Source organism: Scomber japonicus, chromosome 17 (assembly GCF_027409825.1).
Source record: "Scomber japonicus isolate fScoJap1 chromosome 17, fScoJap1.pri, whole genome shotgun sequence".
Classification (NCBI taxonomy): domain Eukaryota; kingdom Metazoa; phylum Chordata; class Actinopteri; order Scombriformes; family Scombridae; genus Scomber; species Scomber japonicus.
This window is the reverse complement of record NC_070594.1, coordinates 26,896,951-27,030,206: the sequence shown is the minus strand read 5'-3', so window position 1 is coordinate 27,030,206 and position 133,256 is coordinate 26,896,951. Positions and strand designations below refer to the sequence as shown.

Here is a 133,256-nt window from a genome sequence, read left to right as displayed (position 1 = left end):
TAAAATTACAAAATAATATTTAAAGGCAGCGAAATATAAAACATGAGAAATGACAGTAATTTTTTTTAGATAAACAACAATATAATGACCATTCAATGTTCGAAACATGTTGTTAAAGCTCTAACAATCAAATCAAGCAAAAAAAAAAACATTAAAAAACACAAGATAATAAAGAAACAATATAAAAGCTAACAAACAAACACATACAAACAAAATAAGAAAAGTTCAGGTTCAGCTGCAGAATCGGACCTACAGAGGACTCCTCGCCTGTTGTCAGATCAGGAGGAGTATGTGGGAGTATGACTGAATGAATTAGCAGTGTTGTGAAGGTTACTTTGGATATGTAATAGGTTACAGATTACTAGTTACCCTATTTAAAATGTAATAAAAGTAATCCAATTTAGTACATTTGATTACTTTTCTAATTTTCTAACAGATGTTTTCAGCTTTTAGGGTGTGTACCCATTAAGCACCAAACTCCAAAATCAAGTTAGCAACTTCACTGTCGAATCTACACTCAAAAGTAAGACTTCTGTAGTAGACTAAGACTTTATAAATAATCCAGATTAATAAGGAAATTTGTGTCCAAAAATTCCTTGAATGAGGACAGACATGAGTCACAATACATTTTAATAATTTAATAGTACATGAGAGAATTTATTCATTCATTCATTTATATTTATTTATTTATTTTATTTACTTATTTAGTGCTTGCTCATGTGGGAATGATGGCTGTCTTTAATTTAACGGAATACATAATAGAATAAACAAAGAATATACCTCACTGGTTTTGTTTTCTCTTACTTTATTTTATTATTATTTTCTTTTAATTTATTGATTCTGTTTTATCCTTCTGAAGTATTATTATTATCATTATTATAATATTTTCAGTACTGCCATATGTTCAAGATGTTCAGAGTGTTGGATGTTAATGTGTAAATATAAAATACAAACAACCAGTCATTCCATTTCAACAGAAAGAAAGAAAGAAAGAAAGAAAGAAAGAAAGAAAGAAAGAAAGAAAGAGTAAAGGTATAAGTGACAGACTTTTGTCACTTATGACAAAAAAATTCAGAAAATTTCATAATAGATTTTCTTATTTGTTATATTTTGTAGAGACGCAAAATAATTTTATTTCAATTAATAATAACATGATCAGGAATATACATATATATTTATTTAACTTAATCTGTGCAATAAGAATCGCCTCTAGTATATTACCACTTAATACCACTACTCTTGTAGACATTGTTACGATTATTTTTATTATATATTTTTACTATTATTGTTTTTATTGCTTTTGTACTTATTATTATTATTGTTCATATTCTTTTCTTATTGCTGCTCTTATATTCTATCTTACTGTCCACTTGCTGCTGTGATAATGAAATTTTCCCCATTGTGGGACTAATAAAGAAATATCTCATCTCATCTTATTTTATCTTTTTGATATTAAGGACAAAAACTCTCTTTTTGCACCCCCCTCCCTTCCTGACGTCACGCGGTGATGACGCACGCGGACGGCGACTCCGGCATAGCGCGAGCGACACTCTTCCGCGAGAGAGAGCCCCTCAACTTTGTCCCGTCGCTGCTGCACTGTAACGCTTTCATCCCTGCCCACTGACGGCAGGCCGACCGGGAACGTTTGAATAAACCTCTGGGTCTGGGTACAGTGGGTGTTCTTTAACGATTCACTCCTGTTTGAACCGTGTTATTAGAACCTCGAGGAGCAGCGTACCCCATGGCTGCTAGGCGGTGACACAGCGCGGGAAAATGTCGTTACTTCCTGTGCAATGAAGTCTTGGCGCGACATTACAGTTGTAAACAATAAGAGGACCTTCAACAATACGCAAACACGTAAGTCAACCTATTCATAGCTAATCTATTCTCATGTCCTTTTAATCATGTGTAAGCTATTTGATAGATGGTAATAACGTTACATTTGTACGTTCAATATGCATTTAATAACATCTGACTTTAGTTTGTTGCCGGTTAACTACAAACTTCTATCTATATATGTGGCAAAGTATAAGCAATTAACCGTTACTCAGGCCTCTCTTACTCTATAAATATATGTCATGATTATATTCTATATTATATAAGCGCGTCTCTGAGATTTGTGTTAGCTCAAAAATGTAGGTCAAATGTCCTTCAAGAAAATGGGAACGCATAGTTCCAGTTAGTTTTGTCTACCATTCTGTTTTATTACATCTGCTTCATTATGAGGAGTTTCAGAGTTTAGGATAAGACGAAGTGAAGTAGATGTAAAACTTAGTAAAACTGTCTTTATTTCTCTCTGTCCCACTCTTTTGTTGGAAGGCTTTATTGCTCAGCAGTGAACAAAAGAGCTGCAGCTAGCACACAGAAACCCGAGCCTGTCCTCTACAGTCAACACTACACTATGTCTGCCTCATTGTAGTGTTAACTAGTATTTACAGGAGTATGGATCAAATCTATTGCTGCATGTGTCATTTTATAGTACAGTGATGTTGTACATTTTCTGGGGAAATCAGTTGAGAATGGTTCTTGAGTAGAACAACCAAACATGAAGGACAACTAATAGCACATAAAATACCTGATTCATTACATTGATGCAAAAATCACTTAAAAATCTTATAGTGCCATAAAGCAGTCCTGCTCATTGCTTTGCACCATTGCCCACAATGGCTGTAGCCAGCCAGATATATTACAGGGCTACCATGGTAACAGTATGGCAGAATGTCTGACGTTTGGCAAATTTCTGTTGTCTCATAGTATGATGCTGACTGCAAATATTAGGCGTGTTTAACTAAAGTCGTAAGGGACATTGAAGTTGGTTGCAGTTATGAGAGAGTTTAAAATAACAACGGTTAAAATTGAAGTTCCAATAGTGGAGACATCCTAAATTTTAGCTCCTATTATAGGTCAAGCTCCAGAAACTCTGAATCATACAATTCCCACAATTCAGCCTGTCGTCAGTCATGTCTTTCAAACTTGTTTGTAACGTGGGCTTTCTATTATACATGCGTGGTGTCCAAGCCCAAGAGAAAAGCATAGATCACTTGAGATACAGCTCATCATAAAGCTCTTCTTCTAGAGTCACAGCTTACAGTCTACAACTGTTTTCATAGAATTAGTTGGACTAACAATAATTAATATACTGAGCTTATATGTAAAAAAAAAAATAAATGGTGGAATGCTTCTTTTAAGATGACTTCATCGTTCTAAAAGTAACTGTGGATGAATGTGATTTGTGTCCTGATGATTGTATTTTGCCTTTGTTTTCAATATAAACAATATAAATATAAACATCACAGGCATTATGTTCTGTCGTCTCTTAATAACTATTGATTTTCTTTTGTTTTCAGGTACTCCTTAATAAGGTGGGTCAGAGATATTTGGAAGAATGGAGAACATTGACATCAATGATGAAACTGGTTGTAAGTATATGTTATATTTAATTTGTGTTCTGCAATAAGGATGTTATATCATATAAAGTCCAGTGTAGATGACTTTACCAGTGGCCCAAGCAGTGGTTTCAATCCAGTTCTCCAATCGTGCAATAACTGCTGTCAGAAAACTAAAATGAATCTTAAAAAGAACCTTCAAATTGTGAAATATTTGAAGATGCAGCTCCAAAATGTACATCATTGATACAGATGAAACAGTTTTAAAAATATGGTGTAAAATGACACACATTATATTATGCCAAAATAAACCCCTCTTTACTACATAGTGCCCTATATGTAGTTTTGACAGTTTGATCTAAGTGTCTGATTTCAAGGGGTAATAAACTGTGGTGTATAGCACCTTAAAAAATACCCATAGTGAAACAAAAACTGTAGCGTCGAAAAATATAGCATTAAGACTTGCATGATTCCAGCTGTACATGTCTGATGATCTACATTTATTATCTCCACAGTCTTTGCGCCCAATGTCAGTGAAGATTCTGTGGATATCTACGATGGGCTGGAAGTGGGGCACGGCAGCCATGCAGGTAAAAGTCCTTTTTGAAATAGTTCCATTTGATGTGCTTCATATTACTGCTAATAATAGAACAAAATCCTGCCCTGATTTCTTTGATCAACAGTGATCCTGACTTTATAAATGTGAGTGAAAGATGAACTAAAATGATCTTATTCCTTGTCTTATTTTTATTAATTGCAGAGAAGCCTCCGCCAACTCCTCCTGTGAAGGACTCGATGGATCTATATGAAGAAATAGTAACAGAGGAGCTGCAGAGCAAGGAGTCCTCTTACAGTGAGGTCAGTTGTCAGGTTTTGCATGCTTCCATTCTCACTGTTGTTCAAATATGCATTTTATATTGAAGGTGAGCTGTGACACAAACCTGTGTTTGTTTACTGTTGGTGTTCAGACATCAACGTGCCTGTTTTTGTTTGGTTCTGCAGTTTGTTCCCAATCTGGATCTTTTGCAGATTGAACACTGTATAGCTGTTATATAAATGGGTGAATGTGAGTTATGATAGTGAGTATAGAGCTTCTACAGGATATTGCACATGTTTAGGGTTTCTCTCTGTTCTTTTCCCATTTCAATTTTATGACATTATTGGTCTTTGTTTATACTTGTTATAAAACACAGTGAGAATCATTTTGCTGGCATCTTTTTCTCTGATCAATAAATTCAGATTTTATCCGTCTGAGAGGTATTTGAATGGGAATTTAGGTCACAGGTTGTTGTATTATTCAAACTAAGGTTAACAAAGGCTCTACACATGCTTTATCTGACCTCTCAAGCCAGTTTGACGCTCTTCATCAGCTGTTGGACCTGACTGAGTTTTGTCACTCAGGTCACAAATGGTTGTATATGAGGTAGAGTATTATAACACCTGTCTTAGTAGGTATTCAGACTGAAATCAGAAACTGATCCAGGTTCAGCCTTTTTAGCCGACAAGCTTTTCCTTTTTTTGCCATGAATGTCTTGTAATGTCTGTCATATATGTGTGGTTTGGTAGTGATGTGTAAGTATCTACAGTTGCAGACCTACATCTAAGGGGAAAAGCAGCTAGAGAGCAGCTACAGTAAGCATTTATATATAAAAGGGTTATAACCATTTACATGTTGCAGTGCTCCCATGGAGGTTCTGAAATCATCACGTTTTAATAAAATGCAGGAGGCTGCTATCTGCTGTCCAGCCGTCTCACAGTGCTTTTTTAATTGTGTTTGCAGTTGAAGTCCAGATTCCAAGCAGCTCAAAACCAAATCAAAGAGCTGCGTAGGAGACTGGAGCTGATGGAGTTGCAGGTTTGTTTCAATTTCCTTATTTTTTAGCTGTTTAAATGATGGATTGTTTCTTCAATACTCCATACACAAGTAAATATGGTTGATTATTTTATATTGTTTTAAACATTGTTTTTATCCTTGTGAGGACGCTCATTTAAATAAAACATTGTTCAGCCCCTTACCTTAACCTCAACAACTAAATGCCAAATCCAACCCTTACTTTAAACTGCACCTAAACCCTAACCCTAACCCTTAAGACCCAGTCTGAACCCCCGAATTGCCGTCCTTCTTATATATCCTTAGCTTCATCATAGCTGTCTAAAAATGTTTTTTATTTGATTCCCTGTCAAAACCAATCTTTTTGTTTTTTGTTTTTTATAGAACACAGGGCTGAACACTGAGAACTACCGCTTGAAAAAGAACATCTCTGCACTTTTACGAACAGCTAGACAGGAGGTGACACGAAAAGATGCTGAAATTCAGAGGTTGAACCAACGGTAAGTGTTAATATGCAAATAATACAGATGATAACTGTAACCAGTAAAATGCGAATTAATCAGCTAAGATTGAAGATAAGAATCAAGATACAATTCCTAATTGACTAATTGATTATTAAAACTGTTCTCCACAGGTCAGAGACAGGTTCTCATCATCAGTCTCGTACAAATAACCTGCATCAAAGTTCCTCCCATCGGACCTCCTCAAGCAGCTCCACGAGTAGGCCACCTCCTCCATTAAATCATCCACCTCCTCCACCACCACCACCACCTCCTCCACCACCATCCAGTGCTCCTCCGCCTCCTCCACCTCTACCGACTTCACCTCCCAGGGAGCATCATCATTCAAAGGATCGCCCTCAACCATCCAGAAAGGACACTGATAGTTCCTCCAACCAAGTCGGCGGCTCTTGTATTGAGACCAGAGCTTCAAAAGCCTCTTCTGATACGCACTCTGTCAGCAAATCCAGCAGCAGCTCATCAGCCCGACATAGTGAGTTGGACAAACACAAGTCCAAGCAAAAAGAAACGGACAGGAAACACAGAACTGGTTCAGATCCCAACAAGGACTGTTATACCTCTGAGAAAAACAGGTTTCACAAGACAGACAAAGACACAGGGAGGAGATATGATTCCAGGTCATTAAAAAGCAGGAACTACCAAAGCACAGAGGGGCATCATAGGTCAGAGAGGACTAAAAGCCCTCCGCCAGAGATTTCACATACTGCAGGGTCCTCCGAAGACTCAAAAGGGAAAAGTCGAGAAAGGAGACAAGATAAACCCAAAGTGGTCACATCAGACTCTGAACATGGTAAAGCTCACAGTTCTAAAGAGGCCTACAGCCGAGAGCGTAGAAAAATCAAGTTGAGTGATGGACACAGCTTACGGTCAGACTCAAAGGAGCGGAAGAAGTCTTCTTCAAATCAACATCCTGACCGCCACAGAGAGTCCTCCAAAGAGCAGGAAGGGGATAAACTTTCGAAGGATCATCAGAGGAAGGAAGAGCGGCGACGTGAAGACGAAATTAGCAGGAAGCATAAGAGGAGCACTGTGCCAGAGACCAGCAGAGAACGTGAAAGACAGAGATCAAAAGAATCAGACCATGCTAAAGGTGATGTCCATAGCAAGGAAAGACCGGAGAAGACCCACAAGTCCTTACAAAGATTATCTGAAGACCCAAATACAGCCAATAAAAGCTCAACAGAGGAAAGTATTCCAAACAGGAAACTGTGTTTCATGGAAACCTTGAATCTAACCCTTTCACCAATTAAGAAGCCATCATTGCCCATCGATGGCACCCAGGATGAGCTCACACTAGTGGACAAGGATCTAGAAGACGGAGCAGATGAGGAGGGTTCACAGCCTGCTGTTGAAGACATGTGTGTCATCGATGAAGTAGAGAGCAGTGAGTTAGAAGGCAGGTTGGAAGCTGGTGCAGAGCCTTCTGATCTCAACAAAACTCTAACTTCTGAAAGGACGCCTGAGAAGTGTGCTGAAGATGTCCAAGAAAAGGTCAAGATCCAGACAGAAACACCTGTGGAGCAGCTTGAAGACCATTCAGCCTCAGCACTTAACCACCCTCTTGATACTGCAAACAACCAGGTGACTGCACATGTCACTCCAAGATCACCAGAGAGTAGTTCTCCAAAAGAAACAGTTGAGGATACAACCAACCATGTGGATAAAGCTAAATTGGTGCCAAGCAGCAAGGTAGATGGATCTGGCCAACCAGAGGCTGCCAATGGTCTCAATGAAACATCTGGAAGTACTGACGAACGACGCACAAGAAATTCTTTACGAAAGGTCAACCGTGGAAATAGTACTGATCAGTCTGTTACTGTCTCAGAATCTGTTGTACTTGATTCAAGTGTAGAACTTTCTAAAAGTGCAGTACAGCAGAGCCTCTCTCTGGATTTAGTCACAGAAGATGTAGTCCCATCAGAAGGAGGGGGAACACCTGTCGCTGAAGACATTACGGACGAGGCCAAACCCAAAAGTCAGCACATTTCTTCCACTATCCTATCTGTAGACTCCCAGCAAGGACTGTGTCCCCCTGCTTCATCCAGTTCCTCCCATAAGAAAGATGCTTGTCACGTGCCAGATGGTCCTAAAGATGCAGATGCCGTATCTAGTACAATAAGCCTGGAATCAGTTCCCCAAGAAGGGCTGAGTCTACCTGAAGCTATTTACGTGCTAACAAGATCAAATGAAGATACTAATGACAGCAGTAGCATCGCAGCTGAGCCCAGCTCCTCCACCGGCTGTATCGGTGTGTCAAAAGTCAGCAGTACAACAGAGGAGACGGCATTGCCAGAGAAGCACAGCGACCTCGCATTCACACCCAAGAAGAGCTTCAGTCCAGGGAAGAGTCACGAGAGTAAAGTCGAGCCTTCCAGTTCGATACCATTATTTCATGACGAGGACTCCATGATGCGCACACTGAGCAGTCTGAAAAGGATGCCTGATGCCATAAGTCCACTGAGGAGCCCCATACGGATAACCAAGAGAAATCATCTCCATGTTCATGGCAAGCCCGGTCATGTCAAAAGTCTTCAAAAAGGTAATGTTGGCTTGATAGTTAAGCAGCTTTTTAAAGTCTTTTATGTGTTTTTGTTGTGCCAATATGTATTTTAAGACTTATCCTTTGGTAATGGTTGAAACTGAATGACTTCATTTTCATATCTATCTTACAATGTTTTCAAACCTGTGTTTTTTTAGTCCAGTTGGAGAGGACTCTGAAAACGTCTCATCCTGATATTTAATTTTTATTTTAGGGTTTCAAAATTCAGATAAAAATGTATCCGCCAATAGTCATTTTCTGAAATAAACAGCATAATAATAATAACAACATTTTTGGGGATTGTGTAGTCAGATTTAGACATCCAGCTTGATAATGCCTCTTACATTATGTAACTAACATCAGTATGTCCCAATACATAAAAACCAAGGAGGTAATTACAGGCAAATTACAATTTGATATCAATGAAATATTGATTTGGTCAGGCATATTTCAGTTACAGTACGGTTTGCTTGTATATGAAAGAGACTTTGAGAGAACTTAGACTGTAAATTTCACATGAAACCTTCTACTTGGTGCATTATTAAAAATGTTAATGTTTATATGATGAATTGACCCCTATTTGGCATGAACACAATATAGTGCAAGTCTACATCTTATACATGTAGTGAGTATTGGCACAGTATTTCACCTTTGAGACATCTTACATACTACAGTGCTTTGTTTTTGTCCAGCTCTGCCTTCATGTTTTTTAAATTGACACACTCGATCTGACCACAAGCTCTCGTTGTGAAAAGAACCAAAGGCTGGCAAATGCGATACTAACACAATCACAGGAAAAGCACACATTAAAAGATTGATCTCCAGATGTTTTGAATCCATATGGGATCATTCAAATGAAGAACCCAGCTCTACTATATAACATCTTTTCTCTTCTTGCCTACGCAGATTTCTCCAATACACCTGCTGACATCAACTCAAAGAAGTTAGACGTAAACAAAGAAAACAAATACCCAGGTTCCCCATCACAACAAGAAGCGCAAAACCTGGACAAGCTATCTGACATGCCTTCAAATCTCTCTGACACTGAGCTGGAAGAAGGAGAAATTTTAAGTGAAAGCGATGATGCGACTGCAGTTTCTCCTGCTCCTGCAAGCAAGAGGGCAAAGTTAACACGACCTATCAGAAATAAACCCAAGTCTCTGTTAAAGGGGAAATCTGAAGAGAGATGTGTTACTTCGAAAGAAATGAATGAAAAGGCTGAAGCATCAACGCCAAGTCCGTCTAGCGCCAGCAAGAGTCGTTTTAAAACAGTTTGCCCTGCAGCGACCAAAGCTTCTTTTTCCACTATAGAAGAAGTAATGGAGACATTTAAGTTGGTTCGCTCTGAAATCCGCAAAAAGTACATGAAGCTTCATAAAACCTTCCCTAGGAAGAGCTTCTATGGCGTGATGGACAATTTTCAGGAGTCTTTTTTAGAATTTGTGGACGGTGCCCATTTCGGTCAGATATGCAGTCAGGCTGGCGAGCTTAAATCCAAGCTGAAGAAGCTGGTCGCTTCTGTCTTCAGCAAAGTAGCAAATAATGGCATTGTGAAACGCATCTTTGAACAGCAAGCAGTGGATCTGAAGCAGAAGTTGTGGGACTTTGTAGATGTTCAAGTTGACTATTTGTTCAAGGATATTGACACAACACTGAAGAGCCTTTGCAATCCAGCCAGAGGTCATGCTGAGGACAAGAGGGGCGGCGGAAACGATAAAGTGTCGAGACCACCTCCTGCGAAGAAGCCACACTGTCAACAGAAGGATGTACAGTCTCCTCCAGCCAGTCGAATCAAGCCTGGTGCTGTTGTGCCTTACAGAACAGGCCTCGGAAGCAGAGGCAAAGACATTAGAATGACTCATGTAGAGAAAGACGGTAATGCTGACCGGCGTCCACCAAATAATACACAAGCATTGGTCGACCTACGTCCACATAAAATTCCTTCAACTCCAGAGAAAAACCACATGGCTTCATTGGTCGTCTCTCAAAATGTCTCTCTGCTTGACAAAACGGACTTTGAGCTGCTCACCGAACAGCAAGCTTCCAGTTTAACGTTCAACCTGGTGAGAGACTCTCAAATGGGAGAAATTTTTAAGTGCCTCCTGCAAGGATCCGACTTGCTAGAAACCAGTGCAATCACTGCAGACAACGCCACCTGGTCCCTCAGTACTCCAAGGAAAGATGGAGAAAGACTCATTAGCATAACCACTCCATCTAAATTTGACTCTCCATCTAAACTGCTTTCCCCAAACAAATTCGACACTCCCTCTAAACTCGTTGCCACATGGTCGAGTATTTCACCTCGCAAGATGTCGTCCCCACGGACCAAAGACCAGGTCCCGCTGAACCCGGCTTTATTTGATGAAAGCTGCTTGTTAGAGGTGCCAACAGATAGTCGGTCCAGCCTGGCTGCACAGAGGTGTTACTCCATTCTAGCTGAAGACCTGGCAGTCTCCCTCACCATACCATCACCCCTCAAGTCTGACAGCCACCTCAGCTTCCTACAGCCGTCTAGCATGACCATTATGTCCACCCCAGACAGCGTCCTGAGCGCGCACATAAGCGAGGACGCTCTGATGGACGGCGAAGATGCTTCGGAACAGGACATCCACCTCGCCCTGGACACGGACGACTCCAGCTGCGGATCCAGCAGCAGCGTGGCCGCCATACCTTTCAGGTTCAAGCCGGACTTGCCCATGCAGGCGCTGGTGATGGAGAAATCCAACGATCATTTCATTCTGAAGATCCGTCAGGCGACCCCGGTTGCAGATGTCACCATCACTGCCGACGACAGCTTAAGTCAGACACTAACAGAAGAAGAGCAGCACGACGTTGCAACACAGGGAAGTCCGGCAATAGCTGATTTGTCGGACGAGTCACGAAAAAGTACCAGTCCCTGCAATGTTATGTCCTCAGAGAACAATGTCTCTGTCCTCACCCAGCACTCTGGGACGCTCCAGACTGCCACTGGTGCCGATACATATCTCACTGAAGATAAAAGTTTAACACTAACTAAGGATCCATTCCACAAAAAAGAAGATACGTCAGCTCAACAAAGTACCTCAAAAGGCTGTTTTTTGGCTGAATCGCCAAAAACTCGGTCTAAAAGAACTCCCTCAGAGAAAAGTTCGCACAATGTTGCTCAACGCTCTGATCGTTCATTTGGGCGGGTCAGCGAGGAAACCACAAGAGAAAGTCTTCCACTCACAACTGCTGAGAGTGCAAGTCCAACACAGCACAAACCAAGTCAACAAAGTCCCTCAAAAACTTTGTCCAAGTCACAAAAAACGATCAATCGCTCGAAAGCTGCTGCGTTAAATAGTCTGCATAATCCTGCTGAAAGCCCCGAAACAAATCAAAGGAGCAAAGTATCATTGTCACGTGTTTCAGACTCAGAGAGAGAAACAGAGGTGTCAGAGTCGGAGAGAAGTCTCACCATTGAAGAGAAAGACCACAGTGTTCACGAGAAAGGACGAAAACGGAAGAGGCACCCAGAGAAACCAAAAGCTAAGCGGTCCAGAAAGGAGGAGGAGAGTGTGGAAGAGATGGTGCCTGACTCAAAGAGAGATGATGTCGACTCCAAATCCTCACTTTCACCTGTGTCCCCCAACAGTCTCTACGCCAAGAACATCATCAAGAAAAAAGGCGAAGTGGTGATAGCGTGGACCAGGTCAGTAGAGTTGCAGATTAACTTTCTGTCAGTTGACTCAGCATTTCAGCTCTGCAGTTTGTCCAATCTGTACACAAGTATTAGTAAAGTTCTCCTGTAAAAGTTCATTTTGTGTATTATTTGTTCCAGAGATGAAGATCGTGCTATTCTTATCGACCTGAAAACAAAAGGTGCTTCACGTGAAACTTTCTCTGCCCTCTCTGAAAAGCTGGATAAACCATCAGAGCAGGTAAGTTCCTAGCTGTAGCTGCAGTGTGTGACTGTATGTGCTGCACTGGAGGAAAATACACTGACTGACACGCTGTCTTTTCTCAGATCGCTCACAGATTTCACCAGCTCATGAAGCTTTTTAAGAAGCAGGGGAAGACGGAGGCCTGATCTCACCGACTGTATCTGCTTGATGTTTTGTTCTGCAAATAGTTTTACACACACTGTAAAACAATACAGGCAGGTTCATGTGACACGGTGCAGGAAGAGGTGAAGCCCTGCACGCTCTGACTGTCAGCTGGATAGAAATACAAACAGCTTATTTAGCCAAGCTGTTTGTTCAAGGTCGGTTAAGTCAAATGAAAATACCTCAGAATAACTTCAGACAGTGGTAACGGTATTTTGTTTTAGATGTTGAACTGATTGATTGTATCTGTTTGAAAAATAATTAAAAGTGTGAAAAATATGAAATCGACAATTATGAGTGATAACACTGATTTGAACAGTGATACATCCTGCAAACATCTGGACAACTGTTACTGTTAATGCACTTCCTGGTAGCAGTCACCACTTTAGTATTGGTACTATATAATTGTCGTTATAGATGTTGGCTCCTTACTGAAGTTTTTTCCTCTTAGGCATAAAACTTATGAAAAGTTTCAAATATCTTGGTCCCAACAACTGAACTTCATTGTACATCTGGTCCTAAACTTCTCAAACCTTTGAGCGAGGATAATTCCAGACTCCAGGGCTCCTCTTAAATCAACGGACTTGCTTAGTTCCTAGCATTACCCAACTTGAAGCATCACCAATCACTAGATTGTGAGCTATGGGAGGGGACTGATACTGAGAGGGGCCATTTTATTACAATTCTGTGTTTTTTCTCTTATTTTAATGGAATTATATGAAGAGGAGGGGGAGGGGGTGGGTGATTGATATGTTTGAAGGTTACAATGTTTACATGTCCAGTTCATGTACAGGACAGGACAGTTACCTCTGTTAATACAAATTTAAAACTTTTATCCATGGGCCTCCATGACCTTTTGTTTGAATCATCATATTGCTTATAAATAGCATGGAATGCAATATTGTGAATATTGTATATAATTCTTTACTGAAAATAAAGTTTTATTTATTTATGTTTGTGTCTTTGTTGAATTATTATTGATTATAGTCTGTGTAAAACATTCATGGTAGATTTGGGGAGTAAACCTCCTACACTGGTTAGGACAAATGGAAGATAAGCTGTTAGTGGCACAATATACTGAATACACCATGACAAAAATATTTATAAAGTGGCCCACAAAGTATTGAAATTGAGGCCAGTGCCTAGGGGTGGCATTTGTAACTCATCAGATCAGCCATGACATGAAGTGGAGGACAGTATGTATCATATTCCACTTTCTGACTAAATGTATCATTTATTACAAAATCATGCAACACTAGAGACTAAGGTCACAGTCATTCTACATTAATATATAAAGATTCAATAGTTCCTAGAAATGCACTGTTTGGCTAACAGTAAGTGGACATCATAATTAGACATCTGCTTCTATAACAGCCTCCACTATGCTGGTTTCAGATGTTGGAACCTGGCTGCAGTTACTTGCAGGTCAGACACTGATGTGGGGTGATGAGGTCTGTTTCAGCCTGCTTTCCAGCTCATCCTGAGGCTGTTGGATAAGGCTGACATCAGGACTCTACAGACTAGCCACATTCTTCCACAGGAAACTGGGAAAACATTTCTTTATAGAGCTGTCTTTGTGCTTGGGGGAAATGTCATGTTGGAACAAGACAGGAACAAACACAAACTGTTGCCATGAAGTCAAAAGAGCACTTTTGTCTAAAATGTCAGTGTATCCTGCAGTATTAAGAGTACTCTTCATTGGAATTAAACCCAAACCATAAAAACAACCCAAGAAAAAGGGACATGGACACATACTTTTGATTATATGTGGTACATTACAAGCAAGAAAGTTGAAAAACATTGCGCATGGCTGTGTATTGACATCTCAGTTGGTGCTATTTCCATTGTAGTGTCCTGTTAAAAGTGGCAGGGTGAAACTAACCTCAGGGCATTATAGGGTCATGTGGTGGATCAATCACAGCAAACTGGAGCACTGAAATAGTGTCAGCTACACTGCACAGTGGGGTCTCGCCTGTGTCCAAGGGACAACAAATGAGCCCAGATGTCTCCGCAAACGAATCTGCTCTTCCATGATGGCTTTACGTTGAAGCACATGAGACAAGCACCCTAGAAAAATGTAAGTAAAGCAAGTTTTCTATTGCAAGTTTAATATTCCCTTGTTGAAACTGGTCTAACTGGCTGCTGTGATTCTTTCTTCACTAACAGCAAATAATGTAACACAAGATGGGGGATTGGAACTTATTAGGGAGTATTTTAGAGGAAGTCCACATTCACTCCACCATTGTGGGGAAGATCTGGCTCACCATCCTCTTCATTTTCCGGATGCTTGTGCTCGGTGTGGCGGCTGAGGATGTCTGGGATGACGAGCAGAGTGAGTTTGTTTGCAACACGGAGCAACCTGGCTGCAAGAATGTCTGCTATGACCAGGCTTTCCCCATCTCCCTCATCCGCTACTGGGTCCTTCAGATCATCTTCGTGTCCTCTCCCTCTCTGGTCTACATGGGTCATGCCTTGTACCGTTTGAGGACCCTAGAGAAGGAGAGGCACAAGAAGAAAGCGTGTCTGAAAGCTGAGCTGGAGGGGAGAGACCCTACACAGGAGGACCATAAAAGAATAGAGCGAGAGCTCAGGAAACTAGATGAACAGAAGAAAGTAAGGAAGGCTCCCCTTCGAGGCTCCTTGCTGCGCACATATGTTTTCCATATCTTGACCAGATCTGCGGTGGAGGTGGGTTTTATTATAGGTCAGTGTGCTCTGTATGGCATTGGACTGTCTCCTCTCTACAAATGTGAACGTTTGCCTTGCCCCAACAGTGTCGACTGTTTTGTGTCACGACCAACAGAGAAAAACATTTTCATGGTTTTCATGCTGGTTATCGCCGGAGTTTCTTTATTCCTCAACCTCCTAGAGATCTTCCATCTGGGGGTGAAGAAGATCAAACAAAGCTTATATGGATACAAATATGGAGATGATGAAAGCTTGTACAGGTCAAAGAAAAACTCCATGGTGCAGCAAGTCTGTGTGCTCACTAATTCCTCACCGCGAAGGTCGATGCAGCTCACACAGATGACCTGCTCTGTTGTGTCTGATGCTCCTGGGGAGCCTTTGAACAGCTCCAACCAGCAAGCTATGCAGCAACTGGGGGCAGTGGAGCGTCGCTACACCCTTGACAACAGGAAGTCATGCAGCAGTGATGAGTCCAACGGACCTCACAGCTCCGGCCAGCCACAGTATGCAGGACCTCGACCGACACTGATGGCAGGCCATATGGAGATCCCAGCAGCCCTGAGAAACCCGCAGAGGAAGCAGAGCCGAGTGAGTATCTGTAAGGAGCTCAGTGACAGGAGTGATTCTCCGGAGAGCGACCACTACCCCACCGCCAGGAAGTGTAGTTTCATGTCCAGAGGAATGTCAGAGGGAATGCTGGCCACTCCGTCTGACAGTGCTGATTCACAGAGTGGAACAGACACTGAGGCACAGCACCTGGCCCAGGGAGAGAGTCCAGTGATAACCCCACCGCCTCCAGCTGGCGGGAGGAGGATGTCCATGGTGAGAACAGATCAGTCACATTTTATCTGAAGCAGCTAAAGCAACAAATGTCACTATTTGGGTGTTCGACAAATATAACTGAATATGTAAGCAGTTTTCTGCTTTGGCTGAATGTTTGAAATGTGTTGTACCATCATCTGCATCAGTAACACACCTGGCAATGATGTCACAGAGTACTGACACACCCTGAAAAACACCACTACATTACTGCAGAAAAGTCTGAACTGTCACCACTTGGGGTTGGCAAAAAAATGTACAGTTGCTGTTAAGTTGCTCTTTAACATGTTAACATGTACCTCAGGTGGTATTGAGCACCACAAACTAAAAATAGGCAAAAATCACAGGAGTAAGATGTCTCATTATTAGACTTACTTTCATTTCCTAGAGACTTATTGTAACCTTAACCATAACCACCACATGCCCAACCCTATCTCTTGCCCTAACCTTTACATAACCCTAAACTTACCTAAAAAGGACTAGTGTTTAGTGCCATCCAGTGGTGATGTTGCAGATTGCATAAATTGAATACACCTCCCCTCCACAGCATGTAGGAGAACCTGCAGCAGCTGCAAAACCTGCAAAGGATGTCAAAGACACTATTTAGAGTCAGTGTTTGATTTGTCTGTTCTGGGCTACTGCAGAAACATGTTGGTGCAACAATGGCATAGATATAAAGGGCTCATCCTAAAGTCATAAAAACACAACGATTCTTATTTTCACGTGATTATACACTAATTAAAATATACCTCTGGATGTTATATTCCATGTCCACCAAATCTGTTCTGCTAGATGCCACTGCATTCCACAAAATCAGATCTTCACCATAACATTATGATTTACATTAAGGGGACTTTGTCCTGATAAGTGAGGTGAGTTCCCACAGCGTGAGGCAGTGGTCTCCAACCCTGCTACTGGAAACATACTGCCCTGCATGTTTTAGATTACTCTAACACACCTGATTCTGTGGCAACATGGGTAATAACATTTTTATTACAATTTTGCATAAAATGGTGATTGGTACATGACATTACTTTTTCCAACTAAACCACATCCACTTCAAACAAAAGAGAAGAATACATGAAAAATAAATAAATCCTTGTATCTATAAAAAGTGAAAAATGATTATGAAACATTGTTAGTTGAGTGTCTAAAAGTTTCTCTGCTGTTTGACCAAAGAGCGATTTTCCCTTTTTAAGCTTAAGAGATTAAACTATGAAGTAAAAGTATTGTAGAGTAGTCTGGAAAAAATATTCATTATGTTTGGTTTCCTTTGTTGTTATATTTTGTGGGTGTTTTTATTACATTAGAAATTTGGAACATTTGGAATATGAAAACAGGTAAATGTGAGGAAAACTGGAAATAATAAGATAAACTTAAAACCACGTAAACACACATGAAAGTTTTCAGTCTGTTCATAGACTGATCACAGCCAGCATCATGATGAGTATGGTCTTATCAGCAGTGGGCTGCGTTGTACCCAACAGTGTACTGACACACCCTGGAGTGCACTCCTACACTCAGCAGGGTGAGAAGTAACTGCTGTTAGGACAGATGTGTTTGTGTCTGTGATTTGAATAATAATATATGTTTCTGTCTTTCAGAGCATGATCCTGGAGCTGTCCTCCATCATGAAAAAGTAAACTGAAAGTGACAGTTTTGGAACCAAAGTTGGAGACATGCAGGAGTTCTAAAGGGGCCGAGGGATCCTGATCGCAAAGCGAATCTGCTATGTGTCTCTCAACTGCAACGTTATGTTTTCATAGTATGTTAATACAGTTTGTATTATGCATGAAGAGCTTCAGTTCAGTTATACTAACATGACATTCCACAGACAACGCTTAATTATTAGCTTCATGCTGTGTACAAATGATATCTCCATCTTCTAATTAACTTTATATTGCTAGTATGCAAGCAGCTTGCTGTTTAGGGTTTGCAGAGACAACTAATCAAATATGAATCAAAATTATATTTGGCTCAAAACATATGTGAAGGCTCATAAAATGAGATATTTGACAGAAGATTGTAATTACTGTTTGTGGAAATTGTTACCACAAAAAAAGATGAGCTCTCTCTAAAACAGTGTTCATGGTTTATCAGACAGAATGAGCTGGAGACAAAAAGGGCTCTTCAAATTCAATTTTTTTTTTTTGATTGACTGAGACTCGCCTAACATGAATATATCTGACAAATGGAATCTTTTACTGTGAATGTTTCTGTTGTTTTTTTTTCTATTAAACACTTTCCCCTCCTCAGCTGGACAGACTGTTTTATTTGAGTGATTTGTTGTTAAGTCTAGAATGACTAATAAAACTTAGTGCAGTTTTCTGTGATGTGGGTTAGGGTTAGGGTTAGCCTGATGAACTGTTTGGAATACTAGCTGGTGATTGGATGAACCATCTGTCCATCACTTTCTTATCTTATGGGGCAGCTGGATTCACAATGCTGATTAAGGCTGGATTGGCAGGGTGTGTGCTCTCCGAAAGTCGACAATAATCTCCTTTGTCTTCACCACATTTAGAGAGAGATTATTAGTCAGTTGGCTCACCTCCGTCCTGTAGCTTGTTTCATCATTATGGATCCTCTTCATCACTATGGTCTCTATAACACATCACACAATTCTCATGGAATTAAGAAAAAGTTGAGTAATATCAAGTATCAGCTGATACAACTGTTTACTATATTGGGGCCCGAGGTCTTCAGGAGTCTAAACAGTATATATTAGAGTTAAAGATCATATACTGTACATCACACTGTTTATATCATTCATGTAACTGCTTCTCTCTTTATTGACAACTACTCAATACAATGGACAAGGAGAACGAAAAACAAAGTTCATAAAAGAACAACAGTAGTGGAAAAAAATGTAAAAGTCCTCGTAAAAATGTGTCAATAAATCAACAGAGAATGAAGGACTTAGTGAAGATTAAGAAAAGCAAATGAATAATCAAACAAAATAACAAGTTCAAATTAATATTGAGAGAGTAATAAGACACTTTCTTTGTCATATGGAGAAACAAAGCTCTTCAGGTAGAAAATGCAGCAAACGTGGATTTAGATTCGACAATTTGCATTTGTGAACGTAAAATGTATCCCTCAAATGATCAAAACAAAAATATGCACTGAAGAAGCGTTCATGTTGGAAAAATACAAGTAAAAATATTATTTATTCATGAAAGTAAAAATATGGTCAGCAAGTCTGAACATCACAGTGAACAAATGAGAAAAATACATTATTCCTTACATCATCCTACATCCTACCTTACATTCATAGTACCCTCTCATAACTAGTTTATACATCATTTCAGAACCAAACATTCATGAATATCTCATCAGTATTTAATAAACTGCTGATTCATCCTAAATTCTTTTCTTTTTCAAGATTTTTTTGGCATAGACGCCTTTATTAATCAGTAGACCAACAGGAAACATGGGAGAGAGGGAGGTGTGACATGCAGCAAAGGACCTCTGATCGGGATTCTGTCATCAGTGTGTGAATGGATGAATGAGACATGTAATGATCATAATGACAAGAAAAGTGCTATATAAGCACAGTCCATTTACTGGGTCTGTAGTTGGTGATGTGCTGGACCCCCTGCCACACCTGCCTGGTGTCGTTGCTATGGAAGCAGTCCTCAATCCTCCTCCTGTAGGCAGCCTTGGCCTCTTTGATGGCTCTCTTCAGATTGGCTCTAGCAGCACTGCACAGCACTCCATCACCAGCCCTGAAGGTGGTGTTCCTCTTCCTGAGCAGGTTCTGCACTTCTTTTTTCTTTCTCAAAAGAGACAGTGTTCATGCAGTGCTTGATGTAACCCAGGATGTGGTCTGATTGGCCCAGGTGTGGAACAGGGCTCTAAATTAACTTTTTTGATCACCAGCCAATGTGGCTGGGAAGTTTCTGAAGTTACCAGCCAATCAGAAGAGATTATGAGAGCCACTGAATTCATTTGATCATTTTATTAACATTGTTGTGGCATTGCAAACATACACAAAGTGCATCTGTTTCAGGACAGATAAAGCTTTAAATTCATCTACTGAAGATGGGAATGTATATCCAATTAAAATAATTACAATAAGTACATAAAAAGTCATCCTAACACTTCATTAAACATCTTCAGAGCTCTCTCTGTCTTCAGACTCAGCGCCCCCATCTAAATCATCTAAATCAGTTCCATTTGTATGCCGTTTTCTCACCAAGTGTGGCTGGCGTGTGCACACACTTCCACCATGCCAGATTTCCATGGTCTTTGATGTCTGGTGAGAACAATTGTGTTTTCATAAGGTCAGCGAGGGTCTCACCTTTAAGGCTTGAGCACCAGTCACTTTTTACCTGCTTCACAACACTGAACTCCCCTCACAGTCAGCTTTCTGTCACCTATCTTTTTCTCTTCTCACCAGCCTGTCCCAACCATCGCCACATAGAAACCGCACTCAAGCGCCCCGTGAAATAGATGGTAAAGTGCCTCATTTATCACCGGCCAAACTTTTTTAATACCCACCAAAATGAATTTCACTTCAATTTTAATTTAGAGCCCTGTTGTGGAAGTGGCTTAATGTTGACCCTGTCCACTGTATTTTTCTCCCCTGGTAGCACATTTAACGTGCTGATGGAATTTAGGGAGCACTGCCTTTAAATCAGCATGGTTAAAGTCCCCTGCAATGATGTGAACACCCTCAGGATACATTCTATGCGGACTGCTAATGTGTGTGTCATGTAAAAGTCCAATGGCCAAGTTAGCGTTTGCATCTGGTGGAATATAAACAGCTGTTACCATGACAACAGTAAACTCCAGAGGCGGATATATGGGCCTGCATTTAACAGTCACATACTCCAGGTCCGGGGAGCAATGACTGGCGACAGTCTTAGTGTTGGTACACCAACCGTAGTTCACATATATGCCAGAGTGCCTAGTCCTGTCATGACGGTGTACTGTGAAGCCTGCTAACTCAATAAATGCATCTGGAATGGATGAATGAAGCCAGGTCTCTGTGAAGAGCAGAATGGAGCTGTTCTTCACAATGTTGTTTATTAATAGAATAGTGTGCAAATAAAAATATAAATAAATAAAAATAGTATGTTATTGTTTTACTGATTACATCAACTTCTGTAGAGACACAGTCATACCTATGAGTCATACCTACAAGGACTGTACGCTGTTTCCACAATAACAAACCTTGGATAACTAGTGATATAAAGGCAATCCTCAATGAGAAGGAGGCAGCTTTTAGAGATGGTGACAAAGCACGGCTCAAACTAGTACAATATAAGTTGAAGAAGAGACTAAAGACGGCAAAGGTGGAATACAAGAAGAAATTGGAGAGGAATCTACAGCACAGCAACATCTGTGAATCACCATCTCTGGTTACAACAAGAAAAGACAGCCAGTGGCGGGTGATGTAGAAAGAGCTGATGAGAGCTGAGAGCTGATTTTCAACAGATTCAATACAGCAGCCTCACCCAATTCCAGTGCTGCTTCTCATCCTCCTCCTCCTTCACCTCCTCACACAGTTTCTTGTTCAGAGAACAAACTGTTATTAATGGTCTTGTAATGCCTCTTTTTGGTGTTTGGTTTTACCGTTATTTGTCTTGTTCGTTATTGAGTCGTCATGTCTTATAGGGGGACTGGGCAATGAAACATATTGCCTGGAACCAAATAAATTGTTTTTATAAGGCAAGATTTGTTTTTATGAAGTTCCGAATGCTCCATGTCTGGTACAGCTGTTCATGTACCAGAGTGTGTGTTGAGCGGCAAAAGTCATCACTGGCAGTGATGACTGAAGTGGAATGACTACATGACGTTGCTTATGTAATGTCTGTGATTAAACATTTTTTGCATGATTTCTTAATCATCTTATGCATGTTACATGTTATTATCTGTCAAAATAGTCATCCCAGAAGATGAAAATGAAGACAGATGGAGAACATTCTCAGAAGACTCTAGCTCCGAGGATGAGGAAGATGAGGACAATTCCGAAGAGCTGCCTGAATCCACTTCTGGCTCTGTCCCCAAAAAGAGAAGACTCTGAGGACTCTGATGTGGATGAAGATGGTACTGATGCTTATAATGGCAATGACAAGGAGGAAGGAAGCGTTGGACGTTTTTTTTTTCTTCGGACCTCCTATATGAGATCTTTCTTATCAGCAGCTTGAACGTCCTGCATATCTTTACTACTTGCCTGCCTTCACTTCTGGCTGCGTCTCTAGAAAGAGAGGCAGAAAGGACAGCTGTGAGGAGATGAGTCCTGTTAAGAGGTGGAGAGGGAGTTGTGAAGAAAGTCTCACTGGAAAGGAGAACTCAGAAATGCCAAATCCTCATCAGGATCTGGAACAACCTGAGCAGCTGCAGCAACCTGATGACGACGAGGGATGATGATGAAGGATGGAGAACCTGCTCAAAGACTCCAGCTCTGAGAAAAAGGAAAACGAGGACAGTTCCGAAGAGTGGCCTGCCTTCACGTCTGGCTGCGTCCCCAAAAAGAGAAAGAGAGAAGACTCTGGTTATGAGTCCATGAAAGAGGACGATGATGTTTATGATGGCAATGACGAAGAGGAAGAAAGTGTTGGACATCTTAGCTTTGGATGTCCTGTATCAGATGTTTCTTATCAGCGCCTTAAATGTCCTTCACGTCTCTACCATCTTGAATTTTTTTCTGCATCATTGTGCACGTCTAGAGCAACATCCTCCACAACCAGAGTATGTACATCATCTCTATCCTCTTAAATCATCTGGTAATTAAGTCCACAATGTTTCTAAAAACACGAGACATCTTTAAAAGTTTGTGAGTTTGTGAATATCAAGAGAATGTGTCTATTTCTGTGGAGCCCAACCAAAAAGTGTTGTAAGGGCACTGCACTGTCTGCTCACATTGTTGGACTCTCTTTGTCGGGGGATTTTGATATGAGCAGTCAGCCAGGGAGCGGCTCGCACACCAAAAGAAAAAAAAAAGATTGGTTTTCTATCACTTATTTGCACATCATGTCTTCTTTTTATAGGGTTAGAAGTCACTGAGGTGAAAACAAGTAACAAGCTTGTTTTGACAATGTAAGAAGTAGAAAGTACACATATTTGTGTTAAAATGTAGGGAGGAAAAGTAAAAAGTAAACAAATTAAATAGCCTACTCAAGTAAAGAACAGATACCCGGAAAATCTACTTAGTACAGTAATGAAGTACAAATTTGTAAATATTAGTTTGAAAACGAGGTGCAGTTGTGACTGGAAAATAATCGGATGATGTTGGAGTCGCCGAAAAGGCATTCCACGTCACTTCAGGAAGAAATATAAATGAAGTATAAAATATATGGAATGAAATGTATACAAATCAACAATTTAGTGCCCCCATCCCCGTAATTCATTATTGGTTTTTACCTATTTGTTTCAGGTTGCTCTCTCACCACCAGAACTGCACCAGATCTCAGCAGTTGGTGCAGATTGAGACTGACGCAAACAAACCGAAACAAGGGCTCAAATGAACTATGGTAAGGTAAAAACGAGTAGCAGCTTGTAATGTACTTTTCACTCTCCTAAAGGACTTTATTACCTGACCCTCAACACTTCTGCACTTTTGGTTAAATTCTTAATTATATATGTAAGATAATAATTGAGCAGAATACTGTGAAATTAGCTGTAGACATCCAAGCTCCCTAGAGGACGACCGCAATTGAATTTAATGATCCTATACAGGCCTGGTTAACTCACTAGCAAGCCTCAGGGCAAAATTGAGCTATGTGACCCTGCTTACCCTCCTGACCCTCTTGTTTACATTGAATATGCTGTTGACAATTTTTCCATTCTATCTTAAAACAACAGTCAGGAGTCCACATGAACATTGAAACCTATTTTTTCTTGCTGTAATCATTCTCCCTGCTCATACTGACCATTAGAAGATCCCTCCATAATGCACTTACAATGTAAGTGATGGAGGACAAAATCCAGTCCTCCTCCTGTGAAAAAAATGTATTGAAGCTGATAAACTTTAATTAAAAATGAAAAGTTTTAATTAAAAACTTGTTTGTACATGAAAGCAGTTAGATAAAATACAGCAGTTTTCACGTTTGCTTAGAAGTTGGATCAACATCTATGCTACCTTAGCTTAGTTTTATATAAGAAAAAAACTACACATTTAATTCACATTTCTACTCACATATATGTATTGATGACAGCTAGATTTTCCACCTATCATAATAATAATAAGTACTGTTCAAAAATGTCTTATAGTGTAAAACATCTGTTTAGCCTGTCTCTGCACTATAGCTGCTTAAGCTAACGTTACAATCACAGACTGACAGGAGGAGCTGTCTGAATAACGGAGGTCCCTAACCCTAATCCTGTTTTAGACTTTTAACAATTATATAATTAAAATAATGATGTGAGGTGCTAAGAAGATTTAATTTTCCATTTCAGCAATGATGCTGCACTTTTCACCAGCTGTCTGTCATTCAGTCCACAACAGCCGAGCTACATGCTAAAGAAAAAACATGATACAGGGTTGTTGCTTCTTCTAAAAGAAAAAATAAACTGGCTGAGCACACACCCGCATGTTACACTAGAAAGCAGAAAGCCTTTTAGCCAGAAATCTGTTAAGAGTTTCATCTTGTAGTTTGGCCAGTTTATGAAATTAACACTAATTAGTGACAGCTGAGTACATTTGCTACAAACAGTAGTCAGTTCATTTAAAGGATGGGTTAGTTTTTCATATAAAATAACAGTCAGGTGCTCAAATGCACATTAAACCTGTTTTTCTTGCTGTAATCAGTCCTCCTGTTCATACTGGATACTATATCCACAGTCAACATTGTATTTAAAAGTTGAAGCTAATATCTTTTAGTCTCTCTTTTTGTTACTATATTTCCACCACAGCTCAACAGGGAAACACAGAGAGGGAATTTGATGCTAAAAAGACTGTAAATGTGTCAGATATCCACTTGATATGACTAACCAAACAGCAGACAAAGCTGGCAAAGACACTCATGAGATAAACTATATAAAATGATGTTTGCAGCTCACTCTGCTGCCCCCAAGTGGCAAAAAACAAATATTTTGTCATTAAGGGACACAGTCAGGCAAAAGATCCACAAAACAACAGCATGATATGCATGTTTCTTTATTTCATAAAGAGAAATGGTGTCTAGACAAAAAAGTCATTTATATAACACTAGCAATTGAAATGAATGAAAATGGGGTTTGCACAATACCGTATTTACAATGGTTATTAAGTCATTTTAATTAATTAGGGTCATGTAGCATTTAAAAATTATAAAGGTAAGAACTCTTAGTAGAGAATAAGCAAATAACAGCTATTTCAAATTGACAATATTAACACAAACAGTCATCTAGAAAAATGAAAGAAAAAACAACAACTTGAACTACAAGCTTAAGAGCTATTACATTAAAAATGATGCACCAAAATCTACTAATACAATAATCCATATAATCTGTGTAAAAAGCATGTAGAAAAAACACCTGATGCAGTTTGCTGATACAGTCATTGACCAGTAATGAGAGGTATGAAGGATTTCACAGGTAGATAAGTGTGAGAAAGTCCGCACTGGTGACTCAGGGATGGGGGCCCAGGCCCCTGCATACACTCACTTCGCTTGAATGTGAACTATGGCCTCTGCAAGTTCTAAGGCAAATATCGGAGGTGCACTTGTATCCATGTAATGCTGACCCATCCCGAAAGGTGGATTAAAGACAAAGTGAGGACACTCATTCTTTGTCTCTTTACACAACACCGAGAACCAGTCCAATTGAACCGAGCAATTTTACATGGCAAAAATTGATCAAACATGACATGACACCTATTTGTAAACATATTCCATTTCTTTTTTATATTTTACTCACTGATTTCAGCCTGCACATTCAACCAGGATACCAGATTTTTTTCAATAAAGTTGAGCAATCTGAGAAAAGGCATGTTTTTTGTTCATATTCTTTTATAGAACAACCTTTGGAGTTGAAAAGCCAGTGTTTGATTCAGAGAAGCAGCAACAAAAAATGTAACTAAACAAGACAAATACATAGCAAAAAAGGTAAGAGCATTCAATTACAGAGTTACAGCCAGAGTAACATTGTTGACTTAAATTAGTCAGTTGTATTGGCCATGAACAAATAGTCACATATGACCTGACAAAGGATTCCTCATACCTATGTATCAAATTCTTAATTTCACTTGTTGTATTTTCTGTTTGGAATCAATTTAAAGCTGCACTAATCAATATTTTTCCATCAAAATGGATAAAATATTTAATGACAAAGGGGTCACTTGTAGCCCACAAAGAATTACTGTATCACTACACTGCAATTTGCTTTTTTGGCGCTTCTGAGCCCTTTTAGCTCATTGTTTTGGTTGTCCAGCTCACAAAATTCACTGTGTTTTCAGGGGGTTTAAGCTGGAAAACCACTTGTTACTACTTGCCCAGCATCAAAGACCAGCCAGATACAGTTCAGAAACTAGCTGGTGAATATAGTGGAGCATTTAGTAGCTAAAGAGCCAGATTCTCAGGAGACGTGGAGACCAAAACAGCTGAATACACAGACATGACTCCAAATGAATGCTGATGTCGCTCTGCATCTGCTGGCTGGGTAAATAGGCTACTGTTTGCTAGAATATCATTAACAACCATATAGAGTGATACATCAGTGTTGTGTTTACAGCTTGTTCTGATGCTCCTAAGTGGCCCGAAAATCAATTAGTGCAGCTTTAAGTGAAATTAACAACTAACTCATTTTAAGGGACTTTTTGTTTTTCTCTCAAACATAATTTAAAAAAAAGAAATGTCTGCTTCAGAGTGATATGGAGAACAGGCTCATATGGCACCCTGAGACACTATAAAAAGTCAGTTAACCCAAATTGCATTTTTCCACCTACTGGTATCTGGCCATGTGGGTAGTTTTGGTTATCTGTGTGTGAGATATCTGCTGCCACCACTTCATATTGAGGATTTAGTTTTTTAATTTTTTAAGTGTAATTTTCCAGTGATCTGAGCACAGTGACTATCTGCATGGCAAGATACCACCAGAGGTTTGTTAGGGGGGTAATTTGAGCGAACTAACCCTTTAAACAACAGTAGAAATATATTTTTTTAAGATGTTGACATGAAGTCATCTCATCATTGACACTGAGGATCTCTGTTACTGTACTTTTACCTAACAGCCAGTGTTGGAGCATGCAGCAAGACAAAGAGATTACAAGCTTTTTCTAACTGGAGAGATCTCTTCATAACTCTATGAGAATCCAGGGGTTTGGTAAATTGAATAAGCAACATACAGCAGATGTAATAGAAATTCTGCTGTAGAAAAAAACAGAAGATTGGGATTATTGTAGGATTACTGGGGTATCTGAGGAGATACCTTGGGGGATTTTGTTACAACAGCTACAATACAAACTTTCTCAGATAGAAAAACATAAAGCTGAATAATCTGTGCTCTGCAATGCAACACTGGGCCTCCTCAATTTTAATTATTAAAAAAAGAATTTAAAAAAAAGTACATGAGCAGTAAGAATGAGTTGCATAATGTTTGCAGAAAATAAACTGTGATGTAGAGGGTTTCTTGAATTTTCTGGCATGAACCTGGTAGAACCTCCACATGGGCAAATACTGTCCTGCTTCAGTAAATATAGGTACAAGGATGAAAAGAGCACAAATAAGAAAAAAAAAAGAAGAGCAGAACAAACATGAGAAATCACACCAGTCGACGAAGAACCACAACTGCTCCCACCTCAGGCTGTGCCACAATGTATGTACTGTGTGTGTGTATTTATTGTATTGGGTATATACTGTATGTGTGTGGGTGCGTGTGTTTGTGCGTGTGGGTCATCTACAAAATAGGGACCAGTCTTTTAAAAATGTAAAGACAGGTTTTTTTTAAAATACACTTAGAGTTACCCTGCGGCTGTATGACAGAAACAGTCTTACATGTGAGACCAAGATTTTCAACTACATCTAAAAATTTACATCAGTACAAGTCAGGGGGGAGAACTTCAAATGTTTTTTTTTTTTCTCGATTTCAACATTTCATCCAAGCCCTAAAGCCCCAATCCAAGATTTTTCTGACCATAAAATATTCATACAGATTTTTTTAAGGAATTAAATTCACAGCTTAAAGTAATAAAACGCTGCCTTTGAGCCTGTCCCTGGGGCGGGGGGCGGTGACAGGGTGTGTGGCTCTCTGCTTTAAAGTTTCAATTCTCAGATAAATTAGCAGACTACAGCCCTTTTCTACTAGAATTTGACCTCTTTGTGATTTTAACTACATACTGTTGAGCAAGGTGATGTTGTTAAGATGAAATTTCAGTCATTATTACTGAATGAGGTTTTCTTACTCCTGGAATACAAAGCTGAAGTTTTGGTTTCACTATAGGCCTATAACAGACAGTCTATTATAGACAACATTTGTAGTTTAATGTCACAATTCTGCACAAGCATCAGCAAATTAAAAGTATTTTTTCTGTATCCCAGTTTCTATGAGCAGGACTCTTAAAATCTTTTTCTTAGCTCAAATAAACTGTTACAATATTCAAGTCTATGTTACAGAAACTCATAATTAATCTGAATTTTCTGGTTGTGGCGCAGAAGAATGAAAACCTTGATAATAAAGCAATAAAAAAGCTAGAAATCCCTTCAACATAACCATGGTCAGCGGTTTGCCATGTGGTTGACTCCACGTGTTGAGATAATGACAGTAAATTACACAAAATGATTTCATTTTTTAGCTGCCTTTAACAAACATTTCCCACAAACGGGTTTTAAATGTCTCCAGTTTGACAGAAGGCTTTGACCGACCACAGCTAGCTTGGACACGGTTGTAGCGATAGCAGGACAGAGAAGGCTAACGTCATGTTTTTTGGACAGCCACGATATTAGAAGAGAGCTTTGGTGGATACCGTGGATAAGGGAGAAGCTAACAGCTACCATGACGTATTCTACAGGCTGCCGTGCTGGTTAAACTTCACCAGAGTTAATATGCTAACAAGCTAACTGTTTTACTTTGTTACAATCACAAAGGGTTCAAAATTCCAATAGCAAGTGTTGCAGTATGCTGATTTGGATAGTAAAGCCCAGGAACATTATTATTTTTGAATTGTTCTTTTGGAAAAGCCAATGAAAGAAATGCTAAAAGAGGGATGTGTTGAGCTACAGAAGCTAACAGAGGAGTAGCTAGCTTGGAGGTGGCACCATTTTGGATTGGGGCTTTAAAGAGCAACAAATAAAGCTTCACATTCTAATTGAATTCAACCGTTGAGATAACTCAGCTTGTTTATATATATATATAATTTAAAAAATATATCATTTTGAAGGCAAACTGCTCCAGAAAGAACTTACGAGGCAAACAGAAGCTAGACAAACTAACTAAGCTTATAGCTATAGGCAGCATGCATGCACATCACCAAATAGGATGTTCAAACAAATGCACAATTAGGGCAAACATGTTACTATTTTTATATGATTGTTACTCAATCATTTGGACAACACATACACTGCTTTCACGTCAAATGAATTCTGAATTAGCTTATTCAAATCCTAAAGAAATACAAATAGAAGGAGTGAACACTCTTATACTAAACATTAGCTTCTTTTTGTGTTAAAAGAGGTTTCAGATACGTGTTCTTCATAGAGATTCTTTTTTAACTGTATATCGATATAGTTTTATCAGCCAGATGTTTCCTCTTGAAGTGCCAATTTAAGTGCTCCAGTCTCAGAATTTTAAGGGGTCTGAAACAGAAACAAAGACCCTCATAGAAGTGCTAAAATGGCTCTGAGCGCCTGGGGCTGGAAACAAAGTGCCTGAACTAAGTCTAATTTAAAAAAATTATATTTTTAAATACTGATAAGAAATAAGATTTCCTCCAAAAACACAATGCAGAAAGCTTTTTTTCACATTTAAAGAAGAGTCAAGGGTGGAAAGGAGCTGGCCTTGAGCCGCGCATTAAAAACATGTCTTGAATGTCTAATTTTTATACATGCAAGGGGCTCAAAATCTGACGTGTTTTGACGCATGTGTTTGTATGTACTGTGTGTGTGTGTGTGTGTGTGTCTATATGTGTGTAGAGCTGATTTCCTGAGTATAAGAACACCCACCATGATGGGGAATATTCGTTAGGCAGGACAGGAAACAGCAAAGCAAAGATTTTCCCTTAGCAAAAAGGTGCTTGATATAACCCCGGTGAAAAGAAACATCTAAGCCTCTACCTGTACAAAATCACTGTTACAGTCATCATGCTCCATACTATATACATTTCTGCCAAACAAGCACTTGAAAGTCACCGTTACAACATCCAAATACAATGGTATTGCTGATGAGTGGGAGAAAAAAATAGCCTTTTAACTGCCTGCAAAAATCTTTTTTTTTTCCTTTCAATTCAGTGCTGAGGAAGGCAAAAGAGGAATGTTTTCGGTTTACAGCCTGTACAAAGTTCTCCTGTACAGAAATACAAATGCGAGACGCTTGAAGACATTTTTGCATATGAACATTTTACAGTCTAACTGCATCGCAACTTCCTCGTGTACAGAAGCTGTATTCTCATTTTTCATGAATTAGGTTGAACATTCAGAGGATTTTCTTTTTCCTGAGTTTGAATTGCTGTGACGAAAAGGGCCTCTGAGATATAGCGAGAGAAAAACCACAGAGAGAGAGAGAGAGAGAAAGAGAGAGAGACAGAAAGAGGTAGAGAAGATTGACAGAGACAGAGTGGGAAAAAAGAGAGAAAGGCAGGAACAGAGATACTGTTGGTACACAGAGAGACAAAGAGAGCTGCTGTTTAGGTCCGATGAGGTTCAACTTTGAGTTGTGATGTGTGAGATATGAAGAACAGAGTCTCCACTGTAGAGGTTGCTGCCGGGGCGAGTATAGCACCATTGTAAGGGTTTGGTGAGAAGTTCCCACTCTGTCATGGAGGAGAATACCTGGAGAACAGTATTGCTGCTGTTAAGACAACTTTAGTGTCAACCGTTCAAAAAAACAAAACAAAAATCAAACAAACAAACAAAACAAAAAACCCGACAGCACAAAAAGACATAAATACAAACAAAGCTTGTTTTTCAGTGAACACTGGCAGAGGCTGACCGTCTCAACAACCCCAAGAGAGGGTTTGTCAGAAGAGTAAAATTAAATAATTAAAAAAAACAACATCAAAAACAACAACACAGAGAACCACCACTACATGGTGCAGTCCTTCCTCGGCTGCTCGTCAGTTGTACATTTGTCAGTCATTTCCTGGCAGAAATCGACTGTTACCGTCTGGTTGGATTTTTCTACGGACAGACCCGATTGCGTGTACAAGCTGGCGTCTTGTCCGTCCATATCTCTGTCCGCCCCGTTCCTGACGGCCGAGTCGGGCTCGCTCTCCGAGGGGCCGGGTGACCCATGGAGGCTGGGTTCCGGCGTGGCTGAGCCAGAGTGGGTGGTGAGGTCGATGCTGGTGGTGGTGGTGGTGTTGGTGGGGGCGTGCGCGGGTCTGGAGGCAGGCTTGGGCTCGTGGGCAGCGTTGTTGCTGGCAGTGGAGTTGGCGGGCCGCAGCATGGGGCAGTAGGTGTGTAAAGACTGGACCTGCTCAGGGCTCAGCTGGACGTCCCTGCACACCTCCTGAGACAGGCACGAGAAGTTCTCCCACAGCTCGCCCATACAAGCCTTCAGCTGGTTCCTCTCCGTCAGCAACTTCTCCTTCTCACACACCTGCACGCACACACACACACATATAATATGACTCAATTAAGGTTCAGAGAATAAGACAGACTGTAACTGGAGGCAGCAGAAAAACCTCCTATTCACTGTCTACTGAGCTTATAAGCAGTGACATTTACTAATAAAACACTGTATGACTATGAGATCATTTACAGGCATCTGCAGGAGAAAATGTGAAGTATGAAGTTGCATTTTCAAAATGCTGCCACTAGAGGGCGACAAAGCCCATGTTCTTAATGTAACTTAAATATCCTGTAATCTCCAAAACTGCTACAAACTATGTTTTTGTATGATGAGGTTATCATGTATCAGGTGGGAAATGATTCTTCTCTTTCTCATTGCCTGCATCTACAGCCGGTCAGTCTGTGAATCTCCTCTGAGCTGCTTCTCATACATAAAAGGTGTTACACATTAAAAAAGTTTACTATTATTACTGTCATAAAACTTTTACCACACTGGTGTAACATTTCTGGAGGCTGACACATCAAATCAAAGACTTCCAGCTCCAGTATGATGGTAGCCTGCAGACTGAAGCAGCCCACACACTACACTACACTGTCAGCATGGCAACCAGACAGCACAGTGGTGTGTTAACGTGCTGACAGGATGGAGATCATATTTCATGACATCATCATTTCTTTCACTGAGTCCAGGTGGCAGGTGTGATCAGGTCTGTGTGTGATGATGACAGATGGTGACAACGTGCCAGTGGAGGTGGTCAACTCACCAGTTTTCTGATCTCGCACTCCAGGTTCAGGATGCAGTCCAGCTTCCTCTTGCGGCAGCGCTGCGCCGCGATGCGGTTCTTGCTCCGCCGCCTCATGTCATGGATGAACTCGAGCTGCTCCGAGGTCAGTTTGTGCATTTTCACCAACATTTGGAAGTCGTTCCGTGGAAGATTTGTGATTTGATCGACGGGGAAAGGGAGCTTCACCTGGAAAAGATTAGACAGGTGTCTTTTATTTGAGTCTTTATTAAGCTGTTCATACTGTTAAAGTACACAATTTTGAGTTTATCTTTCTTTTGTAAGAATCTGAAGAGAGCCACTGGAATAATGATAGTCTTTTGACAGTGATTAATATATTATGAAGGGGATAAATGAAAATCTGTTTTTTCATAGTCAAAGATGGTAAATTTGCCAAAAATACATCAGGATTTAGTATTTTATCCAGGTTGTGACTCATACCATCAGCAATGCTACAATTCTATTTACAGCCCTTAGTTACGGTTGTATTTAACACAGCTGTCTACACCAGCAGAGTTACATAACTACAGTTCTATGAAATCCTGCTCAGTGCCAGAAAGTGAATGTAATACCTGGATATCAACCATCTGTGGTGGTCAGGAGGAATAAAATAGATCTGTCCACACTGCTGAGTGTTTTATTAATAGAGGAGCTCAACCCTGGTCTTGTATTTTAGGTATGTGGACACACTTCATTCACTTCAATGAGAAAGTGCATCTAAACTGCTGACTGGTATTGTATACTTTACATATAAGTTAGTTACTCAAATAAGTGTATAAAGGTTTAAAGTACTCTTCAATTAATCAAATTTAATTTGCTTAAAAAAAATAATAAAAAAATTAGTTTATCATTGATTATAACTGAACGCTGTAAAAATCTATGATCATTTTGGTGGTAAAATTACAACACTGAAAATTCACATCAGCAACAAAAAGAAACTAACTGCTTCTCTTTTATTCACAATGTCAATGGAGGATTATGGCTGACTGTAAACACAGGAGCATTTACCAGGTGAATCAGTGCACCGTTGATGCCTGCACTGACGTAACACAGTTACCCCATTCTAGCACAAGATGGCAAAAGAGCACTGCTCCACATGGCACGCAGAGCATCACCCTCAGCTCTCTCAGCCTCATATTTAACATGTCGCACAATCCCAAGCAGAGGGGAAAAGGTGATCCAAGAAAAGAGTCCCTCTCCATCTGTCCCTTAGCACCTGGAAAGGTGCCAGCATGACAGATTGAGGGGGGCAGTGACTTGTCAACCTGATCCAAATCAATGTCAGGTGATTTCTGGGGGCATGAATATCTGTGCCGGCAACTAGCAGCAGTCTCCACGGCTGCAGAACAAAAGAATTATGAGGATAAATGTGAAAGCGGTGATTTGGCACAGGAACACAAACCAGAATCAGGAGGCCATGTGATATTTCTCCGCTGATATGACAACATATCAAGGTTGCATGTGTTTGCTCTCTTTCTCTCAGTTTGAGGAGCAACAATACGTCGGCCTCTCTCCCTCAGGTGATGGCAAACCTTATGATAAGCACATCATAGGCAGATCCACCCCAGCAGTATCTGCGTGCACCAGGGAGCTGTAGCTTTAGGCAGCGAGGGAAGCAGTGGAGGCATAACAAAGAGCCAGAGGAAGACAGCCGGAGAGCTTGGCAGAGATGAGAGAAGCTGCAGCTCTCTCTTTCTCCCCTCTCTTTCCTTTTCCCCCCTCTATGTGGCTGTCTCTGCAGAGCAAAGCAAGAACAAAGTCAAACAAAGGAAGAAGAGAGGAGAAAGAGGAGCGATGCCATTCCGCGCTCCTTCTACCTGTACCTGAGCAGGGGGGGGGGGGGGGGGGGGGGGGGGGCAGATGCTCCCTGGGGACCCTTAACCACTCAGAGGCTGCAGCAGAGAGGAACGCAGCTCCGTTTTCTACAGCAGACGGCATGCAGCGGTGGCTGAGGCGTCACCTGGTGTAAGCGCTGCACTCGGGGGAGATGAAGCAAGGTGCCTACTCATGACAGAATCGAAATTACTCCTCACTGAAGAGCAAATCTAGATGTCAATCTATCCCTGAGAGATATGGAGAGAATGGCTTGAGTTTCCTCATTAGAAGTGCAGCCCTCTGAGCCGCCAGGAGCCCTATTTCTCATCTCAGCTCGACATCTGCATGCAGACACATGAATAAATAATGACCCGAGCTTTCAAGGCCACACTCGGCTCTCGCTGCTACTTTGCCAGGGCATGACAACTCCAGCCTCAAAGAGAGGCGCGGGGCGAGCTATAAAACATCGCTCTGAGCTGCCAGCTTCATCTAAAGCGGAGGAGAAGATGACTCTGTTTGTGATTGTGTACTGTGAATACGCTGCGCTTTCCAGACACAGAATCAGATGGGATCTTTGTAAGGAATCAGGCCAGAAAAACAGCATGGGGGGGGGGGACGCTGCGACCTTGCGATGGTTTCTTTCTCCTTTCCCTCATCCACCAGTCGCTCGTTACGCTGGGGACGGCTAAATTTAGCCGCTCCACCGCGAGAACCAGTTCAGCGGCGAGGCTGGGATGACAGAGTAGGCTTCGACGCCGGTCATAAATTCACACCCCCAAATGTTCTGGATTTCCATTTTCTTTCTCTCAGTTCTCTTCAGGCCTCCTCGTCCTCCCTCCCTCCCCCCCTCCCTCCCTTCAGTCACTCTCTTTTCTCTCTGGGTCATTATGCTGCAAATGGGGTACAGAGTGAAAAGTAGGGCTCATCTGTTATCAGGACCAGTGCTGTGCTGGGCCTCCAGCCTGGCACTGTGCACTTCTGAAACATAATGGATGTCCAAGTTTAAAAATACTATTTATGTGGGACAAGTGAGCAATTCAGCCTGCTTTTCTTTTCCGTACAACTTCTGGTTTATTACAACTAATTTCATAAACTGGAGATTTAAAAAGTTGGTAGACGTGTTGGTAGAATGACAGAAATCTTCTCCTTTTGCTCCTAGAATGATATTAAATAAGAATAATTTCCAAAATACTCCTTTAAAATAGTTTAAAGTCTTGCAGGTGGCATTAAAACAATCTGATGTATTCACTAGTTTTAAAAAAGAAAAGAAAAACAACATCCAGAGATATGAGGATGAGTACAGGTGGATGTTCTAGCAGTGTGTGTGTGTGTGTGTGTGTGTGTGTGTGTGTGTGTGTGTGTGTGTGTGTGTGTGTGTGAGGCTGGGCAGCTGGCAGGTGGAGAGCTGCAGACAGCTGTAGCAAAGTTGGATGGATGACCAACACAGGGAAGAGGTTACTGTGCTCTGTGCTCACCTGCAGTCTCCTGATCTGCTCTAAAGCCTCCCTGCACTAGAAAATCAGTCTCCATTCACCTACACGCTCCACACAAAAGCCTCACTCATATTTTCTCTGCTAGTTTGCTTTAAAAGCTGAGGCGGTTTCCTGCCTCGCAGCTCAGGTTCAGGTCTGTGTGAAACTCGTCCAATCCAACGTAAAATGAGATCTTATCTTGTAAAAGTGCCATTTAGAATTGTGCACATCGGTGTTTCATGCTACCTCTGTAATTAGGCCTGTTACATTTCACATGCTTGTAAATGGGATTATACAGCAGCAAGTCTTCAGTCAGATCCTAATGAAGATAATGTGCAGAGGTTCAGCGGTGACTGTTGTTTCCTGAGGGGTTAAAGTGATAACCTGCAACATTTTTATAAAATAAGCAGCTGTTTTACTGCTCTCTCACTGAATGATGTATGTGTATTATGTCATCATGATATCAACCTGTACCAGGTTCATAAAAAGATTTATTTATGTTCCGAGCATTCAGATGTTTCCAGTGAGAAATCCTCTGATGCTTTTTGCATTACTGGCAGCAGAGTTTGTTTGGAAGAAACGGTTATTTAACTGAGAAAAAACCCCATCACATTCCATCAACAGAAGAAAAAAAAAACACCTAAAAAAAACAACAAAAAAACAAAAAACTAGCAGTGCAAACATACTCGTACGTATTTCTGGGAATGTCAGTGAGAAATAACCCGCAGCGCTGACCGCCAAGCAGCAACAATGCAGCCAAAATCAACACAACCAGAATCTGGCAGATTAGCACTGTAAGGTAGCTGGATGTTAAATGTCTCAGTGCTTCCAGGTCTGCCACAGGATTTGAAGCCCTGAAGTAGAATAGAGGAGTTTCTGTGCCCCAGCTGGCCCTGAGGGCCCACGTACTTTACAGTTTTGCACTAACTCAGCTGTAGCAGCATCCTGGGGATCTCCAGTCCGGCTAGACTCCACACAGACTCAACACGCTACCCTCCTCTGTGCACACACGTTAGGTAAGAGCACCGAAATATCTCCTCTGTTTGGTCTCTATATTTGTCCCCGCGCTGCACAGCACGGTGGAGCAACGCAGCATATACTCCAGGGGCAATTTGAGGGGGTAATGAAGAGGCAACATATCTCATTACCTTGTTACTCCCATTCTTTTATATGTGCATCAAGCTAGATAAATATAGATTTCAAAGTAAAATGCCTGGGTAAACAACACCGCTCTTGCTGAATTTGAACAAGTCTCCCTCTGTGTACTCCGCAGGCTACAAAATAAGGCTCTCTGTGTTACCATGAGAACATTTCTTATAGGTTTAATATAGATTTAAACTGTACATGAATGGGCAAACACATGGCAAAACCTCCAATATCTTTATGTCATATGTTTGTATTCCATTACATCATTTCAAAACTACTGTACACTTCTTCTCCAGGTGACTGATGGATGTGTGCATGTGGCTTTCATGTCATAGTGCTCAGGGATGAAAGAGTAACATTACTTTAACATAACAGACTCTAGCTCATGTATATATAATCATTATCACCCATGACTAAAAATAAGTGAACGGCTCTATCAGTATGAATGGTAAATTGGACTCAGACCACAGCCACATCATATCTGGAGTAGAGTAAAGGTTCTCTGGCATTGTGCAAGGGTAGCGGAACTGATATTAAGGTATGTGCACTTCCTGTCACACGTTCACTCTGGTTCATTTTGCGCCTGGTAGAAAAAAAGAAAAAAACAATGTGCTGATGTATCAGGACTACTTCCTCATTCCTCCCACTCTCTGTGTGATCAATATTTGCACCTCTGTGGCCAGACGATACGCTAGAACGAGCTCCGACGCCTACACCGTGAGCAGGAGCCGGAGCAATGAGAGACAAAGACGGAGACAGACCGAGGTGCTGTGTGGAGCCGTGTGTGTGTGATACGTCCTCGGCTGGGATGCTGACAGTTGCGGTGTCAAGGGCAAATCCAAGTGGGATTGTGGCAGCGTACAGCACTGACTGATTATTGCACGCTCCAATCTGCTCACTGACATGACACAGTCACCTGTCATGACATGGTTGTGCTGGGAAGCTCCTGTAACAGAGCTGGAATAAAGGCCATTAAAGTGAGCCTGTGATAACGATAAATAAACTTAAGTGAGAAGAGTGATACAATCAGTGAGCTGGCACAGTGATGTCAGTTACGCAACAATATTTATCTAACGTTTGCTAAGATTACTGATCACAGACTGTATTGTATGTTGCAATGTGTTTGTTGTTATTGGATTCAACGTATTATTTGGCAATTATGAGATAGTAACTACTAAAACAACACTGTCACTACAACAAACAGACAATCATACAGTGTGTGACTCTAATGTCAGTGACATGATAATATCTATATAGTTTAGCTTGGTCATTTTTAAACGTATGCAACTCTAATATATATCATATATAAAGAAATAAAGTCAATAATCACATGTGCTAGTTTTCTTCTTCTCCTTTAGAAACAATGACAAACTAAAAAAAGCTGTTTCTGACTGTAAAAGGTGTCGGCTGAAGCATTTACTTATAACACAGACCCTTTTTATATTAGTCTTTGGAATAATATAATAAAAAGCTGGATTTTTATGTTTTCTTTATAATTTCACCCTCAGCTTAACCCTTTATCGGGGGAATAACTATATTTGGTAACTTCCGTAAACATCCAAAATAGCCTCCCAGTGTCTCTCTGTGAGCTTGTAGAACCATGTGGAGACTTTTTGGAAAATGTTTTACCCTAGACCTGCGAGGACCCATATATGGTAACTTCATCAACCTTGATTTGCAACATTTTTTCTTTTTTTTTTAAAGTCACAAAAGCAAAAAAGTCATGTAATATCGGCCCAATAACTCTCTAGGGTTGAAATTTTGAATTTCCAAGTATTTCAATGAGTGCTCTATAAAGGGTTCAATTTTAAGATTAACAACACTTGATTGCACCATTGCTGTTGTGTAGGAGAGAAGTCTGACCTCCTCTATAGTTGTATACTGCTGTCATAGTAAGCTAGACTAGTTTACAGGCAGATCTGAACCACACATCAAAATCTCACTCATTTGTGAGAGAACAATGTTCTTGTTCTTGCAGATGTTCCACAGTTCAACACAGTGTAGAGTGAGCCTGTGTGTGAAAGGTGCTGCTAGTCTCACACAGATGTGGCTCATATGAAGGAAACGGTCCATAACCACAGAGCAGGAGCTGCCCGGAGACCTCGAGTGACACAGGCTACCTTGAATGACTAGGCTTCGGTCAGACCGGCCTGCACTTTAACAACTTCCTTCCTCATCGGGATTCATTGTGTCCAGTCCACTGCTGCTATTTTTACCAGAGCTGCTTTCCCTCCCTCTGCCGTTTGCTCTGCAAACACACACAGAGCACTTTTCTCCCTGTGTTTGTTTGTATGGCAGAATTACAGAGACGCATGGTAGGAAAATGAGCGGCCCAGGAAGTGTGAGGTAGCATTTCTTCACCACACATAAAGGCCAAGGACGAGTAACCTAACACTAAGCTTCATTTTGTAAGTACCTCTCTGTGACCTCCACTATAAGACTGACTGCTGCAATAAACTGCAGTGCAGGCTGATCTGGGAAACATTCATTCATGAGGAATCTTATCAACAGCCTGTGATAGTGAGTTGAAGCTGGCAGATAACACTGTGTGAGTCAATAGATTTGACAGAGGATATTGTGTGGAGTAACGGAGCACCTACAATGGCTGACACATATACTGTATATATAAACAAAGTCATACCCACACAAAAAAATCATGACAAAGGCAGCTAAAATGTCTCCTAGTCATTTTTGGGCCACACTCCCGGTTGATAGCTCAGCACTGTAAATCAATCTCACATCATTTACTGCAGTACATTCAGCAGCCTCTTCAAAGAGCCATAAATCTGATGGCGATGGGAGTTGTGTGCCACGCCATGAAGGTAATAATTACACATTACTGCTGAGCCTCTTTCTTCTGCAGCTCTGTTTGTGCAGCGGAACTGAATTCTTTCCACGGGAAAAAAAAAGCACAATCCTGTCATGTAGCTCCAACCATTGCAACACAGCGACTTGCTCTGTGAATCTGATCACCATGGCAACGCACCACTTTCTCTCTCTCTCTCTCTCTCTCTCTCTCTCTCTCTCTCTCTCTCTCTCTCTCTCGGCTCCCTCTGTGCACTTGGAGCAGCTCTCTCCACCGAGCTCATCAAACATAATTCTGCCTACACCTCCAGCAAACATCACTGAATGTAATATCACAAGAGCCAAGATGGCTTCCTGGAGCCAGAAGGTCGTAAGTTCAAGCTCTGCAGCAGCCAATATGTGAAGTAATGGAGAAAGACATGTATGACAATGCTTGTGTCATTTAAATACCTCATAACTGACTGAGTGTGATGTATAATTTATTGTAAAAGCATTTCAAATCCCCAGCTGGGAAACTCAGCTCCTGGCTGCATTGGAGATATTTTGGAGATAAAAGGTTTTCACCTGACAGAAACAGCATTTGTCAGCAAAGGGCCTGAGATGCACATGGAAATTTGAATCATTAAAGTGGGTACACAGCAGCGCTATGAGGAAGCAAAACCTTTCTTTGTGAATTGATTTCACTGTCTTTCACCTTCCCTCAAGTGGGAAATGTGCTCATTCTAATGTTATTACACCTGCCTTGTGTTCCATCTGTGAATTAAAGGGTCCCTTAGTGATCTTTACCTGGTAAACAACAACAGTCGTCTAGTCTGCAGCTTGGAGGACGTCTGCCCAGGTGGATTAGGGGAGGATGATTAGAGGATTGGCTATTCATCCTTGTCAGCACTGTGGAGCTGCACTACAGTCTCATCATGAGACCAAACTGAGCCTCTCGCCCACTCACATTTAACTCATTGCAAGCGCCGCCCACTAAAACTTTATGGCCAGAGCACATTGCTGTTATGTATTGCTTGTAATCCCTCTGCAACACACCGCACACTTCACCGCAGCTATGTGTCTCAGCTAATTGTCGATAGATCACAAGTGTCAGAAGTCAGCAAGACTACGCTGAGAATTAGCATATGCATATTTATGGCGCCGGATTATGGTGCTTCTGCTGGGATAAAATGAGCTAGTTAGGCTTGGTTGGCATTGGCAGGGAGACAGATAGAGCCAGAGGGAATCACTTCACAGGGCAGCTCCTCCCTGAGAGAATCTTGACACTTCAATTGCTTGCAGTGCTTCTCAGATAAACGCTACTTCCAGCTGAGATGATCAACCAATCACAGTCTTAAAAACAGTATCACAGCCTCCTGCATTTAGACAGTCCTACTGCATCTGGGCTCCCACATTCAGACTTATTACACAGATCTCCAGCAGTGCATAAAGCAGATTAATAATATCAAAGCACATCTGTGCCCTTTGGCGGTGCTGTAAATCTTATACTGAGCACTCTTGCTTCAATTACATGATGATTTAATGACTGCTAATGCAGACCTGGAGAGCAAGCCACTGCGATATAATTAGCCAAGGTGGAATTGAGTGTGATGGCTACATTGTGTGTTACATATGAGAGACAATGTTTTACACTCACCTCTGGCCCTCGCTCCTGTACATGGCAGGACTCGCTGTCTCCCTCCGAGAAGGAGCCCGATTCATCGCTGGAGTTGGTGCCGTAGGACTGCTCGCATTTGATCTTGGGCCGCACCTGGTTAAAAAGGGCATCACCTCCCACACTTTGCTCCTGCTGGTCCACATTGAGGCAGCGTGCCACATTGGAGCACGGCGAAGAGGAGAACTCAAACTGAGGCAGGCTGCAGGGAGAGCCTCCGCTGCCGTCCTCCGCATAGGAGTACGAGGAGCAGGAGCTGGAAGTCCTGGTGCGTGTCTCACAAGGCGGCGAGCGTGGGCACACTTTGATTGGCACTGGGCAGCTGGTGATGGGCCGTGGGTGGCACAGGAGTGGGGGCTCAGTGGAGGTGGTGCTGGGAGAATAGGTCTGGGAGGTGGGGAGGGACTGGCTGGCTCCAGCCCACAGGCCTTTTGGCATGTGCTCAGAGAGCTCCATCTCCAAAGAGTTCCCACCAGGGTAGGAATGCGCTGGGGTTCCCAGACGGTTGCAGGCCCCTGAGGAAAATATGACACTACGGCGGTCTAGCTCAACTTCCTGTTTGCAGACCCCATCGCAGGAGGCGGACTTGAGGGACAACCCTGCAGGGAAACCGTCCACTTCCTTCGGGGATGTAACAGACAGACCCAGCTCCCCAGTGAAAGGCCTGAAGTCTTTTTTATGATCTCCCTGAGAGTTTCCTTTGTCCTGGGGGCAGACAAGTCTGTTGGCGAATAGCTGCTGTGATGTGTTGGGCAGACTGGGGAGGTCCACCCCTTTCTTGAAGAAGGCTCGGAGGCAGGAAGGGGACTTGGTTCTCTTGGTTCTTTCCACGGATATGGGGTTATCCATCTCCATGGCTGTCACACTGTCCTTATCCCTGACGTCCTGCTCATCCCCTGACAAGCACAATGAGATGGCCTCTTCCTCTGCCTGCGGTTCAACTTTGATCTGTGCCAAAGGCAGCCTGCCCTGACCTGGCACTGCCCCGCCAACGCCACTCTCACTCTTTAATGTGCTTGGAAAACCTGAGGTACTGGTGTGTGAGGAGGTGTCATTATTGTGCTTGTTACAAGCCCATTGGTATTTCCTGTACTTGGGGCATCGTGGCAGGTCTGACGATCCATGTCGATCAAAGTCCAGCCGGCCATCCGTGAAGTTACTGGGTATAGCCATTGCTAGTCGATCATCATCAGGAGAAGAAGTGAGGGCGTCAGCACACCGCCGCGCCCTGGGGGAGGTGGGTCTTTCTGCCTCTGGCTGCATGGTCTCATCCTCCGAGTTGTTGACCTCTGTCGCCACCTTGTGGCAGAGCAGCAAGCTGTCCTCCTCGCTGCGCAGCTGAGCTTCCAGGAAGCGAAAGCATGAGTCCTCGAGGTTGTGCATGCGCAGGAATTCGGCACAGCGGATGACCTCCTGGATGTTTTCTCTGCTGAGTAACAGCTTAGCAGTGTAGGCAAACTGCAACAATGGGGCGAATCCCCTGGCAGTGACCTGCAAAAAAACAGGGAAATTGCCAGCATTACCATCAGCACAGCCATTGTTCGGAGCCCTTGGAGTGTGGTGAGAAAACCAGACAGCTCCAACGACCATAAACAAACACTGTAAAGTACCGGTTAATCTTTTTATCGGGTCAGCACTGAACATTCTGTAAAGCAGTAAATAAGAACTGGTGCTCTGGGGCTGTTGGCAAGTTGTGTGTCCAGCCTCATGTTCACAAAAAACAACCTGTGGGACATTCCAGCATTCCACCACTGTCTGCTCTGTGGTCATGTCACTGATTATGTCTACACCCACTCCTGTCAGTGCTTTCCATCTGCAAAACCCTTACTTCTTCATGTAGAATGTCTTAGCACAAATGTTAGTCTTAGGCATTTAACTGCTCTATATTCATTCTGTTGCATGTATTCACTCTTGGCAGCCAAGAAGAAAATGTTGCCTCAAATGCCTTGTTGAATGGTCAAATGATGGCAGTTCTTTAGAAGGGATCTTTGTGGTTTGCTCAGTGAGTTATACATCGGGCCTGGTTTTAATTTTAGTTTTTGTACAAAGGTTTGGTATTGTTTTGAGGGTTTTGATCCAGATCCCAAACTAATACTTGGGACCTTATTTAAGAAACACTTTATCATTCAACAAAGCCAAAGTTCTTAACAGATAACATTGTTTAAACACAAGCAGCCTAAATCAAATGTCCTACAATCTGCAAAACTATTTGACTAAAGAATAAATGACATGATTAGGAAACTGAGCAGACATTGACATTTGACTACTGGTTCTAGAAACAAAAGAGTTGATGCCTGGGACCTGCTTTGTTTAACCTTTAGAGTTTTGCCCTCCCAACACTGACATGAATGTGTCTAGCAGTGCTCAGTACTATAAGTACTCAGATCAGGGCATGGCCCCACAGCCTCACTTTCTGTGTTAGTGCCCTGTGTCCTTAGGTCAAGTGTCTGTAAAGCCTAATGGTTTGTAAGACTGTGGCTTATCCCTGTTGTGGCCATGTGGCGTGGGATGATAGAGGGAAGCCTTCCATTTAGACTTAATGCCAGATAATTAGGTAAACTCCTGAGCCTGCAGAAGTCCAGGCTGCCCTCTGCTGCTGTTGTCACTGAGCACACAGACGAGAGAAAGGAGCTAGGGGAGCCGGCTTTAATACAAGGCTTGTCTGCTGTTTGGAGATCAGCGTGAGGTTCACAGTAGGTTGTGTTCATCACTTTACTCAAGCTCTAGCACCCAATCCCTGCAGCTTTATCCTGATATATTCTCTGGTGACAAACATATTTATTGTTAGGCGCTCTGGAAAGCGATCAAACCACACAGAGAAAAGGTGCGCTCACGAACCCAATTACAATGGATTCACTTTGAAACTCAGTTGCTATTGTTTGGTCTACAGTACAAAGCACCTTTTCAGGGGCTGAGTGATGTAAAGTCTTCCTTACAAGATTTAACAGAGGCTTGCAGACGTAGGGGATGAGCAGCACAATGTGGTTTTAATGAGCCCGCTGTTTACTGATTGTTTTGCTGCCTTTGTTGGGGGAAACAAGATGAATTACCCGAGGTGGAATGGCATACACTGTTGTAAGCATTGCAGCAGCTTCCAGGTCCAGCGGTCTCGAACAGACACCCCAGTCGTAAAACAGGATTTTCCCTCCTAAATAATCAAGCTTTAAAAACCACAGAATTTACTCTGTGGGTTTTTCTGCCTGGAAAAACGACTATGTAGAGTGTATGAGGAAACACAAATATGTCTGTAAAAAAATAGCTCGAGGTCATCTATGAATGTATTAAATCATCAGGCTATGTAGATTTTCTGGAAGTTGAATAAACGTGTGTTAGGCTGCTGCTTTTTGTTTTGTAGAGGTTTAAACCCCATGGAGTCAATACTTTGTTGAATTCTTCTTTGTTCATTTCCCAAACATGATCTGAAACTAGAGACAATACATACTAAAGGCTTAAGACTCAACACAATACAGGAAGTGACTCTGCTAATTTGCACCAAACAAGACCCCAAAATACAGAAAGGGGTGATGAAAGAACAGATATGAGAATTGAAGTTTTAAAATGTGAAGCACCAAACTTGACTTATAGCTAAACTCAAATGACGTCATGATTACTGTATGTGTAAGAACAACTACACTGAAGTGACTAAATTTAAAAGGGTATATGAGACTATATTTAATTGATTTCTGTTTGATCCTGTTTATGAAACAGAAGATGGTCTTTTAATTTCTGCCATTAATGATTTGGATTTTTCACATTTTACTTATTTCCAAACATCAAACACTGTTTTGTGAGCACATATGTGGGGTCAGACATTCTAAGCTCAACATTTACCTACTAGCTTCGTATTAGGCTTTCAACCAAATCCACATTTTTTCACTTTTCTATTTATTGAACTAACTAAAATCTAATTTAAAATTTAGAAAATATTGGAGTAAGTATGTTCAATAGTAGCTACAGCCCTGTGCTTGTGACTTTAGTGACACTATAGTTCAGTTACAGTTTGCTTTATATTCCAGCCACTACAACGTAGCTACAGTAAAATGCGCTGAAAGAAATTTGCTTGTGCTTTCCAACCTCTTGTGTATTCTTTGTCCATGAAAACCATTTTTATGATCCAGTAGAGTGAAGAAAACAGCTGAGACTTTTTTTCATTACAAATGCATTTTGGGAGCAATTTAAAGCTTTGAACATTATCATGTGTTAACATTATTGCCTTTTTTATTGTGTTGTAAGTCTCTAGAACTGCACTGGAGGGATAAACAGCATTCTCCCAAATGATATTCCTTCATTTGGTGTTCAGTTGGGTTGAGACTTGGTGTAGAAACTACATCATTTGATTCCCATCATACTCTGCGTTCATCATTCACACTTGTGCCTCGTGGGCATCCTTTAAACTCTCTATCAAAGCCTCTACATCTTTTCCTCTTGCCAACTTGATCCAAGAAGAAGTCAGCTGGGCCTGCTCTGGATTCTTACACATGTCATAGAGCATGATGTTAACTGTTTAATTGTATCATGGAGTACAGTTGTATTGTATTGATGTATTTTAACGCATTTATGCATTTTTTGTATGTCATCCCTCTGTACCTGTGTAAGTCATCATTTCATCATAGCATCCATTTATCCTATTGTCCCTACATTACACATTGTTCTCTTTCATGAACTATCTACTATCTGTTAGTCACTCTTACAAAGCTATAAATAAAAGTGTTTCTTATTTTATAGTGTAATTCTAGCCCTTTGAAATGAGGCGATTCTTCTTAGCGGCAACAGCTGTCAAATCTTTCAGCATTTCTTTCAGCTGGACAGCTTCAAATATTCCCCAGTCTGGTTTAGAAATCACATTTGAAGTTATTTACATGGCCAGTGCTGTGGTGAGAACATTTAATAAACCATGCTGTAAAACGTTACACTTTTGCTGTTGGTTTGTCTCATATTGGGTTTTAAATCTTATTCTTGTGTTAATTTTATTTACACATCTGCTGAATTTCTTCTCTGCTATGATATGTTTACAGACAGATGTTAATGACGTAAAACAACATACCAGAAACAGATGTTTGATATGCTAAATACACATCTGTTTGCACACAGCATATAATGTATGATGGGATTACTACAGTAAGATATTTCTGTATTTTCCAGGCTTCAGGATGCATCTTGTGTTAGTGACACCCAGGACAATACATGTATTCCTGAGGCCAAAGCCAGTAACAAAGAATACCATTTAACATTTGAAATATGGTACAACTGTTATTCATGCTGGTGGTAACAACTTCTGATTACACCAATTGGAGGTCACTAAAACTGATGCTGAGTCAGCATATACATATGCAAAGACAATGTCGGACTCTCTGGGCCCTTGCCTTATCTGACCAATGATGAAATGTATAAGGCGCCTGTCATTAACTGCTGGCTGTTGAGGGGTGACCAGCAAATGACGTAGATAATTAATTGTAGATAATTGGTGGACTTTCTGCTGTAGACCTTATATTAAAATAAGTAACAAATTCTCAGCAAAAAAAAAGAGCAGGAAGTTAATACTTACAATTTCCTGTTTATCCCTGAACCTCTCAAAAACAACTTTTTGCTGCTCCTTTTGAATTGAATTGAACTTCTGCTTTCACAAATTTGCCCCACAACTCAAATCCCTTTGAGTGTGGTCCGAACACTGGGGTTTTTTAAAATGGAATTTTCCTCTTAAATTGTACCACCCATTCTCTGTGAACAGGTTTTGTATGTGTCCAGGGTGTAGATTATTTCTTGCTTTGTATAGTATTTGTGCTATACAAGGTCCATAAACTTGATAGCCTGTGATTTTAAAACCAGTTTGTTAGTGTGATATGTTGAATGTTGTTTTCTATTCTTATGGCTCTTCTTTGTAGTATGTATAATGATTGTAGGGGTGCTTTAGTAGTTCACACAGTAATTCACAAGTAAACAATACAGAGCCACCTATTACTCATCATCAATAGAAAAGAATAAAAACATCCCTTGCTTTCTTTTCAGTACTCTGGACAGGTTGAGTAGAGTAATAATGATCCATGTATTCATGAGCTTCTTTAATTATAAAATTCTAACTATTATTATTATTATTATTATTATTATTATACAAAAATCATCACTTCCTGCCCTCAACTGGCACCAAAACCTTAGAAACAGCGATAAAGCCTGATATAGTATATTTATTTATTCCGTCATATGACCTAACCTGAATGATTTCTTCATCTAAACCATCAATCTGTCTCTTAGACCACATCCCAACTAGACTGCTTAAGGAGGTTGTACACTCAGTCAGCACTTCTTATCAATCTGTCTTTAGTAACAGGTAATGTACCACAGTAGGTGTAATTAAACCTTTTCTTATAAAGCCTACTGTTGATTCAGTTTTAGCTAACTACAGACCTTCTCTTTCTAAGATCATTGAGAAAGCAGTCACCAATCAGTTTGCGGATTTGAAGCCTCACAGCACAGAGACTGTAATGGTTAAAGTTACAAATGACAAAGGATTTCTCTCTGTACTTGTCTTATTAGATCTTAGCGCTGCATTAGACACCATTGACCATCACATCCTATTACACAGACTGGAACATTTAATTGATATTAAACTGCATTGTAACTGCATTCAGCTGGTTTAAAATCCAATTATCAGATCAATTTGAGTTTGTACGTTAATGATGAATCCTCCATGAGTACAAAAGTTAGACATGGAGTTCCACAAGGTTCAATTCTTGGACCAATAGGCTACTATTCACCTTATAGATGCTTCCTATTATCAGGAAATACTCCTTACATTTTTATTGTTATACAGATGACAGCCAATTGTATGTCTTAATCTGTTGTGATTTGGTGCTATAAAAATAACACATACTTGACTTGAATCTGGTATAAAGCACATTGCAGTGAGCTCTGGGTAACAGACAGTCTGATAGCACTGCGCATATCAGTCATTGTTAAGAGGAAGCTGCTGACTCCATATCCATGAGGGGGGGGATGTGGTGTGTGTATGTGTGTGTGTGTGTGTGTGTGTGTGCCTGTGCTAGAGTAGGTGGGTGGGTGGGAGTGTGTGTCTGAGTATGAGGGATTGGGGGGAGGGTAGAGGCTTTGACTGGACTATCCGCTCTGCTGATGAGCGCAGCACATCCACTACACCGCTGCTGCGGGACTGCTCAGGAACATGAGCTTACACACACATACACATAGACACATTCACATTCACATGCACACACACACACACACACACACACACACACACACACACACACACACACACATATTTCTATTCCCTCTGCAATAATAAATACATATAAATCTGAATTTCCTCATCTTTTTGACTATAAATTGTATGATAGATAGATGTAGAGTTTTTTCTTTACAATCATACTGCCATATTCTATTTTTTTAATTTATGCATTAAAGGGTTAGGGGAGGAGGAGGAGGTCAAAATTGAAGCAGCAGGGACTGAGATATCCTGAGCTCCAAAAACACAGGATCCAACATTTACCATAATAGAAACAACAGCATTTTATTAGACCACCTGTCTGGTTAATCCTTACATCTTTCAGTTTGTAACACAGGATTTCTGCAACTCATTCCATCTCATCTCATCTCTATGCAAGAGCTACAATGACCACAATGACGTCACTATGATGTCATCAGGGGTTATTTTCCCAGTTGACAAAGCTTCTCTAGACCTATAAAAGACATTATAATCCTGTGCATCACGCTGAGTAGTGCTGAACATGACTACTAAACTGATCATGTGTAAAAATCAGTTGAATGTCCCTTTAAAAAGACCCATTTCTGTGAACTTGTGAACTTAAAAAAGAGTCAATTCAAGCTCATACCTGTGCTTTATGACTGCAATTCATAAACATACAGAGATGACAGGACATATAAGAGCTCCGCCAGAACTTGTTGAGTCGTTAGATGTCACGTAAACACCACCCACACACACACATTGGTTGGTGTGTTGCTACAGTAGTGGGATACAGATAAAGTTTGTATTGTTAGTAGTTTTGCTGTTTATGGTGCAAAGACAATCCAGAGGGAAAGTTTAGTTTTGCCCTCTGTCACTGTTGTGTGTTTGTTGCTGTTTTATATAAGAATATAGAGTGTATCACATCTAACCTGTTATTGTATTTTGAAGGTTGGGGTTGATTTTTTTAGTAAAGGATTAAAATGAAGAAATGTGGAGTCGTATTTAAGTAAACATCAACATTCTGCTTGGATTTGATACGTTTTCCAGAAAAAGACAAAACCACACCAACACTCACAAGTTGTAGAGTATTACTCAGCATTAATTGTCTTCATCACTGTGTAATCACTTTGCACCTGTGCTGTATGACTTGTGTGCTGAGGTGTGACATTTAATTACACACATAACAAGAACACAACACAAACCCTCAAGCAACTTTAGAAAGTGTACCTACAGGTAACTGCCACTGGCCTCTCTTCATACACCCACACACCCACACACACACACACACACAGACACACACTTAGTTGCTGTGGATGGAGCCTTGCTGACTGTAATAGTGAGGCAGTCATAGCTTAAATGAGGCTGGGGGTCCGCCTGCTGCATCCAGGCCTGCTGATAAACAGCAAAGCTGCTGGAGGAAAAGTGCTGAGCGTACCAGGGATCTATTTTCAGCTAGTATCAGCAGCTGCTGCCTGCGGGAGCGCGTCTTTATGTGTGCCCTGCACCATATGTGATTACTCCACTGTTACAACCAGCACAGCAGCCTAATGAAGGAAAGCGTAAAGGGAGTGACACAGGATGGAGGGAGGGAGGGAGGAAGGGGAGGTAAATACTGGGGGAAGATGGACGGAGCACGGAGGAGAATGAGAGAGGAAGGGAGACGGTAACAGTGTAGGAAACTAAATGTTAAAGGAAGAAGAGGAGGACAGGGAGGACACACAGAGTGTTTCCTGCTCATTAGCTGACTGCCATGACGTTTGAAGTATTTCAGCTGTTAGTTAACACTTAGTGCGTGAGTTGAAACAAAAAGGCAAATTCATAACCGTGACAGATTGGGGCCATTTTAGGTTAACGCAGCCCTGCTCTGTGTCTGGAGTGGACAGACAATACCATTACAGGGCAGGAAATTATAGGCAGTGGCCAATCACAGACACGGACAATTCGCCTGACATTTTTAGGAAGCCTGCCAAATATCCTTTCATAAACAGGCTGAGCAATACTACACCGCCCTCCCCTCATCCTGCCACCTCCCTCCTCCCTCACCCAGCACTCCTCTCTTACATTGGCCTTTCGCCTCTGTAGAGGAGAGGGCTAATTTATGCAAATGTGCTCCAGTGAATTCCTGCATGTCATGCATGCTAATGAGGACATGGCATGGCATGACAATGTGTTTCCCTGCGCAAGAGAAAACAGTCCATCTCCATTGGCGGGAGCAGCCGATGCTTTAACATCAGATCTGCTGAGTAACCTGACATGAACCTATGTGTTCCCAGACAAACAATAAGGAGCCTGAGTCACAGCACTAATGGAAATGAAGCAGGCCCTGTACTGTACGCTGTCATGACGCCATTGTGGGTTAAGCTGTTATCCTGAAAGAGATGATAGGAAATGTGAGAGGACAAAGAGCTGCAGCAGAACAGAAAAGCTCTCAGGCCAAAGGGAAGTCTTTTATAAAGACATACATCAGACACTTTCTATCTGTTTGCATAACACTTCCATTATTACTGAGAGAGGGATGAGATAATGGAGCAATCACTTTAATTTTGATATAATCTTCAAAATCTTTCCACCTGCAGGCAGCCAATTTTGGCATTCAACTCTTTCTGTTTCTGCAGCCGTCAGGGCAGAATGATTTAATAGGTATTCACCAGTTTTCACACAACAACAGTACAATGGATATACTGTAACAAAAAATAATCATTACTAGACAAACAACCCCTATCTAGTTTATCTTTCAAGTCTTTGTATGTTATAAATTACATCAAAATCATTGAATGAACTAATAATTATTAAACTTATTACTTATTATTTCTAAAGTGTTTGTTGTAATTACCATAGATGAAGTTATTATGATAAAGATAAAGATGTGCAGTGAAACAGAATATTTTGCAGTTGTATAATCAAATATTACAAAAAGAGTAATAATAAGATGAAAGTATTTTTTAATAAGCCATGTTTAAATATTCAATATAATAAATAATGATTCCTAAAAAACCTAAACCTAAAACCTAAATACACAAAAATGGTTAGATGTACATAAAAAGTCAATAATACATCAACCATGAAATGTTTGCTTGCCTGCCAACACACACATTAATACAGATATAACTATGATAAGCCAATAGTGGTTCATAATATCAGCCTGCCACTTTCAGTCGAAGTCTAGAGTTAAAGTGCAATAGTTCAGCAGGGGTAATGATTTTGTACTCAGGGGGGTTTCATTCATGCTAGATTGAGTGTAAGCAGTGAAAAGACTCATTGAACACAGTAGTTCCATTGTCTCACAGTGACGTTGAAACAGTTGTAAACGTAAGGAAAGTGTCTTCCTAGGTGACAGCAGAAGCTCAGACGTTCCTGGGGCTGAGCTGCGGGTAAATAAACCTCCCCCCTGACAGTGGATTAAAACAGATAGCGTACTACCTAATCCTCTGCCAGTGCAGCTTACAGTACAGACCAGACATGGGGAAGGACATGACCCCACCTCTACACCATTTTTAGACACTAAGAGATTTTGTTCCGGCTTCACCAAACAAACATCAAATGGACATTTCTTAAGTATATCATATACGTCTGAACTAAAAAGGTGTTACTTTCAGTTTTGCGTGAAGAACTTGTTTCCTTTCATGAAAGAGGATGTTCTCTGCTTAACAGTGTCGGGTTTGGAGGTTAAATACAAAGTGCATAAACACAGGGATCACACCACAGGCTGTCGACCGGCAGGCTGGCTGCTCAAGGTGTTCCTCTACTCAGTCTCTCACACTCACACAAAGACCCTGAATCTTCACTGTCGGCTTATGGGATGAGATGTGTCCTTGTGTTGGCAGGGAAAGAGAGACCCCCTGCTGGACCATAGGGGGCTGGGTATTAGTGCCAGCACTCCCACTACACCATATCACTCCTCTCTCCATCGCTTCGCCTTCATCTTCTACCACCCAACCCCCATCTTTAAGGAAAGCAGGGCTCTGTCTCCTACCATCTGTCTAATAGGCTGTGTGTATAGGCTGTGTGTATATATGTGTGTGTGTGTGTGTGTGTGTGTGTCCGTCCTGATAAGGCACTTGATGTGCGATCAGTCTCTGTGAAGCCCCTTCAGATTAAGCTGGTATTGCAGGTTGAGTCCTGATCAACCGTTTGACCTGGGGTGGTGGAGGGATGTTCCTCATCACCTATGCTAAACCTTCATAAGTACATTACATTTGCTTATGTGTAGTCTATCTTCAACTCTTGATCTGTCTATAAGGAGAAAATACCGTCTTTGTTGCCACTGTTGTCTCACAAGCAAAAAGAAGCTATCAGTTTCTTCCAAAACAAGTCACATGATAGTCTGATCTGCTACCTCTGTGGTTTAAGTCTGGTTGACTTTAGGTAGTAAGGTATTGGGTTATGGTTAAGGAAAGGTTGTGGTCATGGTTAAAAGAATCCAATGTTGTCAGCATCTGACCCAGAAATCCACACCGATTTCCTCCCAAAAAGGTTTGTGGAGAAAATATGAACATACAGTACCGGTTAAAAGTGGTACGGGTGGGTTGCCGAGGAATTTGTCGTAATGATTCTGATTCTGATCTTCCCTGTAGTGTCAGGTCGTAGACAAATAATAGTTGTCATTACTGAAATGGAAACGATTGAACATCCACTGTCTCCTAGATTCTATATCTCTTATCTCTCTGCTACTCTGCCATTGTTGCCAAGTCTTTGGCCCCCTTTTCAACACTACCTACTCCAACCCCTACCCTGACACTGACCCTACCTCTTACCACCATCAGGACTAGAACTGGGTATCGTTTAAAAAATGATGATACCAGTACCAATTCAAGTACTTCACTGATACTCATCATGTGAATAGAAACATTAAATGACATAAAATGCCACCACTCCTCCACATCTACATGATTAGATTTTTACACAAATGCATTTTGAAAGTCTTTGAAATATTTATTTAATCATTAATATATTCATATCTATTTAAATTATTATGTTGCATTGATTGGCTGTTAGCAAGTCCATACAAATAATCATATTTTCTAGCACTGGATGCAAAAAGGATGGATTGCAGGTATCGTTTGACGGGAGATGTTTCAATACTACTTGGTATGGATTTCTTTCGGTCGATACCTTAAAGGTATTGAGTACCGATATCCAGCCCTAATCAGGACAAACTGCTTTTTTTTGCTGCTACAGCTACTTTTAAGGCACCATTCATAACAAACTCTTCAGTATTCCACTAAACACATGTGAACAGTGTGCTGCAAAGAACACTGAAGCCTTTAGGGGCCACAAACACCACTTCAGTTTAAACAAATCCCAACAAATCCTTTGTGAAACTGCAGGTGGATACACTCTATTTTAACACAGGGTGCACATTTCTGTGTGTGTGGGTGTGTGTGTGTTGTGTGTTTTCTTTTGGCGATGAAAAAAGTGCAGTGTTCCCTGGCTCATGACTAAGGAAAGAACTGACAAACAGGAGGTGGTTTGAGGTCTGTGAACCAGCTCTCTGCTGAATCACAGTGCTGCCCTCTCCTTTTTTCCAGAATAAAAATCAGACGGGGCATTCTGGAGCCCTCCACTGTCCCCACAATGGTCTGGAATGAATCAATCCAGACCAGTCAGAGCATTCCCACGCTGGATGTCAGATGTGGAAACAAGTGGACGCTGCAGCAGCAAATCACTGGAATGACTCTGTGAATGGTTATTAGATTAATTTAAGTCAAAATAATTGATCTGATTACATCAATAAATTAAGTTTTGAATAACATTCCAATGTACAGTAGTGAGTATCATCAGACTGTCACTATCAGCCTCTTGTACAGGACGACAAAGGTAACATACTGCTCACTAATAACTAACTGGCATCTAGGACTGAGTCACATCTTTGCACACGGTTGCACAATATGGAGGTCATTTGTGTTTGTCAAAGTGATGACTGCTCCTCTCCAGTGGAGGGCTCTCTTTGAAATTCTTCTCCCTGGCTTGTATCTGTGGCGCGCTGATTCTTATGAATCCCCCTTTGTTCTGTCGCTCGCAAGAAATATGATGGAGAAAAATGTGAGTGTGTGTGGAGCCTCCTTCGTCCAACGCAGACCTAGTGCGCTTCTGTTCCTTCCCCATGCAGGCTGGCCGGAGAGGACGGCATCTCTGAGATAAAGCGGGATTGTTTTGTTCCCATGATGTGATGGCCAACAAAGCCCCTCAATGAAACTGGCTGCCCCTCTGCAAGCCTACAATCACATTAGATATAGATGATGTCACTCACCGCGCCGGCCCCGGCTACTCCAGGGGCGATGAGGCCATGAGAGAGAGGAGTGATGAAGGTGGTGGGGGAGGTGGTCTTTGTTTCACAGTTCATGTGCATCAGCCCCCCCCCCTCTTTGCTTTCCCCCAGTGAGGAAACAGGCTTTTGCCCTTTGTTACACATAGGTGGCAGCCTACAGTAGCTGCTGAAGCAATGCTCTCCATGACCATGGCCAGACACATGAGTGTCAGTAAAGTGTTGCTAACCCAGCAGAGCTACAGGCTATCGCTCTGAGCTGACACAGAGCAGTAGGGGCTGAGCGGACCCACTAACCCCCCCACCTCCACCCCAACCCATCATCTGAGAGAAGACAGCGTTCAGACACGAGGCAGGGGATGCGTCAGCAAGCCTCAGTCACTGACCGTGAAGCAAAGGGCGACAAGGGACCTTAAAAAAGTTGACGGGCTACATCAATGAAAGGACATTTCTTCCATGATGCGGCTGTGGCTTGTCTAGACAGCCAGATAGAGATGTACTACCTGCTCAACACACCACAACTATGCTGTTTTCAGCTAAATTCAACATTACATAGATACAAATGGTAGGCTAACGTATGTTTATGCCTCTGTACTCTGCATAATGAGAACGTTTAATCATATTTAACTGATGACACATACTTAATTCATATTCTTAAATGCAGGATTTTTATTTATAACTGAGTAGTTTTACATTGTGGTATTACTACTTTAAATAAATAGATATGATGAACATTATAAGTCACTTAATCAAGTAAAATATGCATTAGCAAATCTTTGGTTGCTTTTCTCAGTTTTATATCATTGTAAACATACTATAATATATATGAATTTTACTGATTTGAAGACATCACTTTAGGTTTTGCAAAATGACATTATTCATCATTTTTCATAGATAAAAACTGTTACAGTATATAACTACATTCCCTGGCTGTTGTTGAATATGAGACGATACATTCATTATATGTTGTTTTGCCATTTAGATGAAACAATCCAATATGTGAAATGTTGTCAGATTGAGTGGGAATGGACAAAGAGAGGAAAACTTGGTTAAATCCTCTACGGGTGCAAATCTTTCTGTGGCACATTTAAGAGACAGTCATTGAAAGATGTTACTTTCCACACTCCATCTCACACCTGAAACACACAGCAGCTCATCCATTATTCATATGCGTGGCGAGTGAATGAAAGGGGATGTTGCTTTGAGCATCCAGGAGCCATTCCCTACAGTCATCCTTTGAGTTAAAGAGGGAGAAAAAAAAAAGCCGTGATGCTCATTTTACATAAGACGACAAACTGACTGTGACTTCTTATTCAATGAGCGCGGCAACAAAGTCGTTTGACAGGCGTTACTTTATTAATGCGTGCTGGCCCCAGCTCCACAGCACATGCAGGATGTGCCCCAGTTTTCACCACAGCACATGTATGTATGCGTATGTGTGTGTGTGTGTGTGTGTGTGTGTGACATCAATACGTCAGATGGATACTTTCATCATGTGTTCAGTGAAGAGCTCTGAAGGGGATCAGTTTAAAGTGACAGTGTGAGAGCTGAGGTGAGCAAGAGTGAGGGAGTGTTGCTGAACCTGATGAGTGCCGAGCTCGAGGTGGCGTTAATCTCGCCGTGAAGTGCTACCCGCTGCCGAAGACGGCGGCGGAGGCAGCTGTCAGGTGCTAATTGGCAATCGCAGCCTTATTGGCTCAATAATGCACTTTCTCGCACCTTTCACAGAGTTTCAATCCTCCAGCGAACGACGGTTTAAATTAAAACACTGTTTACTGGCATCCTCTGTCATGACAGGAAGAAAAAGACGCTGCGAATGGAAAACAAAATAAAATCTAAAAAGTCTAAAAATAATCAAAAATCAACAGAGAAAGGAAGCTGTGAGGTGATGAGAAAAGGGAGCAGATGGAGTTAAGGTGAAAAGTGCTGAAAATGTGCAGTGGAGAACAGCCAGAGGCCCCTATACCAGCTAAAACGAATCAATATCCAATTATTACTTCTAATTTAAAAACTTATCATGCTATCTAACTGTTTTGAAGTCAAAATTAACCTTCCTAACACCCCTGCACTGGATAAATCAAGCACGTAATGCTTACAGTGGTGAATTCCTCTCTTAAAAAAAGAGATTCTTTCTTTAGATGGACTTAAAACAATGAAACAAAGCGTCAATCTGAGGTACTGTTGAAACTAATCGATCACATTTGACCTCTTATGGTGTATTCAGCAGGCAGCAAGTTAACTGTTACAGAACGAATCCACCAGCTGTAGAGCACGTTACCCCTTCCACAACAAGCATGTTCACTTCTAATAAACCACGAGGCTGCAGCTCAAGCTTAGTTTGGCTGCTTTGGTGTGATGGAGAATGACTTTGCCGGTGTAATTTGAGGCTATTTGCTGAAAGAGAGAGGAGATCTATAGACACACAGACAGAACACATCACTTAGTGTGGTTTCTCAGCCTGCCTGCTTTTCCTAGTTGTAAATAATTCCACTTCCCTCCCATTGTGGCAATCTAGAGAGTGAAAGGAAATGACAGGGAAGTGAAGGGACAGGGAACGGAACGAGAGAGAGAGAGATGGAGGGAGAGAGAGAGAGAGAGAGAGAGAGAGAGAGAGAGAGAGAGAGAGAGAGAGAGAGAGAGAGAGAGAGAGAGAGAGAGAGAGAGCGAGAGCGAGAGAGAGAGAGTGAGAGAGCAGCTGTTAGAGCTCTGCTAGTGCTCCATTCTGATGTGGCCTTTTATGTCTGATTAATAAATGTATTCTTTGAGTTTCAAACAGTCGCCTAGTGTTGTTCTTGTTATTTATCCTTTCTGAGGTTATTGCATGGTAAAATCAATTCATTTTATTTTAGCCCCCTCGTCATTTTTAACAGCCCCTTCAGTCACATCATGTTGGCACTAAGCCTGCTATTCAAACACAATGAGAAGTTTCACTTCACAGGGAAAATTTGACCCCTGACCTGATTTTGTAGCCCATGTTAAGTCACCCTAAACAACTAATGAACCAGTTTAGACTTTAAGTACCCACCCACTGACTGCTGTGTATGTGTGTGTGTGTGTGTGTGTGTGTACACCCATTAATCTAACTCACCAGGAATTCAAATTTTTGTATGTTATTTTCCTCCAGTCTCTTTGTTTTTTCCTCTCTTTCCTACACATGTTGGCACATAAAGCCTCAGGATAGGAACAACTCTTTTTGTGTGTGCTTCAGTTTGCTCTGTCTCAGGGGATTGAGTCTTTACATTAACTTTTATGTGTAATCACGCCGTCTCTAAAATCTACTTTGCATTCTGTATAAACACACTGTTATATGGAAGATTACATCAGCTAGAAGCCTGAGGGGAGGCGAACAATATTGTTGAAGTGAACTTTATTGAAAAGTTTGAACTGGTGAACACTGGACACATCAGAATTTAACCAACTATCTGCAAATGTTTGTGGACAAACAGGTATGCTCATAATTTACTGCTTGCTTTTATCATAGTATATGTTATTTTATCCATGGATGAGTTGATTGTATATTTTTTGCTGTGATTTGCTAGGGGTTAGAGGCTGAACAGCGGGTTTCATCAGTGTGTGTGGCTGCAGAAACTAAAGGAGTGTGTGGAGAACCTGGTTAGTGCTGCTTTTGTATTGGTGTCAGTGGGGAGTTTTAGGGCTGCATTGTTTAAAAAAGTCGGTGGCATTTCCACTCCTGTGAGAGAAAACTGTCAACAAAAAAGCTGCGTGTTTTGATGGACGTACCTCTTCAGGAAGGCTAACGACCAAGCCATTCTCCGCCTGGCCCACCAGAGCCTGGAGGAAATACTCGCTGCAGGCGGCCAGCACGGCCCGGTGCCCGCGGAACTCCTTTCCCTCCACCAGGACGGTCACATCGCACAGGATATCCTGCTTCCGCTGGTCGTTGAGGCAGAGGAGGATATTGGTACAATGAACCGTCGACTCATACACATACATGGGGGCTTCAGGCTTCTCATCCACGGACATTCCGCTCACGCCCTGGAAATAGAAGCACAACAGAGGGGGGTCAGCTTTCAGCCGAGCCCAGTGAGCGCATACCGCAGGGCTGACATCAGCCCCGGCGTCCTGCTACAGCCAGCTCCATGATTCAACACATACAAGCTTGACTGACTGCTCTCTGCTTCACGTGCTCACCCTCCCTTTAACATTTAAAACTCAGCATAACGTCGCCCCTTGCTCAGTGTGTGGACACATAGACAAAATATACACACTAATCACTGAGAGCACAGAGTTTGAAAGCAGTATAAACACGCAAATCACATGCACAAACAAACCCGGGGTGATTACATCATCAAATAAAAAAACAAAAAAAACACACAGAATAAAAAACACATTTTTATTGAAAAGCTAGTTTCAGTGGGATTAAAGCGAGACAAGTGAGCTCAGAGTAAAGCGCGCTGTGGTTCGTGCTCCAGACGTCCACATGTGTTTGTAATCTAAGGAGGACTCACTGTAAAGGTATGCTGAGCAGCCTGGACACACTCAGCAAGAGAACATCAGCTGAAGGAGGGAGGAGGAGGAGGGGGGGGGACAGTATAAGTACAAGAGCAGCCTCTTCACAGAAAATAAGCACCATCATGACAGCGGTGATTCATTCTCAGGCGTGGAAATGAAAGAAATACTGGATGATATTTACACAACAGAAAGAAAAATGGAAAAACGGGCTTTTATAAGCTTTATCAGGCCAGCTCATATGTGCACAGTCTTAACTCTGTTTAACAAGGCTGGAATAACCTGCTTAGGTGGCAAAAATGAGACTGGGGACCTCCAACTAATTTACTCTGAAACAAAGCACGGCAATCAAATGTTCAAAAGTGTGTATAAATGAGTCATATCAAATGAAGAAGCTTGGTGTCCTGGCTGCAGTAAATCAGAGTAAGTCCTCACTTCCATCACAAAAACACAAACCTCAAGAAGTTCAGCTCTGGGAACAGAACAGCACGTGGCTGTGATTTTTCCTGCCAAACGTTCCATTCCTCTCACCCTGTGATGACAGACGCAGAGCAATCTTCCCTCAGAGAACCCACCAGACACACACACACACACACACACACACACACACACACACACACACATACATACGCATACACACACACATACACAACTTTCTCAAAGAGCCTTTATATTAGATGCTACTCTGTGCCAACATGCCTGTCTGCTATATGTGGGCTTGTGGTTGAAAAGTTTAAAATGAACTCTACCACTCTAGTGTCATCAAGTGGCACAACAGCACACACTGATACATTCACTGTTCTGTAGCTTGTGAAGGAGTGAAGAATAAGAGTAGAAGAGTAGGATTCTGACCTTGAATTAATTTGTGCTATTTCACTGAATGAAATTACGTTTTCTGTCAAAACTAATGCCTTGACATGAGGTGACTTTGTCCTTTTGTCCCAGTTTTACACTGCTCCAAATTAGATTTCCCCGGGAAAGTTCCTATCAGTGTTTTTTTGGCTACCGAACTATCAGAGAAATTCAGAGGTTAGAAAATGTGATTAGATAGAGAAAATGTCCTCATTATGAGTGAAATTGAAACTTATGCTCATTATAACTGGATAGAAAATCATCTGCAGTGCTGAAAGTTGAAATGTTTTGGTAAATATAGTGGTAAAAAATATTACAACATAACTTCCTATTGACCAAATCACAAAGGAAGTTCTCAGTGACTCACACTTTTCTGTATGAAAAATGCTTAGCAAGAGGAGAAGTGTTACTGAAAATGAGGAATCACAGCTAACATCCTTTAGGTAAATAAAGAGTGTAAAAGTCAGCACACACATTACTAGCAGTACATATTTGGTGGCTGCCATAGCACTCGTTTTCCTCAATCTGATGACATCCTCACATGCTCAAAGCTTCAAGAAAGGTGGTGTGTGTGTGTGTGTGTGTGTGTGTGTGTGTGTGTGTGTGTGTGTGTGTGCGCGTGTGGAATGGTGCAAGTGTTGCTACCATGTGTGAAAATGGTGACTGGCAGGCGTCTTCACCTTGCAAATGGTACCAGCTTCCATCTTGTGAAAATAGAAACCGGTCGTCATGCAAATAGAAAGGGACGGGGTGGAAATGCAGTGAAGGAGAGCCTTCAACACTTAGTCAGGCAATCAAGCTGGTTGACAACTGCCAAAAAAATAAATACAGTTGCTGAATGGAATCATTAGATATTGGCATCTGTTTGTTTTCCATGTGCCACATGGCAATCATGAGCTATACACAGATTCAGCCTTTTCAAAAACCTGCATCTAGTGTTTCTGCCACTGCTGTTCTTTTGTTCTTCATCAGGATATATGTGATATTGTCTGAGACTTGCAAAGGAAAAGGTGGTTCCCCTGAAACAGATGTAGCAGTCAGATAAATGGTAGAGAGCTTGTAAAGGAACAGGGGGACATCTCTGACCTAACTCAAATGTTCGAATATGTGTTGCAAAAGCATAGAAAGTGAGAGAGTAACTGGTAGCTGCATTTACATTGAAATGCTGTTGTTCATAGAGAGGACTGTGAAAGGTTTAAATATGAAATAAAAAGGCTGAATATACTGTAAGTACAGGAGTGATTACCAGGAGAACAACATATAGAACAATGCTATATGTTAAATAATATTGGAGAGATATGTCTTCTCTCACCATTTCCTCAAAGCACATCTACTTCACACTAACTTTAATAATTATACATTCTATTAAAAAAAGAAGTGGACAGTTCTAAATCAGACTGAATCCAGAACACAACATTTCTTGATTGTAGTAACTCACAAGCTACTACAGCTACATACATCTCACTCTTCTGATCTCATCTCTCTACAAAACAAAGAACTCTCTATCTGTCTGTCTGTCTATCTGTCTGTCTGTCTGTCTGTCTGTCTATCTGTCTGTCTGTCTGTCTGTCTGTCTGTCTGTCTGTCTGTCTGTCTGTCTGTCTGTCTGTCTGTCTGTCTGTCTGTCTGTATGTATGTCTGTCTGTCTGTATGTATGTCCTTCACATATCTCTGGAACCATTCATCCGATTGACTCCACACTCCACACTGGGAGTGCAATTGGTGAATTTGTTCTAACCTGGATATGCGACATGTACAAAATGATTAAACTATGAATAAACTAGACATTAGCAAGCTGCTGTGCTGTGCTGTATTGGGACAGGGCCTCAGTGGCAGAGAGACGGCCATGGTGAGGAGAGACAGTGGTGGAAAGCTGTCTCTGAAATGACAGAAATACAATATTACTTTCTGATTGTTTCAGTGAGGTTAAATAACCATAACAAACTCATGAGCTAACTATGGAAACAAACTCTTAGTATGACTTTTGTCCACTGCATTTCTCCTTGCAGAAGTAAATACAACGACCAACAGGACAAATCTGTGCGGTGACTGCTGTGTTTCAAGCATGGCAGCTGAGGAACTATATATATATAGATAGATGTATATATGAACATATATAGAGAGAGAGAGGGAGTGAGAGCACGGCAGAGTGAAGACAGGGAACAAACAGAAAGCCTGTGAATGAGATAAATGACTGAGCAATCATTGGTCTGCAGGGCTTTCACATCACTTTTCAGTATCAGGTCAGCTCAAGAAAAGCTTGTTCACATGGCGTGCTCTAAAAACAGAAAAGTAGACACCGAAAACACTTTTAATCAAGCATGAACAGACTCATAGGCTACTTCCCACGGGTAATTCAAAATCACTACGTCTCATATATAGGCACAAATCTTCTGAAGAAACTGAAGCCACAGACAATAAATTATCTAAGTGTCCAATTTTTTATTTTAATTCAAAAGCTCATCTGTATTTTATTTTTGAATGCAGCCCTTATTCTAATTGAAATGAGGAAAGATTCATTATGACAGTATCTAACATCTGTGTGTAATAGAATGTTAGTTTCTGTCACGTTGTTGCCGTATATACTCTTATTTTAGATTCTCATACCATATTCTTAACATGCTGCTGTAAATCTGAGACATCTTCACAATCTTCTAACCACATTTGGACTTTCTCTTATTCTGTTAAATACCATACATTTTTCTTAGCATTGTACTCCTCTAGCAGATGTAATCCATTGTGCTACCGGCTATCTCAGTCCATCTGACATTAGTTACTCATAAGGAAGCTTTATGCAACAGTTAAATTTAAGTCTATATACTTAAAGTTCTATTAAAGACAAAGACTATTAGGTGCTTCTTGGTGCTAGAAGGGACAAAGTGACGTTTCAGCACATCTACTGCACTTGAAATGACATCTGTTGCAGGTAAATGCGTAGTGAACCTAAACCACAACAGGGGAGGTGAAAATTGTGGGCTGACTGAAGCTGCACTGAGTCGCCAATTCCTTTAAGTCTATGCACATCTGGTCATTTGTAAAGTCATCTCTTTACCTGTCACATAGCTGCGGTAATGATTTCACTAGAGCAGTCTAACACTACAACACACAGTCTTGTGTGGGGGGCTGTTTTGGAACATCTACGTCAGTCCAGACTTCTCCTGTGGTTCTGGCTCGTCCGACTGTTGTATAGTTTGCTTATTTCCACCAAAACATTTCTCAGTTGGCTTCCGAGGATAATGACCTGTCTTCCAAGAATAATGTTTCCAGATGCGGTTGCGAGGTTCAGAGCAATCCAAACATGCTATTTCTACCCTGGAATGCGCATTCGCTTCACTTGGACTTCGAGATGGTTTGTTACAGTGGGAGGAAAATGCAAGGATGACACAAACACAGCGCACATACACAAACAGCGTGAGTATATTCATACACACACGCGTGCTTGTACACGCAGACACATACCCAGACATACACACACCGCAAAATAGCAGGTTGTGGCAGAATTCTGATTAGAACTGCTGATGGATGCAAAAGATTTCTTTTTTTTCTCTCTCTCTTTTTTTTAACTTCTAGGGTCAGTTGTTGACGGCAGCGCTTTCTGCCACACTAATACGTGCGCCGCCATCCTTCTCAGTGAGTTTCCTAACATATCTGTGTAGATCAAAAGTACAGCATGATGGTGATGAGTACGCTCCGGCGGCGGTCAGGGCTGAATGTAGGGTTTACCGCTGGCTGCTCCTGGAGTGAGCCTGCTGATGTAAAGCTGAAGCTGATGAAGACTAATGTGGTTAGAGACCTGTTAGCTCTGCACTCCACATTAATGCAATTATACTGTACTGTACTGTACTGAAGGTGTATTAAAAGGGATTTTTACACAGTATGTTCACCTGTCACTGTGTGAATGGAAGGTAGGTACTGACTGTACCTGCTGTGGCCTGAACATTGTCCATTGTCCTTGGTAAGATTAATGACTTACCAACAGCGCTGTAGCACTGCTACTGAAGGCCGTTACAGTGTAGTCACAACTACTGCTGAACAAAACTGTCCAAATGTAGTCTTACTTAAAGGAATAGATGATCATTTTATTTTCTTTCTGAGAGAGAAATGAGAGAAGGAATATTAGTTTCATGCCTGTGTGTTAGCCAAGCTTAGCTAGCTTAAAGACTGGAAACAGAGGGAAAAACTGCTCGCTTAACTCTCTCCAAAGTTCAACAATACTCCTACTAACATCTCTAAAGTTCAATTATTTCACACTCTTTTAATCTGTATACTAACCAAAATGTAAAAAAAATGGTGGTTTTAGGGGGAATTATCAGGGAGTTGTTGTTCATGCTATGCAAGCCTAACAGCCTCCTACTCTGTACTTAACACTGTCTCAGAAAGAAGGCGTATGGCTACATTTCCCAAACTGTTGACCTATTCCTTTAAGTGGTCAACTGATATTTTTGAACTGAGCAGAGCTGCAGCTAACTGTGAAAAACTGTGAAAAATACCCTTCAGAAATGTTCTGACCTTTTGTGTTTTTGCTTGACACATGCACGTCAAGTTAACAGATACAAGGACAACTTCCTAAGATCCTAATATACATGCTTCTATAGTCTTCTACTGTTGCATTGTTTCTTCTTCTCTTTTTCATCAGTTATCAGCAGATCACAGGTGTCTGATAAATACAGTGCAAACACAGCTGAGTTACGCTTGGCAGGGGGGCAGAACAGATAACTACAACTCTTCCTTATTTTTTCATGTTTATTATATGAGAAAATAAAACCTATGACTCAGAGAAACCTCTAACCGATCAAAACCGAACACACAAACACATAAAAAAAGAATACTAGATATGATTTGAACTGATTTTGGTGGAAATGCACCCACAAATGAGTATTTACAAGAAGAAAAGCTAATCAGTGACTATGACAGGACCAGCAGTAGGATGTTTGAGTCAGCGTTGGCTCAGGGTGGATCATATGACGTGGTCTGGGTTTGGGGGCTTTAAGTAGAAGGGGTGGGGAGGGTTGGGTTGGGTGCTGATGTGTGACAGTGTGTCATAATGTGCTCTGCAATGTGTGTCCCCTCTGCTGGGTCTCAGCAGAATAAAGTGCAGGGTGTGTGGAAGGAAGCAAGGGAGGCAGTGCTGTGGCTCATGACGGAATGAAATATAGAAATAAGTAAGTGATGAACGGAGCCACAGTGGCACAGCTAATATCATACTAAAAACAAACAAAAGCTTATCTATGTGGATCAACAGCACAAACATGAGCAAAGAAGCATTTTGCTGTAGCTTGTATCTGCTTTTTCTTGCCTTGCTGCTTCCCCTTAAATCAAAAAAGACAGTAAGAATAGAATCAGACTCAAAGTTCACTGTATTTAAGTTGTGGGATGTTATGACCAATCATGCTGTTCCACTGAATCAGTGGTCAGCTGACTCAAGACAGACTCAGTTAACAGTTTCAGGATGCATTCACATTCTTGAATTCATTCATGAGCAACCTTTGATATTAAAGCATGAAGGAGAAACACACTCATAAGGGAAAAATGAAAGTAATTTCTTTGTGGTTTGACAATTTGTTCTCCACTAAAGATCCAAAAATGACTTGCTTCCAAAAATAAGTCACAAGCTGTCAATAATCTCCAGTCATCTATCAATCTCTCTCAGTTGTAATGGAACTGTAGAGGTTCACATCTCCAGTAACATTTACCTACATCTTCCATTACAGTTGAGTCAACACGGCCTGCTGATGAATGCTGTAGCAAGCATGGGAATGGACATCATTTCCATCACTTCTGATAACCTCCTACTCACCAATGGGAACACAGTGACACAACAACAACAAAGTAGAGAAAAGACTTGTTTTATCCGGAGGTAAAACTGCAGGTGAGCACAAACGATGTATTGCTGATAGTTATTGCACAAGAAAAGTGTGCGTGCACAGCTATGATAAGTGTGGTAAGTAGGTCAATGTTGGAGCAGGAAGTGGGTTTTTTAAACCGTGATGGATGTTTACAACAGCAGTCGAGGTGACAGTTCTGCTGTTCACCTTTGTTTTCTCTCTGGAATAAGTGTGGTCCGATCATTCCACCGCTCGTTTTTTGTTGCCCTGTCGGAAATCCAGACAATTACAGTGATGATACATCATTATTACTGATTGGACAGCTGGCTAAAACTGTAATAAATTGCAATGTTCCTTTTATAAAAAAAATTTTGTATTTATTTCAGAATAAAACATTTGCATCACTCTTTGATATCCCACATATGTAATAATAATGTTCTTTTCTTGACATTAGCGCATCAAACAGGGATCAGAGTGGAGCAGAATGAGTTGGTGGAAATAACAGTCAGGAGGTCTGACTCACAGTTTACTTACTAGCATTGGGCAATAATCTGAACATCTCTTGAGTGACTGGAATGACTTTGACCCACGGAACATCTACACATGTGGTAAGATTGTGACAAAATACATAGTGCATGCTGTGGCTCCTTGTTATAAACAAGGTTAGTCTCAACTTCTGCTGCTCCAGTCTAATAACATTATCCACTGAGCCAGTGCAGTCAGAGAGAGACAACATGACCACTGTGTCACTGTGCACAATTACGGGGGAGGACTCCTGCCAGATGACTGTAATTACACTGAGGATGAACATGGTTTTAATTGGAATTATCAAATTAGGCTACAACGATGAATGCCCTTGGAGCTGCGCAAGGCGACAAATGTCAACATGGGATGGTGATGAGGATGATGGGAGGTAAATGGAAAGCTCTAATCCAGGAGTGTATGTCGCCATGTGAATGTTCAAGTGAAAATCATCTACACGTCTGCTGCATGTCAGGAGCCTTTTCATGCATACTGTCATGTAGTGGCTGTGAATACAACATGCAGAGTATTTTTTAGAGGGGTTTCATTTCCTCAAATTATACTATCTGCTTCCCCATATTGTCTGATTATGTTTGCGGTAGTGTTGGTCAGAGTGATGGTCCATATATTTACCAGCATGTATGAAAGTCTGTAATAGTTTGGTCCACACCAAAATATTGCTATATTGCTATGAAATGTTGTTGGTCACCAGAGGATTTTCACCTAATAGTTCTGATGACACCCCCTCTCATTAAGACAAGACCAACACTTACCTCCATGATAAGGTTATCTCAAAAGCTAATGTCGGCATTTCTAATGAATTAAATCTAATATCTAAAAGGCAGATTGCTGTGACATTTATGGAGCACATCCAAGGGGATGAACCTTATTGATTTTAAAGGGGGGGGGGGTCTATGGTTATTTATTATTACACTTCCATAACATTGAGGGATTCAGAGGCTGCCAGATTTAAATTTTTAGTCACTAGTAGAATTCTGCTACTGAGCATGAACTCAATGGGTCTAGAGCTTCAGGGTTTGGTCTGGTTCCTTTCTGTGTATTCTCAAATGTATTTAGAAATGTCTCCTCAAGCGTTCTATATGTGTCATACGATGCATGTAAGATACACAATGCCCAATGGGAAGAGGAAAAGTGTAGTCATATGACAGTAAGGTGTTGCCTGGTGAGCTAATGGTTAGTAAATGATGGGTGTGGGTCCAAAAGTTGGCAGTAGCAGTGCGGTTCATTCGAGTTGAGTCTTAAGGGGGTACTGTAGGATTTTAGTGCTTCCATATAGCTGGAAGAAAAAGGTTAAACATGAAGCAGCAGGCGCCAAGATATCCTGATTTTAAGTGTGTAGCATAGGTCAATCTGTAGAAAGACTGGATCCTGCTGTTCTTGATGAGTACTCATTTCTTGGAGTTGTTCTGAAAACATTCATTTTACAAGGTTGAATAACACTTCAGTTCATATTTAAGACAGGACTAGAATCTTGGAGTATGTCCATATATACACATACAGCACACCACACATTTAATCCACCATATGCGCTGTGCTTTAATATTTATCAAAAGGTGGTGCTAATCATACCCAGGGTGGCACTTCTCTGCCGACAAATTGCAGAGATCATCAGAAATGTGTTAATGGTTCATTACCAGAATCAAATGGGGATACCAGGCACAGGGGTTGATTAAACAGGGATGTCTCTATTTGGGCATTTATAGAAAATGTTAATGAGCATGGACTCAGAATGTCTCCCTTACGTAATTACACATCCCTCTATGTTTCTTTCATTCATTTATTGCAAACTCCAGCTGTTATAAGACTCGGGTCTCCATGTCGTAAGATGGTTAATATACTTGTAATGAGTTAAATTATCCAGAAATAAGCATTACTGGTCATGTAAAAACTCTAACTTGAACTCTGATCCGAGGTTTTCACTTAACTAATGATCTTTATTACTGTTATGTTGTAACTTCAGGGAGATTACGTGTTTGTCTGTAGCGTGACTCAACTCCACTCTGACCCTTGTGGCTTATGAAACCATTGCAAAACCAAGTGCATACCATTAAACATGCACTGTCATCAAGACTAAAAACGAGAATGTTTTTCTTAGTTCCTGAAAAAAAATGACATTTTCTAAGAAGCCAATGTTGCCACAGACACAGAGTGTGCTGCTCAGGCTCTATCATACTGTACAACTACACAACAGAATCATTCCAGCGAAAACACTTCCACCTTGCTGCCAGCATTCAAACAACACTGTAAAATCATGAATGAATGACATATCCCTCCAAACTGTAACCTACAATTAACTAAAGTAGCTTGAAACACAGGAAAAAAAAGATCTAATTTGGCAGTGTGGTGAGATTCTTTCATGCTTTTTGTCGTCAGTGTTCCTTACAGCATGAAGAGAGACAGAGTGATGAATGTTAAGGCTCATTGAAATAAAGAACATCCTGTGTTCAGTGTCAAAACAAGCAACACAACATCATCCATGAAGTAAATTCCTCCATTTAAGATTGCAACATGAGATTAAAGCCTCGACAAGTTGATGGGAGCAGCTTTTGTTTTTTTGGGGCTTTCCGTTCTGACCGCAGAGAAAGCCTGCTAACATCCATGGCAGAGGCTCCTCATTCTCCACACTGCTGATTGGGTAAACATCCTTTCAGAAGGTCGTCGGGTTGCTGATATTGATCCTGAGATAATATATGCAAAGACAGCCACGTCTGAGACATGCTGCTGATGCTTTGCTGATTACAGGCTGGACAATGTGGACGCATAATGAGAGTGTTTTCTTTGCCACGTTTCGTCACGCTGACACAGATTAAATCATTCCTCATGTGTAATTAATTACAGAACATTTAATCTGATTCATACTCTAAATAAACAGACAGTGTGAAAGCAAAAGAGCAGGTCAGATGTGACAAGTAGTAGAAAGTTCAAGGTAAAATCTGACATGAAGGACAAAGAGTCATCTCAGGCTATGGTCGGAGTCATTATGCTCGAGTCCATCTACACATGGATCAAGTGCTTTTCACTCCAGACAGAAATCAATACTGTCTCCCTGTGCTTTGATTGGAGCACACAGGAAAGGCAACACAGCATCAATTCCTGAAAAATAATGCTGGACCTGGACGATGTGTTCATGAGTTCCAGCTTCACTCCAGCAATGATATCCTGGTTCTACTTTACATGCCTGACCCACTCTGACAGTCCTTTCATATCATGTGATGTCTCAACAGCTCTGAGGTCCAGTGTGGTCAGGTGAATGGGGGTAACCTTAGGTTAGACTGAGCCCATCAGACCATCTTGTGGTGCTCCTGCCGCTGACAGTGATGAATACCCTGCCGCTGAGCAGTGGCGGCCCAGAATGCACTTCGGAGCGAAGCACAAACCTGCTTCTATCTGCAATCGGCCTAATTAACACCAGAGCTACTTCATCTCCCTGTGATGGAAAGGTCCAGGCAGTGACCTCAACCGCATGAATCAATACTCGAACCACTGCTGAGATTTACCTTTTAAAGAAACAATTAGTGTGGAGCACAAATTGCATGGAAATCATCTAAGACAGCTGGATTACACACTAAGAAACTAATTATCTGTGGAGCCTCAATCTGCATTCAAACTGCTCTCATGGCTTATATCTTTGACATCGGCAAAATATCATGAAAATGAAAAATCTCAGCTTTGTTTCTATTCATGTGATCAACAACAAATAATATGTAAAGAGCTGAATGTCAGAGGACTCATGGCTGGGTTTTTGAAGGCAATTGTCCTATGGTGTTGGGCTCTGGTCCCAGTCGGTTGTTAAACTTGTTGCCCTTTGCCCTTTGGTTCAGTTTCTTTAAAGCAAATCAAAATGCATCACTAAAAGGTCAAGTGAGAATCCCCGTTGGTCCTGAAGAAGCTCCCATCTGCCCAAATACCAACATAGTAATGTACTTTATCGGACCTTGATTCAAACAAATGTTGATTCCACACATCTGCAGAGCCAAGCTTGTAGAAGTACGCCACGCAGTCGGGTCAGATCGAGGTCGGATCATATTCCCACCACAGATGAACCGCTCAGAATTTGTTTGTGAGCAGACCAAGACCACATCCTCTAAAGGGTCTCGTGGTTGATTTGGTCCAACCCTTAAGTACAACTATGTACTACTGTCTTCAGATCAGCCCAAAAGTAATTGTACCAAAAGTAAAAAGAAATGAACTGGAGTCTGATTGAACCAGTCTGAACGCCAGGTTTGAAAAGACTTCAAAAAAAGCTGCATCAATCACTGCACCAATACTCGAGAGGCTATTAATAGAGATATCTTGCTGACTAATCGTTCTTGAAAGACCGTCTCGTTTCGAAGAAGAAGAATCTACAAAGAACAACAGGAGGATCTGTGGTTTGCCAAGCTCCCGTATCCATCTTACATAAGCAAAGACATGCAACCAAGAAATCATTAGCATAGCTGCAACCTGTTTCAATTTGGTTACCTGTTGCACGGGCCTAGAGTTGACTTTAATTTCACAAAAAACATCTTTGCCTTCTATTAAAAAATCAAAGCAATGTATTGACATGAAGCCTGGAAAGCGTGAGCAGTGATCGTATGTATGTTTGGCATTACCTCAGAAAGGCATCAGCACAGATCCAGTCATCTTGTTATTCCAGTCTTTGCTCTGACAACTTGTAATGTCTCTCACTGTATGTTACCGACTGCATCTGAGCCTATCAGTGTCTGTGGGAGGGTGAGTATGACTGAGCAAGTGAGGTATGTGTGAGTGTGTGTGTGTGTGTGTGTGTGTGATAGTTGTGTATGTGTTTGTGTGATGGCATGCCAGAGTATTTTTGGGCCCTGCCTGCTTAAATGCAGCTTGCATGAATCATGACTTCCCACATAGTAGGTCAGTGAGTGGGGTGAGTCATATTGCTGTCTTATATGGTAACACGCTGCACATGTGATAGAAACACTGGGTTATCTATAGACCGGCCTCGCTGTTTCAAATGTCTGAAAGCTGCTGCTGCTCTGTCTCGGCTCCGTCTCGGTTATTAAGATGATATTAGACCACGTTTGTCTTCGGTTTTAATCGCTTTTTCTTATTTTTTTTCTAACATGCCTGAGAACAAATATGTGTGACATTTGTGTGACTGAATCTATCAGTTTAGAAAGTGTGACTCAACATGACTCACACCCAATTTGGTTTTCATTTGACACATCTTTCAACCTTAAATGTAAAATACCGCACGCCATACATTACAGCACAGGACTCACCACAAAACAACCCTATATACATATACAGTCGTTGACACCATATAGAAAATATATCATATTGATAATTGCGTTTCCTACCTCATGTCTGACTTGTGCGCTGACAGTAAAAAAAAAAAAAAACGGTACACCTGCACGTCTTCCTGTGCGATTGGCTGAATCATCGAGGAAACAAGTTTGCAGACACCTCAGTTTGCAAAGTGCAGAAAAAGAAAATCACCTCAGCTTGGAAGAGAAACACCCCCAAAAATAAATGATCGCTGCCAGAGAGGGGGGAAAATGGCTTTTGAGGGACTGGATTAGGATGTGTGGAGTATTTTCCAGCAGCAGCTCCACCATCACACCCAGAGAAAGAGCAGATCTTGTGCTAATTAGGCCCAGTGATTGGCAGGCCGAGGGGCTGCTTGGATGAGCGTGCCCGAGACTGGATTATGTGCTGCATTATTAATGGGGCCCGGTGGAAGCGGACGGAAGAGTTAAGTGTGTGTGTGTGTGTGTGGAGGGGGTTGCTTTATTTGAAGCAATAAATTCAGCGCGTGCATAAAGTTGACAAAAATTCAACTGTCAGTTTTGACAAAAAAGCTCACGCTCGCAGCACTCATGGAAAAAAGGCAAGTGGAAAGTCTCCCCACAGGAAAGAGTTGACACAGAGGCATCGCCCACGTCAAAACCTTCAAAAGCCACGTCTGTATGCGTGTAAGTGTGTGTGGGTGTGTGTGCAAAGCCAACAGAGTGCGTGTGTGTGCACGTGTGTATATATATATATATATATGTGTGTGTGTGTGTGTGTGTGTGTGTGTGTGTGGGCTGCAGGGTACAAGTCTGTTGATATGGCAAAGAAAAGCAGTTTTGCACAATCTGCTGTTGCGTTAAAACCCGAGCAATGGTATAAATATCCAGCTGAGATCAAAAGGATGAAGAAGCCAAGCTGTGAGGAAGATGAAAGACAACATCTAGTGATGTGACTGATGGTAATATAGCCTCAGTCGGCACAAAGATGCAACCAACATGTTTGATCAAATTTGAGGTGGCTGGAGCTGGACGCCACGCTGATGCTTTCTCACATCAGATTCTTTCTTTAGATTTGTGTTTTTTTGTGTGTTGTTCTCACGTCTTGTTTTAAGTTGTAAATGTTGTGAAAGACCACACGCAGCACCGGGACTGCGTGAGAATTCATCCTCTTCAAACTGTCTTTCAAGCATTAAAAAACAAGCTGGTGTGGTAATGCACTTTGGTCCTGTTTTCTTCCTGAGAAAAGTCTAGGAAAACAACTTCACACACACACACACACACACACACACACACACACACACACACACACACACGCGCGCATACACACACACACACACATCTCATTCATGCTGGACAATAACTACAGCATGTCACCTCCTGACTGCACACTCATCAGTTGGAGGACTGTAAAAAAAAAGACAAAGAAAAAGACTTGCGTGTCATTTTTACCTGCATGCATAGAGAGTGGAGACCTGAGGCAGTGCAACAGATCCCTACTCCACCCTATTACACTAAGTATCATTTAGACCACACACCACTTAGGTCATGCTGGCTCTCAGTTACTTGGGCCACTTATGTTGTGATCACGATGATTTAAGATGTCGTGTCCTATAGCAAACAAAGTGTTTGGACTGTTTCAGTAACACAGCAGAATTGAAACTGAAAAAAGCTCATGTGTTGTTACATAAGTGTAAGTAATTCCTCATGCATGCTAATACATGTGATCTTATATTGTTCACATAAATCCTGGTATTACAGGTCTTCACGGGTCCACTCAGGTCTGATTGCAGTCTAATCAGTTTGGGTTGGGTTAGGGTTAACTTTGCCATGGGTCTCAGGTCTGTTTTTTTCAATGTGTCAGAAAATCAGAAAAACAGTGTGTTTTGAGTGAAAGTACAAACTGTGAAGTGAATCGATGTGAGGAACAAGAAAAAGATAAAAGGAGAACAAGGAGGTAAAATGAAACGGAACATCAGTTGTTTTCTCCACTTTTATGCAAATAGTCCACAAAGATAAGACATGAAGCTGAATTTCATCTTAGAAAACAGTCCTCCTTAAGATTGAAATCTATTAAAATGAGTTTTAGAATTTGATTAACAGATATGACATGTATTATGAATTCATATTGAATAAAACAATGATTAATAGGTAAGAACGTATCACCCAGCTGGTTATAAAAGGTTTTATTGTCAGTATGTACACAAGGTGGAATAGGACATTTAGTTATTATATTATATGTTATAAATGTGTGTTTGAAGTAAACTAATTATTTTCATTTCTATGACTTTACACGTGTTGTTAAGACATAATTATTATAATATTGCTGCTCTTTGCCACTGTGCCATTGATAGTGCTTCAGGCTGCAGCTGGTGTTTGTGTTTTCTCTGTTGGGGTGGACCACCGTTTGGATCAGCTCTGTTATGTTCAGGTGTTTTCAGGTCAGGTCTGGCTGTGCTCGGGTCCCCCTTGGGTATTTTTAGAAAATAAATGAAGGCACGTCAGGTTCGGGTACGGGTTGGGTCTAACATTATGGACCTGTGAAGACCTCTAACCTGTGCGTCATTCAGCCAGTCCATGTCCAGGGATCTGCTGAACAGCCGTCGCTGTCAGTTTACTGTGACGGCAGCAGTGCCAGTGTGAGGGGCGAGGAGGAGGAGGAGGAGGAGGAGGAGGAGGCTGCAACACATTCACATGTTCTGGCACTTGAAGCTGAGCTTTAAGCTCACTCACATTACCCAGCCAGAGAATGGCCATACCAGGTTATATGACCCTCCAACAGCAGCAGCCGCACAGAATGAGGGAGCTAATACACACACACACAAACACACACACACACACGCGCATAGGGGAAGGGCACTGGACTGTGTGAGTACAACACAGATTCAATGACCATTTGAGTCAGGAGTGCCAACACATGCATCTTGCAACACCATGTCTTTAAATAACAAGGGCTGTGACATGCTGCTTCTCTCACTACTCTAACAATAATATGTTGCTGAAGCAAGAACACATCATGTGACAAAACCACAAAGCAGACACATAATTTATAAGATCATCATGTGCACTCGTTAGTTTAGGACAGTCTAACACGTTTGGATGGTGTCAGGGTTAAGGTCAAACTTATAGTACGACACAAAGTATGCAATTTGTCCTTCATATACAATAAATCTGCATCAGTCAGTATATTATCCAGGAAATGCAATGCTGTGTAATACTAGTCTAAACCTACCAAATCAATAGATGCAGGGCTTTAAGTCTGCTCTCTGGTGTTAAAGCTCTGCACTTTGTACATAACACCACCTACTCCTACACCCACACTGATGTTCTATAATATACAAATGTCAATGTCTGTGCAAAATATTAAAAAACTGCCCAAACATTTGCAACAAGCCCATCCTGTGGGTTACAACGTGTTATACAGTGTATTCATGACAAGTGTATTGTGATTTATATCATAATCATTGACTGTAGTGCACAAAACCACTGAAGCTGCTTTTACTTGTCTCTCTTTGTAATCTATCTATTGCCTGAAAGTATATTTCTCTCACTCTTCATACACACAGCATGTATTTGCGGTTGATTTAACCACTGTTCTCATTTCGTATTATTTGCTGGAGCACGACCGTCTGAATCAAGAGCAAGAGTCTGCAGGTTTCGTACCAAATATCACTACTCAGCTGATTTTGGTTGATCTGTGCCTCCTAAAGCTGCTGTCAACCTCCGACATGACTGAGAACCACAAAAAGAGCCTGGCGGGAAAGGAGGGGCAAAATCCAGCTCTGTGATTTCCAACAGCTCTCTAAAACAAGACGCAAGTCATATAATAAGCATGTCTGTCTTATCTATTGTAAAGCATCAATTTATCATAGGTCAGTTAGGGCTGTCAAAGTACGTCAACACGAGAACAGAGCGCTTGGGCTCGAGTGCGATGGCACACAATGAAAGGTTATGGTTTCGAGTGTGCGCTGATGTGACACAGAGTGTGGTTTAGTGGCTTTTGGGGCAGCAGTCATGATGACTCAACCTGAGAAGAGAAAGAAAGTGCTTATTGATTGGACCAAAAAAACGCCCGAGCATCGCAAAGTCACAGCGGAAATATTCACAAGGAGGAGGAAGAGGAGGAAGAGAAAGTGTACTGAACGTTTGTGGCATGGTTTGGTTTGAACCAACGGGTCATGATTTCTACATGTGTTTCTACTCTGCAGGCTGCAGTGTGTGTGATGTCTGTCTGTCTGCTAGTGACACAGCATCTAATTCCACAACCTGCTACATTTGATTCTGTCTGGTTAAGTAATGATTGTGTGTTCATATTCCAACCTATGATTTATTTACAGATGGGTGGGCCAGCTGTGTCATGCAGCCATTAGAGCAATCTGTTAAATGCTGTGCTGCAATCTGCTGTCACACTATGATTCTGCTGCTTCTGTACACACAGACAAAACTCACTGACACATAAGCGACACGGTCACAAAATGGAAGTATTTCATATTTCAAGGAGCAACTTATGAACTAATGATTCACCATTAAGTAGTTCCTGAATTACTCTAAATTGGGGACTCAAGGGCCACTTACTAGCTTTTCCTGATTAACACTAAATCTGCTCCTGAGAGTACACATTCATCTCTAATTACTTTAATATCAGCTATTATATGTTTGCCCCTTTGAATAGAGTACTGCATCATATTGAGTAATAATACTTTAAAACTTCTTCAAATTAAAGTAATGCATCATTGTGAATTCCTTAATGACAACCAATCACAACTCAATGTGCAGTTACTTGCTTTGAACTGAAACTCCAATAGGAAAATGTGAAAAATGTTCCTGTGTGTGTGTGTGTGTGTGTGTGTGTGTGTGTGTGTAAATATGACACAGGAAGTCCAAGAGAGTGCTGTTTGACTACAGTTATGACTCAGATCATCCACTAGTTCACTAGTTGAACTTTTTTGGAAGCTCCAAACGTTTTTTTAAAATTTTTTCCATTGTACAAAATCATGTGTTTGGTTTGAAGAAACAGAAACATGAGGATTGAACTGCTGGCTTGAGTTTATTTTAATCTTGCATGTAAATCTAGACTCAGTGTGGAAATAAGAAAATCATTCACAAAACTAAACACTAGATTAACATTTCATTTACATAGTATCTAACAGTCTGAAGTCACTTATCTTTAGCTGCATAATACACCTTGTTGGATACTAAATATTAAATATATGTGTCATATTATAAAATCAACACACATTTACACTCCTCACACAAAGCTTTCCCTCTCTGCTGCATTTTCCCCCAAACACTCATTATGTGTGTGTGTGTGTGTGTGTGTGTGTGTGTGTGTGTGTGTGTGTGTGTGTGTGTGTGTGTGTGTGTGTGTGTGTGTGTGTGTGTGTGTGTGTGTGTGTGTGTGTGTGTCTATAAAGAAGGTGCAGGCTGCTGCTCAAATGACTCAGTCTTGGCTCATGAGAGATCAATATTTATCTCTAAGACTATTGATTTCCACTTGATTAAAACATTGAACTGTAACAAGTTCAAGGAGAAAGAGCAGCGAGTGCAAAAAGCAAAGAGGCAGGCTTTTTTGGACGAGTCACCCCGACCTGAAACCTTAGCCCACACCAACACTGTACACCCCACAACCACAGCGCACACACTGAAGCTATACATACACCATTGGGTGACATTTTTTTCTGAGCAATGTGTGATTGATTTTTCCATCATGGCTGGAAATGACTAATCCAATAATCAGTTGAAAGCACCATATCTATAGGCAACACACAGCCAGTCAGAGCTGGATTGCTTGTTTTCGTGTATTGACCCTCTTCTGATGAGATTGAGTTTTTTCTCACACTCTCCTACAGATGAGTCAAGATTTTTCACACAACCTTCTCTTTGTTAAACATCCTATTTCAAATAAAAAAACATAACCTTGAAAACCTTCAGTCATCCATTATTAATCTCAGTCTGGCTTCTCCAATCCTGCTGGTGCAGATAAGCCTGTGCTGCTGCTGTTTGTTGGTGTCATTATGGATGAGAGCACCGAGGCTGACTGGTAAATAAAGCACCAGACTGAGTATTTGTATCTGCATCTCTCCATCTCCTTAAAAAGATAAACACACAAACCTGTATTAAAAGGACAGTGTCTTTATATGACTAAGTCCTTTCCTGCATGTGAATTTCCCTTTCAAAGTAAACATGAAAAAGACACTGAGGGAAATTCTTATGCCCTGTTTTATTCATTAGTCAATAAAAGGGGAATTAATGTTGCTCATATGCAAATGGTTTATTTTAAGTGAAAGTGCTTCCTATCATTCACTATTTAAGTCAGGATCACAGAGGTGTGCTGTTTTACCTTTAATGATGAGCTAATCCATATTTTTCATATTAGCGGTGATCAAATGGCTTTAAAAGGTGTGACGAAGAGCCGTTCAGACTGTAATTATGAGCAGTGGAGTTGAATGGGATAAACTGAGAGTCAGAGATATTCAGAGAATTTCTAACAGCTGCAATATCTCCAACTTGGCAAACGAAGGAACGAACGATTGAACTGAAGTATGCAAACCTGTGATAAAATGAGTACAAAGCCTCCATCACTGTTACATCTAACTGCATACAATTCAAAATGAACACTGCCACAACACATTTAGTTCATTTAAAATAAGCTATATACTTCTTATATCTAGTTTCATTTGATATAAGAAGCTATAAGAACCTAAATAAAAAACAAACAAACATGTTACTGCTGTTTTAAAGATGTTTCTTAATCTCTGAGAAACTTCCTTACAATGATTACGATGCTATTATAATGCCAGAATAATCCATGAATACTCCCATGATGGAATGATGGGGGTAATTAGCCTATTTAGCTCATTTATTAGGTTTAACAGCTAGTTAACTCTGCTCTCATTAACCTTGTTTCCAGTATCACACAATGTTAGCAACTAGCTTGTAAACAGAGTGGAACTTTTTAGTAGTTTAAAGCTAGATATTTCTATGAGTTTGTAATGAGTTGGTGGAGACCAAACCAGAGCTGAATAAGAGTGAACATTAGACCTGGATTCATCAGGTGGACAGAAACACACATTCAAATAGATGCTGAAGTTGCTTTGTGACTGCTGGTTGTGTAAATAAGTTAAGATGTTACTAATTCTAACTTCATAAGGTGACAGTATGTACTGATCCAAAGTAGCCTCATTCACAGCTGTTTTAAAGTTGTTTCTTACTCTCTGAGATACTTCATTGTGATGATTAATCAGTTTAAAAAAAGAAAAAGGAGAATAATCAATATCTGTAATTGAGTCCAGCAGCTGCTATATGGAACTGTCTTGTGTGTGCTCCAGGACTGTGGCAGGAAAAGCCTACATGACTAAACTTTTAAACTACTTGACACTCTTCAGCTGAACAGAAATACTCAGAGTCCTGCTGCCCTGCTCTCAAAGGTCACCCTCCTCTGACGCTCTCATTCAGCCTGAAGTCATGTGTAGAGCAAACATTACACTGTCTGATACAGGACGCCAGCCTTCCTCTCAGATCAGCCCTGAGAAACCTCTGGGAGGAGGGAAAAAAAAAAAAAGCAGACGCAAGCTGCTGCTATTTGCGGATGGGAGACAGCGTTGGCTGAAATGACACGTTGGACCATAGTCTGCGGCAAGACGTCGGCTTTTTCTAGTGGCGCTCAATTCTTGGAAGGCATGATTGATGCACATCTCTGCTTGAGCGTCCTTAAGCGTTTTAGCTTGTCTGTGGCCGTGCAGCTGCCGCACAGTGGACACGGCCCGCGAGAAGGCCACTCTTAAGCTCAAAACAGGGCTAAATGGCCCTTCTTTATCCTGCCGCTGTTTCCTGACCGAGGTCAACCGCTCTGCACACCACAAATTACTCCCTGAAATGCTGGCAGAGTGGGCCACGGAGAAATTGCCATTTGTTTGTTTATGGTTTAGGCTGCGCACTAAGTCTGCTATCGTAAGAGGCTATTTTTAGCTGCCTAATCCTTCAATGGATTTATAATGGTCCAGACTGACCAGATGACAAAAATAAACATGCAAAGGTTCACGTTAGATTATACTGGGTTTATGTCTGATCTGTCATTATTTTTACTCTTTATATTTACAGTATGGAAAGAAAGAAAAAAATCTTTGCATCATGCAGTCACGGTTACGAAAAATGATACATATATATACATGTTTGGCTTATTATGGAACATGAGAGGATTTCTGGGACAGCGACCATGATGATGATGATGATGTATGATGAATCAGACTTATAGGAGGGGGATTTCAGCAGCTAGTGCTACATACAACAGCTTTTTTTCTCTCTTTCATAACATGCTGGATGTGTCTCACACAGACCCTGACATTCTGCTCTGCTAAGCATTAAGTGTGCAGCTAATCTGCTGAGGTGGGAGGGGACAAACATGACCACACACATACTGCATGAACCCCCCCCGACTCCCAACTCCCCCTCTTATCAGGAACAAACTCTTCTAACTGTCTGGGATACTGGCTGGGCTGGGCCTCACCCTCTTGCCCTTTAATAGCCCCCAAAATCATCAAACTAGGAGCCGAGCCCTATTTTCCCACCATTATCCACGGCTCCATCTTACTTGGCTGGGAGTGCTGCTGTGGGCCAATGGGCACTCCAAAAAAAAAAAAAAAAAAATCCAGAACAAAAGCAACAGATGTAAGTAGTTTTCAGGACGGTGAAAGGGACAATTATTCAATTTTAAGTTTATTTATGAGCTAAAACTGTATACAGTTCCACCTGCAGATAGGAACCAGCCAACAACATGCTAAGTCATGGCCAAGCAAGCAATAATACAGCTGAAGAAAGACAGAACGTTTTTCTTTTTTTTTAAGCAAAGATATGTATAAGATGCTTTTGTGGTTACACTTTGGACTGTCTTCCCTACTTCATTTTTTTCCCCTAGGCCTTTTCATGTGGCTAACATACCCACAGGTGCTTTCCAGGCACTGGCTTAGACTTAGAAACATGAACAAAGAATAAATTAAACAAAGACATGCATGAACAGACAATACGCCACATTTTTTTCATCAGCTAAACTTTTTCTGATTACTCTTATTCTAGATGACTAAACTCCAATTTATTGCAACGTGGCTCTTATTTGTGTAGTTTTATTATGTTTTCTATGACTTATTATAACAATGTATTAACCCAAGTAACTGCTGAGTGACATCATGACAATAAGAAACACAAGTGGTTAGACTACAGTTAGGGTTAGGGGTTATCATGCAGATGATTTAAACTGCATCTTTTGAATGTAAAAGTAAAAGTGAATGCACAGGAAACTACAGTACAGTAAATTCACTAGTTGGATTATGACTTCAGATTTTAGTGATGTCATGAAGTGTCAGCAGTTAAGTAAGATTGATGAGTACAATGGTGATAATACTGATAATCCTCTAATGGATGCAGATTGGCCATGATGTCCTTTACTACATCTAATGAATCATCCTAAGATATAAATACAGCTGCGTTCACATTGTCAGCTTCACCTGATGAAGGCCATCTGTTCAACAGTCATCCTCAGTATCAATATGAAGCTGAAAAATCATGTTCTTCTTTTTCACCATCATTAATTGAGTGTCCATTGTGGCTGTGAGAGTGTATTACTGCTGCAGATTCAGCCAAGCGAGATATAAGTGATGGTGATGATCTAGTGTGAAATCAATCAGGTTCACAGAAGAAGAAAGAAACTGTACTGGAGTATGATTAAACATGAGGTGAGACAGTGGAGTTTTCCCTACAGTGAGTGTTGAATCTAACAGGAAAGCGGCGTAGTTTCGCAGCAGAACTCTCACGTCAAGGGAAGCTGGGGGTGTGTACCTCTCAAACTCTCAAAATAACTGTCATGTCCTATAGCGGCAAGCAGACATGTAGCGTGCAGCAGCAAAAAAAAAAAAAAAAAAAAAAAGCAGGAGGAAAAAGTGTGTTTAAGCGATGCGGAGCCTATCTGAACTCTCCTCACTACAGTGACATAAAAGCACATAAATTCATGGGTTGATGTGATAGCAGGTGATTTATTTTCCTGGATTTGATGAATGGCTGCTGTTCCACGTGTCAGAAGCGAGTATCGGAGACTAACCAGCTGCTCTCGTCGCCCTCCATCCATGCTCAAATCCTACTGATGTCCTATTTCCCTACATGAACAGCCCCTCTGCCGGCTCTCTGCTCAATATGTTCTAATGTAAAGCCAGCCATTGACCATGAGCTCAATAACAGTACGGACACACGCCTGCCTCAGCCTCCCTATAGACTGTGAATGTCATTGAGTTTAACTCCTAAGTAGACACTGTCATTGTCTAAATCAGAATGGTGCTGCCCTGCTAAGACAAACAGGAAGATTCATCAGTCATGTGTGACCACTGTTGACTTGGACAGTCTGTTATTGGTTTGAGGCTTTTGGTTTTGTCTATTGAAACTCTTGTTTTTCTCAGCTTGGTGAGCACAAAAACATTTGGCTCCTGGTAGCAGGTTGGCAAACTGGTCCGCATGGGACTGGATTCAATTCCAGCACACTGTTTGAGACTGTTTTCATCCCATATTTTCTGCTTTTTGTTGAGTTCTGATATGCACGATACAGAGGCGCTGACTCACTGACTGAGGAGCATAGAGGTTTGGATTGATTACAGTCATCACTCTCTCTTCTCTCTGACAGATGAAGGTAATCTGTGCCAATGTGGATGTTATTCAGTCTCAAATTGCCGGCTTGAAATTGGTTATTATGTAGGCTTTGAAAAAATAACATTAATGCATGGCTGCTGACTTCAGACTTGAGTCAGAGTTGAGTTGTGAAAATGAGGACTAGTGACTCAACATGTCTGCTGTGAGGTTCCTTTCTGGAATCCAGACGCCTGATCAAACTCTTGTTGAAAGAGTTAAAATAAAAGCTTTTAGATATCATCTGCATTTTGTTACATATTGCAACATCTAGCACGTTAGTCATGATTAACAAAGCTGTGCAAAAGCAGACATTTAAATGTCCCTAAAACACTTCTTCACTAGTACTTGCCTTTAGCACTGATACGCTTGCATTCCATCAGTGTGTTTTGGGGCAGAATCTCACATATGTCACTTCTTTTACACAAGCTTGAGCAGGAGCGCAGTTTACTAGCGAGGCTCGGCGGTGCCTCGGGGGCTCCTCACACACCTCATTTGTTGAACTTTTCTCACCTCTGCAGCTCGCAGATGTCATAAAAGAAAGCCCCAGCCCAGACTTCACCTGTCAGGGCAACAGCCTCAAGTGAGTCATGGTCCATTCATCAGCCACTTCACTGACTGAAGGTTATTTGAGGGAAGAGCTCATGTGGGTGATTCACACAGACTGGTGCTGCTTTGCCACACAATTTGTGTCTTTTTTTGACTCTTCTTTGACTGCTTGGTGATCTAGGAATTCACAATGGCATATCACACACAGGAGGGAGGGTTAATGTAAACACCAGCAGCCAGATATCATTGGAGAGTATACTTGACGAGCTGACTTATACTGAACTCTTTCACATCCTGTGTGACTGTCGTAATCTTGTTTCAAACAGTTGCTCGGGCTCGTCACAACAAACTTTCTCTGCCGAGGTGACGGGAGGTGGGAGTGAAGGGGGGGTGGGGGTGGGTGAGGGGGGTACGCAGGAGGGGGAGGAGCAGGGACGGTGGAAAAGGGCTGCAGAGGAGACTCGTAAACAGCTCACAAAGCACCGGGGTTGCCGCAGGACATGCATCCCCTCCCATTCTTACACACACACACACACACACACTATACTTATGGAGGTGTAGGCGGTGGGGTGGGAGGTGGCGGGGGCATTTGGACTCTATTTCACTTCCCCATTCCCACAGAAATAGAGCAGCGCGGGGCCACACACGTTTATGCAGCCTTGTGAGGTGTTCATACTGTGCTGCTGGGAGAGTTACTCAGTGTGAACAAACAGGTCTGATGCATGTTTAAGACACTCATCTGACCTATTTACACTAGTCTCAAGATTTTTTATATTTTAATTCAATAATTGCAAAAAAAAAAAAAAAAAATTCTGTCAAGTCTTTTCTGTCCTAAACAAGAAAATCCAGCAATCCAGCAAGAATAAGGTAGATTTTCAAGAAAAAAAGCTGATTCTATGTGTCAATCAGTAAGTCTTGTTTTCATACTGTTATACATAGATATAGATATAAAAAGACTAGACTCACTCATCACGTGTGTTTAAATGTGGGTTTTGATGCTGGACTGACTACACTTTGATATATCTGTCCAGCATTTCCTTCCTTTTTATGACTTCTGCTATGTATTTTTATATTTAAGATCTCCTGATTTCTTTTTGTACTGATTCATCCTTTTTTTATGATATGTTGTATCTGTGGAGACTTGTATTTGAACCTTGAAGTTACAACAGTAAACTGCTTTTCAGTATCTGAGGAATTCTGCACTTCCCAATCTACGTCCAATGTCAGCGTTCAGTATCAGTGCAGGAAGCAGTGTGTCCTTCATGTAGCGAGACAATGTAATATGATGCGATACCATACAATCCGCAACAATATGATTGCACTGAAATTCATGTGTCATTAGTTAGTACTGATAAAGAGGTTGACACACACATTAGAAATATGACACGCTAATCTGGACAATATTGATGTTGCCATTCGCAGATGAACAGAATTTTGAATGTATTTCAGGGTTTTGCAGAATTGTCCAACTTTGCATCTAAACTTTCATGAAAAAGCATATGTGTGGCTGCATTCCATTTAGGTGTTCCCTGCTATTATACATGCTTCTTCAATGGTGTGGCTTACTGGCAGACTTTAACAGAATGGAGCCATTATTAATATCTAAATGTCAGCAGTGAGATACAAAGATTTGAAACCCTAGAGTCCACACAGTCTTTTTTTCACTACTTTGGAAACTAGATAACCTTTCTCACACAGAGTAGGACTCTTTCACTTCTTTTAAAAAATGAGATAATTCCAATAATAAACACTAATGACGGCACAGAAGCTGCAACAGGATCACTGAGGCTGAACGGTGGGGGTGAGATGCAGCCGCTGAGTTTATGTGCATTTTACACATACTCAGCCTCCTTTAAAGAGGCTCCTGTAAAAGCCCAAAAGGATTCTGTGCCCAGCGGGTTGCTGGTGGTGACAGGATTAACACTTTCATAAATGCATGACTTGACATGAATCCATAAACAAATCTATATTTCATGAATCTAACTTCTAAATGTTGGAATGAATAATTCAGGCAGTAAAGCAGATGTAAAGTCATTTCTATGAACAGTCGCAGTAATAGAATCACTATCTTAAGGTAACTCAAGCTTTTTTCACATATTGTTATATTTGAGCTAGTTAATTCAGTTATTGTGTATATTTAAGCCTTTAAGTACATTTGTTTTTGTATTCTGAATTATGTCAAGTTGCTGCAGGAGCACTTTAATTTCCTTGTAGGACTAATAAAGTATTCTATCAATCTATCTTTTGTATTTGTGATCTGATTACATAATTGTATGGATTTAGTAACAACTTTTGCATTAGATCTTTATCTGTCTGTCACACACACACACACACACACACACACACACATACACACACACACACACACGCATGCACACACACACATTCTCAGAGGAATGCTCTGAAGACTGAAACTTTTTTCACCCTCTGACTCTGAGTCATAATATGAAGGAGGAAGCCAGGAATGAGTCAGAAAATGTTCCACAAGCCTAATAGTACATCTTAGTGCATGAATGACTCTCAGGGACTGTTTGTCTCTTAACACAATAAATAACTCTGGTGATGAGACCCAACTTGCTGCCTGGTGGCATTTCTTGCTGCAATAAAAAACACTACTATTGATAAACAGTGATTTTGTACTGTAGGGAGTAAATATGAAGTGAGGTTTCCTGAGGTGAGCTTTAATTTTTTGCACAACTTCAAATACACAGCAGATGCATCGTCTGCTCGTAACGCTGCACTGCTCTCTGCTGAAAAATCGGGAAAAAATACATACGTCCCTTTCTACTGCTGCTGTTTGAAATTCTACTCCACGCCGCAAATTAATTGGCTTTGCAGATGAAAGAAACGTGCATTGTTAAGTGCTAAGTGCTGAATTGAGAGGCTTAGCCGAGCGGCATCACATCAAAGCTCCACCAATTACGTAGGGTATCCCCCCTCGCCACTCCATTGAAAAGGAGCAGGACTCGCCGTGAGGAGGGGGAAGAGGAGGAAGGCGGTGTGGACATGGAGGATGCTGGGTAGTTGGTAGTTGACTGAAGTCTGACAGTCCACCTTACGCATGAGAAAACACTAACTTGATTTATGAGTCATTTCCACTGAGCTAATCACTTCAAACTGCAGGACGATATTCACACAACAGCAAACATTAACTGCTGGACTGTGACAACAACAAATTCTAGTGTCCTGATATTTAGATGTGCTTCATGACTTTCCTCTTCACTCCTTATTTACCACACAGTGCTGTACGTTTAACCCTCCATCATTTCATCTGAGTGTCTGAATGCTGAATGTAAATGTCTCCACAATGTAGACCCCTCAAATATTCCACCATGGAACAAAAAAAGTAGTGTTCATGGTATGTGCACTACATGCAATGCTCCACATTAATTTTACTGTAATTGTGGATACATGTGCGCAGCCTTTGAGTTTAAGACAAATTTCTCTATGGGGACAATAAAGTATATCGTATCGTAATGTATCGTATCGTAATGTATCATATTGTAATGTATTGTATTGTAATGTATTGTATCGTATCATGTAGTATTGTATTGTAATGTATCGTATCGTGTCATATGGTATTGTAATGTATCGTATCATAATGTATCGTATCATAATGTATCGTATTGTAATGTATCGTATCATAATGCATCGTATCGCAATGTATCGTATTGTAATGTATCGTATCGCAATGTATCATATCACAATGTATCGTATTGTAATGTATCGTATCGCAATGTATCGTATCGTAATGTATCATATTGTATTGCATTGTATTGTAATGTATTGTATCGTATCATGTTGTATTGTATTGTAATGTATCGTATCATGTCATATGGTATTGTAATGTATCGTAATGTATTGTATCATATTGCAATCGTATCGTGTCATATTGTAATTTATCGTATTGTATCATACGTTCTCGTATCATATCGTATTGTAATGTATCGTATCATAATGTATTGTATTATATTGTAATGTATTGTACTGTAATGTATCGTATTGCAATGTATCATATCGTGTCATATTGTAATTTATCGTATTGTATCGTACGTTCTCGTATCGTATTGTAATGTATCGTATTGTAATGTGTAACTCTATTTAGGGACATCTTGTGGTGGCCGTTGTAAAAAGCCTTATTTGAATATAAAGCTGCATGAATTTGGAGATGATTTTATCTGTTTGATGGTTGACTGAAACTAATGAACTAATTGATGATTAAAAGGTTGTCTGTTACCAGCACATTATTTGTTTCAGTTGTTTTGTTCTCTTTGATTTAAAAAAAAAAGAATGAACACGAGAACTATGATTTTAGTCATAGAGCTGCATCCATAATTCAAAGTGTCTTCCTGTCAAAACGCTCGCCCACTAGCATAATGAATAACCACATCATATCTATCCAAACAAACAAAGAAAGTGCCAGATGACAGGACTCCAGAGAATGCCCTCAAACTCAATATTATGGAGTTAAACAGCTGGTTCTTTCCCTCCAGAGTTAAAGTAGTTTGAAGCAGCATCCAGATCACCTGTCCATCTAAACACATGACCTCACTTACTCCTGCCTCCTGCCTCGTTCCTTACAGAGAGAAGGATGAGGATTCCTATCCTTTCTACCTATCCTGCTCTTGCTTGAACCGCAGGGGGATTGCAGTCATTCATCAAACAGCTGGGCAGCTCCTGGAAGAGCCCCACTGTTTGAAACAGAGCCAACTTGGTCAAGCTACTTACCCACCGACAACTACAGGGAGGAATAACAACACGGAAAAGCATAAGAGCCTCGTATAGAATCAGGAATTTCATGGCAGCTATTTGAAGGCAGATCTGTGCACAGCAGATATTCTTCAGCTTATCCAAACTAAACAGCACAATGCATGGCTGGAATCTTTTATATTTCTCTGCTTTTAAAGCCAGATGTTTGGGTCTTTTGAGGTCTGCTGCAGGATGTCTCGTCTGGTTTTTCTACTTTTGGTATTTGGCAGAAATATTTCCATAAAGATACTTTATAAACCTTGCATCATTAAAAATGATTTTGTTATTAAAGAGATTTTACTTGTTTTTTTTTTATTCCGAACAATTTTCATATCAATATGACAAGAGTACAACAAGTTTTAAAATCTACAGCTGTGTTAGCGAATCTGTGATTGGTGGTCAGAAGATCACTGAAGGATCACATGAGTACAGAAGTCCACCAAACAACAATCCACCAAAGAGTTGTTGAGATGTTTCACTCAAAGCAAACCTCATGGTGGCGCTAGACAATATATATCAGTGCCAAAATTCATGCTGGAGATATGTGAAGATATTTTATTGGATAAATGACAAATGACAACGCCTTTATACTGCTGTGGCTAAAAAAGTACGTTTCTTAGAAGAATGGTCCTAATGAGTTGAGTTGGTTTGTAAGGAAACGGTATTGTTGCCTTAATCAAATTCAGGAAATCTTATTGTCTAAACTGAGAGACTAAACTCTCTCACAGTTTCCCGCCAGGCAAACGAAAGCTGTTGTAAAATCATCAGGTGTCAGTGAAACCCTAACCTGCTACAAAGAAGACCACTCAATCGCCCACATGAGTTGTCCCAACAGAACCTCAGTGATTTATTTCACAATCCAATAAAAAACACTGGCAGCGAGAGTCACGGGTAGGAGGAGGGGAGTCCATCAATGTTGGAAACCACTGAGACGTCGTCGTATTTAACCGTCCATCGACCTCTGTTGGTTAGCAGGTAGGTAGGGTCCCTGTTGATGAGGTGTCTGTGTTCGGAAGGCCGAACAATGCACAGAGGCAGGAGGTTGGAGGGACACATCAATGAGTTCCTTTCTCTCCGGGGAGCCACTGTTTACTCAGCACAGAGTAGGTGGTGGTGGTGTGGTGGTGTAGCACAATGGTGTTTCTGGGCCTCTGCGCCTAATATTGATGTCATACTACTCATCTCCACATTATCCCTGCTATTGATTAGTCTGATCTCAGCCTGGAGCTCTGCAGAGCAACAACAAACAGCCCTTTTTCTCTCTCTCTCTCTCTCTCTCTCGCTCTCTCTTCTCTCTTTCCCAGTCTCATCTCACTGACTCCCACGTACTCGGAGACAAACCGAGAAGCCCATCTGTTTTTTTCCAGCCCTTTTTCTTGATGAATTTTCTGTACCCTGTGTTCATGGTGTATCGATCAGAGCCTCGTCAAAAATGCTGAGATTCTAAAGTCCTGAAGTGCACAATTCGCAACAGGAACGGAACGAGGAGAAGCTTTTCATCCCTCATAGCTAGATTGGCTTTGCAGAAAAGCAATCATTAAGAAAGCACGCCAACTCTTTTGGCTGTTGGGCTGCTTGTCCTTGTGTTGCAGATGCCTAGTAGGTGTGGTTGGGTCATTGTTAATTGGGAACACCTGGGCCCAGTGTGCTCAGTAGTATAAGGTCACACCCCACTTGTTGGGTGAGGGAGAAAATAGGGGAATTTGGGCTTCCTACACTTCATTCAACACTCCTATCACCATTTTATCATTCATGCATAAACACAAACACTTACTGACTGACACACCTCATAGCATTTTGACATGTTTGGATTATTCAAACAAACCAATAGTTTCTCTGCTTTAACGTCTTGTGTGACCTCCCATTACTTGTCAGGCGTTTTTTCAGGAGGCCATGACAGTGCACATAAAGCAGCAGCTCTCAAACTGCTCAATAAGAGTACAGATGTGTTTCTATCTGACAGCATCTGTATTGATTTGACTTGTGTCAGATATGAGGATGAGTTGTTACAGAGATGTAACTTAGCACACAAAGACTTTGAAGATGCTGTCATGTCATGCTAACAGCTAACAAATTACTCACAGAGAAGCTTTAGCTGCCAGAAGCTTTACAGTAAGTGGAAAATCTGCATCACCCACTGTAACGCTTCAACCCCAAGAAAGAAAAAAAAAATCAGTGGAAATGTAGGCTGCGCCTACTAACCATCATTGTTTCCACACAGGAAAAATGTACAGAGGTTTTAGCATATTCATAAAATCAGACAGTATCACATCCCTGACTGCAGGATATCTGCCTCCACTGATGAGGAAAGTGGGCAGAACAATGTTTTGATCTCATGCATGATGAGAAAGTGGCATTTAGTGAAATGCATCTGTTGATACATTAGAAGCATCTGTTAATGCTCCACACTGCACTGCTCTGCAAATCAGATTTAGTCTAAAATAATCATTCCACTTTATTATTCCATGCCTTTTCCCCCTCTTTTTTCATGGTTTGTTTTCATAGGTTTGGCCACCAAATGAAATGCTGCACTCCTGTTGTCCTCAGGTCCATTTTGACCAGGGAGGACAACAAGGGTTATCTAAAAAATGAGGTATAGTTTCATTTAAATGAGACCTATTAACCATAATTTCCAAAAATATGTGTAAAACTTGTGGTAGTAAATTGGACTGAAGGTCTAACACAGACTTGGGTGATAATTTATACCTCATGCTTTGTAAACAGTCAAACCAGACTGGGTCAATTTTGCAGAAAATTTGCACGGTCAACGGAAGAAAACAGGAGGGATAGAAACACAGTAACATTGCTACAAGATGTCAGAGACGACTAAAAACAGGAGCAGTCAGATAATCAGAGAGGTCGTAAACAGTTCAGCCTGGTTTCTGAAACCATATCACTGAATTACCAAATCTCACAAACTGAAAGGTGCAAATGTTACATAAACTACGAAAATAACACCCACGTTGAAATAAACCTGAATAATCTACTAGATTTTTATCCTACTCAAAACAACGGATGGATAATTATTATTCACAAGTGAATAATAATGAGAAATATTAGCACGTTATGAGTCAGACGATATGAAAACATCTAGGACTGTATAACAGCTGTACAGGATTTTAAGGATGTGATGAAATATCTTAATTAGTCTAAAATTGCATGAAGTTAACCCCACAAGCCAATCTCAATAATATTTATACATTACATATACAAAGTGAAAAAGTAGTTACTAAGTACTGTACTGTTTAATTCCGAGGTACTTTAGTATTCACACTCTCCACAACAGTTATTTACCTTTTAAATTAAGATGTTAAAATCCTGTAATAATAATATAAATATGATGCTAATATGAATCTACCCAAAAGCATATAAACTCATTCAAATCAGTGTATGTGGGCTTGTAGGTAATTCTGCAGTGTGCTGAGTGTGCTGCTGCTGATCACATCTCTCTGTCCTCATAAGCGTGGTGCAGCACAGAGTCCAGGTGGCTAACAGCGCTGACACCTTTCTCTGTGTGACACGGGGGGGGGGGGGGTTTTGCTCTGCCCTCGTCCGGCGCCCCGCTGGCACCCTGCCTTGGACTCTCCTGCCTCCGCTCGTGTTGCCTTTCAGCCTTGCCTCTGACATCAGTTGCCGTCTCACTCCTGCTCGTCTTATCTAGGGTTTCACGCGAAGCAAGGTGTAGCGGGAGGATAATTGGTCCTCTGATGTCTGGCGGGTCACAGTATCTCCCAGAGCTAAAAATATATATACGTACGGTACACCCCTCGTGCATCTGCGCTCGTGTGTATGTGTGTGTGTGTACAGAGGAAAGCCCGTGGAGGGACAGCGGGGCTTTATAAAGCTTTAGTGATGATGGAAAAACAAATAGGAGCCATCTTTGAGCAACTCGAGGTGTGCCAGTGTGCCTCAGCTGTCACTTTGAAGGCTCACTCTGAGAATTTACTCTTTCTCATGCTTTCATTTGAGCTGCAATGTGAGGATTTCTAAGTGTAAAATGGCAGGATGTGGATCATTCATATCAAGCAGATGCAGCCCTACCTCCCCACACACACACACACACATACGCACACACATTGTGCTGTCTTGTCTTCTTAAATATACACCTGGTTAATTATTCACAGCCCTCGGGGTCTGCAGTCTAGCAGGGTAGCTGCCTGCGTAAGAACCCGTCTTTCCTGATTTTATCTCTCAAGATTTCGTTATTCTGGGCACGGAGTCAACGATAGGCACGTCATCAGAATTTTTCTGGTTTCTAGGAAGGGAGGGGAGGAAAGAGGTCACAGAGCAGTTAAACTGACAAACCTGGCTGATGGAGCGGCTAGGTGAACAAGGCCTCTGAGTGTGAGTGGCAGTGAGGAGGGGAGGGGGGGAGGAGGGGTCGGAGGCGGGGGGCAAAGGGGGAGGGCAGCCCTCGTGAGGCCCCTGCTGGAAACAGATGTCAAACAGGAACTTGTGTGTTTAACGTCTCCTCTGCATCGAGCTTCCTGGAGACGCGATCTGGCCGGCCGGCAAACTGCTGCCTCATAGTTTACCTCGGTCAGCCTGTGACCTACTTTCTGCTGGGATGTGGGGAGTCAAAACAAAACGTACAAAAAGAAAGAAAAAAAAAAAGGAAATTAAAAAAAAAAAAAAAAAAAAAAAGGTGCACTCACTCACTCACTCTGTTTGATTTGGAAAGGAGGTCTTACTTAGGGGTGGGGTGGGTCTTTTCTAACTGCTCTTTAACCCACAGGCAAAAACACAGACTGATGTCAAATGTCATTTAAAGGGAAATATGGTGAAGTATGTTTGGAGTTCTCTCAGCGGCTCAGTAATGATGATATAAAATACAGGAACTGGCTTTACCTCAGACTCAGAGCATGACTAACTTCCCATCATCTGCCTTTAAGAAACACAAAGCCAGACAGGTAATAATAAAGACAAGTGTTCAAGTTCATAGTGATTCATCCGAAAATCCAAGATCCAATCCGCTTATTGAATCCAAATCCCTTCAATCCCTTATCAAATCTAAACAGGTTTATCTTTCAACAGCTACTAAAGTTACAACTACACCCTCAAAACTATGTTTTAACCCTCATAAAAAGTGTCTATAGCAAATGTTGAAGCACAGATGTGTTTAGAAAGCATCAATAGTCGATCTGACTGATCAATAAATGTGATTAAACCTTGATTCATGTTTTAGGTTTTACACCACTAAACAGCTCCTATCACACAATATTATGTCCTATTTTACCTAAGATATGAAAATATAACATAGCAATAATGATTTAATGTATTTTATGTAAAGTGAAAATGACAGAACTAGAGAAAAATAATTATTAAAACTATTAACTATTCATGTCAATAGATATGGTTCCAATATGACCCAGAACAGCCTCAATGGACAAACATTTCTAGCACCTATACAAAAGTATAACATTTAAAATATTTTGATGTTTTTGCATTTGACTTTTCAGAATAAAAGACACCTGGTCTTTTTTTTACAGGTGTCAAATGTCAAAGCAGGTTAAATTTGACCCAAACAGTTTGTAAGGGTTCATTATACAACTTAATGTGTGTAACTATTAGTTTGATAAACTAGTCTGGTTAGCCTGCAAATTGTACTTTGGAAGTAAATCCCTTTAAGCTATAAAAGCTAATCCAGTCTGCTAATTATATACTTTCAATCAGCCTCAGACATGAGCATTTAGGAAATATTTATGTACCGTTTACATTCATTTAGAGAGTTTTATGAGGCTTGCTCTGCTTGCCATGATAGACTCTTTTTTTAACGGATATGGCCAGTGAAGTTAATGTGACCCAAAGTCAAAATAAGTGCAATTACAAGAATAAGGTTGAAAAATACTACATTATACAGCCGGAAGATTTATAACAGCTGATAATGAACTGAAGCAGAATCTGCTGATGCTGGCATTTGTCATTCTAACATGGAGCCAGCTAGTGAAGAACATGAACAAGAAGATTTTAGTCAGTTTAGAGCAAAGTCTTAAAAAATAATGTTCTGTAGTGTTCTGTTCAAATGTGATCTTGATGTTGGACGGCCACATCTTTCCTATTATTCCCCCTGGCTCTGAGGTTCAGCTCCGTCAGCTTGTTCAGACTGATACATAACCTTTACGAGGTGCTCTGTGTAGCATTAAACAGCTGCCTCAGACACACGCACACGCACACACACACACACACACACACACACACACACACACACACACACAGAGTAGTAAACCTGGTCACACCTGCTGCAAGTCATACTATTGTGCTTCCAAGAAGAGTATTCATTTTTCAGTAAGGACTACTAATCTGCTTCCCAATAAAAAGACAATATGGACTTATTAAAACAATTAGTGGATCAATCAATTAGTCACTTTTGATTTAGATAATGTAATAAAATAATTGTTTAAGTAATATTCAAGTAGTATTCCCTCAGGCTTTTTAAATGGACTGAATAAGCAGACTTATAGCTCTGGAAACGGGCATTTTTCAATCTTTCTGACATTATTACAAAATTTTAAAATAAATTTAACTCCTTCTGGGTCAAAAAGCAGGAATAAAAAGTCAAAGAACACATTTCAAATATTTCAATCTCCATGTGGATCTGCATCAGAATATAATCATGTTTGATTTAAATGAGAAATGTGTCTAATTTGGAGCTGGATTTGGGATCTTGGGCCGCGTCTTTAACCCATAACCATACTAAGTAACAGACACACACTCTCCTGGAGGTGCAGGTAGTGTTGCTGTAATGTGTCAGCGGTGACACGGATCAGTCCAGCAGACCAGATGAAGGTGATAAAGTGAGTGATAAATGAGCAGCACCCTACCGAACACCACGCTCTATGCTGGCTGCTGCTGACACGGGAACAGCTTGTTCCTCTCTCACTGTTCATTCAATATCCACAGACACACACACACAGACACACACACACACACACACACACACACACACACAATACACGCACACAAGCACAAAGCATCAGAGCACAAAAGCAGACAAAAAAACAACACTCTGCTTTTCATTTTTTCTGTCAGTATCAGAATAAACGTCTTGTTTTCTGTCACTTTCTTTCCGAGCAGCGTCTGTTGCATGCAGATGAAGCTCATTGACATTTCCCAGTGAGGGTAATTGACATGCAGAGAGTATCACTGACAAGACAGAGCTGGATTCCCGCAGAGTCATGGATTATTGTTCTCTCATCAGATCAGTGGTCAGACACAAGACTAATCATTAGAACTCCTCTCTTTCTCTTTCTCTTCATTCTGATTCTGTTTACATGTTTCATACAATCTCTATATCTCTGCTTTCATCTGTCTCCAAGATTCTGACGCTATCTGTCTGTTATATAAATGTTCTGTTTATTCATACATGGAGAACAACGGTGCTTTGATGGATTTTAAATGAGTCTTAATTATTGACTACCTGCTCCTTGCTTCCTACTGGCGTATCTCTCACATTTTCTAATCTCCTTCATCATTTAGTAGGTTGAATAAAGACTTCTTCTATCTATTTTAAACAGTCTGATGGTGCCTATGGCAGTTATGGGAAAAACATCTGAGTGTTTTCTATTATATTTGTCTGCATTGCAAGAGGTAAAAAATCCTAGTCTGAAATAGTGACACATACTCCTGTATATACTGTACTCTAAGATAAACAAGTAGCTCCTACAGCTCCTGCTATTTACAATACCAATTATTTGTTAGCATTACAAAACACACCCTGAACAACGCTTGTAATATATTTTGACTAGTTAGACTTTGATCATGTTCATCAATACGTTTTTAGAACACACTTGGGAAAAAATTGTGAACCTACCCTTTAATGTCCAGCTATTATATCAAGTTTCATATTATATCATTATCAGTTTAATTTGTATGTTATTGCATGAGAGTGAATAAGCAGCATGTGCTCAATTGTGAATAAGAGTAAATATGAATAATTATTTGTGGTCTGGTAGTTTTAGGGTTAATATCTCACACTGCACTGTATCTTTTTATTTTCCTGCTTTTATCGGTCTCATTCTATTTTAGATTCATTTTATTTCCAATTTAACATTTTTAATCGTATTTAGATTAAAATGTGTTTTTTTTATTGATTATATCTAATATTCAACCAGTTAAACTCCTGCTGTCGCCGCTCTAAGTGAAGAAAGATTCCTCTATGAAGTTCTCCAAAAGAGCGAAACATGCAATAAACCTCCAAACTAAGTGTCAGGAAGAAATAAAAAAATAAATACCAAATCTGTGTGTGGGTGCAAGTTAAGCAAACAGACTGGAGTCCTGATCTGAACTAATATCACAGAAAGCGAGCGGGAGTCTAGAAAAGAAGCTGGAGTCAAAACCAGCCATGGATACAAGCGAGGGATGCAGGAGAAGATGTGTTTATTATGCATGGTTAGGTTTTCCTCTCAGTTCACAATACGTGACGAGGTGAAGCAGCAGATGAACCTGTCTGAAGTGAACTTGCAGGAAGGGTCAGCTTTTATCACACAAACAAACATGAGTGTGTGTGGTACTTCCTGTCCTCTGAAACACTGCGCACTGCCCGGCTTTGACTCACATTCCTGACATTTGTTTTATTACTCATCATGACCTCAACGTTTGCAGAGTGAGAAGGGGTGAGCTGGGATTAGATTTGTTTTGGGGAGCGGGGAAAAAGATGCCTGCCGATCCCGGAGGCGAGAAAGCGAGTGTCTGTCAATAAAGGAGAATGAGAGAGGAGGAAGAGGGGAGGAGGGAGGGAGGGAGGGAGGGAGGGAGAGCAAATGAGGAGCATTAGGGTGTAGGTTAAAGAACATAACAGAGAGGAAAGTGGGAGGGAGAGGTGGGACAGACTGGCCGCGGTGGAAGTGGCTGACTCAGGCAGGGTTCACTGAGTTCAGCTAGTAAATAAGTGACTGACTCCTCCGAGTGCATTCCAAGGCTCCACCTCACCCTCCCGCCCAGCGTCTTCTCGGGGGGATTCCTGGGGTTTCTGGGGCTGCTCTGCGCTTCGTGTGTCAACATTTCCAGACCCCGTTGCCAGCAGTGAAGAAGAAGAAGAAGAAGAAGTATAAGAAGAAGGAGGAGGAGAAGGAGGAGGAGGAGGAGGAGGAGGAGGAGGAGGGAGGGTTGGTTGGGGCTGGCTGCTGCGTGGCTCATTCACTCTTTTTAGCTTTAGCGTGTTTGCTGCAAATGAAGAGTGGAAGGTCCTCATGCTCCCCCTCCTACAAGCACCGCCCCGCCATCGCCTGTCGCCCCCCCACCCCACCCCACCCCCCCAACAAAAACATCCTGAGGGTCCCAGTCAAACAGCTCACCGCGGTAAATGAGCCAGTTCCAGCAGAAACCTCACACACACGGGCTGGAAAAGACTGACTTTTACACTCAGTCATGTAACGACGTAACTGCACAAGCACTAAAAAATATTTTTCACAGCCAAACATGGCTGTCAGTCAGTATATGCAGATTAATACACCCCTGAAGCTATGTAGAATCTGGCCGTGACACCATCTGCCTCGGCTTTTGCTAATCACCTCAGCCAGATGGGTTAGCAGATCTTTAGGAAGCTTGTTTTTCCTCTACAATAATGTGCCGTATCGGGCCGTAACGCACAGAAACCGGCACTGCTTGCCCCCCCCGCCCCAATCTAAAAAGGAAAAGTGGTACCACGCTCGATGCCTTTGAGCGATCCCGGGTGATAGGCTGCGAGATTGCTGAGCGTTTCAGGTGGAAATGTGTGTGAAGGACAAAAAAAAGCTAATATTGCACATATTGAAAGAGGAAGAAAAAAAAAGAAAGGAAAAGAACACATTTTGTATTAAGAGAGTTCTACATTCTGTTCAGTAGGTAAGCCACAATTAATGACCACACACACACACACACACACACACACACACACACACACACAGCTTGACAGTTAAGTGTGGCATTCTGAATCAGCGGCTCATTCCCACTGAAATCTGAGTCTCAGCACATCTGCTGCGAATGAAGTCTTCATCTTATTTGGGTTTTTGCCACCTCAGGAAAAAAAACACAGTGCGGTTATTTAGCTCTGAAGTGGCACATCATCTCGTTTCTCCAATGAAAATCAAAAATTGAAGTTCCGCGCCGCCACGGCCTTTTATGAGTCAATCCAATTAATCTTTTTAATTAGATTTATTCTGCGTAGAAATAGACAGAGAGAGTTAAGAAGCAGCAGAGCTTCACTGTTGGAAGGTTTGTTGGATTTCTGCCTGTTTGTTTGAGATTTCAAACCTCAGCCCAAAGCAGCCGGGGTTGTTTTGTACATCCCCTGCATGGAGACGGGCTATAGGTTGAACATTCCTGAGCCAAGGCCTGAAATCCTGAGAACAGCGCCTGAAGTAAACTAGCTCCGAGACAATGGCGAGAGGTTGAAGGTGAGGAGAGTGGGGCCTTTGCAGCTACTAATATATTCCAAGGAGATTTCTAAAGTGCTCCGCCGCCAATTGCCCCACATAATGGTTTCCATGGTGACTGGTCCTCAGATCCAGAGCTGCGGTACAGAAATGAACCGGCAGAACAATGACCCCCAACTTCCACCGCGTTACGGAACATTTTTCAGCGGGATCCTTTTTCCGTTCTGTGTCAGAAGGTAAGTAAACTCCGATTTACACACAAGAAAATCTGCTTTTGTCTGTGTTCCGTTTCCATCTCTGGCGTTCCCATGGCCCATGGCTTCAGCCCCAAACTTCCTAAAGCTTTTTTTTTTTTCCAGAGACATCCTTTCAGCCTATAGTCTTGACAACACAGTAGGAATTTGCATGCATCAATAGTTTAGAAGAAAAAAAACATCCTAAATAGAATCCACAAGTCTTGAGACCCACTTCCCCTTCGGAAGGGTTGTCTAGATTTTAGCGAGATTTGGAATTTTACATTATTGATTCAAAGCAGTGCACTCCTGACTCTATTTATGCAGCCTTTATATCAATAATCCTTGGAGCAATATTGAATTTTTCACAGTCAATTGATGTTAAACTCAACAATCTACAACCCAGTGGAATAACAAAGAGAAGGAAAGAATTCCATTGTTTTGAGAGAGGCCACATAGCTGCAATCGGATAGGTGCCTCTCAAGTGTGTGATGTCACGCTGACAGAGGGCAACGTGGGAGAACTGGCTACAAGCATAGCAATGGCACCCATGTCACCCATTCTTGGCAGAGGGCTCTGTAAATGGCGATGACAACTGAGGGTCTCACCATGGAATCCTGGTCCCATGCAACAAAGACTATGCTACAATATAAAATCAATAGTCATGACTTGGACAAGAGTTTGCTTCTACAAATGAGACCATTGGAAGTCAAACCTATTGCAGGAAAAGTGTAGAGCAAGTTCTTCATCTTTAACATGTTCTGTTGCTCTGAGAAAATAACCCTTGATGATGTCAATTCCAATTTAGAAGCCAGAAAACCAGTTCAAGCCAGCCTCCAACAAACATCATAGCAACGTGTCCACACATAGAAGTTGGACAGTGCTGTGTGTCTGACCAATTTAATGAGACACAAATAAAACTTTCAAAGTGTTGATGCACAGGGTGGAACATCTTGGATTTTGAGGTTGGGGCCGGTGAGGTTCCTCCAACTTTCAGAGTGCGAAATCCAACTACAGGGGGCGCTCCACTTGAAATGTCCCACTGAGAACTCTGAAATTCCGATTTCCGAGTAGAACTGGAACTAACAAAGCTAGCTGGGAAGATGCTAGCACAAGTCAGTCACATTAGCTCTTGGTTGCTAATCACGCAATATGTTAGCACGGTTCATTCAGAGAAGCATTTGGATCATCTACTTTCAGACACAAAACTATCTTGTGTAGAACAGTTAATACTCTGATAGAGCTGAGTTATATTAAAGTGGTTAGTGCGGCACAGCTAATAGGCTATGATAGCTTCCTTTGTTTTGGATTCTGGCTCTCCATTCCTTCAAAGGTCAGCACTGTCTAGACAGTTTGCTATTGGTCAACAGCATAAATTTCCATGTGAAAGTTCAGCCAAGTTGCGGTTTTAAATATGGAGTGAAAGAGTTTAAATGAAAGATGTTATTGTTTGTAGTTGTAGTGTAGAGTGTAGCATCCAGCTTTTTTTAGGAGCTAAAACTCAGTTCTGGAACAATTCAGTGAGTCATTGTTTGAACCTTTGAACATTAGCCAATAATTTCTAATGAGGATTTGCTGCTTTCAATGAAAAGAGTAACTGACATATTAAACACTGATGAAAGTAATCCATGCAATGTCTTTTTATTGTTCCACGTTTAATGATGACTCAATGCCTCTGCCCTTTACTGGCTGACTACACTGATTCATTTACATTACAGATATCCATATGTTTGTTCAGACAGAGACGAAAGTGAATTCAGTAAGTGATCATTTTAAAGAGATAAACTCTATTCAAGAAAGCTGGACTCACCTACATTTGATCTTTCGCCTATTTTCGCTCTAAGTTTGCTTTGGCATCAGAGAGCAGCTGGTAAACAGGAACGTGCTGTCAAACAGTTACCATTGACTGCTAAATGGAGCCACACACAATAACTCGACTATAACTGATACAACATAGCAAACTAAGTGTTTTTAAATAAATCCTCTTATGGAGCATCTCCTCCCATCCCCCTCATCAACATATATATATAGCTGCATAGAAGCGTAAGGCTCCCAGAGACAAAAAGTCACACTTGCACAGACGGACGATATACAGCCTCCTGACAGCTCTAACGGGAGTGGGAAGACAGTCTATAATGGAATCTAAACAACACTTGTGCAGGCCTCATTAAAGTTGCCCTGTGTGCTTGGTCATTAACTCTCCTCTTGTGTGACCTTCATTGCTCAAGGTGGGGTGAGGAGGGTTCGCCGCTGCAGCGTTCGGCCTTGTTTCCAACAAGCTCAGAAGAAACAGGCAGACTGTGCTGATTTATGTCCTGTGAGAGTGTTGCCGCTTTTTATGGGCTATAAAAAAATATTAACCCACTGAATGTCCTCTAAACAGTTTAATTCCACAACGGAAAATTATCTGGACTGCTGCTCAATACTGCAAAGCTTGTACTGCTTTTCGAAGGATTGAGATAATGTAGAGTAGAGATTATTTTTTATACTGCTATCATGATGAGGATTGTAACATCAGAATATAAACTTAACACTGTTCAGTCATAAAGCAAAGTATTGGACAAATGATGATGATGCTGGGTAAAAAATGAACTGATAATCAAATGTGTGTACTAAAGTTTAATGGTAATCTATCCAAAATATGTTTCCATGTTGACTGACCAATACTGTTATAGATCTACGCCAGTTATGTTGGCAAAGTCAAGAAAATAATAGTCACTGGTGATACAAAACCATAAATGACCTTCCACTTTCTTCTATACTGATGCTGACAGCTGTGAGTCAACACTTCAGTGAATCAATGCCAACTCTAAAGCTGTATGAAAACTACAGAAATGCTTTAAGGTAAAGCTCAGTTGGGACTCTTCTTCAATTCACATTGTCATTAGGTCCACTCACAACTCACACTCCCATTTAAGTATAATCTTCTGAGTAAATGCCATTCACAGATGAATACTGTGTGATGCAGGTGAAAGCTTGTAAGTGGACCTTGTTTCAAGATTATTTTGTCAAACTCCTATTTTCAACAATCTTTTGCTCTCAAATATAATTTATTAAAAAGTGATTTATAACAAAAAAGTAGGTTCCTGCTTCTCTAAACACTGTTCTATTCTGAAATGAATCATTAGCTGCAGCCCTGGCAGTGTATAAATCACTGGGAGATTAAAATCTTCTCTCTCTTAAAGTATTTTAAACAAACATCTAACACCAGCTGACATACGCAAACTGAGGGCTTAATCATGACTTCACGTATCAGTTCAGGTATGAAGCTCCAGCAGACTCCTGCCTCTGTGCACCTCTACCTTAAGGCGACTACTCATACTGTATCACTGTGCTGCTAAATACCAGTTTGACATGCCAAATCCAGACCTCCCTACAGGGCAACGCACTCCAAACATATATCTGTCAAGAGGAGCTGGTCCGACTGTATGAAGACATCGGGAGGAGAACGAGTGCAAACATCATTCAGTGGATGTCAAAGAGTCTAGTCTGATCATGCACATTAAAAAAAGTCAAACTCAGACTAAAACTTACCTCTTTTTTAGTGTTTGTCAACTAAAAAGTCCTGTCCTGTGTGTGACAGTGGTCGTGGGATGAGTTGGCATGCTCCACATCCCCTCCCCCCAACTGGCAAGACCACCAGTGTATTAAAATAAATCTGTGCACATGTCCCACCCCAACATGCTTGCTAGACATTACCTTATACAAGGCTAGCACCGGCTCGTTGTGCTGTCTGCTGGCCTGTGAGCAGATTTTAGCTCCCCTGCTGCCCCTGGCCTCAACCCCACCCGCCTCATTTACCCCGTAGCCCCCCTTTCCCTCCATCCTCAGCCCCCACCTCCCCTGTATTTCTGTGTACATGATCTCACATGACTCGACAAAACCCTGGGCCCAGAGCGGGGCTTGTCCGGAGTGTTTTTCTTCCCAAGAGAGGAGAGAGAGAGAGAGGAGAAGATTGACTTTGTGGAAGGGGGGATCTGGAGCGCTGCCCTCGACTTGGCTCATATTGCCCTGCTTGTCAGACCTGATGGATTTTGGCTAAAAATAAAAGCAAAAAAGGGGGCCCAATGACAGGCGGATAAATGAACCCGGCTCCTCCCGCTAAAAAACGAGCCGCCACATCTCCGTCGGGATGCTTGGAAAACAACGGTGGCGCGTTCTGCCCTGAGATCGCCGCGTTCCACAAACAAAACATCCCGTTTTCCATGTGTGGTAGTGGTGGTGGTGGTGGTGGTTGGGGGGGGGGGGGGGCTCGGTGAAGGAGTATAGCAAATGCAAAATGAGCCAAGTGAGTGGGAATTCCTGCACTGCCCCCCCCCCCCCCCGCTCTTCGCTCTCTCTGTCACCCCTCCCCACGCACATTCCCTCACCACATTCATAGCAAAAAAAAAAAAGTCTGAGCAAAACAAAGCAGTAGACTGGATAACTGGATAGAAGGATCATAACCCAACTCAAACAAAAATAGCAGCCTGTTGACTGAGATTCACTCATTACACCTCAAATAAATCAACTAATTTCACTTTCCAACTGTCAAATTGAACAGTGATTTGGCAACTTATTATATGTCTTCTTATAAATCTTTGAACTCTTGATTGTTTTGGCTTGGTTTTCATTCTCTTCATTTACAGGCTTATAGTATCTGACATAAATTGGCATAAAAGTGATCATATATATGCTTTATAGATTAAAAAAGGAACAATTTGAAACTGTGACCTGAGCCTACATGTCCAATCTGCACCATGAAAAGTCATGCTGTGTTTGTTTTTCTAACCAAGAATGTAGAGACATCCAGTACCTGGATAAGTCATAGTATTCATTTTGATGACTGAAGCAAGACCTGAAGTTGTAACACATTTATATATTAGTTTATATTAGTATATATTTATTAAGTCACTGTGATGTCAGCAGTATGTGTAATGTATGATGTCCATGAGTCTATTATGGCTAGCAATAAGAAGTTAAGATGTCAGTATGCTTCATATAAAAAGTGTTTGTGCTTCATTTTTGGAACATTTACAGTTGTGGGGCTTTGTCACAAACACTTCCAGCTTGAGCCAGATGATTGGAAAGCAGAAATCAAGCAGGATTGGAAGCTCTTTTTCTCTCTCACACAACTATATAGTAATTTTTCATGACTATAAATACTTTTACTTATGAACTAGTTTGTTTCCAGCATTCATCTCTTGTTTATAGTGACCCGGGTGCAAGGCTCCTTTAAATATTCCTTTACTGTGGGCCATATGTGAAGCTCATACAGGGTCTGCACGGGTGATCCAGACTGCATCTGGATCCTATCAGAGACCGCAATCACATATGTAGTGAAAGTGCTTGGTAGTGGTAGCAGCATGGGACGCCCAGCCTAATGAATAGGAAGAGCACATTTTTGAACCCCTGCAACAGGTCAGCGGCGGGCGTGGGCCTCGCCTCACCTCTCTCTCTCACACACACGCACACACACGAAGGAGTAGGGAAGATCAAATTGTCGAGGGAGAGGTTCCGCCTCACCTCGCCTCCCAGGCTACCCGAGAGTGTCCCAAAATATCCCTCCTCGTCAAACAAAAGAGCAAAATGGCAAGAGGTGATACGTGATACAGCAGGGTTAAAAATAGACTGAGCACTGACGGATAGGGCAGTGTTTCATGACCTCTGCATAGCGCTCTTGGATTACACCTCGAGTATCTGCATGGCTGAGACTCCTACGACTCAGCTCAGGGCTGAAAACAGAAAAGGATAGGCTTTTTTTTTTTTTAAGCAGCAGCAGCAGCAGCATTCGTAGACCCAGAAATTGGATCAGGAAGCTTCACTTCTATTAGGATTTTATGTGGCCTGGAACTTGAGAACGGAGAGAATCAAACGTTCTCACGCACGTCAAAGCAAAGAAAACGTCCTGTTTTGGGATTCAAAGGGTCTCATGGTATGTGGAGCATAAATGATCTGCCTGAGAAGACAGAGACGTCCACCTTTTCGGGGGGGTGGGGGGGGATATTTCTTTTGTTTTGATGTCACTGCACATGGCATTACTACACTGAGGATCATCAAAACATTACGTCATGCCGGAAAAATCCATGAGAGAAGCTGCGAGCTTTTCCAACTGTGGTTTGCTGCACATCAATCAGAGCTGAGCCAGAAAAGAAAGGAATTAGGGGGGAAAAGAAGTCTTGAAAGCCACTTGTTTTCTTGCAAAGTGTTAACAGACCGCTCGACTCAGCGGATCAGATATTTGAATCAGACTCTGGAGGTGGTCTTTGCTCTGTGTCGGGCTTAAAAAAATGAAAAATGCTTGAATGAGAATGGAAATTAGCATAAAACAAGGTGTTGCTTTTGATGTGAAAACTTCTAAGTCTGTCTTTCTCCTTCTGTACATGACTTTGTTTCCCTTCCTTTCAAACATGTAAACAAGCATATTTGCGAGGGACTTTGTAAATCAAAGTCTTGCTAAAGAGCTGCACTTATTCATACAGAATTGATTGATTCAAAGACATTCCAGCGGTATAATGGGAATAATTTCTCCCACTCTGTGTCATAAGTGCATGCAACATGCCTCACAGTGACATGAACAATGGGCCTCTTTCACTGCTTTCGCCAGGCTTGAGATTGGGAGGTGCATCATGGGAAAGCAGACGGGCAGACAGGCTCGTACAGTCGAGCGCAGATACTTCTGAGAGGCCTCGCGCAAACCCGGGCAACAAGCAGCGGCACTTCAACTTAAACAGACAAGGGACATAGGTGAATGATGTGCTTTGTATAAAGACACACTGCTGAAGCTAAGTCTGGATTAGAGGGTGAGGGAGTCACAGACCCCTTACAACCCCTGAGATTTGACTTTCTTCAAACTTTTTCCGTTCTCCATGCACCTTGGAAGTAGGTGAAGTTGTGCCAGAAACCTCCACCCTGTTTCTTGAAAACTTTGTATAAAGTGTTTTAAAAGAATGTTGTGCTAGATCTCTTTAAAAATAAGGATCTGCACAAATTTAACCTAAGTCACTGTCTTCAGAAATATTCTTATTCTATTTAATAAAAATTTATTAAAGGTGCAGTATGTAGGATTTAGTTGCCTCTAGCTGTGAGGTCGCTGATTGTAACCAACTGATAACACTTCCCCCTTCAAAGTGTGTAGGAGAACCCACAGTGGGCTAACAAAAACACAACAATTCTTACTTTCATTGGATTAAACACCAATTTACTTATTAATATTATATTACATTTCTGTTCCAATCCATACTGGTCCTTTACAAAACTCAACAGAATCTCTTAAAGTCTTTTTTCTGTTGCACAATGTTCACAACTACCAGAAGGGAATGTATCCTTTCCTGACAAAACAATGGAAATGAGCCAAAGTTGCTGTTTATAGGCAGAGAAAAATCTTTGGATATTTATTACCTTTGTGACACATTTGTTGCCTCAAACTGGACAATAACTTCGGATCACGTTTACTTTTTTTTTGTTTTGGCATATTCATTCAACAATTCATTTCATAATGTCTCAGTCCAGTTTGGCTCCCTGTTCTCCTGTTTTTGCCAGACATTGTTTGAATAACCATACAAGATTCAATATTAATCTGGGCAGGGACAGGAAGCAGGAAGTCATTCAGTATTTTAGCTTTCCTTAGAAATCTGTTTGAGACATTAATTTTAACCCTCAAGGCAGAATCATGAAAAGTGTACAGAGACTAAATTACAATTTCTATGCAAACGCGCACACAAGTTGGAGATACACTGACATTTCAGTCATCCTTAGATTGATGAAATATGCTGATACTACACTGAATACATAATGTGTGTGTACACATAGTAAAACAGTTTTTGGATATATTAGTGAAAATAGTATATGTAATATGCTGAAGAACATCACCACTAAATATCCTTCAAATGTTCGTTCGTTCTTTGTTACCAAGCCTGCATAGTTGTTAGCAACTGTTAGCAATTTATACTATGTCCATTTACAAAATTCAGCATTTGGAAAGACTCATAGCGTTGTTAAGTTTGTATTCCACTCAGACAGTGGGAGCTAGCAAACCAAGCTTGCTAATGTTAGCACTGGCTCCCACTGGATGTTACTTTTTCTTCACGTTATTTTAGCTTCTGCAAAGTCAACACTGGGTTCTTTTGGTGCGTTCCAGTTGTACTTGGAAGTCAGAATTTCTGAGTTCCCAGTTAGATATTTAGACTGGTGTGATGTCATTCCCAGCACTGACTTCCAACTTAAGAGGTAAATGGAATGCATCATTTATCCATTATAGAAAGGAGAGTGCTAGCTAGTGTTAGCATCAAAAGGTAGTGCTGTGACGATGTGGCGATGTGTAGAGTACATGTGGCATGATAAAGTGCTAATGGATAATGTACTGTCACCCTCCCCCATCTGGTTCAAACCTATGCAGTAGTGTGCTCAAAATAACCTGTTGACATTGAAGTAATATACAGTAACGGTAACACCAACCAAAAGTAAAAGTACTAACAAGCTGATAGACAAACAGCAGTATGGAGGGTGCAGTCCCTGCAGGAAAAGTCACTTTCTTCTTTGAAGTAATTAAAATAGACCCTGCAGAGATGTGTGTTGATCTCTTATAGCAAAAAAAAGATTATTTCAGTTAAACTTTCAGATGCACTGGGAGGTCCAGGACTCAGACAAGGCCAGGGAAGCACGCCACTACCCGCCAAAAGTAAAAGTATCCACGTTGAGCTTGTCTCGGGGTGTGACACACAGATGCCAGCTCTCCACGTGGCTTCTCAGCTAAGCACTCTGACAACTTCTACTCCTACTACAGCCGCTTTAACTCCACTACTTACACTAAGCCACAATCTCTGGCTATGAGACTAACAGCTCCAGGACAAAGGACGCCTTTGTGTTTGTCAGTAGACTGTTAAGAAAAAGCCAGGATAAGAGTTCTGACTTTATATGAATGCAACACACGTGATAGCTGCCATAAAGAGATTTATGAGCAACATGTCAATTTAAGAGTTCAGGTTTCCACTTTTACAAGCTGTGTTCACTAGGATCTTTTTTATCCTGGATCTATTTTTAGACAGAAACTGTTGAAGATATAGCGTTTTACATTTGAGAGTAAATGGCTTCTTACAAGACTTAAAGCAGCATCAGAAAGACAGAAAGTCACAGTTGGATTAATTATCATTCGATATTAAGTCTACTGCAGCTACTATTCTAGCACCTGCAAAGGAAGTCAGAGAAGGAAGCTTGATTTCCTTTGCAACAGTTAGTTATAAATGGCACTTTGTCAAGAATTTATTAGTTTCGCTCAGTGTGGTTTGTGCTATTGTTTGAGAACACAAAGTGACATTAACAGTCTTCCAGAACTATCGAATCATTTGTTTAGAATGTTTTAGATGTTTGTTTTAAGACTAAAATATGCGTTGAGCTTTCAAACAGAAACTATGAATATGTTTACAGGTAAATAAACAAATCTTACCGCTGCTGGGATTATAAATCACATATTAATTACAGATAAATACAGATAACAAGTGGAAACAACCGGTCAGCTTGCACCATCTGATTTTCGTGTTTGTGTATTGTGACTGACAAATGTGTGCATCGGCTTCACGCAGTGTAACCACAACAGGAAAAAATAAAAAACAGCCTTCCTGTCAACATAAAATAATGTTTTTACAATATAAAAAGGTGGAGTACAGTAGTAGTAGTGCTACTTACAGACTTGTGCTTCATCTTCTGATTGTGATTAGTGATCATTTATCCACGAGCAGCATAGAGTCACACTGACTACATCACTATCAGTCAGAAAGATGAGAGGTCAGACAGATGATTGGCAGGTCGCTGGTGCGCAGAGCAGTGGAGGAGGAGGGAGGGCGTCCCTGCAACATGAACACAGACCCTCCTATCATCCACAATTACTCATCCATTCTGACAGGAAAGCTTTAGACACATATATACCACAGCTGAATCATACATCATTTACATTTAACACATTCCAAAGTTACTAGAAGAGAAGTTTTGACATTTTAAAGTTAGCTAAACAAGTTGTTCAATTCTTAAAAACAAGTGAAAATGAGTTATTTGTGTCAATTATGTGAATGTTTTACGTGTTTTCAAGAACGTTCTGTAACAAGAATCCACACAGAAAAGAATCACAGTAACACGGCAGGAAAAGGAAGATCAATCTCCTGGTAGAAAGGAAATGACACTTCATTTTTAAAAAGTGTGAAAAGGTTGAGCTGTTTATCAAACAGGTGACGGGACGTCAACCGCTTTTATTGAAATGGTTTTAATGATGATTTTCAACCTGAGCTTTTAACCATGCCTCTTGGTCGACATCCACTGATGAAGAACATTCATACTGTAGAAAGTTCATTAAAAAACTAGATAGTGTGCCATGTACACAGATATGTATTATTATTATTTATTACATATGTATGCATGTATATTTGTTTTATAAGTGCAATTTGTGGGATATCTTCAGTAATTACTTTGTAGTTTTTTCCATTGGATCGTTAGAGATGTGTTTCCATGTGATGTTATGTGTAGCTGTCTTAAGTGTGGGTGTAGCTGCTGTAAACCAAGCTATTTCCTATCCATCTATCCATCTATCTATCTCTCTATCCATCTATCCATCTATCTATCTATCTATCTATCCATCTATCTATCTATCTATCTATATTGATTTAAGATGTAATTTGTCAAATTTTCTTTACTTTTAATATATTTTTCATGTTTTTTTATTTCTTGTTTACAAATGTCAAAATCCCAGGTATATATCAGTGGTCACCATTGATATATACCTGGGATTATAACAATTCTTTATCTAATATTTTCATACCACTTTACTCAGTTTACTTTTACATAGACTAAATCCAACTAAATACAAATCTCCATCATAAAATGCTGAGAAAATGACATTCTCTAACTGATTTCACAGATATGATCTTTAACTATTTCAATTAGAACTGATTATTCTATTTTTACAGTAAAAATTCCAACATTTAGTTTCAAATTCAAAATGAGAGAAATGAAGATGCTTTTTGTACATTTGATGTCATTGAAGTTTGAGTTTTTGTTCTGCTTTTTGTTCAGTTTGGATTCTGGTCATATACAACAGTCATTTATCATTATTTCTCAACATTAGTTTAAAAAAAAAAAAATCTAAGTTAAAGAATGAACTTTAATACCTAATTCATTTTAAAGTGTAACATTTCAAAGATAGCTGAATCAGCCACACATATTACATCTTTTTAGAACTGTGTTTTCTCTCACATACAGTATAAAAATGTGTGTCTTGGTATCAGTGCAGTCTCGTCCTGCCCTGTTTCTCTGGGAACAAGTGGAATTACTCTTAAAGTCTTAATCTGCAGTTTTTAAAAAAAATTCACATCACAGCTATTAGAGCAGTTTAAAGCCACAGTGTGTTAAAGATGATTAATCCCTGATTGTAATGTAATGTAGTCCCAGCTATCAGCACGTTGTCTCTGTGCCAGAGCTTCAACAAATCTTTCACTTTTACATTCAAATCAGCTGTGAAATCTTCTTTTTACCCCTCCCTCCCCCCCCGTCTTCTTCTGATAAAGATCCAACAGCTCGACCTGAACGTGTGCTGACACTTGCACGTTTGTGACACAGATATCGCGATGGCTAGGCACAGATTAGCCTGTTTCTGCTCTGTCACTTTGCTCTTTGGGGTGGGGGTGGGGGGGGGGGACTGTGATCGTTGGGCTTAAATGCTTCTCTTGTATACGATCCAGACAGCATATACTTTACAGCTCATCATCACAGTGTTCAAACAGACTCAGCTATCAGAATCAAACTGAGCGGCACTTGCTAAGCATGATGAGAACCAATTTGCTTCCTTTCCCCTCCAGACACAATCCCTGAGTGAGATGAAAGGGAAGCGGCGCTACTGTAATCCATCTAAATGGCCAGCTCCTGCAGCCTTTTCATGCAGCAGGGCTATTGATCTCCGCTCTCACTAACTCTCTCTCTCTCTCTCTCTTCATCTGCCTTTGTTTTCTCCTGTCTTTCTTCTTCCCTGCCTTTTATAGGAAAGTCTCTGTAACTGGACACTGTATCCCAGAGAAGTGAGGCCATGCTCTAATTATTCTGGCTTGTCTTTAAGGCAGAGGCTTTATTGGTGCTGAGCGTGTGTCTGTATCCTACAGTATGGGCTTCATTAGTAGATAGAGATAAAGAGCTGAAAACGTTAGTAAAAGATATACCATCATTCATTTCCTAAAACTCACAACAATGTTTAACACTGTATTTAAACTGAACAAATAATGCTGACATTCTAAATTCTCATCTTTGTATCAAATAATCTAACATTTGATTGACAGCTGTAATTCTGTGTCTGCATGTAAAACTAAAGAAGAAGCCCGCCTTCTTCTGGCAGTTTCCTTCTGAACGCAGCTTCAGCATGCAGAATAAATAGACTGAAACAAAATCATTTACTATGCTCTGTGTAGTTAGAGTGAAGAGTGAGTGATTTTCAAAATAAGATACTGAATAAAAGTATAGTTTTGGTATCATAAATAATAACTACTATTATTATCTCTTGTTTAATGTTCTGTCATTTTAAAACAAATTTCATTTCATTTCTTAAAATGTCTCATTTAGGATTTGAATTAAATGAGTAAACAGATGTGAACACAGCTGGACTCTACAGATTTGAAACATAACATAACTTTTGTGATTTAACAATAATTTAGACAGTAAACATCAGTAAAATGTAAGACAGAAATCATTATTTCCAAAGGTCTTTAAATGCATCGTGCAGTTTAAAGTTTATAGTCGTCACACTAATTGATTAATGAACTAATTGACTAAAGCACTGAATGGGTCAGGAGTAATGTTACGCATGTATTAAATGAGATTGAAGGCTTATGTCTTTACCAGCAAACCTGTAACTAACCTGGACCCTGATTGGCTGACAGTACCAGCACAAATTGATAGAATAAGAATGAAGAAATGCTAACATTTTTTCTACATTGCACTCATTGAGAACATAGTTGAAGTGCTTCATATGTTAAGGTAGCGAGTGAAAAACCAGTTCAAACAGATGCTGATAAGTGAGGAGAAACAGACACTAAAATAAAAAATCTCATTTCCAGCCAGAGAGGACAAAGTTTTCCTATTAAACGTTCACCTTTAAAAATGGAAGATAAAACCTGTGGCTAAGTGTTGCAGAAGTCACAGGCAGGTAGCACATTCACAGGCGATACGCTGTGTTGTTTTGACACGCTTGGCTGACTCAGATCTTGTGACTCAGTATATCAACAGTGGACCGTCCACAACTTTGCCTTGTTGACCTTTCACCATCTGTCCTTAATGACACAGGCCGGTCTGTGAACCACACAGGACTGCATGTGACCGCTGCAGGAACACAACAAGAGTCTGCTTACTCACTCAACTGACCATGAACTCTTATTTTCTAGTTGATTTAGATCAGTTGTGATCAAAGTGTCAGTGTGTGATTAACCAGAGCTTACAGGCATATATAGATTTAACTATAATTCACCTTCTCAGGATCCATCACTACACCTTTTATTACATGAGGTTTTGGGAGAATGAGTAATTGCCGGTTATCAGGTGTCAACATCCATTTTTTTATAGTCATAAAACCATCACTTCCTCTAGTTACTATGGAATACATTACACACTACCAATATTGGATTTTTCGAGCCGAAACTCAAACCGATATTAGAGAATTAAAAAAAAAAAAAACGTTTTCCCCAAATGTGGTTACCAAACATGAAGACAAAGATATGTAATGGATATTTTACAGTTTAAGAATAAACTTAAGTTTTATAGAATTACATTAGTGCTCTGAAACAGTAAACTGGGAATTTAATATGAATATATCAAACTTGAATTAGGAAAAAGGATTAAATATACAAATATATCTTTAAAAAACATATCAGCACATATCGGAGGGCATAAACACAGATACTGATATATCTGTGATAGACCAGTATCGGCCAATAATATCAGTTGACGATATATCAGTAAGGCACTCACTACTATTCCTTGGAGCAGAATGATGGAATTTGCAATATTAACACTAATTATTAATAATTATAATTTATGATGTAAGTCATTTTCTGCTTAACTAATTAATGGATAATCAGTAAATAAAATGATGAGAATTTAAAATAAAGCTACTAAAACTTGGAATCCTTTCATATACTGTATATAACAATGTTGAATGTCTTTTTTCAATAAGATTAATCAAACAAAAAGATTAATCACACATTTATTAATGACTGATGGGAAATTTCATGAAGTATGAGTCAGAATATGAACAGTAAGTAAGGGTTAAGCAGAATGAGTAACGTTCTTCTGTGACTAAACATGACAAAACAGTGCAATTAATCAGTTCCGATGTATTAAAGATGATATCAGTCACTTCATTTTGTTCAAACAAGCATCCTTTTTATGTGGACTACATGGACGAGAGCACATTCACTGTGCTCAAAGTTACTGCCTAAAGCAATAAAATGTATAATATAACTTAAATAACAAATGTTAAACTTTGTGTTCATAGAATTGTTCCAAGACGTTGGTTTTAAACAACTTTAAGATTAGCCTGTTTTTCATTATATGTAAAATATGGCAATAAGCTTTCTATTCTATTCTCTATTTTCTTTTTGATTTTTCCTCTTTGACTACATTTAAAAAGGACTGTGCATCAGTGAGCCTCTCCAACCTACAGTTAACCTTAACTCTCTTTCTTTGCATAGACCCACAGAGACATGACGTGCATCATCCGAGAACCATGATTCAAGTCAAAGTCACCCCATGCTGCTTTAGTGTATAGGTTTATCTCAGATGTCTTATTACTGAAGGCTATGGAGGAGGACATATACATTCATACAAACATGAGACAACATCAAAATTGTATCTGAATGCTGTGAACACTTCCAGGATGAAACCTATCTGAACAGTATCCATGTAACTCCACAGGTGGGATAGTAGACATGACTTCAACCACATACACAATGCTGACTTTTATGTTTTCAAACGTCATGTTCTTAGTTCGTATGCCTTCAATTCACAGCGTTTCCTTACTGTTATTTTCCGTTTTCTGTGCCATGATTAGAAGAAAACATAACCTCATATGGAAAAGTATGAGGCACAGTGGGCCACTAGAGTACTACAGACAAGGTCTCCACCTATGGCTGCCTGCTGTTAAATGGCGAGAAGCCTGCACCGCTGTCAAATCCTGCTGATCTTGTTGTAAGCTTACAGGTTTACATAGCAGCACAGGGGCTCGGTGCAGGAAGTGGGCACATTACTGCACTTCCACGCCCACAACACCCCCCCCCCCCCCCCCCCACCCCACCCTACCCCCCGCATTCCCTCCCACCACTACGCCAACCCCCCTCCCCTCCCAACCACCTGTGCTGGTCTCACAGGATGCCTGCCCCCCACACCACCCCACCCCCGACCCCAACCCTCTTCTCCTCCCTGACACAAACTCCTTTACAGCTGCACTTCTTTGCCAAACCGCACACCGAACACGCTTTGTTGTTTTACACTCCAGCGCTTCAACAACGTCAATGAAGATGTGATATGGTTTACTGTAACTTGCTTCGAAATGCGGTAAAGGGGCCGGCTCAGCCAAGTTTCAAAGTGTAAAAAAAAAAAAAAAAAATTCTCATTAACCTCCAGTGACAGTAAAGAGTGGCAGGTAGTTTTGTCTGTCTCTGTCAACAAGTCACTGAAACCTATAAAATTATAGTTCACAGGTTTGTGGGGATTATTTCTTAAAATAAAAAATCCTATTTTGAAGCAGTGAGCATTATAAACCAAATTCCAATAACCTTCATTTAAGGCTGAATGATTTGAAAAATTATATAGAATATTTTCCTATAGATTAAAACTCCTAAAAAACCTATAGGGTGATAAACATAACTAAAAATGAAAGGTTTGAATCAATAATTAAAAACGTGAACATGAAAACAGATAAAATACAGCAGTTTTCACGTTAGCTTAGGAGTTCGATCAACTTCTACATTACCTTAGGTAGTTTTCGATAAAAAAAAAAACAACTACACATTTAATTCACATTTTTACTCACATATATGTATTGATGACAGCTAGATTTTCCACCTATCATAATAATAATAAGTACTGTTCAAAAATGTCTTATAGTGTAAAACATCTGTTTAGCCTGTCAACATCTCTGCACTATAGCTGCTTAAGCTAACGTTACACTCACAGACTGACAGGAGGAGCTGTCTGAATAACGGAGGTCCCTAACCCTAATCCTGTTTTAGACTTTTAACAATTATATAATTAAAATAATGATGTGAGGTGCTAAGAAGATTTAATTTTCCATTTCAGCAATGATGCTGCACTTTTCACCAGCTGTCTGTCATTCAGTCCACAACAGCCGAGCTACATGCTAAAGAAAAAAAATGATACAGGGTTGTTGCTTCTTCTAAAAGAAAAAATAAACTGGCTGAGCACACACCCGCATGTTACACTAGAAAGCAGAAAGCCTTTTAGCCAGAAATCTGTTAAGAGTTTCATCTTGTAGTTTGGCCAGTTTATGAAATTAACACTAATTAGTGACAGCTGAGTACATTTGCTACAAACAGTAGTCAGTTCATTTAAAGGATGGGTTCATAGTTTTTCATATAAAATAACAGTCAGGTGCTCAAATGCACATTAAACCTGTTTTTCTTGCTGTAATCAGTCCTCCTGTTCATACTGCATACTATATCCACAGTCCTCCTGCGCAACAATGTATTTAAAAGTTGAAGCTAATATAAATCTCAGCCATCCAAATGAGCCAAATCAAGTAGATATCTTACAGACAGTGTTTTAGTGCCACAGTCCCTCTTCTTGTTACTATACTTCCACCACAGCTCAACAGGAAACACTAAGAGGGAATGTGATGCTAAAAAGACAAAAATGTGTCAGATATCACTTGATATGACTAACTCACACTGATGAAGCTCAATAGAAGCTGATCATATATATTGGGATATATGCAAACATAAATAGATAACAGATATCTCTAAACAAATAAAGATCATAATAAATCAACAGGGTTAGATACCACTAGGATTATGTGGAAAATGTTTGCTGTACTTTGAGTGAACTGTCTCTTTAAAGATGCATTTTGTGCTGCTGAGTTCATGATCTTCTATAATCATCAAGTTCACAGACAAAAAGCTCTGACGATGTAAATGTCAGCTCTGATGTGTGAGCTCACAAAGCTAAGCAGAGATCAAATTGATGTGTATATTGAATGATCAATAGTTCTTCCCTGATACTTTTGTTTACTCCAACCTCAGACAAGCACGCTTATTATTTTCTATTTATATCGCGTTCATCAGCCGCAGATGTCAGACCTCCATGTTAACATGCCTCACATACACAATGGGAGTGTTTTGTTTTCGCAGGGTGTCTCTGATGTGCAAAGCAGTACAAATAAATCCATCCAGGGAGGAATTCTGACCTCTGCCACAGCCGCTGTCACTTCAGAGTTCATGGCTATCGCTGAGCGGCTCGGGGGCAGGAGGGGGGGACAACAACGTCCTGCCACAGGGGTCATCCCAGCTGCCTCACCCCCCCCAGCCCCCCCTCCTTCACTAAAACAATGATCTCACTCCTCTGTACCAGGAATCCGCTGATTGTTTAAAATACCTTCCACTATGCTTGACTGAGCGCCACTTCTTTTTCCCATCGACGCAGAGGACACAGAGAGAGAGACGAGGTTGGAAGGTGGGGAGGGTGTTTGGGGGGGTGGGGGTGGGGGCGGGGGGGCAAAATGACCTTGGCAGAAAACGTCAAGCCCTCTAGCAAGATGGGAACTTGCTTCCTTCAGCTACTTCAAGACTATTGGCTTAAATTACAGCCAGTAAAGGCGTTGTAACCTAGTAAGACTCATCGGAAAACACAGAGCCATTCTTGGCAGTGAAGGAGAGGAATCTGAGAGAGAGTGATGCTGAAAGTAAAGATGTGCAAACTGCTAGGGCTCAACCCATGTCTTACTGAAGGTATTTTACTGTGGAATAATAAACTTTAATATCACATATGACCTAAAAAACACATTTCCTATTATCGTCACAGCTGTACATGATAAGTGGTATAACAGGGATCTTGCATTAAAAGCTGAGGTTGAACTATGATATATCTGCTGGAGACTTTTGATCGTTTTAAATAAATATAATCAGAAAATGTGATTGTCTGTTCTGCCAGCATACATGACACTATATGACATATCTTGGAAAAGTCCATTCATAGCTGATAAGATGTATCAGTAGCCCTGTCACAATAACGTAATTATTGACATCATCATGTCTATATATGGACCTATATTATGATACATGGACATGACCTTTATCATTTTTTACCTCAATATTGCCACACTTCACATTAACAGCTGAGAGGCTTTTCATGTCACTAGGCTAGGCGAGTAGTGTCCTCCATTCCTCACTGTGTACGTCCTGAGTGGAGACTGTAGAAGAATCAATCCCACCCTGCTCCCCTTGCTATCAGTGGTATATAAAATGATCTTCAAATGGCAATAATATCATGAGACGATATATCATCCAACAAAAATGTCCCAGTGGCATTTAAGCAGTCAAGTCCGTCCCGCTGCATACAGTATGCTGTGTGTGTTATGACTATAAACAGAACAAATAGATACTGTACAGTACTCTGCAGTGTTTAACAGCAGTAACTCAGCAAGAGAGAGAAAACAGTGGTGATTGCAGTCACACTGGCAAGCTTTTTCACTGTTGCACTGTTGCACTGCAATGTCAGTGAACAGAACAAAAGGGTGTCACATATAAGGATATGACCTCAGACTTCAGAGGAAGAGGCACATAACAGCATTCTTCTGCCTGTGCACGAGGGGGAGAACCATGTCGAAACTAACAATTTTCATTCAAGTGTCATTTACACGCGTCTTTATATATAGAAACACTAATGTTTGTGACCAACAAGCGATACCTTCACTCTGTCAGAAAGGGTTCAAGTATCTAAAGATGTGTACAGTATGCTACACGCAGAACTTAAGTTTTCCAACTGAAAAAAAGTAGCACATGAAGGTTTTAAACAATAGAAGGGTGAAAAGATCTATTACATTTACTTATGTAAATGTAATACTTATGTACTTATTTATCAGAAGTGCAGTTATTTCATCTTTATAAAGGAATTTATTGATATGATTTCATTTTGTTTGTCTCTTTAGTTAATTAAAGATTGAAATGTAAGTTTATTGTCATTTCCTGTGTACTTGCATACACACAAAACCCCCCCCAAAATGCTGTTCCTCCTAGCCGACAGCAGTGCAACAATAACAAAGGATAAAGACACATACATATCAAAATTCCCTTAAAAATGATTTTTTAAAAACATGTAAATCCCAAAGAGAAAAAACCCCAGAACAAAAACAGAGCAAACAACTAGCAGCAAACATTATATTTTTGGTTTTGTTTGCTTGTGTCTTTGTTCTTTAGAAAATATCTAAAAGTTCAATTAAATGTGTTAGAAAGTGAATCAATGGGACAAAGAAGCCTATGACTAAAATACAAATCATAAAAATAATAGATAAACCCTGGAATTTATATAATTGTGTCATTTATATTATTTTACAGTATAATATTTATAGTACGAATATGAAACATTTCTAAATGTTAATTTATATTAATTATTGATGTCATTACAACAGCCAAAAATAGACTGACTTGCCCATGTTAATTATTATTCATTATCTTTAAGAAAATCAGATTTTTAAAGAGTGTATTTTCTTTAAAAATAAATATTAGAAATGTAGCTGACATTAGATAAGATAATTATTCACCATGGAGGCAGAAAACGATATAACTTCTGGGTCTATTTAGTAGCTTTTGTAGTTTTCAATCATCAGCAGAGGGAGTTTGAAGGAGATGTTTAAATGTCTTACTTCCATTTTCTGAGCACATTAAGGACTTCTCATCCAAGTTCATTCTCAACCCTGGAGACGTTCTCTCCATCTGCTGCTGAAGAAGATCATGTGATGATCAAAAGGTCACGAACAGTCAATGAACGGACCTCGTGGTGAGATTGTTTTGTCAACTGGAAGCAGACTGTACAGTTATGTGTAATGAGCTTTAAGGTGGACAGACAGGTCAGATGGAACTTCAACTTTATTTGTGACTCAGCAGCTGCAGAGAGGAAAGTGCTGACAGACAGAAGAGGAGGACTACTACAGCTACGTGCCTCAGTGTTCCCCAGGAGAACACATAGAGGAGCAGCAAACACCAGGGGAGGCCTAACCCTAGAGACATACTGTTTACACCGCCTCGTTTTCACAGCAAACTGCTCTAATTTGATATGGTATGCACATCATTTCCATGGTGGTAGTAGGGGGGCGGGCTCTGGGGACCACACAGACAACAGTGTTTACTATGAATAACCTTAGCAACCATAAGAAAATCCAACATGAATATATGGAGGAGTTGGCCCAGCTCGATGCTAAGATAATGTCTCTGCTACTGTTACCAAGGTGAATATCAAGACACAGCAAAAGCACTTGATGTGGCCCTTTAGACGCCATTTTCCCAGTGGGCTCATAGGAGGGGGGGGGGGGGGGGGGGGGTACAGAAAAACTGTAGTGCACATGTCATTCACTTTCTGTGACGCTTGAAGGGAAAAAAAAGAGTGAGACAGACCACACACAAGTCAGTGGAATTCAAAAACAACATGCAAAAGCTTTCGTCAAAGAACTTGGATGAAAAATGGAGGCGTGTGTGTCACAGCTCTGTGTGTGTGTGTGTGTGTGTGTGTTCAGGGATGTGATCTAAAACAACCATGACACATGCTAAAGTTTCACTGCTATTTTTAATGACAAATAGGTGTCCCAGTGGTAATTTCACTACTGAAAACTCCCAATGACAAGAGGAAAATTGATATGTATGAAAGATAATGAGAGCCACAAGAATAGAACATATTTGTGTATTGAAATGAATTCTGGGAATGAAATGAGACTGATTTTAAATGGATTCACTCTGAAAGTAAAGTGATCAATAAAGTAACGCACAAATGAATCATACATTTGACATTTTCTCAGAATTCTAAAGATAATTAGACTTGTTAATGTGTTTTCAAAGTTAAGAGATTAAAAAGAGAACATCTCACATTTAAATGATAAACTTAAATCAGAAAAAAATGTTAAATTTCAGTAATGTCTCAAAATTATAAAAGTATGGAGGTAAAAGTCTCAAAATGTACTTTCTAACATTTAGGCCACAACTAAAAACCAAGAACACAGTTTGAATTCTATGAAAAAATGGATTGATTGTTAGAACAGTTTGCATTATGTTGTATGATTGATATGAATATTACACAATAATAATAAAGAAAAAAGAAAAAAAAGAATTCTGAATTTAATTTGATAAATCTGAGATTTAAGTGAGAATCCTGAAAACTGGGACTGAAGTGAAAATTGTCAGAATAGGAAATCTCAGAAGTTTAAAACTAATTATGAAATTATACAATGTAAAGAATCTAAAAGTTTTTGTTGTTTTGTTGGTATTCTGACTTCTGAGAAATCAAATAATTATTACATATAATTCAAAATTTTGATATTAAATTCAGTATCTCAGAAGTCTAGTCTAAATCTAAATATGGGAATCATCCAAACTATTTGATTAAACTTACTAATAATTAAAAATGTAATTGTTTTAACCGGACTGGCTTTGTCCTCCATAGAATTGCTGTACATTTAACAACAGACGACTCATATTAGTTGTTAATGTTCTACAATTCACTGCTGAACACATAAAAATCCAACAAACTGCTTCTTAGTAAAAAAAAAAAGAAAATCTAACTGCTGAGTATCTTTAAAGCTCTTCCTGGAGTCGAGACCATTTCAAAACCATTCCCTGCAGACTATTCCGAGACCGCCTTCTTCCGACTGAGGTGCCGACTGTGTCAAAACAGCAGTGGTGCCAGGTTCAGCTGTGTGCACCTCCAACTTCTGCTTCACACACTGAATGTAAGGAAAGCAAACGTAGCTGCACCTCCACACTGAATCCTCTCCAGCTCAGTGGGTGCAAGTTTAAACAGACCTCAGCAATGCTTCCTAGTCCCTTGGCAGTAGTAGTAGTAGTAGTAGTAGTAGTAGTAGTAGTAGTAGTTGTAGTAGTAGTAGAAGTAGGAGTAGTAATCACACTAATCCAATACAAACAGGTCATTACACTGCTCTAAATGTTTCTATTCATTCACTGGATGCCACTTTACACACGGTCCATTCTTCTAAACTGCTTCATAAACCTCCCACTCTCCCTTTCCCACTCTTTTTTGTTTTTAATTCCAAAGCTATTAGGAGCAGATGTACATTATTTCATTAGCTGCACAGTGATAAACGTACAGATGACCACAGGATAAGTAAGTAAAGAGTATTAGCTGTGAGTTCATGAGGTGAAGCTCTCTGCTTGAGGCGGTAGGACAAGTCTGAGAGATCATCAAATGGCTTTGACGCAACTCTCCAGATGATTTACATGTCTTGATAATTTCTTACAGGCAACATAAGAAAATACAAAGCCAAACCAAAACAGAACAATCAGAAATCTGCCCGTGGTGCTTTAGATTTTGATAGCTTCTTGGCAAGTGTCTCAGTTAGAGCAGCAAAAACACGCAGACAGGCACTGACTCTGCGACCGCAGACTGATGGGAGCTGGCTCTGGCGGGATAATGCAATCTGATTTCACATAACCGGAGCGACAACGCCAGTGCACATCGCTGCCGAGAAACGACGGGACGAGGGGAACGAGCAGCCATGACATGACGGGAGGGGGGGAAGAAGGGATCACAACAGACAGACAGACAGAGAGAGAGAGAGAAAGAGAGAGAGAGAGAGAGGGAGAAGGGGGGGGAAACAATAGCTCTTGGTGTAAAGTGCAGGATCTTAGATTTCTCCCAGCAGTGCTGTTCCATCTACGCCTCACACTGGCAGCAGCCCAGTCAAACATGCCTTTGTGCTGACGTGGGAGAGCTATTGGGAACATGTTTTTTTTTTTCTTTCTTTTTTTCTAGGCAAGGCACTGACTTGGGATGTTGAGCTGAGCTGGTGGGGGTTACTCAGATATCCTCAGTGATGCAAGCGATCTTTTAATGATGCAGGAAGACAAAAAGAAAGGAAAGAAAGGAATGAATGTGAAAAGGAGGGGATCTACAGCCTTTTTGTTCATTTCTTTAAGGAGGATCTGCTTTTTCATTTAAAAGCACACTCCTGTTTTATCCAATAAGAATTAAAAAATGATGCACTTTCAGCACCTTGTGGGGCTGCTGGGATCGTCGTCAGGAGAAATTCATCTTCGCTCACAGCGAGAGGCACTGATCACTCCATCACATCCTACTCCAACTGCAATTTCATGAATCATTAACCCATAAGTGTCCGGGTTTACTTTTTGAACACAAGCAGCTTCTTCATGCCGTCGTCCTTTTTAATTAGGAACTTCAGCGACATAAAACGTGATTACTGCGGGCTCGGCGGAAACTGGGAGGAGGTAGTGCTGGATGGTGCAGTTCTGCATATGCAGCATATGCATGGGGAAGGGGGAATTGGGGGGGGGGGGGGGGGTGCAGCAGGTTCACATAAAGGGATCCTGTTGCCGCGTGGGATTTCAGCTGTGGCCGGGAACCCTGAGGGACTCATTATGTCTAGATCCCCAAAACAGCCCTGCTCAGGCTGAGAGATGTTCCCAAGCCAGGCTCAACTTGAGAGATGTTGGCCTTGTTATATAATAACAGTTATTACCAATCTTTTTCTTGCTTCCTTTATTGTAATGTACTTCCAGCTGTGACAGAATGCTGGAGCGGGAAAAAACAGAGGAAGCATGAAGATATTTCTAAATGAGGTTTTATTATAAATGCATCCATTCTAAAACCACAAATAGTTTTTGGGACACTGAGGTTTGTGCTGGGTCTTTTTTCTGGGAATGTGGGAGGTTTTAGTAACTTTAAGTTGAATCAAAAACCTACCATGCTTCAGAATTTAAAAGGTTGATTCAACTATTTTTCCACTTAATACATACTTACATTTGGCTATTTTCTCTGCCAACATTCTGCTGTAAGTAGTGTGAGGACAGTGCATGTAAAGTCATGCCCTCAGCATCTCTACTAACATCACTCATGACTTTGAACGTTGCAGCTATTATAATGATGGAAGAGGACAGAAGAGAAATATGTGATGCAACAGCTGGGCAATTGTTTACTGCTGTTCAGTGGAGTCATACTGTGATCATCAGATTGTCATTTCAATTTACAGAATTCAGTAGCCAGAAGGAATGATTCACATTTATGTATGCATCCATTTGGAGCTGCACAATCAACAGAATATTGAATCTCTGACTATTTTAATAATCTATTTATCACTTCTGAGTCATTTTTAAGAAGACATTTGAAAATTCTTTGGTTCCAGCTTCTTAAATGTGAATATGTTTTTGTTTCTGCTGTGACAACAAACCGAATATATTTGGAATTTGGAAATATTCCAATATTTTTGGAAATATTCCAAAATTTGGAATAGATTTGGAAAACAGTGATCATAGTAATTATAATATAATATTTCCTATTTACTGATCAATTTGGAATTTACAGTTTAATTTGGCAGCTTTTATCCAAAGTGACAAAGTACATCTGAGAGCTGGCACAACAGGAGGGAGGATCCAGTTAAGCCTGATTCACTGCTCCAAACAATCAGAGGAGAAATCTGGTCTGGGATATGGTTGGTACCAAATGTTCTAGATGATCTGGTAATATAAGATCACAGATCTAATCTTACACCTCCAGAACTGCTCACACACTCACTGAGATCGCCCCGATAAATTCTAACACGACTGATATTTAGCAGCTAAAATCTGGGTGATGGTGACCCAAAAACAACAACAAGAAGCTGTATGAGTGCATTAGAAAGCTGAGATGGAGGAAAGCCTTGTTGATATGTGTCATTTATAACATGACACAACCACACAGACAAAAAGCTTTACTAAAGCAAGTTGTTACACTGTGTCAGTCTCCATTGTCTTTACTGAGCTTCCTCATGAGATCAGGTGAGATCATGTGAGGTGCTGCGTTGTGCTGCGTTGCTCCCTCAGGTACAATCATCTTAATACTATCCTGTAGTTTGTGATGCATCATTAGTTTCACATCTTGTAGTGTGTGTATGTTTGAGATTAGAGAGAACATTTGGGAAGTTTCTCCTTGTGTGTGTAATATAACCTGATTTCAAAAATGGGTGGGGATTGAAAATTGCAGTCTGAACTCATTTTACGCTCTAAAATGACTGAATCTTGACATTAAAATACTAGAAACATTTCACATTTTCTATTTGTTTTTTTATTTAGACAATAATCCTCAAATGTAGAGAATTAGCCCCCTACTCAGAGTGTCATTTGTGATTGAATTTATTTCTTAATTAACACTAATAGGTAACGGAAATGAAGATAATGGATAGAATTTAGAGATTTCAGATGATATAAACAGGAGGAATAAAAGCGTGGCACAGCGGATTGGATGAAGTGGCATTTAAGCCTGACTGAGTCACTGTGGGGTTTACAGTTTTGGACCCCCCCACACACACACACACACTTCATCCCCCCCCCCTCACAATAAGCAGGGATTGCCATGCATGGGAAAGGAAAGGCAGCGGGGACTACTGTACAGAACAAAAGGCTCCGTGCGTAAAACTGCGCATGAGTGCTGCCGCCATGCACGTGTTGTGAAAGCAGAGCGATGTCAGGGAGAGAGAATGTGTGTGTTTTTTCTCTCTCCCCTCCTCATTTCAGCTCCCATCAAAATGAAGATGAGTAGGAATTACTCCGACTGTTCCACCTTTTCTCCTCACCGCGCACTTCACATAAACCCGCAACTCTGATTCATGAAACCCAACCATCCTTGCGCTCCATCCATAGAAATAAAGGAGAATGCGATATATGCAGAGAGAAAGAGAGAGAGAGAGAGAGAGAGAAAGAGAGAGAGAGAGAGAGAGAATTGTATAGAGGGTTAGAGGGTGATGCCATCATCGCGTTGCATCAGCACTAAACAGACAAAGAAGCTGTGATGCCCGTGGATGTCACCGCTCCTCCAAAATGCTGTATCACCGCATTTAATGGCAGCATCACTCCGCTCCCTTATGATTTCAGGCACCCTCGGAGCCGAGTCAAACACGTGGCGATCAAACAATAGTATCCCGAAATAAACACTATTATTCTGCCCTCTTATCCGAGAGCAAGCACCGCTCTGTGGACACATGCTTCTATTAATTCCACCAGAGACTCAGCAGAGCAAACGTGGATGCTGGAAACTGAAATATATAGCTCATATATATATATATATATATATGTATATATATACCCTGTACATATGTAATTCCTACTGCAAACTTAGTCGTGTGCATAACAGAACATGCTGCTTATTTAAATGTTTTTAACGCACAAAATATCATAAGAACATATTTTACTTTTCTTTTTTTTTAATAATCCATAGCCTATATATTATTCCTATCGATTTGTGACACCTTCATCGCCACTTGCATCACAACATAATTCACTACATCACTGACTCCTTCATAATAAGACTGACAGGGACTGACTAAGCCACTACTGCAGCATCAATTCACATGACAATGCAGGAGCGCGCGTAAAAGACGCAGCTGTTTGATACAGTCACCGTTCAGGATGGCTTTTTTTTAAAAAGGAAAAGAAAAGAAAAAAGAATGATATGGGGCTTGTTTCCTATCTTTGTAATGTTTAACAGTAAGAGGTTAATGATAATGAAGACATGGTTCTTAACACCCGTCGAGCTATTGCGATGATTCCATTGGCTGTCGGAGTAATAAAGGGCTCTCCTTACACAGCAAATATTTAGATGGATATTTGTGTGTGAGTGTGTTTGTGCGCGCGCGCGTGCATTAATGAGGAGGTGTAATGATGTGTAGTTTCAGATCGACATTGAGAAGAGCTGAAGAGATGCACTAAAAACACACAATAGTAGTAATATAAAAGAACTCCTGCACAAATGAAATTGATGAATGTACATGCAGTGAGTGAAGGGGCTGTTTAATCACGCTGCTGGTGACAGCTTCTTTTATGGACATTTTTTTGTTTTGTTTTTTTGATGGGAGCATGCCTGACCCTCCTGTGGGATCAAGCAACCCATGTACTTTGCAAAATAAAATAAAAACACACACACACACACATAGAGAGAGAGAAAAGGGAGCGCTCCTACAGCGTATTGACTCAAAGCATAACAGGATGTGGTACAGAGTTGTGTTTCACTCCCGAACCCGCGTTCACACCCCAGCGCATTACACCCTTTAATATCTGCCCCACCGCCAAGGTTTCAAGATTCATGCATGTGGTTTTTCAGTATTTTTTTTTTTTTTTTTATAAGTGACTTTTTCCTCCATACATCACAGTGAGGGCTCTATTGCCCACCGCTGCGCCACTTATGCAAGTTTGTAACTCGGTTATGAGAGCATCAACAATAGACTGAGATTGACAAACGGGGGATACACACAGATAACACAAGCATAGAGAGAGAAGGAGAGGGAGAGAAGACGGCAATAAAAAACGTGCATGCAAGCTCACCTTTTACTTTCTATTCTGCTCGTATTCCAGCCCTTTTGTCCGTTTCCCACATAAGTTCTTTCACATGATGACTCGCTTTGTCGTTTCCTCAAAGCCTCCCGGCTGCAGAGAGGTGACTTCTTCTCCCGTCTCTGCAACTCGCTTAATTCTCAATTACACACACACACTAACAAAAAGAGTAAAAAAAAAAAAAAAAACACGCACACATACAACGTCTAAGATTCTACGGTCTGTTGTTGCCGCTGTGTGTACGTGGGCGCGCGTGCGTGCGTGCATGTGTGTGTGTGTGCGTGCGTGCGTGCTGCTCCGTCTCCGCTGTTTGTTACACTCGACTGGAACGCCTCCTCTCAGTCGCTACATTGTTGACATTCAGCCGCTGACGTCACTCTATCCCCCCTCATTCACAACATCGTTAGCGCCGCGCGACTTTTCCGTTGGTGCAGGCGGGAAGCGCGCGCGTACTCCTTCGAAAGTGCGCAGGGCGGTTTGGAGAATAGCACTACTGGGCTGGTAGCCTAAATCCCTCCCCTAGTGCTCGCTGGTTCGGCAGGCCTGCCCTTCTCCTCCTCCTCCTCCTCCTCCCCGTTGCACACAGCGGGAATATGACGATGAAAGATGACACAAGGCATTTTTTCACAGCTGTGCCCACAAACGTAAATACAACTCAGTGTTTGCTTATATTTATGTATCAAACCGCGTTTTAGGAAAATTAAACGGCCGACTGGTAGCCTATCAAAACAAAGTGTTCCACTATAAGAAGACGTCTAACCTGTATTGAGACGAACTGCTTGTTATTCTGGAAACACACAGTCACTTTGTCACTTATTAACAACAAACATTTGTTGTTAGATGTTGTAACGTTTTTTTTAATTTGGTAATGACTTAGAAAAAAGAGCTATTTTGTCAAATTAGAGAGCTACATTCAAATCCTAAACCTAAAACTCGACCTTAATCTGTAAAAAAAAAAAAAAAAAGATTTAATCTCAAACAACGTTGTGTTTTAGAGCTTGCAACCAGAGGTTAAAGAGTCAAACCAAATGTGCATTAATTTAATTTTTCATTCATTTTCCATACTGCTTATCCTCTAGAGCAGGGAGTGTCAAATTCATTTTAGTTCAAATACAGCCCAATTTGATCTCAATAAACCAATAAAACCACTGTATAATAACGCACACACATAGACTATATATTCTAACTTTACTATAATAAACTATCTATTTACAAAATGGATAAACAGCCTGAGATATTTTAAGAAAAAATAGTGCAATTTCAACATTGTTATGTTTCAGTCTTTTACAGATTATTCTACACAAAAGCTGCTGATTGACATTTTGCACAATGTTCAATATATAAATGATTTAAATACAACCATGATATGTATTCATTGTGTTTTCAGAGAATTGTATTCTGGTCAGTGTGGGGGAAAAAAGAAATTACTTTACTACTTTTCATACTTTGCAAAGTTCTGGCCTGTGGGCCGTATGTTTGACACCCCTGCTCTAGCGGGCTGCAAGGGGGCTGGAGCCAATCCCAGTTGTTATTGGGCGAGAGGCATGGTACACCCGGGACAGGTTGCCAGTACATCGCACGTCTAACACATAGTAGACAGACAACCATTCACATTCACATTCACACCTTCAGGCAATTTAGAGTCACCAATTAACCTGAGCTGCATGTTTTTGGTCTGTGGGAGGAAGCCAGAGTACGGAGAGAACATATAAACTCCCAGCCAGCCAACGGGTTCGAACCCTCTTGCTGTGAGGCAACAGTGTTAACCACTGCACTTCCATGCTGCCCTCAAACCAAACGTCCATGCTCAGAAATTGCATATCTTAAGACTATTTCAAGGTTCAAACATAGCCAGTGTAAGCTGATTCTTACAGGATTGTTTTCTGGTGCAGTGTTTGCTCATATCTTAGAAATAAATCTATTTTTGATTAATCCACCAACAGACACAAAATTAAAATAGAGCCAAGCTGTTCCCCTGGCAACACAAACCAAAAAAAGCAATGATTTCAGTTATCATCAAATTATTCTTCTTTCAAATATTTGCTTTATTCTTTAGAAACACTTCTTGTAGACTCTAACAGCTGTGAAATGATAGCACTTAGGTTTTGACACAGGGGCCTCTTTCCAAAACAAGATCACACAGTCATTCATATTACCGAAACTGAAGTGACTAAGTACACAAGTGTCTAAATAAATAGTACAGAACTATACATTTAGGAAATACATTATGCAATATCATAAAAAAAACCTTTCCCCCTATGTGTCATGGTGTTTATGGTGATACAACACTGTGTCATGATTAAACTAGGTATTAACTATTACAATACAGAGTTCTACATGATAATATGGTAACATGTACTATAGAGTGACTTCAGGCCTAATCTGTTGCACTTGGTGAGAAAACCTGTTCGGTGGAGGTTAATTTATAACTACGTTTTGAGGGATGAAAAAAAACCAAAGCAAACAAACAGAAATGCAAATGATGCTTAAATAAGAAGAGCGAGGCGGTGGGGGGGGGGGGGGGGGGGTAACGCTGCTCAGCTTAAACAGCAGCCATCTGAGGGAGGCCTGTTTTGTTCTGGAAGGAGCTCACATCCTATTTGGACAAGCGAACACTCACTGGAGATGTTTTAATTTCTAATGTAAAAACTACCCCCGGGGAGTTTGCATGTAATTATGAATTATCATAGTACAGCAGACGGCAGCTTCTTCACAGCCGCTCACACTTTTCACGGGATATTCCATGAGTGGCATTCAAAGAGCAGCGATTTGAGATGGTGCTGCTGTTGACATCAAAACAACACCACCAACAGGCGTTTTTTTATTGGCACGGAGAAAGCATCAAAGTGAGAGAGATTCAGAAAAAAAAGGAGGGAAAAAAGACAGAGAGAGAGAGAGATGCAAGTACTGTATGCAAGGGATGATGATGAGTAGAGACATTTTTTTAAATGCAATTTCAAAAGCAACCTGTTACAATGGTTACAATGCACATCACATAACTGTAACATCACTGCTTTGACTCTGACTTTGGACCACTATTGCTTTTCACACATTCTCCATGTGTCCTGTCTGCTACTCCACTATTGGTGGCCTAAAGTCCCAAAACAGAACCTAAAGAAAAGAAAGAAAAATGCTCCATGCATTATTCTCCATCCACCATGCTTTACTCTGTATGTTAGTCCGTCCAATACTCTGTACATTACTCCATGCTTTACTCTATACATTACTCTATACCTTACTCCATGCTTTACTCTGTATGTTAGTCCGTCCAATACTCTGTACATTACTCCATGCTTTACTCTATATATTAGTCTGTCCAATACTCTGTACATTACTCCATGCTTTACTCTGTACATTACTCCATGCTTTACTCTGTACATTACTCCATACATTACTCCATGCTTTACTCTGTACATTACTCCATGCTTTACTCTATATATTAGTCCGTCCAATACTCTGTACATTACTCCATACATTACTCCATACACTACTCCATGCTTTACTCTATACATTACTCCATACACTACTCCATGCTTTACTCTATACATTACTCCATACATTACTCCATGCTTTACTCTATACATTACTCCATACACTACTCCATGCTTTACTCTATTCATTACTCTGTATATTACTCCATGCTTTACTCTATTCATTACTCTGTATATTACTCCATGCTTTACTCTATTCATTACTCTGTATATTACTCCATGCTTTACTCTGTACATTACTCCGTTTATCCCTCTGTAAATTACTCTGTAGTCACTCATAGTCCGTCCAGTACTCTGTACATTACTCCATGCTTTACTCTATTAGGGATAGGCATGATTAATCGATGATCGATAATTGATCGTTAAAAATGTTGTCAATCACATGAAATTTTTATCGATCAAACGCTGGTTTCAAATAGAAGCTGTGTTGCGTAGTGTGAGTCTTGAAGCAATGCAATGAATTTCACTATGTGGCAACAATGAGACATCTTACCAACCGGGGACGATATTTGACAGAGAAAACGGCTCAGCTACCTACCAGCTGCCGTAGATATCTAACGTAAACATGAAGAGGTCAAGGCAAAGTTTGCCGTGGGACCTGATCAAACTAAAAATGACGGAGTTCATCGTAAACCCTGCAGCTTGGCCAGGCTACCCAGGATAGCACCACAATGCCTCTGCATCCTGGCTACTTCGGTCCAGTCAGAGCCTTTCAGGTGCTGGACTGACTGTCACCAGGCTGCGTTCACTGATCCCTGAGCATGCTAACATGCTAACATGCTAATCAACAAGAATCAGTAGGCTGGAGTTACTTTACTTTGTTATACTTTAACGTTATATTTTGGCAAAAACTGACAGTCCAGAGTAATATTCTGTTGTTTGATTAAGTTGTTATTAGATTTGATTGTTTTTTTTGGAAGTGTTTCTAAAAGAGGCTCAATTGTGTTTAAGAGTGCTCTATTGATTGATATGTGGAGAGGTTTGGCTCGGAGCTTCGGGCTCAGCTGCTTTTACAAGTGTCCCGTATCATGGCATTTTTAAGATAAAAGATAATGATTAATCGATAATTTATCGTTAATTTTCCCAATGATCGATCAAGACAATGTATTCAAATGCCCATCTCTACTCTATACATTACTCCGTATATCCCTCTGTAAATTACTCTGTAAATTACTCTGTAGTCACTCCATAGTCCGTCCAGTACTCTGTACATTACTCCATGCTTTACTCTATACATTACTCCATGCTTTACTCTATACATTACTCCATACATTACTCCATGCTTTACTCTATACATTACTCCATACATTACTCCATGCTTTACTCTATACATTACTCTATACATTACTCCATGCTTTACTCTATACATTACTCCATGCTTTACTCTATACATTACTCCATGCTTTACTCCATGCTTTACTCCATACATTACTCCATACATTACTCTATAGATTACTCCATACATTACTCCATACATTACTTTATACATTACTCCATACATTACTCCATGCTTTACTCTATACATTACTCTATACATTACTCTATACATTACTCTGTATATTACTCCATACATTACTCCATACATTACTCTATACATTACTCCATACATTACTCCATACATTACTCTATACATTACTCCATACATTACTCCATACATTACTCTATTCATTACTCCATACATTACTCCATACATTACTCCATGCTTTACTCCATACATTACTCTGTATATTACTCCATACATTACTCTATACATTACTCTATACATTACTCCATGCTTTACTCCATACATTACTCTATACATTACTCCATACATTACTCTGTACATTACTCCATGCTTTACTCCATACATTACTCTATTCATTACTCTGTACATTACTCCATGCTTTACTCTATACATTACTCTATACATTACTCCATGCTTTACTCTGTATATTACTCCATACATTACTCTATTCATTACTCTGTACATTACTCTATACATTACTCCATACATTACTCCATACATTACTCTATACATTACTCCATACATTACTCTGTACATTACTCCATGCTTTACTCCATGCTTTACTCCATACATTACTCTATTCATTACTCTGTACATTACTCCATGCTTTACTCTATACATTACTCTATACATTACTCCATGCTTTACTCTGTATATTACTCCATGCTTTACTCTGTACATTACTCTATACATTACTCCATGCTTTACTCTGTATATTACTCCATGCTTTACTCTGTACATTACTCCATACATTACTCTATTCATTACTCTGTACATTACTCCATGCTTTACTCTGTACATTACTCTATACATTACTCCATGCTTTACTCTGTATATTACTCCATGCTTTACTCTGTACATTACTCCATACATTACTCTATTCATTACTCTGTACATTACTCCATGCTTTACTCTGTACATTACTCTATACATTACTCCATGCTTTACTCTGTATATTACTCCATGCTTTACTCTGTACATTACTCCATACATTACTCCATATATTCCTCTGTAAATTACTCCATAGTCACTTCATACATTACTCTGTACATTACTCCATAGTCACCTTATACATTACTCCGTACTCTGTACACTACTCCATGGTTTACTCCATACATCACTCTGTACATTACTCTGTACATTATTCTATACATCACTCTGTATGTCACTCCGTCCGATAATCTGTACATTACTCCATGCTTTCCTCCATATTATTCTGTACATTACTCTATACATCATTCTGTACATTACCTTACATTACTCTGTATAGCATTAATTTGTTCGGACCATGTATAGTGTTGAATATAAATGTTACCATTTGTTGTCTCTTCAGTAGGTCAACATTAACACATATAACAGCACAATAACAAACAGTAGAAAGCAAAACACACACAGGACATAAACAGGATACAAAGCGCTACACACAATAACAAAAAATAGCACAGTGGGTCAGGCTGTTCCACATGTTGAATTTTGTTGTTGTATTATTTTGTCTCATGTTACTTCCTTATGTATAACACTGAATATACATACTATCCTCTAGAAACTACTCACTGTAACAATAGCAATACATCTAGTCACTATACTACATCAAACGCTATCTGTTGAGAGCTAACTTAATGTAGATAGCTGCACTATCTTTATAGTTTGTATTGCCTTACACAAAAAGTGAGCAGAATTCAAATTTGAGTTGCTCTTTAAACAAGCTGCTTCTCCACAGGCTATGTAAACATGGCAGACACTGATGACATTTGCTTAATCCAAACACTACTTTTTATGTGCAAAGTCAGCTTACTTCTAAGAACTCAGATGACAGGCACAGATTTCATTCCAGCCTGCACATAACTTGGAATTAATATGCACTACTTATAATTTAAAAGTCAAATGTACCAGAGGGGAAAAATCAAAAGTAATGCGGTAAAAAAGCCGTGATCTGTCATTGCCTGATTTTTTTGGGGGTCCGGAGACACAGTCTGACAATCCGGCTGCTAATCCTCCAGATTAGTGAAGGTATTCATATTCATATTCATCCACGCAGAAACCTTCAGGACAATTGAGGGCTGTTTTTTTAAATACGGAAACCTAAAGCGACGGAGCTCCAAAAGCCAGAGGGGGGTGGGAGGGGGCCTTCAAGCAAGGCAAGGAGCGGCCCCGTGTCTAAAGGGGGGCTGGGAGACAAGCCTAGATCCCCCTTTTGTCTCATCGTGGTGCATTCACAGTCAACATCTTGTTCATGCGCCCAGTGCACTAAATGCATGAGGAGAATTTAATTACAGAGTATAGACTCCCTGCACACATATGCATAGACACACAGAGCCGATCGGCATTCCTGCACTCGGTGACCTCTCCTCCGGGCCTTTTCAAGAAAGGTGGCCGACTGGATGGGTGGCGGAAAAAAAGGGGAGGGGGGGTGAATGGGGTGGCAGATGGGGGTGAAAGAGTCTACAGAGCGATGGCTTTGGCCTTACTTTCCCGCCCAGCACCCCACACTGTAGACAAACACTGTGTTCTTATGTCAGGAAGTCTAATTAGACTTAATAAAAGCAGCATGTGAAATGTCTGTGATTCCTCTATGACAGTAAGAGGAAGGT

The 133,256-nt window shown here is 40.6% G+C and overlaps 4 protein-coding genes across 5 annotated transcripts; 3 read left to right on the top strand and 1 right to left on the bottom strand.

Annotated features, from left to right (window-relative positions):
- The first annotated feature begins 1,566 nt into the window (after window positions 1-1,566).
- casp8ap2 (caspase 8 associated protein 2) lies at window positions 1,567-12,903 on the top strand. Its single transcript, XM_053336742.1, has 11 exons — window positions 1,567-1,857; window positions 3,348-3,419; window positions 3,902-3,976; window positions 4,147-4,244; window positions 5,167-5,241; window positions 5,602-5,717; window positions 5,852-5,956; window positions 6,050-8,277; window positions 9,184-11,947; window positions 12,077-12,176; window positions 12,263-12,903. The coding sequence occupies exons 2-11, from the start codon at window positions 3,386-3,388 to the stop codon at window positions 12,323-12,325; spliced, it is 5,658 nt and encodes a 1,885-aa protein (XP_053192717.1). The 5' UTR covers window positions 1,567-1,857; window positions 3,348-3,385; the 3' UTR covers window positions 12,326-12,903.
- Window positions 12,904-14,525: 1,622 nt separating this feature from the next.
- gja10b (gap junction protein alpha 10 b) lies at window positions 14,526-17,491 on the top strand. The gene is made up of 2 exons (XM_053336542.1): window positions 14,526-15,851; window positions 17,453-17,491. The coding sequence occupies exons 1-2, from the start codon at window positions 14,526-14,528 to the stop codon at window positions 17,489-17,491; spliced, it is 1,365 nt and encodes a 454-aa protein (XP_053192517.1).
- Window positions 17,492-29,183: 11,692 nt separating this feature from the next.
- bach2b (BTB and CNC homology 1, basic leucine zipper transcription factor 2b) lies at window positions 29,184-125,871 on the bottom strand. Of its 2 annotated transcripts, XM_053336461.1 has the most exons (6): window positions 125,662-125,871; window positions 107,777-107,937; window positions 58,374-58,628; window positions 41,152-42,660; window positions 32,260-32,466; window positions 29,184-31,523 (listed from the first exon to the last, which is right to left on the bottom strand). In XM_053336461.1, exons 2-6 carry the CDS (start codon window positions 107,813-107,815, stop codon window positions 31,008-31,010), a joined length of 2,526 nt encoding a protein of 841 aa, XP_053192436.1. In that variant the 5' UTR covers window positions 107,816-107,937; window positions 125,662-125,871; the 3' UTR covers window positions 29,184-31,007. The 2 variants fall into 2 exon arrangements, with proteins under 2 accessions (XP_053192436.1, XP_053192437.1); XM_053336462.1 differs by lacking the exon at window positions 107,777-107,937.
- Window positions 125,872-130,512: 4,641 nt separating this feature from the next.
- Window positions 130,513-131,727, top strand: LOC128376886 (dynein heavy chain-like). Its single transcript, XM_053336741.1, has one exon. The coding sequence runs from the start codon at window positions 130,513-130,515 to the stop codon at window positions 131,725-131,727; it is 1,215 nt and encodes a 404-aa protein (XP_053192716.1).
- Window positions 131,728-133,256: the final 1,529 nt, after the last annotated feature.

Coding starts and splice junctions, on each gene's coding strand:
- casp8ap2 (XM_053336742.1), top strand. CDS start 3,386: ATGGAGAACATTGACATCAATGATGAAACTGGTT. Junction 3,977..4,146: donor GGGGCACGGCAGCCATGCAG/GTAAAAGTCCTT, acceptor TATTAATTGCAG/AGAAGCCTCCGCCAACTCCT. Junction 11,948..12,076: donor GTGGTGATAGCGTGGACCAG/GTCAGTAGAGTT, acceptor TATTTGTTCCAG/AGATGAAGATCGTGCTATTC.
- gja10b (XM_053336542.1), top strand. CDS start 14,526: ATGGGGGATTGGAACTTATTAGGGAGTATTTTAGAGGAAGTCCACATT. Junction 15,852..17,452: donor GCGGGAGGAGGATGTCCATG/GTGAGAACAGAT, acceptor TCTGTCTTTCAG/AGCATGATCCTGGAGCTGTC.
- bach2b (XM_053336461.1), bottom strand. CDS start 107,815: ATGATCACTAATCACAATCAGAAGATGAAGCACAAGTCT. Junction 58,629..107,776: donor AGAAGATGAAGCACAAGTCT/GTAAGTAGCACT, acceptor TTCTATTTCCAG/GGCGTGAGCGGAATGTCCGT. Junction 42,661..58,373: donor TCGTTAGCCTTCCTGAAGAG/GTACGTCCATCA, acceptor GTTTTTTTGCAG/GTCACTGCCAGGGGATTCGC.
- LOC128376886 (XM_053336741.1), top strand. CDS start 130,513: ATGCTTTACTCTATACATTACTCCATGCTTTACTCTATACATTACTCC.